The sequence below is a fragment of the Mchenga conophoros genome, linkage group LG5 (genome assembly GCF_057382185.1).
Source record: "Mchenga conophoros isolate Kocher_MC1m ecotype Shallow Benthic linkage group LG5, M_conophoros_male_GT1.1, whole genome shotgun sequence".
Lineage (NCBI taxonomy): Eukaryota > Metazoa > Chordata > Actinopteri > Cichliformes > Cichlidae > Mchenga > Mchenga conophoros.
In genome coordinates, this window is record NC_140530.1 from 10,241,713 (window position 1) to 10,361,022 (window position 119,310).

The 119,310-nt window shown below is 42.7% G+C and overlaps 12 protein-coding genes and 1 long non-coding RNA gene across 25 annotated transcripts in view; 4 read left to right on the plus strand and 9 right to left on the minus strand.

Annotated features, from left to right (window-relative positions):
- Nucleotides 1-4,875: 4,875 nt before the first annotated feature.
- LOC146573779 (blue-sensitive opsin) lies at nucleotides 4,876-7,582 on the minus strand. Its single transcript, XM_085273166.1, has 5 exons — nucleotides 7,048-7,582; nucleotides 6,404-6,572; nucleotides 6,125-6,290; nucleotides 5,686-5,925; nucleotides 4,876-5,131 (listed from the first exon to the last, which is right to left on the minus strand). Exons 1-5 carry the CDS (start codon nucleotides 7,424-7,426, stop codon nucleotides 5,030-5,032), a joined length of 1,056 nt encoding a protein of 351 aa, XP_085129292.1. The 5' UTR covers nucleotides 7,427-7,582; the 3' UTR covers nucleotides 4,876-5,029.
- Nucleotides 7,583-11,844: 4,262 nt separating this feature from the next.
- Nucleotides 11,845-28,366, minus strand: LOC146573780 (blue-sensitive opsin-like). 2 transcript variants are annotated; one of them, XM_085273165.1, is made up of 7 exons: nucleotides 28,285-28,366; nucleotides 19,096-19,190; nucleotides 18,958-19,008; nucleotides 13,404-13,572; nucleotides 13,141-13,306; nucleotides 12,634-12,873; nucleotides 11,845-12,076 (listed from the first exon to the last, which is right to left on the minus strand). In XM_085273165.1, exons 1-7 carry the CDS (start codon nucleotides 28,341-28,343, stop codon nucleotides 11,972-11,974), a joined length of 885 nt encoding a protein of 294 aa, XP_085129291.1. In that variant the 5' UTR covers nucleotides 28,344-28,366; the 3' UTR covers nucleotides 11,845-11,971. The 2 variants fall into 2 exon arrangements, with proteins under 2 accessions (XP_085129291.1, XP_085129290.1); XM_085273164.1 differs by lacking the exons at nucleotides 18,958-19,008; nucleotides 19,096-19,190; nucleotides 28,285-28,366 and adding an exon at nucleotides 13,688-15,034.
- hcfc1a (host cell factor C1a) lies at nucleotides 27,463-41,747 on the plus strand. Of its 8 annotated transcripts, none has more exons than XM_085273154.1 (28): nucleotides 27,463-27,621; nucleotides 28,778-28,978; nucleotides 29,516-29,664; nucleotides 30,574-30,734; nucleotides 30,843-31,051; nucleotides 31,285-31,369; nucleotides 31,480-31,586; nucleotides 31,689-31,868; nucleotides 31,951-32,193; nucleotides 32,295-32,443; nucleotides 32,538-32,720; nucleotides 32,806-33,030; nucleotides 33,404-33,508; nucleotides 33,621-33,837; nucleotides 33,953-34,089; nucleotides 34,175-34,322; nucleotides 34,407-34,627; nucleotides 34,895-35,987; nucleotides 36,234-36,373; nucleotides 36,923-37,066; nucleotides 37,169-37,376; nucleotides 37,553-37,828; nucleotides 37,928-38,034; nucleotides 38,129-38,263; nucleotides 38,360-38,545; nucleotides 38,655-38,952; nucleotides 39,048-39,111; nucleotides 39,211-41,747. In XM_085273154.1, exons 2-28 carry the CDS (start codon nucleotides 28,783-28,785, stop codon nucleotides 39,248-39,250), a joined length of 5,406 nt encoding a protein of 1,801 aa, XP_085129280.1. In that variant the 5' UTR covers nucleotides 27,463-27,621; nucleotides 28,778-28,782; the 3' UTR covers nucleotides 39,251-41,747. The 8 variants fall into 8 exon arrangements, with proteins under 8 accessions (XP_085129280.1, XP_085129284.1, XP_085129285.1 ...); XM_085273158.1 differs by having other exon boundaries at nucleotides 36,923-37,057; XM_085273159.1 differs by having other exon boundaries at nucleotides 34,895-35,975.
- LOC146573782 (ras-related protein rab7) lies at nucleotides 41,345-45,438 on the minus strand. Its single transcript, XM_085273167.1, has 5 exons — nucleotides 44,913-45,438; nucleotides 44,534-44,660; nucleotides 44,205-44,423; nucleotides 41,803-41,928; nucleotides 41,345-41,685 (listed from the first exon to the last, which is right to left on the minus strand). The coding sequence occupies exons 1-5, from the start codon at nucleotides 44,972-44,974 to the stop codon at nucleotides 41,599-41,601; spliced, it is 621 nt and encodes a 206-aa protein (XP_085129293.1). The 5' UTR covers nucleotides 44,975-45,438; the 3' UTR covers nucleotides 41,345-41,598.
- Nucleotides 45,439-46,797: 1,359 nt separating this feature from the next.
- LOC146573783 (uncharacterized) lies at nucleotides 46,798-55,176 on the minus strand. Its single transcript, XR_014892432.1, has 3 exons — nucleotides 53,213-55,176; nucleotides 50,920-50,962; nucleotides 46,798-48,668 (listed from the first exon to the last, which is right to left on the minus strand). It is a non-coding gene; the product is annotated as an uncharacterized LOC146573783 (long non-coding RNA).
- On the plus strand, nucleotides 51,276-55,609 carry gata1a (GATA binding protein 1a). The gene is made up of 6 exons (XM_085273168.1): nucleotides 51,276-51,410; nucleotides 53,203-53,434; nucleotides 53,523-54,023; nucleotides 54,476-54,621; nucleotides 54,735-54,860; nucleotides 54,957-55,609. The coding sequence occupies exons 2-6, from the start codon at nucleotides 53,221-53,223 to the stop codon at nucleotides 55,242-55,244; spliced, it is 1,275 nt and encodes a 424-aa protein (XP_085129294.1). The 5' UTR covers nucleotides 51,276-51,410; nucleotides 53,203-53,220; the 3' UTR covers nucleotides 55,245-55,609.
- A 4,470-nt stretch (nucleotides 55,610-60,079) lies between these two features.
- On the minus strand, nucleotides 60,080-61,853 carry LOC146573785 (bcl-2-like protein 1). Of its 2 annotated transcripts, none has more exons than XM_085273174.1 (3): nucleotides 61,753-61,853; nucleotides 60,624-61,198; nucleotides 60,080-60,515 (listed from the first exon to the last, which is right to left on the minus strand). In XM_085273174.1, exons 2-3 carry the CDS (start codon nucleotides 61,173-61,175, stop codon nucleotides 60,387-60,389), a joined length of 681 nt encoding a protein of 226 aa, XP_085129300.1. In that variant the 5' UTR covers nucleotides 61,176-61,198; nucleotides 61,753-61,853; the 3' UTR covers nucleotides 60,080-60,386. The 2 variants fall into 2 exon arrangements, with proteins under 2 accessions (XP_085129300.1, XP_085129299.1); XM_085273173.1 differs by having other exon boundaries at nucleotides 61,657-61,807.
- A 447-nt stretch (nucleotides 61,854-62,300) lies between these two features.
- On the minus strand, nucleotides 62,301-66,780 carry adnpa (activity-dependent neuroprotector homeobox a). Of its 2 annotated transcripts, none has more exons than XM_085273171.1 (4): nucleotides 66,419-66,780; nucleotides 65,859-65,969; nucleotides 65,131-65,223; nucleotides 62,301-65,002 (listed from the first exon to the last, which is right to left on the minus strand). In XM_085273171.1, the coding sequence occupies exons 2-4, from the start codon at nucleotides 65,964-65,966 to the stop codon at nucleotides 62,669-62,671; spliced, it is 2,535 nt and encodes an 844-aa protein (XP_085129297.1). In that variant the 5' UTR covers nucleotides 65,967-65,969; nucleotides 66,419-66,780; the 3' UTR covers nucleotides 62,301-62,668. The 2 variants fall into 2 exon arrangements, with proteins under 2 accessions (XP_085129297.1, XP_085129296.1); XM_085273170.1 differs by having other exon boundaries at nucleotides 65,859-65,972; nucleotides 66,419-66,779.
- A 115-nt stretch (nucleotides 66,781-66,895) lies between these two features.
- On the minus strand, nucleotides 66,896-73,910 carry LOC146573787 (DEP domain-containing mTOR-interacting protein). The gene is made up of 10 exons (XM_085273175.1): nucleotides 73,793-73,910; nucleotides 69,302-69,395; nucleotides 69,014-69,192; nucleotides 68,753-68,876; nucleotides 68,419-68,597; nucleotides 68,058-68,267; nucleotides 67,805-67,939; nucleotides 67,610-67,680; nucleotides 67,301-67,405; nucleotides 66,896-67,196 (listed from the first exon to the last, which is right to left on the minus strand). The coding sequence occupies exons 1-10, from the start codon at nucleotides 73,833-73,835 to the stop codon at nucleotides 67,071-67,073; spliced, it is 1,266 nt and encodes a 421-aa protein (XP_085129301.1). The 5' UTR covers nucleotides 73,836-73,910; the 3' UTR covers nucleotides 66,896-67,070.
- On the plus strand, nucleotides 71,419-73,346 carry mafbb (v-maf avian musculoaponeurotic fibrosarcoma oncogene homolog Bb). The gene has a single exon (XM_085273172.1). The coding sequence runs from the start codon at nucleotides 71,758-71,760 to the stop codon at nucleotides 72,718-72,720; it is 963 nt and encodes a 320-aa protein (XP_085129298.1). The 5' UTR covers nucleotides 71,419-71,757; the 3' UTR covers nucleotides 72,721-73,346.
- A 16,349-nt stretch (nucleotides 73,911-90,259) lies between the features above and the next one.
- sack1d (scaffolding CK1 anchoring protein D) lies at nucleotides 90,260-96,528 on the minus strand. Its single transcript, XM_085273179.1, is given in 5 exon segments — nucleotides 90,260-90,811; nucleotides 90,814-91,594; nucleotides 91,709-91,833; nucleotides 91,939-92,106; nucleotides 93,586-96,528. Coding segments are annotated over 5 exon segments (1,599 nt in total). The 5' UTR covers nucleotides 94,072-96,528; the 3' UTR covers nucleotides 90,260-90,772.
- zhx3a (zinc fingers and homeoboxes 3a) lies at nucleotides 96,055-109,629 on the plus strand. 3 transcript variants are annotated; one of them, XM_085273177.1, is made up of 3 exons: nucleotides 96,055-96,170; nucleotides 104,590-107,494; nucleotides 108,040-109,629. In XM_085273177.1, exons 2-3 carry the CDS (start codon nucleotides 104,787-104,789, stop codon nucleotides 108,074-108,076), a joined length of 2,745 nt encoding a protein of 914 aa, XP_085129303.1. In that variant the 5' UTR covers nucleotides 96,055-96,170; nucleotides 104,590-104,786; the 3' UTR covers nucleotides 108,077-109,629. The 3 variants fall into 3 exon arrangements, with proteins under 3 accessions (XP_085129303.1, XP_085129302.1, XP_085129304.1); XM_085273176.1 differs by having other exon boundaries at nucleotides 96,060-96,358; XM_085273178.1 differs by having other exon boundaries at nucleotides 96,060-96,358; nucleotides 108,043-109,629.
- A 935-nt stretch (nucleotides 109,630-110,564) lies between these two features.
- Nucleotides 110,565-119,310, minus strand: part of top1a (DNA topoisomerase Ia) — an 11,436-nt gene continuing 2,690 nt past the window's right edge. The window contains exons 3-21 of the mRNA XM_085273181.1: nucleotides 118,389-118,485; nucleotides 118,170-118,290; nucleotides 117,022-117,074; nucleotides 116,830-116,925; nucleotides 116,644-116,713; nucleotides 116,441-116,529; nucleotides 116,181-116,296; nucleotides 115,980-116,101; nucleotides 115,753-115,875; nucleotides 115,211-115,398; nucleotides 114,977-115,121; nucleotides 114,516-114,659; nucleotides 114,184-114,369; nucleotides 114,036-114,104; nucleotides 113,772-113,886; nucleotides 113,485-113,612; nucleotides 112,376-112,470; nucleotides 112,113-112,262; nucleotides 110,565-111,912 (exon numbers count right to left, since the gene is read on the minus strand). Of these exons, the coding sequence (XP_085129307.1) occupies nucleotides 111,810-111,912; nucleotides 112,113-112,262; nucleotides 112,376-112,470; nucleotides 113,485-113,612; nucleotides 113,772-113,886; nucleotides 114,036-114,104; nucleotides 114,184-114,369; nucleotides 114,516-114,659; nucleotides 114,977-115,121; nucleotides 115,211-115,398; nucleotides 115,753-115,875; nucleotides 115,980-116,101; nucleotides 116,181-116,296; nucleotides 116,441-116,529; nucleotides 116,644-116,713; nucleotides 116,830-116,925; nucleotides 117,022-117,074; nucleotides 118,170-118,290; nucleotides 118,389-118,485 (2,210 nt within the window). The 3' untranslated portion in view covers nucleotides 110,565-111,809. The remainder of the gene's footprint in view (nucleotides 111,913-112,112; nucleotides 112,263-112,375; nucleotides 112,471-113,484; nucleotides 113,613-113,771; nucleotides 113,887-114,035; nucleotides 114,105-114,183; nucleotides 114,370-114,515; nucleotides 114,660-114,976; nucleotides 115,122-115,210; nucleotides 115,399-115,752; nucleotides 115,876-115,979; nucleotides 116,102-116,180; nucleotides 116,297-116,440; nucleotides 116,530-116,643; nucleotides 116,714-116,829; nucleotides 116,926-117,021; nucleotides 117,075-118,169; nucleotides 118,291-118,388; nucleotides 118,486-119,310) is intronic.

Here is a 119,310-nt window from a genome sequence, read left to right on the forward strand (position 1 = left end):
AACTTCACACGTTAACAATAACTCATGCAATTATGTGACAACTGGATGATAATTCCTGTAGCTACTTAATTATGTGATTAAATTGATATAGGAAAAAACACTGGAGGATCTGTGTAAGCCTTCGGAGAACCTAATGCATCTGTGGCCATTGATCTAATATTCAAAGTGTTACAAGTGAAAACCAGTAGGCTACCAGAGATTTCTTAACAGAAACTGTTACATACCATAGTTATGATTTTTTTTAATGACTAATGAGATAAAAGGTGGGACGTTAGTAAATCTAGAATCAAGACATGACTTAATGAATGTAAAAACAATTTCAAGTAAACAGAAAAAAACATGCGTAGGTACAAAACAAGATTCTTTGAACTGATTAAAACCAAGATGAACAATGAGCAGAACTATGGGACGTGGGAAGAAAAGCGTTTCCCATTATTTTTCAACCATTTTGAAGGCAGTGCTGTGAAATTAGCATGCAGGGGAACTGGGAAACTGCTGTTTATTGATGATTTAGCTGCTGAGTCAAATGGCGATGTGGCAATGTCTCAGTGTAAACATGGATAATAACAAGCAATATATACAGCAAAACAAACATGAGCTCCTTCAGACCGATAGTCAAATGTCTGAGTCAGTCCCCTAAGCTCAACCCAACAGCTACATCTAAGGCCTAGCAAAGTAAATACTATGTTTTCCTCTGGGGAGCCAACACAGTATTAGGTGTCCTTGGGTTAGACAGACAATGACTGCAAGAATTAATTAAATATAGATTGACTTTTATTTTTTGGAGTTTGAGTCAAAGATATTAACATCTTAGCTAATGTTAGCTAAAACAAGTATAAGATAAAGGTTCCAGATAACACAGCTACAAAAACACTGTGTGTTGCTAGCAAAGCATTAATAGATTAATATTTAGGATTACAGATGAGGTCTCAGTCCTGAATCATATTTAAAGTTGCTATTTAGTATTATTCATCAAGCTGACCATCATGCACATTTAAAGCTGAATAAAATGTAATTTTCAGTGGCAGCAACAATGTTATGAAGCTGCAACAATTATTCCTTAAAACAAATGCTGCTCTGTGGTCTTTCTTGACTATAACACGGAGCATAATTTACAACATTTAAATCACACTGCATTCACTCGCAACAGAGATCATAAACTCGGGTAGCAGACGACAGTTTTAGTCATTAGAGCAGGTTTAAGGAATCATGAACTGCTTTCAACTTTCAGAGTCGTACACTATGTTAATCTTTTTTATACAGTCTATGACCTAAAAAGACTAAAGCTGAGCTGCTTCGGCCAAACTAAGTATAACGATTTGGGTGGAGGGAATTCCCTGACTAGTGCCACCCAGAGGCCACAGTGTCACAGCCACAGAAAGTGGAACATGTAGCCTACTTTTAGAGCAGGTTAACTAATGTGATCATTGTTAAATTTGATAAGAATGTTTTGTTTACGACTGCAAAACCAATCCGACGCTTTAAGTGACCCACCGGGTATGCTCCCGAAAGTCCGGATTTGCCACTGACTGAGGAGGATGTGTCAGTATTAACTGTTCCAAAACACAATTGAGGTAACAGGTCAGCGCAGTAGGTTAATAGTTCATTTCTGTTGTTAATGGGCTGTTTAACTTATTTTCCAAAGCCTGTTGTCTCCGAGGGGACTCATTGTAATGCACTAAATATAAGTGTGACTCAGCTCCTTGGCTGTAAATCACAAAGTAGCTGTCAGGTTTCAAATATCTGATTCTGAAAGAAATTCCTCATCTGCACAGTTTCATTGTGGATCTTTCACTGGCTACAAACATTACCATAACTGTAACATTATATGATAGCAGCACTGCACCAGTGTTCCTAGCTGAGGACGTTGCAAGGACAGCAGCTGTGTTGCACCACCTTCTCCTGTCTTAGCCGTGAATGTCTAACCTATTTGACACAGTGAAAAGTGAGCGAAGATTTCTCATCTCCAAGCAGGCCAAAGCAGATTATACGGACAACTCAGGTTCCTCCACAAAACAGATTAACACAGAGTAATTACTTTTGGCATGCTCGCTCCGTAAACACTTTAATCTCTCCGGAACAGCGGTTCATTTCAGGGGAAAGCTAAGGGTCCTCAAAGCTGCTGTAGTGGTTTACCTTAATCCCTAACTCTACAGTTTTGTTGAGTCCACTTCTTGCACAGGTAGCAGACATGCAGATTTGATAAGAACCCTTCCTCGGACAAGGACTTTACACCAGGAAAAGGATGGACCCCAAAACTGGAGGGAGTTGTAAATTTTCTTTATATTTTTCTACTTTTGTATTTCCAACTGTGTCTCTCTTCATGTTAGCACTTGCTAAAATTTTCCACCTTAGATTAGGAAGCAACAGTGGGTTAAACAAAGACATTTCTAAAATGTGAAGTTAAGTAGGGATCTATCTCTTAATGTAAATTTACATATCACCTGAGAGGTAGAGATGATGCTAGGTAAAGGGCTTTTTGGTTTTGTTTTACTCTGGCTGTTTTTCCCACGTCACAGCGAGATGTTTCGAGGGTAGGACTGGAATTCCGCTAGTTCTGAACTATTCGTGTTTGTCAAAAGTTCACTACTAGCAGAACTCAGATCTGCTCCCGACTATCGACTGGTATCTCCATGACCATAGTCACTAAGAGGTCTGGTTTATTCATTCACTGTCTTAGGTAATTTCCAGTCATTAACTTGCAGTGACAGGAAATGACTGCAAATTGCTCCACTGGTGTGACGTGAACCAGCTCCATCTTTGCCAATCTTTACTTTCTTGTGTTTACTTCACACCAGATAATTCTGATTTATTTCAAATCTGTGTTTGAGGAGGATTTGATGATCAAAGTTTTTACTCCTTCTCTCCTGCTGTACAGATGTGCAAAAAAAGAGATCAATTCCAGAAATATTAGTATGATGTGTGATTGTGTGACTTTCACTTCTTAGCAGCAATGTTTCTCAGTAATCTTAGTTTTTAGTATTTTGGCAAGGACTGTTTTTTTGCAAAGGGTTAACAGAGTTATAGATCCAAAATGTAACTTGCAATTTTCCTTTAGGTTTTTGATTTTTTTTTTTTTTTAAAAGCACCAAAGGAGTAGTTATAGTTCCATTTTTAGATTTGTTTGTGCTTTCAGTTGCAGAAAATCCCTGATATGAGTCACTGTGAGGTCAACAAACCCCCTTACATCAGTTAATATTTTGATTTCAAGCAAGCAAAAACAGAGAATATTTGGCTGCAGCTGCCTGAAAGATTTGACCTTCAACCATCACAATCATCTGGAATATAGAGTTTCTTATATGCATGTGTAGGTACATATAAGAAACTGCATGTTTTGATCTAATCGAACATTTGTTATGATTATGGTATGGAGGTGGATGCCTCAGAGGCACAGTGTCCTCTGATTGCTTCCCCATCAGCATGAATTTGAAGAAATCTACCATTTTATGAGGAAAAGGGCTTTCTCTGCAAGAAAAACCGTTTTGTATTTTTATTTTACAAAGATAAAAGTTGATCTTTTGTGTCTCATCCCCATTCGTTCATAATCAATAAAGACCATCTTACAAGTACACTCTAGGTGAATTGTAAGCCAATAGTGCTGCAATGGGATTAATGGGTTCTCTGTTAATCTCTATTGGGACTGCTGTGAAAGGTCATTAATTATGACACTATCTGTAGGCCAAATGCTGCAGATCCTCACCTTTTGCAGCACAGTAGCAAATTAACAATTATATTTAAATTTAACACACAAAGTGGGTGTTTCCTCAGCAGACTCAATAATATTAAACACTTACTGAAAACTGTAATGTGGCTTTTGCATTATGTTTGAATTGCATACAAATGTCCTGAAAATAAATGTAACCATTTTCTTTACCATATTTAGCTGTGATTGATGCAGGGTTTCAAATATTAACAAGGACTTGGAGATAAATGCTGCTTTCTGAGCATCTATAAATAGAAGCTATGAAACAAATCCATGAGCTGTGAATAAATCAGAAGAGTGAGGTTGGTTTGCATCATTGTTAAAGCTTTTTTCTTTTCTTTTCCCACTTCCATTTCAATGTGAATGTTTACAGGAGTGTGTTTCTGCTGTACTTGTCTTCACTCAATAACTTTTACAGGCTTGCTAGGTGTGTGCATGTGTTTGTGTTTCTGCATAAAGAGTACACCATGAAAGACTAAACTAAAGTGCGAAACTAGAACCATTTCCTTCACTTCAGTAACATTGATGTGCATTTGTGGATTTTCCTTTTACCTCAAGTATATCCTGTTGATCCCACGAGCCCATCTATGTGATGAGCTGATCCAGGAGCAGTAAATGTTGTAAATTTTATCTACTGTTCTGATTTTATCTGTTTTGATTTTATATACTGTTTTGTTTGTTTGTTTGTTTGTTTGTTAATTAGTTAGTTAGTTTATTTGCTTGTTTTAATCAATTTTAAATCATGCTTTTTATTTGTTCTTGTTTCTAATGTCTCTGTAAAGCACTTTGAATCACCTTGTTGTTGAATTGTGCTATACAAATAAACTTGCCTTGCCTTGCCTAAATACAAGCAGCAACATTGTGTCCAGTTTATTGGGTTTCTCTTGCACTACACCACTACACATTAAAAAGATAAACAAATATATTATTTCGGGCTTCCTATAATAACTGCAGCACAACTTATCAAACATATTTACACATATTTCTATCATACTGTAAGTATTTCTGAAACCTAATATGGGTTTTCATGACCTGAATGTTATACTGGAAAAAAAAACAACTAAAAACTAAACAAAACAAGATTGTTAAAATAAAATATAATGCTAAAAAGGTATGCTTTAGTATCATGTCCATCATTATGTGCAGTGATGAGCCTTTTAAAGACACAAATAGTTGCTTCATCAATTAAATTTATTTCCTTTTTGTTAAACATTTTTACTGCATAAAACTATGTATCTGTAACAATAGCAAAAATACGTTTGTCACATTATTAGCATTTCTGTGCTATGTTCAGTATGCGAGCTGTCCAAATTGGGCACGAGTAACCTATGCAGGTGCAACTTTAGAGACTTCAGTGGTGGATTGACTTGATGACTCTTCATCGTCACCTCCGCTCATTCCCAGCATCTGCCTTATACACGAGCGGAACTAAAAGAGAACAAAGAGAAAGGTTTTGGTCACTTCTTGTTAATCTTTTTAGTAGTCCTTGTAAAAAGCCATCTTAGTCACATTAAAGTGTCTCAGGGGAGATGGAGGGGACTCACAGACCACCACTCAGTGCAGCATTAGCATGTTACCAGCAGTGATGGATAAAAGCAAAAGCTGGCACAACAAAAGTCAGCGTGATTGGAGGGTAGTAACTTATTATTTACTCCCTCTTGATGTTTTGTTTTTTTTACATTTTCATGAAAATTGACAATAAATGAGTGTCTTCTTTTTGTTCCATGTTTATTTAGGCTCAACTGTCTGTCAGATTTTGTCTTGGAGGATGGGTCAACCCTTTTGTATTTTCTAACAGCCACCATTAGGGGGCGTCCGTGGCCGACTCAGTCACAAGCTCAAATAAAAACAAAACAAAACACAAAGCTGATGATCCATGTTTGTTACCCTGCTTAAACTAAGCAAAGCTTCAGTTTAGTGAAATGGATTCAAATTTAGGCTAAGTTAAATTTATTTCACTTTGAGCTGCCAAAGATTTTTACCTGCTTATTGAGGAGGATGTAAATGACTGGGTTGTAGACTGTGGAGGCCTTTGAGAAACAGGAAGGAATGGTGGCCAGTCTCAGGTCGAATGGCTGCCCACGGTTATTCACAACCCAGAATGCAAAGGAGGCATATGGCATCCAGCACACCAGAAAGCCCAGCACCATAATCACCACCATCCTGGTCACTTCCTTCTCTGCCTTCTGGGTAGAGGCAGACTCTGCTTGGGCCTTTACTGCCTTTTGAGACAGATCATTTGTCAGAATCAGCATCAGACTGGAAAATTGTAAGTATAAAAATATATTTTTTCCTTCATTCCCACCCCTTCCCTGGTTTGTTTTGCCTTCTAGTATTTCCTTTTAATAAACAAAACTAAACACAACACAATCACCCTAAACATAGGATACGACAATTGCTAACCAATGTCATATTGCCTACCGCTTTCAGCATGAACAGCAGCTGTGAGTAGCAGAAGACGATGGTGGAGAAAGGGACAGCAAAGCAGAAGCAGAAGAGGAACATCACGTAGCTTTCATTGTTAAACTTGTTGCCTGTTGTGTACCAGTCTGGGCTACAGGAACACTGCATGCCCTCTGGGATATACCTAGAAAGAGAAACAATTATTTTCCGCTGTGGTATGTTATTAGTCCTAAGAGAACCATTTACATCAAGGTTAGAGCAAATTAATTATAAAGTGCTTAATCTATATGTACTCACCTGCTCCATCCAAACAGAGGTGGAAGTGCAGCGCTCAGACCGCAGACCCAAGTCAATCCACAGCATGCTATAGCGTGGCTGGACTTGAAGGCAAAGTTCCCAAGTGGCTTGCACACAACCAACCATCTTTCAAATGCTACCACAGCAAGAGACCACAAGCTAACCATACCTGCAAGAGGACAAAGATAACGATAACTACGTTAATATTTAGAAACAGCAGCTGCTTTTTATATATTGGCTCACATAACCACATAACCAACAACTTCTTTAACAACAACAGTGCCTTATGTGGTATTCTTTGAAAAAAAGAACATTTTGATGTTCAAAATAAAGTTAGCTTTATATAGTACCATACGGTATGCAATGATACTGGCACCAGTACACTGATAGCTCTATTTCTCCTACAAATAAGGACACAATATGTATTTTATGTGTCATGTGAAAAACAAATAGCTTATTATTATTATCATTATTATTATTGCAGTTCAGATTTTTAAAAAAATCCCTATTGAGAGCGCTTTGGTTGACAAAAACTGGCATAGGTCAAATCTCTCACACGCATCATTTTAATTCGAGTGTAATAATATGATGCATGATGTAATCCTTTTTTCTTACTTAACAAAGTCTATAATTATGCTCCTTACCACCAAGAGTTGCTGTAAATCCTTCAATCTTGCATGCAATTGGACCAGGGAACATGTATTTAAAAGCAAAACAGATGAAGCAGGTGAAAGAGCCCACAGAGGAGACGAGGAGGTTCGCAACAGCCAGGTTCACCAGGATGTAGTTTAGATGAGACCGGAGCTTCTTGTATTGGACAGTACATGCGATAGTGAGGACATTGATGATTGTGCCGGCCACCCACAAGAAGAACATAAATGCTGACATGGAATAAAAGATCATCGGGCTTCCTAAATGGTCCTGGGGAACCAGGTATGGGCTGAAGGCTGTGATATTGTTGGTGTCCAGAGGGATGGGGATCCAGAAGTCATCTGGGAACTCAGTGGGACGATTTCCTCTCATTTTCTTAGATGGAGTTTGCGATCAAAATCTATATCTAAAATATAAAAAAAAAAACAGTTTAAAAGACTTCAAATAAACTGCATCTAATTTCAAATAGTACTCAGAGATTTCATTTTCCCCTCCGTCTTATATCTGAGATGCTCGTCTGTCTGAAGCAGAGTTAACAGCGGCATTTATAGGAACTTTGATGATTGCTGAGGCTCAGCATAATTGGCTAAAGGACAGGATTTAAAGCTTTCCTTGCATTCCGATAACAACATACCCTACCCAATAGCTAATACACAGATTACTATCGCATTACCAGACTTGGCAAGGATCATCTCATTACATCCTAGTGTAAGGGCAGTGTGTTTGTGAACCATATAATCTGATCTACAGGGACTTCCAAGAGGTCAGTGCATGCATCTCACCCTCAGTACTCCTTTTTTCTGGCACAATTATTTTTCACCAAGAAGGAGTAATCAGACTTATGGAAAAGGTTTTTCTATCTGTCTCTTCATCCCTTATCTTGCTAACTACTCATCAGATCTACTTTACAGTTGGTGGTTACAGGTCCTTTGAATGAGTCATTGGTCTCTTTTTGGGGGTCTTCCCTCTATTGATTGGCAACATTATCAAACCTTTAAGATCAAATTTCTTCCCCTGCCGAGGATATCACATTCCTCTGTGACCTCTTAATTATGTCACCACTTCAGACAGCATAGTTTATATAAACTTCCACTGCAGTGAACACCGCTCTAGGCAAAATGTTAAACCACTGACAGGTGAAGTCTGTAACACTGATAATCTTGCCAGAAACTTTCTTGAACCATTGGATTTTGGTGTTTATGTGGATGTTATTTTTGTTTGTTCCAGAACAAGCAGACCCCCCTCCCCCCAGCACTGGAAGCAGTCTGACCCAGCAGGACAATGTCCTGGAGTAGGTACTGTCACAAAAACATCTTAGGATTGGCTTGAGTTACAAAACAAAAAGTTCAAGCTGTTGACCTGGCATCCAAATTCCACAGATCTTAATTGGATGAAGCATCTGCCTGTACTTGACCTATGAGTCAGGACTGTCTTGGTATCCATCCATCCATCCATTGATTTTCCTCCACTTATCCAATTCTAGATTAGGAAGGTGGTGACTGGAGTCTGTCCCAACTACAATAGGGACAGATCACCAGTCTGTGTATTGTATATATTTTATTTTCTGCCTGTAAACTCCATTTTGGCAGTTTGCATTGAGTGACAAACTTACAGACTCACTTTTAGAAGCCATGCAAAAAAAATACTTGCTCATCCTACTCTCAAACCTTTACTTTTACTACATAGTAAATGTTCTCTGTCACACACACTCACACACACACACTCTCTGACTCACTCACTGGCCTGCACCAGTTACCAGTCACTTTGTGGAGCATTGGACTGCCATTACCTCATAAGACTTTGTGTTACACTATCTCATACCGTACATTACCAAATCTCCATTTGCACTATTTGCCTATTTGCACTACTCTGCCTGGTTTGCACTCAATGTCATTTACCCTTATATTGTATATTGTATAGCTTTCTTGTTATATGTAAAATTGTATTATATTATTTAATTTTTTTTTACTTTAAAATATTTTACTTGCATTTTTAATCACTCTTATATTTAAATGTTCATTTTCTATTTTATCTAGGGATTGAGAGTAACGAAGTTTCTATTCTCTGTATGTCCTGTACATGTGGCAGAATTGACAATAAAGCTGACTTTGACTTGACTTGACTTTCTATACAGCTGATTTCTAGAGGTCATCAGAGGTCAACCAGCCCCCCCACATTAATGGAATCAAACAAAACTGGTGTCAATCAACTGTGCTATGTTTGTGCTGCTTGGTGCTGCTAAAACTGTCGTTTGTGCTGCCTCTGTTTTAACGATATTAATGAAAATGTAAAGGTCAAAAGGTCAACCAGCCCCCCACATTACCCAAATCAAAGAAAAATGATGTCAAACATTTGTGCTACGTTTGTGCTGGTTTGTGCTGCAAAAATTTTCATTTGTGCTGCTATCATTTCAAAAATATTAATAAAATAATGTCTTGATGCGTGCTCAATCATCCAGGTAAGTAAATTCCAAAAGGTTGATTCTGTTCATCTGGACATTTTCAGTGGGAGAAACGTTTTGTCACTCATCCAAGTGACTTCTTCAGTCTCAGCTGACTGCAGGTTTCCCCAACCTTATAAACAGTGCATTTGCACAGCGAATTAAACTAGCACCACTGAATGAACAATGGGCTGGGGGGTTAGTTCCATGATTGTTAGTATGCAAATTCTTATGACCATTGATCAACGACTACTAATCAAAGACACAGATTCTCGAATGGCCATGAGTACCATTCACAGAGAGTTGGGGAATGGCTGCAATCACAGCATTGAAAGATGGCGAAAGATGTACCCTTGGGCCCCCCTTCTCGATTCAGAGATGGTCAGCATCTCGACAGCCTGATGGACGAAGCTGTCTCTCAGTCTGGCCCGGAGGCTCTTCAGTGTCCTTCCTGATGGCAGCAAACTGAAGAAGCTGTTGAAGGGATGAGTGGAGTCACCTGTAATGGAGAGGACCTTCCGGATGAGGCACGCGCAGTAGATCTCCTGGGGAGGGAGGCAAGAGAGGTCCCCCCAATCCTCTCCGCTGCTCTCACTACCCGTTGTCATTTTTTTCCTGCAGGACCCAGTGCAGGAATCATACCACACAGTGATGCAGCTGGTGAGGATACTCTCAACTGTGCCTCTGTAGAAGGTGCTCATAATGGGGGTTGAATCTCTTGTGCTTCTCAGTTTGTAGAGGAAGTAGAGTCGCTTCACTCACATTGTTTAGTCTCATTATTCAGACTAATCCTTAATCACCGTGTCTTGTTAAAAACCCACATTCTTCTTAAATTTTTAATGTGAGTTGACATATTTTAAGACTAGCACACACAGATCCCCCTTAAACATCGAATTCAACCCATTTACAGTGAAGCTGCATTAGCTTGCACACAAAAAACAAGCACTGCTAGCCCTGCTTGCCCCAACTGAAAGACGCTGGTTGTGTCTTTCAGTTTTAGTTCAGTGGTTGTGTGATGACACATAGCTGACTAGGGAATATTAACTAAGCAGGATGGCCCATCAAAAAAAAAAAATCTTCCTCTCGCCCCTTGGGGCGGTCTATCCTATCGGGTCCTCTACCAGAGGCCTGGGAGCTTGAGGGTCCTGCGCAGTATCTTAGCTGTTCCCAGGACTGCGATCTTCTGGACAGAGATCTCCGATGTTGTTCCCGGGATCTGCTTGAGCCACCTAGTGCTCCGATTACCACTGGGACCACAGATACCTTCACCCTCCACATCTTCTCAAGCTCTTCTCTGAGCTCTTGGTATTTCTCAAGTTCCTCGTGTTCCTTCTTCCTGATGTTGCTGTCATTCAGAACCGCTACATCTATCACTGTGGCCATCTTCTTCTATTTGTCTACAACCACTATGTTCGGTTGGAGCCACCATTTTGTCTGTCTGTATCTGGAAGTCCCACTGCTCTGTCATTCTCCACCACCCTTGAGGGCATCTTCCATTTTGACCTTGGGACTTCCAGGCCATATTCTATGTTTGTTTTGGGGTTGTTGTTTTTTTCATTTCCAAACCTATAAGGTGACAATTGATACAGGTGGACAGCTAGTTTTTGCTGCTGGTGACAGAGACCTGGCAGACCCTGTGACCCTGTCTTTGTTTGGATAAGTTGACCAAACATAGTAATTTCACTGACTTCTGGTTGAAAAGTCCTTTTGCATAAAAGTCTTTTGCGAAAAATCCCACAGCTCCCGTGATTGACGCTAGCACTTTTCTGAAGAATTCATGGTCACAGTTGTTTTTCTAGTCTTATGAAAGACAACATGATGTTAGTTAAACTGTGGTCTGAGAGTCAGAGAGGATGACAAACGAGGGTAAGGTTAAGAACAGATCTACCTAACTGAACAGTCACGTTGCAGTTACATGTGTATCCGATGTCCATCAGTGTCTCAGCCATGCCCACTCCTTCACTGATCATGTCCACTTTCAAAATACCAAGATGGCTGAAGGATATGACTATGGCTCATGGTGCTTATGTGAACTACAGATTTTTATGTTATAAAATACCTTTTTGAACGATATAATATTTTGTACTTTGGTTGCATGAGAGTGACCTGAATAAAATAAGTTTAAGACAATAAGACAAAAACATTTCGCTAATAAAAGTGCAAATACATATTAATCACACGCTTAATAAATATCACATTTAAAATGATAACAAAAATACTTTTATATAGCACACTATAATATACTCTCATAGTGCACTTTTTAATAACTTCTAAGTGTTGGAGAAAAACACAGAGCAAGTGAAAACGTGTTTTCAGTCAAGCACAGAGATTCAGTAAAGATTTTGTGTCTGTTTTTTATTTGCATTTTCATTTTGCAGATTATTCCTACTTAAATCATGACATTTTTACATATGATAAAATACATGTACATTCTTTGTAATTTACAGTTCAGAAATCAGCGAGCATTGACGTGTTGCCTAAGCAGGCCCGACTTTGGAAACTTCAGTCACCGATTGTGTTGTTGAGCTCTCCTCCTCCTCACCTCCTCCCATCCCCATCATCGCTAACATACATGTACGGAACTGCAAGGGAAAAACATATTTGTAGATTAAATCTCCTGTGCAAAGTTATAAAGTATCATTTTTTATGCATAAAAACAGCCCAATTATTTATAGCTTTAGGACCACAGCTAAGATATGATACAGCCTATATAAAGTTAAGAAAATAGGTTGGTTAGTAGACTTTTGCACCAAAAACATCTTCAAAGCACGAACATCTTGCCCAAGGACACGTGTATGGACTGGAGTCGCCAGGGATCCAACAACTGACTTGTTGCTCTACCTTCTAACGGAGTCACAGCAAGGGAACTGAGCCATTGACCCCCAGATTACCCCTACCTATAACCCCTTTTATTTACATTCCTTCTAAATGGGACAAAAATTAACCAAACATGTTGTTTAAGTTGGATATAAAAGAGTCACAGTAGTGAGATACACATAGATAAAGTAGAGCATCGATTCAAAGCTCCTGCACATCAGATAACTTTAAAACATGTTGTTTGGTGTATTAAAAACCAGGAGAAGACAACCCATTTGCTTCTAAATAACTTAGTACTTACTCGGCACAGCATGTAACTGACCTGTTTATTAAAGACCACATAGATAACAGGGTTGTAGACTGCTGAAGCCTTTGAGAAACAGGACGGTATAGTCGCAAATCTCAGATCGAATGACTGCCCACGGTTGTTCACAACCCAAAGAGCAAAGGAGGCATATGGCATCCAGCACACCAAGAAGCCGAGCACCATGATCACCACCATCCTGGTCACTTCCCTCTCTGCCTTCTGGGTGGAGGCAGACTCAGCTTGGGCCTTGGCTGCCTGTTAATGTGGGATTGATCAGGGTCATGTTGGAAAGGTTACTTTGAAAAAAACCACAAGTCATGTGAATAAATAGAAGAGTTTACGTTGTGCTTTGATCTTGCAGATATTAATAATACTAAGCGTGTCAGTTTGAATGGTAAGTAGATCTGGCCTGTTAGATTTTGGCTTTGATAGGATATAAGACAGCATTTATTTAAGTATACATGTTTCTCAGTCATCAAGAGAATAATTTCAGTAGACCAAAACCATCTCATTTTGTCTCACCATTTTCAGTGTGATGAGCAGCTGGGAGTAGCAAAAGATAATCGTGGTCAAAGGAACAGCAAAGCAGAAGCAGAACAGGAACATCACATAGGACTCATTGTTGTATTTGTTGTTTGTGGTGTACCAGTCTGGCCCACAGGAGCACTGTAGGCCTTCTGGAATATACCTGCAAGGAAAAGTAGAAGCACGTTGATTGTACAGTTCTACTTAAATGCATTGTGTTGCCAGCTGATTTTCTGAAGTATGTTGTGTCTGTTGCTTACCTGCTCCAGCCGAACAGTGGAGGAGCTGAGGCAAATACTGCAAAAAACCAAGTGAATGCACAGCAGGCTATAGCGTGGTCGGGCTTGAAAATAAAGTTACCGAGCGGCTTGCAAATCACAAGCCATCGCTCGAAAGCTATCACAGCAAGGGACCACAGGCTTACCATACCTGCAATGACAGGAAAACCCTTTAACTCCCTCTAGAAATCAGCATAAATAAGTCTATTAAAAGGGAGATGGGCTACAACGGATTTTTACAGTGTTGTCTGCAGCCAATGACTTACCACCGAGTGTTACCATGAAACCTTCGATCTTGCATGCTAGCGCACCAAAGATGAAATATCTGAATGAAAAAGTGCAGCAGGCAGTGAAGGAGCCCACAGTGGACACAAGAAGGTTTGCTGCTGCCAAGTTCAACAGGATGTAGTTGAGGTGGGATCGAAGTTTCTTGTATTGGATGGTGCATGCAATGGTAAGGGCGTTGATGAAAGTGCCAAAAATAAATATGAATAACATGAAAACTGCCATGGCGTAAAAGGTGGCAGTATCCCCCAAGTGGTCCTGTGGAACCAGAAAAGGGCTAAGTGACGTGATGTTGTTTGTGTCCAGGCTGACGGGTATCCAGAAGTCTTCTGGCAGCTCCATATCACGTTTACCCTTCATTTTGCTTATTTCGAACAACGTACTCCTGCTGATGTTACGGCTCAAATTAGGTATCGCGCAGGCTCTGCCAAATAATAAATTTAAGGAGCAGACATGAACGCTGTGCGGTTAGGAATTCTATCGTCTCTTGTCTTTATTGGCTGTGTGCGTCGTATTGACGTTTATAAAGGGTTTCATGACACTGATCGCTATAAAGTGGTTAATTGATTATTTAATTGACTACGTAATTAATTGACTAATTTAATTGCCTTCATAGCTTTTCATTTTATTAACTGGTGTTGATGCTTCTGTGGTTTCCAGTTCTGTGTTGCGTGCTGTGATGCTAAATTCTGAGATTTGGTTATTTGACAGATATCAGAACTAACAAGTATTTGAATCTGGGAACAAACACAAGCATATTTGGACTTCCAAAAATCTGTGCAAACCTAGATATGTTTTTGGCATCCAAACTTGGTTAAAGAGGTTAATCCCTCTTTCCTAAGGAAGTTCCCTGCCGGTCTTCACCTGCTAATCTGGTTTCCAATCACATTATATTTGATAATCTCTTGTTAAGTGGATTACACCCTATTTTGCATGGGGATTTAACTCAAGCTTTGTGTTACCTTCTTGGCATTTTGCTGCCTTTACTGAGCTTAAGGGAGCGTCTTTGTTGCACTAGCATGCAAGATTGAAGGTTTTATTGTAACACTCTGTGGTACGATTTAAGCTGGCGGGTTAATCGCAGAATTTGCTCATTGTCGTCCCAACGATCCGATACAGAGGAGGATGTGCATAAGCATACTTAAGAGGAAGAAAGTTAGTGGAGGAAAATAGAACTATTAAACTAGCTTGCTCAACACTTTCTTATTTCTAACTTTATTTCATTTTAATGGGCAAAAAAGTTGTAGACTATTTCATACAGGAAAAACAAAATTGCACAACCTCAGCAATTTGGTGTGTATGTGAATATTAACAAAATACAGCTATGATATGCAGCCAGTCAGCAGCAGTTTATAAAAAATCAACCTAATCACATGCATTTCCACTCGAAGCAGGTCCAACTCATGTTGAGGAGTCTTCATCCTTATTTCTGCTCATCCTCAGCATCTTTATTTAGTTTTTTTCCATCCATCCATCCATCTTCATCCGCTTATCCGAGGTCGGGTCGCGGGGGTAGCAGCCTAAGCAAAGAGGTCCAGACCTCCCTCTCCCCAGCCACCTCCTCCAGCTTGTCCGGGGGAATACCAAGGCGTTCCCAGGCCAGCCGAGAGATATAATCTCTCCAGCGTGTCCTGGGTCTGCCCCGGGGCCTCCTCCCGGTGGGACATGCCTGGAACACCTCGCCCAGGAGGCGCCCAGGGGGCATCCTTGCCAGATGCCCGAACCACCTCAGCTGGCTCCTTTCGATGTGGAGCAGCAGCTGCTCTACTCTAAGCTCCTCCCGGATGGCCGAACTTCTCACCCTATCTCTAAGGGAGAGGCCAGCCACCCTTCGGAGGAAGCTCATTTCCGCCGCTTGTATCCGCGATCTCGTTCTTTCGGTCACTACCCACAGCTCGTGGCCATAGGTGAGGGTAGGGACGTAGATCGACCGGTAAATTGAGAGCTTCGCTTTTACACTCAGCTCCCTCTTCACCACGACTGACCGGTGCAGCGTCCGCATTACTGCAGCCGCAGCCCCAATCCGTCTGTCGATCTCCAGCTCCCTTCTCCCATCACTCGCGAACAAGACCCCGAGATACTTGAACTCCTCCACTTGGGGCAGGAACTCATCCCCGACCCGGAGTGGGCACTCCACCCTTTTCCGGCTGAGAACCATGGCCTCAGATTTGGAGGTGCTGATCCTCATTCCCGCTGCGTTACACTCGGCTGCGAACCGCTCCAGTGCGAGCTGGAGGCCCTCACCCGATGAAGCCAACAGAACCACATCATCCGCAAAAATCAGAGATGAGATTCTGAGGCCACCAAAGCGAAAGCCCTCCGCCACTTGGCTGCGCCTAGAAATCCTGTCCATAAAAATTATGAACAGAACCGGAGACAAAGGGCAGCCTTGGCGGAGCCCATCACCCACCGGGAACGAGTCCGACTTATTGCCGGCAATGCGAACCAAGCTCTTGCAACGGTTGTATAGGGATTGAATGGCCCGTAGCAATGGGCCAGACACCCCATACTCGCGCAACACCTCCCACAGGACGCCCCGAGGGACACGGTCGAATGCCTTCTCCAGGTCCACAAAACACATGTAGACTGGTTGGGCAAACTCCCATGCACCCTCAAGTATCCTCGAGAGGACAAAGAGCTGGTCCAGTGTTCCGCGACCAGGACGAAAACCGCATTGTTCCTCCTGTATCCGAGGTTCGACTAGCGGACGAACCCTCCTCTCCAGCACCCTGGCATAGACTTTCCCGGGGAGGCTGAGGAGTGTGATCCCCCTGTAGTTGGAACACACCCTCCGGTCCCCCTTCTTGAAGATGGGGACCACCACCCCGGTCTGCCAGTCCACAGGTACTGCCCCTGATCTCCACGCAACATTGCAGAGACGTGTCAACCAAGACAGCCCTACAACGTCCAGAGCCTTCAGGAACTCGGGGCGGACCTCATCGACACCAGGGGCTCTGCCACCAAGGAGTTGTTTAACTGCCTCAGTGACCTCGCCCCCGGAAATCGGTGGGTCACACCCCTCATCCCCAGACTCTGCTTCCTCCCCGGAAGACGTGTCAGTGGGATTAAGGAGGTCCTCGAAGTATTCCTTCCACCGCCCGACAATTTTCTCAGTCGACGTCAACAGCGCTCCGCCAGCACTATACACAGTGCAGGTAGAGCACCGCTTTCCCCTCCTGAGACGCCTGACGGTTTGCCAGAATCTCTTCGAGGCAGTCCGAAAGTCTTTTTCCATGGCCTCTCCGAACTCCTCCCACACCCGAGTTTTTGCTTCAGCCACTGCCCGGGCCGCATTCCGCTTGGCCTGTCGATACCTGTCGGCTGCCTCCGGAGTCCCACAGGCTAACCAAGCCCGATAGGCCTCCTTCTTCAGCCTGGTGGCTCCCTTCACCTCTGGTGTCCACCATTTGGTTCGGGGATTACCACCACGGCAGGCACCAACCACCTTGCGGCCGCAGCTCAATGCAGCAGCTTCGGCAATGGAGACGCTGAACATGGTCCATTCGGACTCAATGTCCCCAGTCTCCCTCGGAATGCTGTTGAAGCTCTGCCGGAGGTGTGCGTTGAAGATCTCGCGGACTGGGGCCTCTGCTAGACGTTCCCAGCACACCCTCACTACGCGTTTAGGTGCACCAGGTCTGTCCAGCGTCCTCCCCCGCCACCTGATCCAACTCACCACCAGGTGGTGATCAGTTGACAGCTCAGCCCCTCTCTTTACCCGAGTGTCCAGAACATATGGTCGCAGGTCTGGTGATACGATTACAAAATCGATCATCGACCTACGGCCTAGAGCATCCTGGTGCCACGTGCACTTATGGACACTCTTATGTTCGAACAGGGTGTTCGTTATGGCCAAACTGTGATTAGCACAGAAGTCCAATAACAAAGCACCGCTCGGGTTCAGATCAGGGAGGCCGTTCCTCCCAATCACGCCCCTCCAGGTCTCGCTGTCGTTACCCACGTGAGCATTGAAGTCTCCCAGCAGGACAACAGAGTCTCCAGGTGGAGCACCTTCCAGCACCCCCCCCAGGGACTCTAAGAAGGCTGGGTACTCCGAACTGCCACTCGGCGCATAAGCGCAGATGACAGTCAGGACCCGTTCCCCGACCCTAAGGCGCAGGGAACAAACCCTCTCGTCCACCGGGAAAAACCCCAACGTACCGGCAGCAAGCCGAGGGGATATAAGAATACCCACCCCAGCCCGCCGCCTCTCACCAGGGGCAACTCCAGACTGAGACAGAGTCCAGCCCCTCTCCAGGAGACTGGTTCCAGAGCCCAGACAATGCGTAGAGGTGAGCCCAACTATATCTAGCCGGTACCTCTCAACCTCACGCACCAACTCAGGCTCCTTCCCCACCAGAGAGGTGACATTCCATGTCCCTATTGCCAGTCTTGGCAGCCGGGGGTCGGTCCGCCAGGGCCTCCGCTCCTGGCCGCCACCCGGCTCACAATGCACCCGACCCCTATGGCGCCTCCTGCGGGTGGTGGGCCTGCGGGAGGATGGGCCCATGTCTCCTCTTCGGGCTGTGCCCGGCCGGGCCCCATGGACTAAGGCCCGGCCACCAGACGCTCGCCCTCGGGCACCCTCCCCGGGCCTGGCTCCAGGGCGGGGCCCCGGTAACCCTATCCCGGGCAGGGTAAACTGTTCCCTCGATATTCTTTTCATGGGGGTCTTCTGAATCGCTCTTTGTCTGGTCCCTCACCCAGGACCAGTTTGCCATGGGAGACCCTACCAGGGGGCAAAAGCCCCCAGACAACATAGCCCCTGGGATCCCTGGGACACACAAACCCCTCCACCACGATAAGGTAGCGATTCAAGGAGGAGTGGATGGATGGATGGATGGATGGATAGTTTATTTATATAAGCTGCTGTTTCCTGATGCATTGCAGCTGCTTTAATAAGACATTTTAATTTAAACCTGTTTGTTAGTTTATATTATTTTTGAGATCTTTTAATTATGGAAAGGATAGGGACTTCTACAGACAGCAAGTTTCCAGAATGTGGAGACACGTGATGTCCATGCTGTTCTTTTGTGCTTGCCAAAAATTGGCAGGAGATCCTAAAGATCTGTTTATCAAGGACAACATGGACAACTAGGTTAAAGACTGCAGGGGATCTTGGAAAAGACAGACACTATAGAAGCAAATCTCAAATCAAAAGACTGATGGTGGTTGTTCACAAGTACAAAAGCAAAGCTGGGATGTATCATGTCAGGAAGCCCAGCACAAAGATCAACACCATCCTGGTCACCTTGTTGTTGGGCTTCAGGGTGGACGCAGATCCAGCTTGGGTCTTTGCTGCCTGTCAAGTAAGAAAACAAGATGACTTACATGGATTCTGCATGTTCAGCAAGTCACCCATCTGCTTGTTTCATTACAGAAAATTTACCTTTGCATAGTATGTAGTATGTGTGATTTTCTCCACATCCACAGGAATGGGGCAGTTTTTGTGTGATGTTTAGTGCAGCATCTATTGTAGGTGTGCTGGAGTAAAGCAGCAGAGGGAGTGGGAATACATTTACAGGCCTGTCAAACATTTAAATACTTAATTAATTCAATGATTAAACAATTATTTATTCATTAAGTAAGCGACAGCATTAAGAGGGTTGTGGGTTTGAAACTGCATGGGGCCTTCCTCTGTGGAATTGTTCTTACTGTGCATGTGAGGCTTTTCTCAGGAAGTTCACCCCATATAACAAAAACCTATATGACAAGTTAATTAGTAGGTCTTAATTGGAATTTTATGTAACTTTGATCTTGTCACTCTCTGAAGTTGGCAGTCACCCTGTCCAGGCTGTACTCTGCCTCTCACAGTATCAGCTGACTTGACCCCTATGACTGTAACTGGATGTATTGATGGATTTATCCAGAAAAGGAAAAAGCAACTCCTCCAGGAATATCACCAGAAGCAAGAAATATAAAAATGAAAAATTAGAAGCCAATATAGGTTTTTAGGGTATGCTCAACATAATGAACATGAAGTAATGGCTATCTACTGACAAACATGTTTCCACAGATAAGCAAACACGTTAGCGAGTGCCAATGCACAAGATGGTTCAATTAGTTCCACTATAGAGGGAAGGACACTGTTTTGGGATCTGCTAATCCAGGTACCAGCGCTATTACGACAGCAAATCACATTCAGTCTGATCTTGATTAACCTGCTTGCTGTTAGTATTAGGATGGATAATCTTGACCTTCATTATCGTATCAGGCTCAAGAAAGGATTATCCGATGTAGAGGATGGATCTCTGCAGACGGCAGAGTTTGGGCATTTTTTTCCACTTCAGAACAAATTACAGCAGGACAGATATAATGTTGATAGTCTCTTCATGACAAGTAGGTGAAGAAAGTGGGGAATATTGTCTTTGTGAGTTCTACTGTGGAAATGCACACTCACTGTAAAAAACAACAACAACAAAGAAACTGTGTAATTTAACAGTGTTTTCCTATTAACTCTCCAGGAATTTAAATATATTAAATATCAACAAAATTACAAATATAGACTGTGGACTTACAAGTCAAACCTGTAACTGTGAATGACGATTTTTTTTCCCACATAGAAACACTATAAAAGAAAGACTATTCACAAATTCAGCTCGATTTCAGAAATATATAATTGTTTTAATGCTGTAAATACTGTACATATATGACATTTGATGCAATGAGTGAAAATTAATAGCAAAGGAAATCAAAGTATAGGTTCTGAAATTTTGCATACATTTGTTTATTATTTAGCAGATATCTTGTGTAATTATAAAGCTTTTAAAGTAAAATAATGCTTTAGGTGTTAAAGCTGTAAGTTCCTAAACAGTAACAAGTAAACCCGCAATCTCATTATTGTAAAAGGACATTTGGACCAACCTTAAATCAGACAACTAATGCCAGAGTTTCACAAAGACTTGACCCAGACTGCTGTCTTTATTTGACAGATGTTGTTGTGAATGACACATACAGTACAAGTACATATGAGAATTCTAAGGACTGTCTGCTGTACATGTGTTTATTATAAAGTAGTATATGTATATTTTTAAAAAAATAAAATTAATCAAAAATAGGTCATAAACACATTTAGTGTACACGTTGGTGGTTAGCACCCTGCCATCATCTCTGCACATCCTCCACCTGTGCCTTCAACACAAACACCTCTTATGCCCACCCAGCTCAGCCTGCTCTGGCCTGTGACGGTTCAGTTTTGGACCTTAAATAATAAAAGCATTGAGAACATTAAAAAAAAAGTATCCTACTTTGCTCCCTAGACTGCTGTCATTTCCTTATGAGGCATTTTATTTGGGGCAATGCCATTGTAATGAGCTTCTGCCAGCAATAAAGAAATAATATCAGTCTCCACCAGGTGGCATGCCATCCAGCTTCAGACTACCATACAAACCCACCAATTCATCCTCTCGAAATTTAGCGTATGAGAGGTCCAGAATTATTTGCCGTAGATGTCTTCTACCCCTAGATTCTTTACTTGGGACAATAACATGAAGTGAGGTAAATGGTTGTCTGTCTCTCTGTGTTTGCCCTGCAACACATTAGTGATCTGTCCAGAGGGTATTCTACCTTTTGCCCAGTGTGAGCTGGATAGGCTTCAGCCCCTGCAACCTTAAATTCAAACCAAAGATGATGGATGGGCTATGGGTGGGTGGATGATGGATGGATATTATTGGCAGGTGATAGACGTACATTTAGGCAGTTACCATTCCAAACAGAAGGCACAAAAGTAGCCTGCTAAGAAATAGAATGGATAATTCCTTTGTCCAGACTCTTTCATAAGCAACAAGGTAAACCTAAAAGATGTGTTTTGACTCAAAAGTGGTCCTCAGTCCACTGCATTCCAGTCTGAGATTAACTGATTTTTGTATTTTCCCATAAATAATAATAATGACAAATCTCACCGCCTATTGAAAAGGTGCAAATGGTGCATACAAACTCACCAGACTGCAAGAAATGTAGTGGCTGTAATAAAAGTAACTGGGTTTATTCCACCCCAATACCTAAATGAAACCAGCGCCCATGTTTGCATTTTCTTTGTCACTGTTGTCATTTTTCATCAGGTTAATATGGCTTTGTGTGTGATTAGGAAAGCAATTAAGATAACATCCATTTAGAACAGAGGGTAAATGTAAGACCATCAAGGATGTGACGCTGTTCCTGTCACTGTGTTACTGTGTTTGTACACTGGTGTGACCCTCCGTGCAAGTCCCTAAAATGAAGCATTTGGTAGAAAAAAAAGAAAACAAAAACATTTAGGTACGTGTTCTGAAGATGCTCAGTGAAGATCTGTGGACGATCACAGGATGTGTGAACAAAAAACTAAATGATATGCAATCTGGTGCATGATGTTTTCTTTTTAAATAACAAAATGCATAGAACTCCTACTTTACAACCTTGCTCATCATTTGTGACAACTCTGTGCTGTGACAAATCAACCCTTTACAAGATTATTTACCTTTAGAATTCCTGAATATAAGTTTATAAAGCCAAACAACCTCACAGATGTGGGCACAATATGAATATGAATGAGTCAGACAGCCTGCTGTAGTGGTGGGAGGGAAAAAAAATCCCTTCTCAAAATCCCGCTTAAAATCCTTGATCCGTGTCACTTGAGTGACATCATGATCTCTTTAGGGTTTGAAAGCTCAGCTCTCCTGCCATTATCTAAGACTCTTAATGAGTGTAAACAATTACTGGCATCTGAGCACCACTGACCTTTCTCAGTCTGCTGTACTCATCCAGGTGAGCACATGTATGAGAAACATGGACAGTATGTCAGTATGTACTACAAAAAATATATATGTGCTGTGTTTTCGTGACCCAATCTGGTTAAAATCTAAACATGACGATAATAATAATGATAATAAAAAATACAGTGACACTGATCAAGATTTTTCACAGTACAGCATGTATAGACATCACTCAGCAAGACGTGAACAAGAGTATTTTTCCAAGTGTTCCGTGATCTCTGCTATTTCCTTTGTTTTCGTTCTTTAGGCAGAGGTCATGCTTGGCTTTCTAGGAAGCTTTCATCCTTTTATCTCATCATTATCGTCATGACGGCCCTAACGAGTTTCCAATCTGTCTGTTGAGACTTCCGAGACATAATCCCTTTTCTGCGGCACGCATGAAATGTCCACTGAAATGGCTTTACCATTGTAGTTTCTTTCTTTCTAGTTCTTTCAAAATAAAAACAATCTTGACCAAACACAATATGAGGAATAGTTATTCTTTAGTTTTTCTGCATCAATGGCAATTTTCTTCATTTTAGGTTTGATCAGAAAAACAAAGGGACCTATTTGAGTGTGCAGCTGTAGTTGGACCTTATAGCCTATTTGATGGTCATTTCCAGCGTTGTGCAAAACTCGTGAATCATCCTTCATTTCTTTATATTCTGATGGGCTTGAAAGTCAATGGTATGACTTTATTTATTCTTCAAAACACTGTGAACTTTCCTAGGCAGGTTTTCTTGTGATTTCTTTAAGAAGTCTTCAGGAATAGTTCTCCAGGCTTCGTGAAGGACATTCAAAGCTTTTCTTTGGATGTTGGCGTCCTTTTGTTCTGTTCAATAATGTTGAGCTCCCCACTCTGGGGAGGCCAATCCATGACTCGTGGTGTTTCACTGTGTTTTTTCTATCCAGGTATGGTTTTACTACGCTGGCAGTACGTTTGGGATCATCATCCTGAAAATAATTCTTTCCAGAGGGTAAGGTCTCTATATTGCATAATGGATCAAAATCTGATGGAACATTTCTTTGTTCATAATTAGATCAGTCTTGACAAATCCCCAACACCACTGGCTGAAATACAGCCCCACACTGTGATAGAGCCTTTTTTCGTTATGCGTAGACACAACATTGCTTCGTTTTTTGAGTTAGGTGCAATTTTTTATGCTTGAATAATTGATAGGTTCGTGTTAAGTGAGTTAACAAACAATCAACTGGCTCCTTGGAAATAAAATACAAGTAAATGGAGGCTGGCTCAAGAGAATCATGTATATAAAAGTGGCTTGGTTTTTAATTTGTTTGTTCTTCCTTTCTTTTTAAAAAAATGTTCTTTATATGACAGCAGTGAGTTAAACGCGTATATAAATCACAGCACTAAAACCTGTGCTGAACAGCTGGCTCCCATCTTTACTCTGACTGAATGACTACAGACCTGTCGCCTTGACATCTGTGGTCATGAAATCCTTTGAACGACTGGTGTTAGCCCATCTGAAAGACATTACAGGCCACCAGCTGGACCCTCTGCAGTTTGCCTACCGGGCAAACAGGTCGGTGGATGATGCAGTGAACATGGGGCTGCATTACATCCTGCAACACCTCGACCGCCCGGGAACTTTTGCCAGGGTCCTGTTTGTGGACTTTAGTTCGGCTTTTAACACCATCGTGCCTGAACTTCTCTCCTCCAAACTCTCCCAGCTCAGCGTGTCACCACCTACCTGTCAGTGGATCACCAGCTTCCTGACAGATAGAAAGCAACAAGTGAGGCTGGGGGAGATCACCTCTGAAACTCGGTCCCTCAGTATTGGTGCCCCTCAAGGATGTGTCCTCTCACCACTACTGTTCTCCCTCTACACTAATGACTGCACCTCCAAGAACTCGGCTGTTAAACTCCTAAAGTTTGCAGATGACACCACTGTCATTGGCCTCATTCAGGATAGTGATGAGTCTGCATACCGGCAGGAAGTTGAGCGGCTGGTACTCTGGTGCAGTCAGCACAATCTGGAGCTGAACACTCTTAAGACTGTAGAGATGACAGTGGACTTCAGGAAACATCCCTCAACTCTGCTCCCCCTCACCATATCAGACAGCTGTGTGTCGACTGTGAAGACCTTCAAGTTCCTGGGTACCACCATCTCCCAGGACCTGAAGTGGGAGACCAACATCAACTCCATCCTCAAAAAGACCCAGCAGAGGATGTACTTCCTGAGACAACTTGGGGAGTACAGTCGACACAGGAGCTGCTGATCCAGTTCTACGCTGCGGTCATTGAGTCTGTCCTGTGCTCCTCCATCACAGTTTGTTATGGTGCAGCCACTAAACAGGACAGGACCAGACTGCAGCGGACTGTACGGGCAGCAGAAAGGATCATTGGCGCCCCCTGCCCTCCATCCAGGATCTGTACCTCTCAAGAACCAGGAAACGGGCAGGGAAAATCATCACAGACCCCTCACACCCTGGACACAGACTTTTTGATCTGCTGCCCTCTGGCAGACGGTTCAGAAGCCTGCAGACCAGGAACAGTTTCTTTCCCCTCGCCATCTCCCTTCTAAACAGTTGACCTGTCACACTGCTCCCACTGCCAGACTGCAACTGCACCTTATGTACATTCTGTAGTATTCATTCCACCTCATTTCATTTCTGTATTTTATGTAAATAAGTTTAGATTAGTTATTTATAGTTGGTTTACACAGCTTTGTGTATGTACTGTATGTGTATGCATGTGTAATGTATATATAGACACGTGTGTGTGTGCGTGGGGGGGGGGGGGGGGGGTATGTGTGTATTCACATTGTTTATGTTAATGAGAGTGTGGGGAGTGAGTTGGAGGGTGGGGTGGGCTGATTTTAACCATGTAAAGCACTTTGTGCTACATTTTTTTTTTGTATGAAAAGTGCTTTATAAATAAAGATTGATTGATTGAGAGCAGCGGAGAGGATTGTGGGGACCTCTCTTGCCTCCCTCCCCAGGAGGTGTGTGTGTGTGTGTGTGTGTGTGTGTGTGTGTGTGTGTGTGTGTGTGTGTGTGATTTACATTGCTGTGCTGAGCCACCATCTACCGGAACCAAATTCCTTGTATGTGTCTGCACATATACTTGGCCAATAAACACGATTCTGATTCTGACAAGCACGCAAACCTCCGTCTTTCTGCCTGTTACAAATAAACATGTACACATACAAACACAGTTTGCATGTGTACATGTTTATTTGTACATGTACATGTGTACAGTTTTGTTTAATGTTGTACACAGACAGACAAAAGGCACTGAAAAGTCACCTCACCTCAAAAGTCACCTTTGATGGAGGAAGAAAATCAGTAGTGTAAGTCTGCCATCTAATGGACTAACATAGTGCTGCAACAAAGGGCAGCTACTTTTCATATCATGAAATATGTTTTTTTTCTTTATTATTGGCCTTCTTTAGGAAGAAGGTCAGAGGTCAGGTTCAGGTACTCAGAACCTAAGGTCTTTAAGGTGCATGTAAGCACCCCACATGCAGCAGAAATAAAGCTGTAGTGTAAAAAGAGACAGATTGAATTACTGCCAACCAGCTAATGGATGATAAAGTAGTCTGGCAATAATAATTTAAAAAAATGTTTGCGCAGACTTTTTGAAGAAGAAGAAAAAGAAGAAGAAGTCCTGGCCTACTGCTGAGGATAGCTTTGCAGTCCATCAGAACATGCAATGACTGTTTAAGCCACATTAACTTATCATCTTCGCAGCAACGAATTCAACCTGCAAAAAGTCAGAATTATGCTAATACTCGCTCACCTTTTTCTCTTGCTGGTTACCCGGACATCTGGCACTAGTCTGCCAAACTAAAATGCTTGAACCACACTTATTTCTTTATATTTTGCTTCCAAGTAGCCAGACTTTCTACATCTGGCAGTGACTTTTTTGTCACACTGCCAGCACAGTAAAAGCACACCTGGATAGATAAACACAGAATACAACACTATCAGTTATTGAAGCAATGTATGGTTATTAAAAGAGAACAAAGGGCAGCCATGGTCCAAAAAAGGAGCTTTGAATGTTCTTCAAATAGCCTGGAAGTACTATTCCTGAAGGCTACGCAATGAAATGACAGGAAAGCTTGCCTAAGAGAGTTAAGGCTGTGTTAAATAATAAAGCTTGTCATCTGAAATATTGACTTTTAAGCTTGGCACAATTGAAAAAACTTTTTTTGCCTTTTAAAAAAAAATAGTATTTCCAAAAATACATGTTTCTGTATGGATTTACCATTTTCCTAACAAGATATAAATAAATGAATAGTATCTCAAGACTTTGACAAAGTACTGTGTATATATGTTGTGTTTTAAATCTGAGTTGCTCTAAATATGATGTGATCTGTTTTGCAGTATTGGTCATAATGTACAATCATTTCTTTATTTGTTGTCTCGGTCATAAACCGAAATACTTTTTAACTATATGTTTTATTTCGCTACCTGGAGCGTACATTTACTTGTCTTTTAGGTTGACATCAAAGAATATGGCTGAACATCCATCCGTCCATCATCCATCCATTGTCTTCCGCCTATCCTACGGCTGAACATATTGATGTCAAAACCAGGGACGCTTTTTTTTTATGTTGAAGCCATTGTAGTAGAGTATTTGTATCAGTGGAGGGCGCGCTAAAGGGGGGCGTGGGCGTGTCAACATTAATATATGCGAGCGCAAAGTCTGTAAATTGTTGCTCGTGCGGTGTTGTCGAGAATTTGTGGGCATATACAAGTAGGTTTAGAGGGGAATAAAATCAGAATTGCATACAAAATTAAAATAAAAGGAGATTCGGTACGGGTGTCGCCATCTTTAGTAAGGGACAATAACCCAACTCCTATAACACAACTTGTTGTAATTCGCGCAAAGTCGTAACGTGTTTACTTTAAATCGATTTGCAGTGTTCCTAAAAGTACACTGGTACTTACTGCACGATTCGCACACACAGATTGACAAAAATAAAAAAAAATGTATATACCTTTACCTCCGAAACGGTTTGCAAGTGGGTCCTTGTCGCCATGTTTACTTTGGGTGACGCCAACTCTCTTCCATTTTCCTCCGCCTCTGGTTGTCAAGAAGATGGCAGCTTCCAGGCAGGCATGAGAGGAAATACTTCTTCACAAATCGAATGAATTTGGATTATTGCCGCAAGATTAGAGCACATATCTGTGTTTTTGCAATAACTGCATCGAAATAAGTGAGTAAAATTCTGAAGCGTCTGTGCCCTTTTCGCTCTGTTGTGTTTTGTTGTAGCAAACCGCCCGGCCATTTTTCTTGTGGGAGCTGTAGACTTAGGCCGATTGTTGAAAAGATGGCTGCTTCCAGAGACGGCATGAAACATAATAACATTGTGTTTATGCTGTTTAACTCAATTTAGCTCAGTTTTAAGACCGTTGCCGAGCTTGCCTTTGTATCAGGTAAATTATGCACGACAGAGAAACTTTAAATTGCGTTGAATTTAATTGAGAAATTCGGCAGCGCTTTGACAGATGCCAGCTAACGCCGTTAGCTCGAGCAAATTAGGTTGAGTAACTAGCCGCTAGAGCTAACGGGGTACGGCTAACATGAGAATTTGAATGCCGCGATTGCAACTTTAAATTTTTTGTAAATCTGGGTAAAAGGTCTCATAGTTGTTTGGCCCTTTAGTCCCATAATATTTGCAACTGTTAACACAAACTTTGGATTTTTTATAACGTTGATAATTGCGGTAAAGCGGTTGCAAAGAATGCTAAAGTTGTTAGCTACAATATGGCGACTCCCAGAGAGGCATGAAAATAGCCGACTGTTGCTAACGATTGCAGTAGTGGATAAATTAGTGGTACGACTGTGTATCGTTTTGTGAACACGGGCTTATAATCACCTGTTGGATTTGTATTCATCCTGCCTTGTTTTTTGTTGATGTAGTGGGTTAGTTGTCATGTATTTTTATTTTTCGTTTGCTTCCGCCATTTTTCCGACGGGCAGTAGCGTTAGCGGGTGTTTGTTTGGTTGCAAGATGGCGGCTTCCATGGATTGAATTCAATGGTTAGAAACAACTAATAATAAACTTGGATAATGGCAAGATTTACTATGATTCTTAACAGAAGTACGACGTCATAACTGCGTAAGAGACCATAAAGCAGAAGTTGCTCGAAAGGTTTTGTACAAATATAGTTTATTGCTGTTATTGTTTTTTCTTGTCTTTTTTTGACAGTGTTCATTAACCAAAGCTAACCGCTAACTGTAAAGCCTGCTTTAAAGTTAGCTATATTGCACGGTTAGATGCTATTTTTGTATTGCATAGGTTTTATGGAAAGATAACAGAACTATTCAAGCACACATGACTAATGCGTCTTTATTATTTATTTCGGTAGAAGTCATGTCTGCCCCTGGCTCCGCGGTATCTGGGACCACAGCGTCGGTTCTGCAGCCGCGATGGAAACGGGTCCTCGGGTGGTCTGGTCCTGTTCCCCGGCCCAGACATGGACACAGAGCTGTGGCTATAAAGGAGCTTATGGTTGTTTTCGGCGGTGGAAACGAAGGGATTGTGGATGAGCTGCATGTATACAACACCGGTAAGCGCAACTTTGCATAAGGAACTTTATCAATTGTTTCTGCAGAAAGCATCATTTCTTACAAATAAAATTCAGATATTTAGAAGGCTAACTCAAAGTACTTCTACATCTAAAATAGTACAGTTCATTTCAGTATATGTTTATAATGCGCAAAACTAAATAGCCTTGCAGGCCCCAGTAGGCCAAACAGAAGTTAGCCCCCCCTGTCGGAGAAGGATTTTAATACACGTTAAAAAAGGCGGGCTAAAATAAAATGGATGATGCTGGTTGGTTTAAGCATATCCCCTGCCCCAGTTTCCTGCTTATAAACCAATAAGGGCAGGCAGACTCAGCAGTTGTGTTTGTGTTCCCATTCTTTAATGTAGATTTTAAGTTTATGTTTCCAAAAATAAATAGAGGGTTATTTTTTTGCTTCTACTTTTAAGCATTTTAAAGCCTTAGTGGGTGTGATAGCATGTCTTTACTTATTAATTACAATTTGCCACAGGAAAGCCTCCAGAAATAACCCCTTTATTGTTATTGTGTTTTAATTTTTAGCAACAAACCAGTGGTTTATCCCAGCAGTCCGTGGTGATATCCCTCCTGGTTGTGCTGCATATGGTTTTGTCTGTGATGGCACACGGTTGCTGGTATTTGGTGGAATGGTGGAGTATGGAAAGTACAGCAACGATCTTTATGAACTACAGGTAAACCTTTATGGAAAAATAACCCCAGTTTTCGTACTAAGTTTGCTTGTCAGTATAATGAAGGCTTGTAAAGTATTTATAGCAACAAAATATAGCTGGCATCTAAGTCAGATTTTCCAGAGATATTTACAAAGCAATGTTCATATGTAGGCCATCGTACTGCAAAGTGTCTTTATCAGCTGCATGCGAAATTTTGTCTTGTCTGCATCAGAGATGACTGATACAGGAAAAATTGAGAAAGTTGATTGCAAAGTTATGTTTCACCCCTGTTACAGTTAAAATATTTACTAGAACAGGCAAATTATTACAATTAAAATCAAGGTCACTTGTAAGTTTCATCACTATAGGTGTTACTGAGTGTTCAATGCTCAGCTGTACAGCATTATAGTAAGGTTGTGTCATTGAAACTATGATGACTTGTGAAATCACACAACTGTGTTGCAAAGTTTATGGTTTCATTGGTTGTGCTAGTCTTGAGAAAATACATTAAAGGAGTAATGTGTCTTTATTCTTAAAACTGTAGTAGAAAGGTTACAATTTACGTTGTTCTGCTCTTCTAGTATGTTTGGGTTTGCCAAATTTCATTAACCGATCCTGAGAAGTTCTCAAATGTTACGTTTCTGATTAAAGGATGTAAGGAAGCAGTGTGCCAAAAGTCTTTGTCACCAGATCCCAGGTGGATTTTTAATCATTGGGAAATGGAGTAGCTCTGTAAACAAACACTAAATAAATGTGGATTTGATGAGGGGGGGAAAGTATGTAAGGGTTCAGTCACAATTGTGATACTAAATCTGTCCTTATTTTTATGTTGTCAGAACAAGGAATGTGGTCAGCTTAAGACTTGTTAGTTACAGCTTATGCTGCCATCCATCGACTGATCGTTTTTTTCCACTGTGGTTTTTGCTACAGGCCAGCAGATGGGAATGGAAAAAATTAAAAGCAAAAAACCCGAAGAATGGCCCCCCTCCTTGCCCTCGTCTTGGCCACAGCTTTTCACTGGTTGGCAACAAATGCTACCTGTTTGGTGGACTCGCCAATGACAGCGAAGACCCAAAAAACAACATTCCCAGGTACAGAGGTTTTCTGAACAGTCATCAGGGGAGCACTGTTTTGCAGGACTGCAAATGTTTTTCTGTTTCAGCCACCGACGTGAGTGTCACTGTGTTTTTATTCATCAGATACCTGAATGATCTGTACACACTCGAGCTTCGTGCAGGTTCCAGTGTGGTTGGATGGGATATTCCAATCACATACGGAGTCCTGCCTCCTCCTCGTGAGAGCCACACTGCTGTGGTATACACAGAGAAGGCAACCAGGAAGTCGCGCTTAATAATCTATGGAGGAATGAGCGGTTGCCGTCTTGGAGATCTATGGACACTTGACATTGGTATGTTTTATAAAGTGTAAATGGAGAAATAACAACACTAAAATTGAAATGCCCTGCCATCAGCCCTCTGAGACATGATGCGATTCACAGAGTATCAGAACAAATGGAACTGAGCATTTCACTGTTAGAGAAGCAATATAGGAAATTGTGAGTTTTCTGTACACAAGCTGCCTTATCTTTTTGCATTTAAGAATAGATAACCTTTTATTGATTTTATTTTTTTTAATCTCCAGATACCCTGACATGGAACAAACCATCAGTAAGCGGCACAGCGCCACTTCCTCGAAGTCTTCACTCTGCTACCACCATCACAAACAAGTGAGATGACTGCTGCACATTTCCAACAGCAAACTTAATTTTTATTTTACTCATTTTTGAAATTCTGTGCTTGTTAAATGGTCTAAGTGCGAATTCATTTCTCTGTGCAGGATGTATGTTTTCGGAGGATGGGTACCTTTGGTGATGGATGATGTCAAAGTGGCCACACACGAAAAAGAGTGGAAATGCACAAACACTCTTGCGTGCTTGAACCTCGGTTTGTCTATCTCTGTTTTTATTGAAATCATATTTTTTTTGTTTGTTTTTTAAATAGCAAATGTGCAGTGCCACTCTTAACTTTTGTGTAATTCTTCGTTAGACACCATGTGTTGGGAAACAGTGTTGATGGATACTCTTGAAGACAACATCCCCAGGGCCCGTGCTGGTCACTGTGCTGTGGCTATCAATTCCAGGCTTTATGTATGGAGTGGCCGTGACGGTTATCGTAAAGCTTGGAACAACCAAGTCTGTTGTAAAGATCTGTGGTACCTGGAAACAGGTAGGTGTGTTGTAACATGAGTGCTGTTGGAGACAACAGCTCGTTATTAGATAGTATTGAAAATTCTGCTCTCCCCCCCCAGAGCGACCGCACGCCCCTGCCAGGGTGCAGTTAGTCCGTGCCAACACAAACTCTCTGGAGGTGAGTTGGGGTGCAGTCTCCACAGCTGACACATACTTGCTGCAGCTGCAGAAGTATGACATTCCTGCAACTCCAGCTGCAGCCTCTCCAGCTATGAGCGCAACCCCATCGCAGCCGCTTAACTCTCCAAAGAGCCCAGTGCCAGCTGCTGCAGCACCGTCGGCTCAGAGCTTACCACAGACAGGTATTACAATTTTGCATTTTTGTTACCACACCAGGAAGCTCGGCAACTGCAACAACCCAAATTCTACAAGGTGTGAATAATTTGGTTCATTTGTTTTACAGCAGTTTTAAAGGTTGCAGCTCAGCAGTCTGCAACAGGCGCATCTGTTGTCACAGTTCGTCCCAGCCAGCCGGGGAAATCCCCCGTCACTGTGACATCCCTTCCTCCAGGTGTTCGAATGGTAGTTCCAGCCCAGACTACCCAGGGATCGGTATGAGCAGTTTCATACAATTGTGTTCTTTCGCTGTGAACTGCACTGCCAGATCAGCAAATAATGTCAACATTTATTTCTTTTTAACTTTTAGCCAATTGGAAGTAGCCCTCAGATGAGTGGCATGGCAGCTTTAGCTGCTGCTGCAGCAGCAACCCAGAAGATCCCGCCCTCTTCGGCAGGAACTGTCCTCAATGTTCCTGCAGGTGCTACCATTCTCAAAACAGTGGCAGTTTCTCCCAGCACAACCACAGTGAAAGTGGCTTCTCCAGTCATGGTACACGTTGCAGTAAACGCTCTCATTTCCAACATTATGCTCGTCCTATCACAAGCCATTTGTGATAATAAATATGTGCTTGTAGGTCAGTAACCCGGCCACCCGGATGTTGAAGACTGCCGCTGCCCAAGTGGGCACAGCAACTGCATCCTCTCCCACCACTACCACCAGACCCATCATCACTGTGCACAAGTCTGGTGCAGTCACAGTGGCCCAGCAGGCCCAGGTGGTGACCACTGTGGTGGGAGGAGTCACCAAGACCATCACCCTGGTCAAGAGCCCCCTGACCATGGGCAGCAGTGGCACTCTGGTAAGAAAACATGGATTCTTTAGCATAATGTAATACTGCAACTCTACTTGAGAGCACCCTTTGGTGCTTTCACAGGCATGCTTTAAACCATGGATTCTGTAAAATGCTTCCTCGCACTCTGCATCTTTGTATCGATTGGTCACTCAATGGTGGCGTCTTTTTGAACCAGTAGGGAGGGTGTAAAAGTTGGCCTACAGTGACTATTGGAAAAGACAGGGAGCATGATGTCAGTGATCTGCATGACTGTCGGTCAGTTAGGGCTAGAATGATTCTAGAGCCACAAGTTTGGTGGTCGAGCATCCGGCTGACCTCCCCGTAATATCCGATGTTTTCTGGTGACTCATGAATTTGAGTCTCTCTCCTATGTCGGCAGATCTCCAACCTTGGCAAGATGATGTCTGTGGTACAAACCAAGCCAGTGCAGACATCAGCTGTCACAGGCCAGGCTTCCACTAACCCTCTCACACAGATCATACAGGTCAGCTATCTGCATGAGTGCAGGAAAAAACAGGAGGTAGCTTAAAACTCCTGAGACAGGCACCACGTGTCTTTCCCTGAATAGTTTTCATAACATGCACCTTTCTTTCCAGACGAAGGGTCCACTCCCAGCTGGCACAATCCTGAAGCTGGTGACCTCTGCAGATGGCAAACCCACAACCATCATCACCACCTCCCAGGCTGGAGGCACAGGAAACAAGCCCACTATCCTCAACATCAGCGGAGTCTCTCCTACTACCACTAAGCAGGGTACCACCATCATTAAGACTATCCCCATGTCAGCCATCATGACCCAGCCTGGAGCTACAGGTTTGTTCTCATTCAAGTTTGCACACTTTTTGGCATTTGCTGTGTAAATTAACCTTTAGATTTAGGATTAGTGATTGATCAGTGATTATATTCATGCTTGTGTTTGTCCTTGCAGGTGTAACAAGCAGTGCAGGTATGAAAACGCCCATTACAATCCTTACCACAAAGGTGATGACCACAGGAACTCCTGGGAAAATCATCACTGCGGTGCCCAAACTTGCCACGGCAGCTGGCCAGCAGGGACTGACACAGGTAAATTGTCTCTTTTTGCTCAGCAGTGTTTGGTACATATTGTGTTTGTTGTGCTGCCTGCTTATCCTAAATCTTCTGTTTCTAGGTGGTTTTGAAGGGTGCTCCCGGGCAACCTGGCACTATTTTACGCACTGTTCCCATGAGCACAGTGGGTGGCGTTCGTCTGGTTACACCAGTGACTGTGTCTGCTGTTAAGCCGACTGTCACAACTCTGGTTGTCAAGGGGACTACAGGTACGAAAAAATTACTAAGTAATGATTATGTAAATTAACAGTTTTGTTTCTCTGGTTTCATTTTTCAAACCACATTTCTTCCAGGTGTCACCACTCTCGGCACAGTCACTGGTACCGTTTCTTCTAGCTTGGCGGGAGGCACAGTTGATAGTTCAACTTCCTCTCTCGTTACTCCCATCACCACACTGGGAACCATTGCTACCCTGTCCAGCCAGGTCATCAACCCAACTGCCATTACAGTTTCAGCTGCTCAGACTAGCCTGACTTCTTCCTCCGCACTGCCCTCTTCTACTATGACAGTGCAGGTAATACTCAGCAGCTCCACTTTGTAATATTTGTATTTTAGTCATTAGGCTTTGAAGCTCTTGCAGTAGCATGTGTCATAAGCTTTAAGTAGTATATCACAACATGCTGAAAAAGACCATATGTGAAGATGTTGCTACCTCTTCTTGTAAACACAGACTAATGGAGAGCTGCTCCTCAGAAATTTTCAGACAGTCAATGAAGTTCTTCTGTTTTAGACCATGTATAACATACTATTTGCCTTAGAGCTGACATCTCTTTCCTCTCAGCAGAACCAGCCCACCCAGGTGACTCTGATCACAACTCCCAGTGGTGTTGAGGCTCAGCCAGTACAAGATCTACCAGTATCCATCCTGGCTTCACCAACCTCTGAGCAACCCACTTCCACTGAGGCTGGAGCTGCTGGAGAGAGCTCTGGAACTGTCACTCTGGTCTGCTCTAATCCGCCCTGTGAGACCCACGAAACGGGAACTACCAACACAGCCACCACTTCTTCCGCAACAATTGGTGCAGGACAGGTCTGCTCTAACCCACCATGTGAGACCCACGAAACCGGAACCACCAACACAGCCACCACTTCGTCTGCAACAATTGGAGCAGGGCAGGTCTGCTCTAACCCACCATGTGAAACCCATGAAACAGGAACCACCAACACGGCCACCACTTCCTCAGCTACAATCGGTGCAGGACAGGTTTGCTCGAATCCGCCCTGCGAGACCCATGAGACCGGAACTACCAACACAGCCACAACTGCTTCTTCAAACATGTCTGCGCTACGCATGTGCTCCAACCCACCATGTGAGACCCATGAAACCGGAACAACAAACACGGCTACCACAGCAACGTCGAACATGGGAGGAGTGCAGCAGGCGTGCTCCAACCCGCCCTGCGAGACCCATGAGACCGGAACTACCAACACAGCCACAACTGCTTCTTCAAACATGTCTGCGCTACGCATGTGCTCCAACCCACCATGTGAGACCCATGAAACCGGAACAACAAACACGGCTACCACAGCAACATCGAACATGGGAGCAGTGCAGCAGGCGTGCTCCAACCCGCCCTGTGAGACCCATGTGACGGGCACCACCAACTCCACCACACAAGCTTCATCTAGCATGAATGCAAACCAGACAGACACGGTGCAGAGCGTGTGCTCTAATCCACCCTGCGAAACCCATGAGACGGGGACCACCAATTCTCCGTCCACAGCCACCTCCAGCATGGGAGGAGACCAGACCAGCACAACAACAGCCCTGGTCCAAAGGGTTTGCTCCAACCCTCCCTGTGAAACACACGAGACAGGGACCACCAACACAGCCACAACTGCCACTTGTAGCATGGAGACAGGTGAAGGCACTGGTATGTAAACATACTGTGTACATTTTACCTGAATAATCTTATTTCTTTTCTTTTTCTTTTATAATTAACAGCAAGTTAGGTTTCTGTACACTGTGTGGTGACTCTCAATCTTTCTTCTTTTTTTAATTACACTTGTCTTGATATTTCTTAAAATAACATCTAGATCTCACATGACGGATGATTGTTTTTCTCTAAGCAGTAAAAGTAGTTTGTTTAGAAATCAGCTATGTTACTATGTCTCATTAGCAACCCAGCAGACAGAAGAAGGAGCAGAAGGTACCAGCAGCACAGAAGAGGCATCCACCACAGCAACAACTGGCACCACCCAGGGCAGGGCTATCACTACTGTCACTCAGTCTACACCAGCCCCTGGACCCTCTGTGCCTGTAAGAATACCACATCATTCCTGTCAAAATAAGATCCTTTTCTAAAAACCATCCAGTATGACTTGGTGATGGTGGTAAAACTAATCCTAGTAGATGTCCACGTTGGGGCTGCATTTCTGAATTTGATATGCTGTACAGACAAAAGTACCAGGCCACCTACACATTACACTTAAAGGATCTGCTTGACCATGGAAACTGAAGTTGTGAAACTCCTGGTGCACAGTACTTGTGCTGACGAGAAAGCCAGAGCAAGTTTATAATCCTGTAGGTATTGAGTCAGCAGAGTGTTGATAGAGTGTTGGCGTCCTATTACATTACTGCGCTGAATATCTATGAACAAAACATTCAGAAATGTTTGTAAAGGCAGACTGTATTGGTAGGTGCCAGAATTTAAACACCGGTGGCCATAGGACTGAAAACGCCTGACTTTGCAGATTAAGAAGTGTGGCCTAATACTTTTGTCAATATGTGTGTACGAATATGTAAGAAGAATGTCATTTCCAGAGTTTCTTTCTCATTGTGGGGTATGATTTCTTTGTTTCCCTCTAGTCGATCTCATCCATCACAGAGGGAGTAAGCACTGCAGCTAGCTCCACAGAGGAACCCATGCAGACTGATGAGCCAGCATCAGCAGAAGCTGCACCTGTTGAGGAAGGAACCGCAGCAATGGAGACGCAAGCAGAGGTGAATAAAGTATGAAGGCAAAAAAGTCTGTTTGGCCTTTGATTTTGAAATTCTTTGCAGTCATGCATTTTCCATGTTTTTTTGATGGGACTGATTTAATGTGTTCCCCAGGGAGAAGCAGCAGCAGCGACAGCCTTGAACCTTCCTTCAGAGCTGATGTCTGAGGGCCAGGGAGCCACACTAATGGTGACGGGGCTGTCGGACGAGGAACTGGCTGTCACTGCAGCAGCAGAGGCGGCTGCACAAGCAGCAGCCACAGAGGAAGCCCAGGCCCTCGCTATCCAGGCGGTCCTCCAGGCAGCTCAGCAAGCCGTAATGAGTGAGTAGAATCAAAGCTTTTTGTTCACAGACTTTCGAATTTTGAACCATAGCATAGCCTAAGTTCAAGGGCTGGCTCTAGTTAACAGGACACTTGTCAGTAAAACTATTCCTCTAGATGTGAAACTCCTGAATTCTCTGTGATCTTGCTATTCATAAAAAATGTATAACTTACAGATGAAGGCGATGCTGCTGGAGAGAACCAGCAACCCACCAACATCCCCATCATGCTGACCCAGCAAGATCTTGCAGCACTGGTCCAACAGCAGCAACAATTGCAGGAGGCTCAGGCCGCAGCTCAGCAGGCCACAGTGGACACAAGCTTGCCCACCGAGGGTCTTGCTCCTGCCGACAGCCTCAATGATCCGTCTGTTGAGAGCAATGGGCACAACGAAATGGCCGCTGCAGTCACAAGTGCTGTGGCTTCTCTCCTGCCACGCACCACAGCTGAGAGTATGTTTGTGTTGTGTTTGGTTTTTTTATAGTTACTTTGAATGTTACTGTTTGTTACAGCAGACTGATTATTTTTGTATTGCTCTTGACATTGTACAGCGCTTGCGCCATCAAGTACGTTTGCACCCTCTGTATCTGTGGCAAGTCCAGCTAAACTTCAAGCAGCAGCCACTCTAGCAGAGGTCGCCAATGGCATTGAGGGAGAGGTGAGTCATTTTGGTGCTGCTGCACTTCTGATTATGTCAGTTGAGGTGAAGAGAGGAAAGGAGGAATTTGCTGACCGTTTTTGTTCCCATGCAGAAGCAAGCCCCTCAGCCAGCTCCAGTGAAGCCTGTCGTGAAAAAGGAGAACCAGTGGTTTGATGTTGGGATTGTTAAAGTGACAAATATGGTTGTCACTCACTACTATGTGCCAGGAGATGATTCTCAAGGAGATGTAAGTTGTCTCAGGGAGCCTTTTCTTGTTCAGAATGATATTGATGTGCGTTACAAGAATCCATCTTTATCTAACTTGTATTTATGTGTTTGGTAGGATGACTCTGGCATTATACCAGACTACAGCCAGATGAAGAAAATGGAGCTGCAGCCTGGAACAGCTTACAAGTTCCGTGTTGCTGGAATCAACGCCTGCGGTCGTGGAGCTTTCTCTGAGATTTCAGCTTTCAAGACTTGCCTACCAGGCTTCCCGGGGGCACCTTGTGCCATCAAAATCAGCAAGGTAAACAAACCCTGTTGCATTATAGATTTTACTCACAGGTGTGCCATACGTGATCACGTGAGCCATGGTTTTGGCACCAAGTAGCATCTTTTCACTGTATCCCCCCCAGAGCCCAGATGGTGCCCACCTAACCTGGGAGCCACCCTCGGTGACGTCAGGAAAGATCATTGAGTACTCTGTGTACCTGGCCATCCAGAGCAACCAAACAGCTGAAGCCAAGGCTTCCACCCCAGCCCAGCTAGCCTTCATGCGTGTGTATTGTGGACCCAACCCATCTTGCTTGGTTCAGTCGTCCAGCCTCTCTAACGCACACATCGACTACACCACCAAGCCAGCGATCATCTTCCGCATTGCCGCCCGTAACGAGAAGGGCTATGGTCCTGCCACACAAGTTCGATGGCTGCAAGGTGAGTTCACAAATAAGTTCTTTAAAATATTAAAAATACTTAATTACTGAGGCTGCTGTTGATGGATTGAATCTCTCCACTTTAATGCCCTGTAGAATCTGGCAAAGATGCCTCCTCTGCAAAACCGGCCCCCAAAAGACCAGGCACCTCTCCTGATACGTAAGTACAGTATTCATGTTTCATATCGTGCACACAGGAACATTTCATCGATGAATAAAACATCCAGCACTTATTCTGGTTTTGTGTGTTCTCCTGCAGTAAGTCTACTGGTCCAAAGAAAGCAAGGACGGACCAGTGAGGTGGCCTGGAGATCCCTCCCAGTCTTTTCTTTTGGTCTTTTTTTTACCCCACTCGCTGTCTTTTTATCAAGAAGACTGACCATCACCCTTTCTCCTCTTCATCCTCATCCTAACCTCATCCTCCATCCACTTCCCCAAATGTCTCAGACAGAGACGGAAATGGAGGCAGAACAACCATATGAAGCCGAGACGAAAGTTGATCTGAGAGATGTTTCTGTAGATAAAACCCTCCTTCCTCCTCGTTCTGTTGGTCGTACTATTTTTAGAGCAAACCTAGAAGCACATTATCTTTTTCAGTCACATCCCCTTCCATCCTTTTAACACCTATTTTTGACTTATTTCAATAGTTGGAACAGTATAGAGAAGCATTTACATCTTTCACAAACTGGGAGCCAGCCTGAGCGCAATGTTACCCTTTTTCTTTTTCCTGTGTTTTTGGGGAATTCTGGGGGGGATGTAGAGAGAGACTACATGGAATGATGTACAGTGTTGAAAAAGGCTGTGGAAGCATTAGTATAGATGAGAGGAAAAAAAATCGGTATGGAATCAAATAAAGCACTTGTCCTCTGTGAAGGAGGACTTTTTTTTTTTTATTATTATTATTATTTTGCTCAAAACTAATTTGCTTCATTGAGAACCAAGTCTGTACAGTCATCGTACTGGACTCCAGTCTCCTGGTAATGTCATCACTGTGCGCTTTTTACCCCAAGATGAGGACTGGTGGCCAACATGTTGGAAGAATGGCAAAAGGAAGAGATTTGTAGAGAACGAATGACTTTGCTAGGACTGAGACTTGCAGCACACATGGAAAAAAAAAATCTTCCCAAAAAATTAGCAAGCAATGATGCAGAAGATCTTTTGTGTAGTTTATTTTTGTATTTTTTAAGCTTTTTTCCTTCTGTGTGTATGTGTATGTTGTGTGCATTTTTAAGAGAAAAAAAAATACATCAGTTTTTTTTAACTGTTGTTCATCCCAATAATTTGTGTTCATGGGAAGATGTTGTGGCTAATGTTGAGGTTGCCACTCTATTTTAAAAAAAGAAATCTTCAGTTGGTTGTATGTTCTTGTTAACAGATGGCAATGAAAGTGAGAAAGACTTTTTGTATTTGTTCCAAGTAGAAACCGCAGAGGTTATAGGACTGAAGGGAACTTTTGATGTGGACCCAGGGAGAGGAGTTTTTACTTTGTTTACTACTCGATACTTGTGTTGCTTCATTTGCCAAACATGGAAACACAAGGGGGAGGAGAGGCTTAGAAAAGACCAACATCAGATCTTTTCCATCCTTTCCCCTCCCCCTCCATGATAGCCCGATCAGTTGTCCTATGCTTTTTACGCTTATGAATGTGCTGTCCTCACGTCTAAGTTTTAGAATGGCAAATTATCAGTAGAATAATTTTCCCTTCCCCTATTTGATGTATGTAAATCCATTTAATAAATCTTTTGTTCCTTTCCACGGCTCTGTATTCCAGACTACAGATGGTGTGCGAGCTAACTGTGACATGTAAAACCCATATGTCTTTTGAACGGCGATGTCTTGGGAAGAAAGCTTACATAGCTGGAGTGTACTCACTTGTAAATTAGTTCATTCATAGAGCAAGAATGGAAAAAAAAAAAAAAACAGACAAAACAAAAAAAGGAAACATCTTGGCCTTTTATATAATTACCTGTAACAAACTGTTTTTACATGTTGGTCATCTCTTGATTGCCTTTTGTGTCTTTGCTTATAAAAGAAACGTATATATATATATATATATATATAAATATATATAGTCTCCCTAATTTGCTTCTGTCAAGCTGATTCACTGTAGGAGTCCGAATCACTGCTAGGTTCATTACAATACAAAACTTGTACAGGGAGGAGGTTTCTGACTGGACATGAGTGTATATCTACTTTGTAAGAGTGGATTCAGTTGTGATGGTAACGACGGCCACGAAGATGAGAGCCCGGGTTTGCCGCTTTTTCTCTGGCCCGTGCCTCGGGTTCTGTTTGTGATTTCTCCCGATTACTTTCTAGAAATGAAAACTTTCTCTTCATATGCATTCATAATTTTGTGCGTGTCGGTGTGTCTGTTGAACAAAACTAGACATGCATGCAAAAAAGCAGTGTATTTTAGTAGTGATGCCTTAAGTTAGACCATAAGCTGAAGGTTCTCAGAAAAAAAAGAAAAAAAGAAGAAAAAACATTTAATGAGTTTGTTCCTCTCTCCATGTGGTATACAATTGTGTCCTTTCCTTCCACAGTACCTTTGCTGGGTCACTATTTTTGCACCCTCGTTAGATAGGTCCTCATCAGCAGTGCCGAGGTCTCTGAACTTTCCCCTTCCACACTGGGACGAGTGCGCCTCTCAGCACTCACAGGTGTTGCGAGTTTCTCTCGGCTGTTTGCAGGTTATCTGGAAATGTCCTGTATTTTCCAATGTGTGTTTTTTGTACTGTAGGGAGTAATGTATCTTTTATCATCAAAAAATAAACATGTTAAACATAAAAAAAAAAATAGGCTTTTGTGCGTGTGTGTTTATTAAAAGTAAACACAAGACAAGTTGAGTCACCTGCTGTAAGCCACGCTGAGCCGCTCTCAAAAACGGCTTCTCTACATCCAGATCTTCTTTGGCACTTCCTTCAAAGTATTCAGCTCTAATTTCCTCGCACCACTGCCGGGACAGCTTGCCAGACACCTGAGAGGAAACAAAATGTTACTCACATGATGGATCAGAGTAATGTGTGGAATAAAACACACAAATCTAAAGGATGGGCCTCTTGGCAAACTGAGTTTCACGAGCAGCGGGCTTGGAAAGCCTGTGGTGACCAGAACACGTCAAACTAAACAATGGTCACTTTTGTCATGCTGAGAGCCATCCTGAGATGGCATCTGATTTGTAAGAGTTAATAAACATGGATTATACAGATTAAAGGCTTAGCATTAAGAATATAAAGGACAAACACAGCCCTGATTTCTTTATATTTGCTCCTAGTGAGCCAGTGATCTTGACCAATAGTTCTTCAGGCTTTCTGAAGGTCTTTCAAAGTTTTTCTTTCTACACTGACTGCATTTCCCTCTGTTCAATCCAGTCATAGACACTAATCTACAAATCATTCAAGCATTAAATAAATCCACCTAACTCAACGCATGAAGTCTTCACATAACCGAAAACATAGCAAACCCATTTCAAATGATATTGTTAGGTGCTCCGTTACTAGCAGCCTGTCATTAAAAACATTTGTTCACATTTCTTGACTAGAATCTACTAAAAATCCCAAAGACAACACTTTGACAGGCATAAAATATTTTTGCAAAGGGATTTCCATTCGCATCTCTACAAAGTGTGCAGTGACTACTATACGTAATGTAGTAGTCACTGTTAACTGTTATTCTGTCAGACTTCAGCTTGTGTTTTTGTATTTTATTTTAATTCAAATGTCCCAACTCTGCCTAACCAAATAAAATAAGCACAAAGGAAAGCTAAATATCGTTTAGACAGTTTCTCTTTCTATCCCAATAACACTTAAATGGGTACACTGTTATTTCAGCTGCTGGCTTCTTCGTCAATCATTTTTAGGTCCGAGTCGGGATGTGGCTATAGATAGTCACATCTGATTTTGAGCTGCCACTTCCTTGTGAGAGTCACATGCAGTGTGTCACTTTGCATCAGCTTTCTTCATTCTGCAAAACTGAATAATAATCAAAATAATATCAACTGACAATTTTCTTCCACTGACTTCAAGTAGTTTTCAGGCTTTCTTGTAGATTCATTGCATTTTCTCTTTGTGGTAGTTTCCATCCAATTCCAGTAAAATCTGCACTGATTGTGATTTACAGTTTTCCTCCTTGGGTAGGCAGTAGAACAGTGAGGTTAACCTGCACTTGACCCATGCTTTCTTCACGTATCTTTCCTGCAGTGTTGACTTTTGAATACCAGAACCAATCAAAATGTGAGACTGAGGGACAAGAGATAAAAAAAAAAAAATGCTGTGCAGCCTCCACATAAAGTAGGACACCTGGTTACCCTGGACGCAGCTTACTTTACTGTGCGCTCACACCAAAAATAGAACAGAAGAATACAAAATGTTAATAGAGACTTCACTTTTGATCTAACACTCACTGTGACTTGCATTTCCTTTGCAAGAGTGTAATTTACAAGTGTATTTCAGAAAGAAAAGAGAAATCTCTTGGTGTAAACAACATGAAAGCATGGCTCCATTCTACCAACAGTTCAGGCTGATGGTCGTGGTGTTGGTGGTGTAATGGTGAGAGGGCACATTTTCTTGGCACACTGGGCATCTTAGTACCAACTGAGAATGGTTTAAATACCGCAGCCTACCCGAGAACTGTTGCTGACCACGTCTATACCTTAATGACCGTCTTCAGATGGCTGCTTCCAGCAGGATAATGCCACAGAGCTCAAAAATATCAAAGTGGCTTCTTGAGCTTAACAATGAGTTTGCTTTACTCAAGTGGTCTCCACAGTCACCAGACTGGAATCCTACAGAGCACCTCGGGGATGTGGTCAAACGGGAGATTCACATCATGGATCTGGAGAAGCTGTGTGAGGCTGTGGATCAAAATCTCAGAGGAATCTTTTCCCACCACCTGGGGAGTCTACACCATGAAGAATTAAGGCAGTTCTAAAGGCAAAACTAAGCTAAGGTGTACATTTAAAAGTGCCCAGTGACTGCATACACACAGAATGGCAAAATTGAAGCAATTTGATAACAAACCCGATAACAAGGTAGCTCAATATAGACTAAAGGTCCTAAACCTAAGTGATCACACTTAGGTTTAGTAGGTTCCCACTACAGCACCAGGCCGGAAAGCAGGTAAGACAAAAATGATGTTATAGTTCAGTCGTGGTTCCAACAAATCTGCATTTAATAAAACTGTACTGAGCCACGTGTGTGGTAAACCTGGAGATGCCTCACTGAGACCGACTGAAAGAAGAGGACTTTGACTAACCTCTCGGTCGCTCAGATCCGTTTTGTTGCCCAGTACAATAAAAGGGAAATCAGAAGGATCCTTGGGTTCCCCTTGGATCAAAAACTCCTTCCTCCACCCATCCAGAGCAGAGAAGCTGGCCTTGGATGTGACATCAAACACCAGCATGCAGCAGTGAGCTCCCCTGTACAGAGGTGTACCCAGAGACTGGAACCTCTCTGTGCCTGCTGTGTCCCAGATCTGACATACACACAGTGGGAAACATGGGATTAACCATCCTATATGACATGAATGTCTTGTTCCTGGGTGTGCGGGGGCTTGTTTCACTGCCAAATGCACAGGTGAATTACCTGCAGCGTGACTGTGTCCCCATCTATGCTGATTGTTTTAGAGAGGAAGTCGGTCCCCACAGTGGCCCGGTACATGTTGGTGAAGCGGTGATTCACGTATCTGTTCATGACGGAGGATTTTCCCACCCTAAGTAAACACTCACATGTTTAGTGGAAATCGACAAAATGAAGACCTCTCGCTCTTTTACCGGAGACAGGCGCATTATTCTTCTTGCATCGCACTGCGCCGTTAAATACAAGCCCACACTTTCACACTTTTGAGAATTTGGAATTATGTCTTAAACTATGAACAGAAAGAGAGCCGGAGTAAATGAAAGTGAAACAAGTATCGGTGGAACTGCGGAATTAATAAGAACCTTTAAATGCCCCTTTAACTCACCCAGAGTTTCCTATGAGGATTATTTTCAGTGTAATAGGACCCTTTTTGTCACTCATATCCATGTCTGATTGTTTGGCCCAGCCGGTATGAACCCACGAGAGCTCACGCTGCCGATGCCTTCACGGGTCCCTAGAAATATGCGCCTTCAATGACTGGACGTGTCACACGCCTATAGCCAGATTTAGAAATTAAAATAAAATAACTAAAATACTAATATTATTATTATTGTTTTAAAGTTTTCAAGTGATTTCCTCCGTGTGTTAAATATATTCTTTCTTTTTTTCTTTTCTTTTGTTCTTACCACACTGCTGGCAAGTTGCAACTAAATGTCCAAAATTCCAATTAAGTGGCTGTGCTTTGAAGGCACCTCATCATGACAGGTGATTGGCACACAGCCGCGTTCTCCTCATTCCTGTATGAAAGGTCCACAGACTCAGCAACAGGGCTCTACTCCAGGAACAACTCTGAGTTTGTTAACCCTGAGCTGAGGAAACTCCGGATCTTCTTGTTCCAGAAAAACAGTCAACTTCAACTCTGAGTCAGTAACTGGGGTCAGATAACCTGCTCGCTGGCAGGTTTTAATTAGCGAACTGAGTTTCTCTCTGACTCCTCCCCTCTTGCTGCACCTGAATCACCTGGCTGACACCTCGAATCATTTCCTCATTTATAAAATCGCAGTCATTGTGTAGGGGAGTGAACTAATCTGCAGAAGTTGACGTTTTTACAAGCACTGAAATCCCAGTTAGACGCTAATTTGTTCTATTTTTGTACTTAACATTAAACAGGCATTTACTCCTCGATATACAGGTATATACAGCCATGACGTTGCATATTTCTAATCAACCCAGTATAAGATCCACAGTCTCCATCTCTGTGGCTCTGTGGAGAGTAGCTGTCAGACTGTCAGTCAGCTCTTCTGAAACATTTACTGTAGCAATGACTGTTTCAGTCAAACTCGTCTGTGTAAAACTTTAGACGCACCACATACTGATGGTGATGGAAAAATGTCTGTCACAGCTCGATCTTGGATATGATGGGAATATTTGAGTGAAGGTGAGACTAATCTTCACAGATTGTTCACAGATTCAGTCACTGAATAATCTGAAACAATTTAAAGCAACTGAACCTCAAAATATTTTCCACTGAAGATCACCTGAGTGACTCTATCAGTGACTCCAAACTGGATCAGCCCTAAGGTAGCCTATAGGCTCTGTAATGGATCAGTGTTTTTGATCACTGTTCGGCTTTACTAATAAAACTTTACATTCTACTTTACATTCTACATTTGGAAAGCGGCCCTTCATTTTTTATTATTATTATTATTATTATTATTATTATTATTATTATTATTATTATTATTGTTTTAAATATTTTTATTTATTTATTTATTTTTAGATCAAACTATAATGATTACACTGGTGAACAGTAAAGATTTATTTTTCTATAAATCTCAAAAATGGGATTGTTACAGCCCATCAGTACATCAAATGTTCACTAAACAAATTAAAATACATAAAAATAAAAATGAAATGCTCAAAACTGTAAAAAAAAGCCCAAAAAAAAACAACCCTTCCTTTATTCCCCATTAGAGGGCAGTATAGACCTCAGGTGGTTTATTTTTCTTCTCGGACAGATATGCTTAGAGCCATGAGGTAGGGTTGCTTTGAATAATCATTAAATGACCAGTTTAGTGTTTTTAACTAATTGTGAGGTTAAAGTTATTAATGAAAGTTAAAATATCATCAATATTTTAATTAAATGTAAAAAAAAAGGCTAAAAGAAGAAGGAGACATATCAGAAAGGCTAAAATGCTGACATTTACTCACACTTTGTACTTTGATGTTTCAGAGTTTCCTTTTATTGGAGTAATCAAATTCTGCCATCTTTTATTACGTTTCACTTTTGAGTGTTCAGGTTAGTGCAAGAAAAAAACCTTACAGTAACCAGAGGACAGGTTCATATATATCTATCTATATATACATCAATCATACAATCATCATAAGAATATGTTGAATTCACTGCCAAAAGCCAACGGAAAATCTCATGATTCATGAGGTTAATGAGGTGAAATAATTACCATAACTCAGTATACAGTTAGTGTCATTGTTGGGTCTTACAGAATGAAAAATAACACTTTAAAAATAATGGTTCTTGAAATAAAATGGCCAAGAATGTGGGAATTTCGTCATCTAAACAGCATCATTAAACGATTCAGTAAATCTCTGCGTAAAGAAGAACAAAAAACAATGCTGATCTTAAACATGATGCTGAAGTGGAAATCCCATCTTAGTATTATTCAGAAAGTCACAGTCAGTAAACTTTTTTTGCTGCATCCACAAATGTGAGGTGAAATTCCACCATACAGAGACATAGAGGCATACATGAACATGATCCAGAAACTCTGAGCTCTCCTCTGGACTGACCTCATATAAGATGGACTGAGGCAAAGTGTAAACTCTTTGGTCTCTCTTTGCTGATATTGTATTTGAAAATCATGGACTTTGTGTCCTTGCTGTTGGAGAGTAGAGGAATCATTTGGCTTGTTATCAGAGCACGGTTAAAGGCAGTACCCGTGATAGTATGGGGCACATCAGCGCACACTGGATGTATAAACTGCCTCTGTGAAGGGCTTGATTGTTTTCAGTGAGGCCATGCAATCAGTCACAACCCCTCATCTACCCATTGAAAACATCTGGTGCACTATGAAGCAAAAATATGACAGAAGGAGTCAAGCAGCTGAAACCCTCGAAATCCTTTATCAGGCACGAATGAGCAACATTTGCTTTATGTCACTTGTCTCCTCAGCTCTTCCACCTGCTGCCTTTAGGGGTCACCATAGCAGATCATCTGCTTCCACCTCACCCTATCCCCAGCAACCTGCCTGTCAGCTTGATCTGCTACATACTTTCCACATGCCCAGACCATTTTGAGCTTTCCTTTGAACTCTATCTCTAGCTGAGCCGTCCTGATGTACTCATTTCTAATCCCAATCTTCCCGGTCATTTTTAGAACTCAATACAATTGATCAGTTTCAACATCTAACATGTTGTGTTTTCAAACCAATACTATCACACTTTTTTTTACTTGATGCCTGCCTTTAGAAATGAGATTCTAGATTAATGACAGATGAGGTAGAGTTCAATTTTTCTTTGTCTAGTATCAAAGTTACTTATTTATCCTAATGTATGAGCTAAATTGGAAGCTGGTTATCAAGAGGTTAACATAAAAGCATATATAAAATATAAACAATAATAAGTAGGAAGTAGTACTTACTACTGAAACACACGGACACAGAAAATATAAACAATGCAGAATTTATATTTGTGATCATAAGAGGGGTAAAAAAAAATTGTGCAATCGTCAGTTAAAAACAGAATATAAAACCTATAAGAAAAGAAAAACTCAACTACTTGACACAATGCTGAGATTCCTTCATATCTATGTCCTGTAGTGACTGTCAGAGGTGCAGCAGAACACTGAGATTGCAAAAAAACAGCAACAGAAAAACTAGCGTATCTCTGTGAGTGGCACTCGTGAGTGCCCGCCTAACTTTATTAGACAATGGATGGAGACACACTCATAACGCTGTGCTGCTGCACAAAGTCCACGCTTGTTTGGGTGCCAAGAAAGCGCCTAAACATTTATTTCAATCACAGTGAAAGTAATGGAGATGTGTACAACCATGGAGTGAAGACTTTTTGAAAAAGTGAGGACCTTCTGGATGTGACCCCGGTCTGCTCCTCCTTTCTTTCACACCTTTTAGAAAGAAGAAAGAAACAGAAGGTGTGTGAGTGTCAAGATTCAGGTTTATGGGTGTTGGTCAGAAACAGCTTTAGGCTATTCACTTAGTTAAGTCTGTATTGAGGACCTAGAGAAACCATCATGTCAATAAATGTCCTCAGAAACAGACTGTATGAACATTTGTGTGTGTGTGTGTGTGTGTGTGTGTGTGTGTGTGTGTGTGTGTGTGTGTGTGTGTGTGTGTGTGTGTGAGAGAGAGGGGGGGGGGGGGGAGAGAGAGAAAGAGAGAGCGCTATCCTCCTGGGTATAGCAGTGGTGCTGCAGCCCTGCATTGCAGAGATAAGACCACCGCCTTCACAGAAGCCTGTTTCTTGGGAATTTGAAAGTTGTCCTCATACTCCACTGTTGACACACAATGTCATCTGTCATCCAGCTACGAAGGCCCTGAGCAACCTCCTAACTGTCCGACAAGACACTCCAGCGTTAGTTCAAACTGTCTCTGTTGAGATACTGTCAACAGAAGAAGAAAACTGTGTCCGTGTGTGTGTGTTTGCCTTGCGTGATTTATGTAGTACAGCCACTTACACGCTGTAGGGCCTTGTAACCCTGACAGTATGCCTGTACCGCTTTATGACAGTAAGCGGCGGGCCTGTAATTCCTGGCCTCCTCCTTTCATCTTGATAACCTCTTATCAGAGCAGAGCAGCACACTCGCACTGTGGCGGCAGCCACATCCCTGCCCGGCTGTCCACGCTGCCACAGAGACCTCATCTCACTCTGGTACTACTGCTCTCATTCACCCAGGCTACAGTGTTTCACATCCAGCACATTCACATTTAACTGTGCCATAACTGCCATTAAAAAGGAAAACCTAGAGGGGACAAACCTAAGTTGTCAACACAATAAATTGATAGCACAAGCTGGAGCCTATCCAGCTTTGCCTGAAGTGGGCTTACACTGCACAAATTATCATACCTTGATTACACGATGATGTCAGACAAACTTTAAGCTTTGTATAACAGAATCCTGAATCGAATTTTAAAGTTTTACCTGGTACTCTATTGCATTGCAGAACAATAAGTAGTATTTGCAAATAGTATTACCAACAGCCTTAGTGTAAATGTTCCTGGAAGAATCTGAATTGGTCTTATACGGTAGATGAAGAGCAGATAATAACTCAGACAGTATTCACCGCTTGTGTGTGTGTATTGCTTGGTTATTTATTTAGTATAATCACTTGCTCTTAGTCTTATTATTGAACCAACAGCAGCCTTTTGACAAATCTCATAAAAGGAAAAAAAACAAAAAAAACACTGACAGGTGTGAACAGAGCAGGTTTCTTCTTCACTTATCTACGTGACAACAAAGAAAACATGACACAGGTGTCATCAGAAGTTATACGGAGGTGATGAGGAGGACATTTTATTACAGCTCTGCTTTTTCCTGATATCCAACTGTTTATGGGTCCCCGGGACATTGACTTCACTGACTTTTACTACTTTAACAGTTTATTTCTGTTGTTCCAGGATACTAATTTCACAGCAACCGGTGATACTGTGTGTGGAACGTTTAGGGAAATGAAAGGCTTAGTTAGAATTTTTGTGTAACAGTTGCCATGACCTATATATTGATTTGCATCTGGCCTAACTGATACCACTTATTAGCCATCGCTGCCTTGTCGGACGCATTTAACTTATCTGCCTCATTCCTAAAAAAAACCCAGTGTGGTTTTTTGTTTTTGTTTTTCAAAAAGGAAAAAAAGAAAGGCATCAATTCTTCCCAACTGTTTTTCTCCCCTGATTTCCCTGAAAACTGTAAATGAACAAAGAGAGAGGAAAGTTGGGGAGCTGCTTTGACTATCAAATGACTTCGACAGTGTCGGGTTTGTGCGCAGCCAGGCCGTGCTCAGACCATATCTCTCCCTATGATTGCAGCGTCTTCGCCGATTTGCATTACTGTGTTCCATTCTAAGCTTTGCTGGACCACAAAGAAATTGTGTCTTTGCATTTTATATTTGCTTTGTTCAAATGTCTGTCAAACTCTTTTCCATGTGGGCTTGGTCTTATCAGGGGCTGTATGCACATTTCATCAACAGACAAAAAAAGTGTCCATCCTGCATGCACACCGCAGGAAGCGGAGTTTATTTTATATTGCATTAGTATATGCATTTCTTTTAAGATCTGGAAAAAGACAATATAACACACAAAATATGATGTGCAATGGATCTGATGATTCCTATCGACTACGTGTAGTTGTTTCATACTGGCCTTGGTTTTGGTCCTGATATGCTTTTTATATACGGTGCTTCCTCTGTGGAAATAATCAGAGATACAAACATGTTATCAATACTACACAAGCAGCACACACAGCCATAAAGGAAGAGCAGAGGAACTAAGATTTAAAGCACCTTCACCTTTCGCTCCAGATGCCACAAATATTTATTACATTATTTATATCTGTAGATGACACGCTTAAATGTGATTTTAAACTCATGCCTGTACATATGTAACATCTAAGCCCCACACAAGCTCGTTCTCTCTGGACCAAAGAGGTGTGTCTTTTAAAAAAATGTTTGTCCCCAACCCCTCCCACGGACTGTCTCGTAGCCCTAAACTTTGCTGGTAGTTAGAGAAGTTTTTTAGTTGTAGCCATCAGCCTACAGTGAGGTCCAGCTGTGCACCACCTCCCACCTGGCTGCATATATTTTTCGGCTCTAAAGGCTCACTGCACCCATCAGTCGTCGGTGGCGTCCACTCAGGTAGGTGACCAGTCGGGACTTTGCCTTCTGTTCTCATATTTCCACCCCAAACACCTGGTGTAACCAGCTTGATTCGTTAAATACAGCTGGCTAGTTTTGTTGGTTAAGAATAATTGTGCATGTGAAACTTTCACTGGCGAGAATTACGATCATCTGAGGCAATTTATTGCTTGGCAGACTGTGAATTGTGGAGATACGAGAGGCGAGAACTTTGCATGAGGGCAACAGAGAATCTGTTTCCTTCTCTGTGAAAGTGACACTTTTTGTTTTCCGTTCATTATTTTCAATTGAATTTTCAATAATTACCACAAGTATATGTAACGGTAGAGATGAATTATAATATTAATTTAATTCGCCCACTGCACGAGTTCAGCTTGAAGTTGCTTACATCCATATCAAAAACAAGTCGACTGCTTTACACGGTAGATATATGTTCAGTGTGTTTTAATGCAAGTAGCATAATGTCAATCTATTAACATTGGAGTTTAGGGGCATAACACTCAAAGTAATTAATTGTGTTGTGATATGAGCAGCTGGGTGTGAGTTTCAAATTATTTCATCTATCCCTCTGGGGTTGTTTCTTTTTTAGTTTTGTCTCTTTTGATCAGTCCTCCACAACGTGCCGCCTCACCCCGCTGTGTCACTGCGCTTGTTGCGTTTCTCATCAAACAGATTTCTATTAATCAGATGAGATTAGTTTCATGTAGTATCAGTGGGGCTGGATATATTTAGCATTATAATAATGCTGTCTATCAGATTTTCTCAGAGTTTATCAGCCAGTATCAGTCTCTTCTCTTTCCTCTTCTCTTCCCTCTAAAGATACGGCGCGGGGAGAGGCCTCGTCCGCTGTTCTTATAATGCACATTATGATGCTGTGGGACGTCGTTGCTGGTATTTTGGAGCAGAATTTGTTTTTGATTCGACTTTTAAAGCAGTTTTCAGAAAGGGGCCTTCATCTCAAGCTCTAAAAATCTGCTCGAAATTTGCGTTTTTCTTTGATAAAAATTGAATCGCCCCCAAAAAAACAAAAACAGAAAGGGTTATTAATCACACAAATAAGTGAGAGTGTGAAAGAGACTGCTGTTAACACTCTGACTTGAAAAGAAAAAAAATCTGCCAGCAAACACCATTACACTTTGTGTGCGCTGCTGTGTTGTTTGTCCACACGGCCAGTCATCCCTATGGGCACATCTTTTGCATTCCTCTAACTGGCACACCTATTGTAGTGGGGCCACTTGGTAACCGTTTGGTCACTGGCTGTGTCGCTACATTTATAGACTCGTTTATTTTTAGTTTTTACTTTCAGCCGCAGTCAAATGAGGATCCTAGAAAAGGAAGTTTGAAAAAGCATGCTGTCGAGAGATCTTGTCCCTGATAACTTCAAGTTGCACTGGTTGTTGTGAAGAGAGAAGCTCGGTGATAATGCATCGACTTCAATCAAAGTCACGGCCTCTCTCGTTCTCATCTGAATTAAGAGAGTCGCAAACCTCCAGTGTGCGAGGAGTTTGGTGGTGTCTCTGTCAAGACCTTTTGACAACATGTCTCCATAAAGACTGAGAGCCACACACCTAAAAACAAAGTCAATCGATGCTCGTGTCCTTATATTCATTTTAAACTGTGCTAACTGTAAAGACAAATGCATTAGTGTAAGGGTGTAGAGTGCAAAGAGTACATGAATGAATAATAAATGACTCGTGTAAAATGAGGCTTGTGCACAGCTTAGATCTTTTCATCCTGGGTTGGTGCATTTGACAGCAAAAACAATTTAGATTTCTCACTATACTCGCCACAGGCTGTTTTACCTGCCAACATGGAAGATTCATCAGAGCAGTCCCACTGGGTGTCTCCATCCCTGCTCAGCTCAGACCCTCTGGCCGCTTTCTCCTCTGATTCTGGCCTGTTGCCTCCGGGAGAAGAGGGTGAGACGTTCTTCACCGGCCAGGACACTGACTACACCAGCCTGCCCTCTTTCTTCTCCACCCCAAGCCTCAGTCGAGCGCCAGCTCCTTACCGACACGGCTCTGGTCAGTGCTTCCAAGCCGTCACCCAACAAATCCATCCTCTAGTTCGCCTTCTAAATTGTGATTTGACTCTTATTTCTTCTTTCCACAGTTCGACCAATGTTCAACTCACCGAGCCTGCTCAGCAACCTTCAGCTGCTGGATGGGCTGCCCAGCCACTCTCTGAGCTCGCCCTACAACCCCCCAGTCTCCACCTGGAGCAGCAGCCCTCTCACTAAGACGCCATTGCATTCGCACACCCCGACCTCCCTCTACACCCCTGGAGTGACCTCCTCTTTCACCACTTCCAGAGATGGATACTCGTCTCCGGGCAGAGAGGGCAGGGAGAGTCCCCATTTTCAGGAGGCCCTCAAGGCAGAGCGCCTGAGCCCACTTGGGGGGTCTGGGGCTAGCAGCAGCTTTCTCAACCTGACTCCTGCAGCTGGCAGCGTGTACACTCCATCATCCCACCCACACATGCTAAGCCCCTACAGCTCATACATGAGTGGCCCACAGGACTACAGCTCCGCTGCCCTCTACTCCAGCCCCGGAGCCTGGATCAACCCCTCGTACTCCCCTAAACTCCGTAACAAGATGAGGATATCCACTCCAGGTGAGGATATATTGACAGGTGCCTCTTTTTCTTTTCCCTGGGTGGACCATTTTGGCACAATATTCTATAAAATGAAAATGCTCTGAAAGTTCAGCCTTGACGGTTGGTGGCTGTTTTGGAAATTATCAGATTTTTCTCAGCAGATGCAGATTTCATGGAACTGTAGATGGTTACATTTACAAGAAATTTGAATAAACTTTCAACCCTTGTAGCTCTCCCAAAATAGAAATTCGAACATCTGTACTTCAACAACAACTGAGCATCTGCAAGTTCCAAAAACAAGAGAGAGAGAGAGAGAGTTGTGAAACTAAAACATTTTGTTCTATGTTGAGTATAACAGTCTGCCCATTATATAATGTGTCACTGAGATCTTTGCACATGAAATAATATATTAAGAAACATTCATCCGTCATATGTTACACTCTGTAAACTGTCATTATTTCTCTGAACAGAGGCCAGAGAGTGTGTCAACTGTGGAGCCACAGCTACCCCTCTGTGGCGCCGGGATGGTACAGGCCACTACCTGTGCAATGCCTGTGGACTGTACCACAAGATGAACGGCCAAAATAGACCTCTAATCCGACCCAAGAAGAGACTGGTATGACAGGCTGATACGGGCCTCGTTTGCCTCCTTTGTAAACCATCGAACAAATAATCCGTCGTTACCAGGGTAGTTTGAAAAGCTCGACTATATCCTTTTCTGTGTCTCAGATTGTCAGCAAGCGCGCAGGTACCCTCTGTGCCAACTGTCACACAAGCACAACAACGCTGTGGAGACGCAACGCCAACGGGGAACCTGTGTGTAATGCCTGCGGACTCTACTTTAAACTGCATAACGTGAGTCAGTCATTTCAGATGAATCCACAAACACCTGGTAAATATTAAAAAAAAATTAATTAATTAAAAAAAATTCTCCTTCATTCCTCACTACAGGTTAACCGGCCTCTCACCATGAAGAAGGATGGAATTCAAACACGTAACAGAAAAGTCTCCAGCAAGAACAAGAAGAGCAAGAAGGCCGCCTTGTTGGAGCCGTACATGGAGGTGACTCAGCCGCCCTCCCTGGACGACAACGGTGGGCCCTTCTCCCTCGGCCCCGGGACTCTCCTCACCTACAGTCACTCGCCTCACCTCATGCCTACACCGTCCCCGATCCATCCCTCTGCCAGCTTACCCTACACGCACCACCTCAACTCTGGCATGGTGCCCACACTAGTGTGACATAACAGGACGGGCACCTGTGAATACTCAGACACGAGCCCGCTTCCTTGTATTGCCAGTTATTTGTACATATGTGTTGTTGGCTGTCATGCGAATGGAGTTTCCTGTGTATTTTACCTGCGTTTCATCCACATGTTGTGTTACTGTGCTGACTGGGCACTTGTGTGAAGTCCGATAAAATCACTCAGGTTTTGGCATATGTAAACACCCTAATAAGGGAATTCTCCCAGCTGTAAATACAAACACAAATCTGATTTACGGTATCTGTGTGACAATTCTTCTTTTATTATTCTTAAAGTAAAGCTATACCTTAGTTTTGTGCTTCAGGGGTCTGTTTTGTATTTGCATAATTCTTATTACCATATTAAAACTCTAAAGAAAAAAATGCGTGACTTATTCTGTTTGACTTATGAAGGCTTTTGTTTTAAGTCATTTGAATCCTCAGCTCTCTGAGCTAACCACAGCAAGGCCTGCTGTGGGAGGTTATTGTACTCCCCTGCCCTGGTATAATGGTGTCTTTGTGCTGGCAGTTCTCCACTTTGACAGTGTAATAGTACATAGCGGGTATGCAAATCGTCTTTTCCGCATAAGTGACAAACATTCAACTAAAGTGCACCACTTATGGCTGCTTTTATATTTAGACGAGCTACAGCACAACTGGACACACGAGGTCACGTTTGTACTTTTCATTACTCATCTCTGTTTGAATGTGCAGAAGGGGATTTTTGTTTCAATTTTACAGTTTTCCACTTTCATGTCAAAGGTCTCAAACAACAGAGAACGTGTTTAGAAATCAGAAGACAACAATACGTTTCATGACGTCGCTGCCCTTTGCGTGTTTTATTTTTGCCCATGTAGGCCAAAGAAAGCCGAGCACATGTAGATTGTGAGGTGAATTCTGCCTTTAGTGAAGTAGAAGAAAAAAATGCACACATGCACATTTTCCTCACCAACATTGAAACTCTTACTTCAGTAAATGGATCAGGCTATTACCAGTCAAATTTACTTTAACAAAGTAAAGACGAGATCACGGCTAGATTGACAAAATTGTAAAAATATATTACAAAGGAATTAAGAGGGACTTGTGAACATTTAATAAACAAGGGCTAGTTTGACTTTTACTTTTTCACTTTAAGCTCTAACAGTGCGTGACATATTAAGGTGCCATTATGTTTTATTTTGAAAAACCCTAGAGGGACAGCATTCAAAGACGTGCTGTGTAAGAACGTCTGTGATTGTGTTAACCAGCTGAATGCATTGTCATCTGAACAAACACAAAGCACTTAACAATCTAGGTGCACTGACTCCTCAGCCTCGTTTTTGGCTTACCTCTCTGTAGTTTCTGACCTTTGTGCTACAGCAAGTGGAGAAGCAGGAAATAAAAAAAAGAAATCCAGATAAACTAAAATTTAAATGCCTAAAATTATTTATAAGTACAAGGGTACATGCATTTACTTAAAACAGACTTAAAGAATGATTTTTTTAAGTTGATATAATATTAATATTTTAATATTCAGACACTTGGAGCTGATTTGATTGTTTTTCTAGAGGAATATGGCTTTAAAAAACAAACAGGGCAGGCTGTTTGATAATTGCCCAGCAGCATTGCCCTATTAGGGTTAAATTAGTACACACAGGCAAAGCTCTCTGGCACAATTTTATGACAAAACGCAAGATGCATATTGTTCTGTGCAAAGAAACACCTTGAATTCAGGGTCTTAACAGACTCTTGCCTTAACAGGTTATCGTGGCGATCGTGGCTCAAGAGTTGGGAGTTCGCCGGTTCGAGCCCCAGCTTGGACAGTCTCGGTTGTTGTGTCCTTGGGCAAGACACTTCACCCGTTGCCTACTGGTGGTGGTCAGAGAGCCCGGTGGCGCCAGTGTCCGGCAGCCTCTGTCAGTGCGCCCCAGGGTGGCTGTGGCTACAATGTAGCTTGCCATCACCAGTGTGTGAATGGGTGGATGACTGGTTGTGTAAAGTGCTTTGGAGTCCTTAGGGACTAGAAAAGCACTATACAAATACAGGCCATTTACCATTTATGTAAGAAACGCCTAATACTAGTGTATACATGTCTGTGTACTTTTTATGCTGAGCAGCAGGGCTGGGGTTGCTCGCTCAGTACTGGGGGGTGGCTGATAAGTTATCACTGAGGCCACAGACCCCAAACCATCCACCTGCTGCTGGCACCGCCACTCTAACACTCCCTGTCAGTTAGTCATTGAGGGCCACAGTGTCTCTTTAGGTGTCAAAGACAAACACACATATCACTGGAATCATCTGAAGGACCGGTAACTGGGTGCTGTATGTGAATAGGCACTGGGGTGTAGAAGAACAGTTTGGTTACAAAACCAGTGTGTCATGTTTGGGCCAAGTGAATCCTATCATGTTTCATAATCTGCGAGTACGCTCACAGAATGCTTCCCTCGAGACAAATCTATAAATTATCACCCATGTCGCCCACTGATTCGTGCACGCTTCACTGCAGACCTCGAGGAGAAATAAGATTTTCTTTTATGCATTTGGTTTCATCTCGGCGAGTACGGCCCTGTGAACATCTGGGCAAGTCACCTACTCATAACGCTGCATGACACGCACCACTGGGTGTATTGGTGATAAACCAAGTCTTTGACAGAATTTATCAATAGAAGCGTTTTTTGCTTGTTTTTTGTTCAACTCGCTTAACAAATCCACAGTAGAAAAAATAATATGAAAAATGTTTCCTCCTAGTGCAGCTTCATTCATTAGCAGCCAACCGTTACAATACATAACCCAACTGATTCCCCAAAGACCTTGATTATGGGAATAATTTGTGATAGTGCCCTGTGAAATTACGGAGCGAGATGAGGGTGGGTTTCTATTTGAATCCGTTTACAGCATCTACTCAAAGTTGACTCTAAACCACACTAAAGTGGACCAATCCGCAGTGCTCACCTCTGCAGGAGTTATCGTGAGCAAAACAAACACGAGACAAGTGCGGGGGGGAGGGGGAGACATGATCTTTTTCTTTTTAAAGGAATAAGATGATTTGGCAAGCACATCCATAATTTATACTCTTTTCCTCAACTGTCTGTATCTGCTGTTTATCTGCTGCAGCTGTCAGCTCTGCTCTGGGGAAATGGCAACAAATGACGGGGATAGATTAGCAACCACAGGCCTTCTCCAGTTCACTCACAAGGCCATCCGTTAGAGCCTTCTCTCTCCCGCTGCCTCACTGCTTGTCTCCTTTCCCATTCGTACTATCATTATATCATCCAGAGCTCGCAGAATAATCTTGTGAAAAGCTGTTCTAGCGTGGAAAGTGGGTGATTTAACTACTTGTTGTGGTGTGTGATCAGACAGATTAAACCCATTACTGGGAGAATTCACGTTCTCTGTGTCTTATTTGACTTTCTTGTGGGAAAAATACAAAAGGAAAAAACTGTGATGGAAGAGCTTGCAAACACTACAGCTGTCATGTCTGAAATTACTTGTAACTGAAAGCAGAGTAGCACAGCTTAGTTTTAAGAATGCTCCTTTTGGAATATGTGGTACATTAGCACCCCCATGTGGAGAAAGTGCAACACTGCTGTTAAGCGAGGCTGTGCAGGATGTAAAACTGTACACATCTTTACACTTCAAACTAGGACACAAAGACCTCCTTCCCCTGGGCCATTTGGACTGTAAAGCAATTCCACCCAACACCCCACCCACGCCACTGAATAACCCTCATCACTCAGGCCACTCACACATGGATTCTATACTCAGACATAGTCCATTGCACTACTTCCAAGCACTTTGCAACCCGTCCTCTAATGTGTCTTTTTAATGTGTGCCTTCCTCCTGTTTTGTTTAAACTCCTCTTGTCTGTTATTTATTCTTGTTGCCCTATTTTTATTCCATGCACAGTTGGTGTGGAGCACCCACTGACTCAATAACTGCCCAGAAGCATTAGCAGAATATCTTCCTTGCATGTATATCAGACCTTGGTATATATCTTTGTGTACATGTTGATATGGTGACAAAGACATGTGGATTTTATATTTTCAAGAAGATTTTAATGCACATTGTGTAAAAGAATACATCTCATTTAATTCCAGCTTTTAAGATACTTCATATGGAGTCACTTCATTTGATTTGTGGCAGAACAATAGCAGCACAAGTGAAAGGGGAGGTTTACAAGACAGTAGCGAGCACTGCTACGATGTATGGTTTATAGACGGTGGCACTGACACGAGAACAAGAACAAGGTGAAAGTGGCAGAGCTGGAGAAGTTAATGTCACAGTGACAGCTCAGTTAGTGGACTTGGTGAACAAAGTATGGTTAATATGGAGCTGCCAAGCAGAGGAAAAGAGGCAGACCACAGATGTAGTGAAGGGGGCTTGCATGGGGTTGATGTGACAAGACTGTGCTAAGAGTAGGGCAAAATGGCAGCAGATGATCCAATCTGATCCCTTAGAGGAACAGCCAAAAAACAAAACAAAAAAAAAAAAAAAAAAAAAAAAAAAAAAAAACACTGAATACAATCATGGATATGTAGCCTGTTGCACATGGATAATTTTAGATACTAGTGAGAGATGGAAAAAGTCAATTTCACATGCATGTCTCTGGACTGTTGGAGGAAGAGAACTCACAGGCCTCTGCTAGATCATAGATTTGATTTTTTTGGATAGCCTCTGCACTCCATACAGTTTACTCAGCAAAACCTTTCAAAACAGACTTAAAAACTCAAGAACAGTCAAAAGAAACTGAGAATTACACATTAAAGGGGGAATACAACATAGTCTCAGTCATACACGTTGTTCCCTGAATAATACAGGATAAAAAGAGAGAGAGAGAGAGCTTAGACTAGCTGAATCACTTTCACTGCCTTTTTAATTAGGTTCATTTAAAGCATTTGCCCTCTGAACAGGCAAATCAGCTACTAAACTGTTGTGCGTTTAAAAATAAAATAAAAACACATTGGTCAAAGCAAGGCGAGCAGGTGGTCTGCAACAGCTCACCAAGTTACACATTATGAAGCTTCTCACAGAATGACTTTGCCCACCCACTATGGTCACTGCACATGTGGACTGGGCTTCCATGTAAACATTAACCGCTTCCCTCCCTCGGTTTAGCATTCCACAGGGTGTTCAGTGACGGCAGAGAAGTAGCACCTTCACTGTTAATCTGTCATGAGCATGCCAACCAGCAGCCCTGTTACTAATGCCACTCCAACAAACAGCCATCTCTTCAGAGACTCCCCAGAGCTCCTAGTAGACATCCCTTTCCCAAATATCTCTGTAAAGCGGTCCTGGAAAAAAAAAAAAAAGATTAGACAGTGTTTTAAATGACTTTTTCCCCCCCTTTAAAAGCACAAAAGTTGCACACCTCATGTCAACTTCATCCCCTGCCGACTTACCCATCCTCCATTTCGTTGGATCCACAGACTAATGTGATCATCTAGATACGCAGTCATCCAGTCTGCAATGTCGGGTACCAGCTCACCCATATTGCTGTCAATACAGTCCAGACACATTGCAGAACCAAAGACAAACAGACCAATTATACGCCCCCAATTGATTCCATCCCTGAACAACTCATCCATCACACTCTCGAAGCATTGCTGGGCTGTGTCTGGCGTGATGTTGAGGTGCGAAGCAACGTCCCTAAAAGACTGTGTGAACAGAAAACCAAACTGCTCTCCTGAGTCTAGAAGAGCTGATTTTAAAGCCTCTATGCCATCGTACGCAGGCAGGGATTTGGCCAGGTCTCTCTCAGTCCTTTGGCCCACATTGGTTGGCCTCAGAAGGGAAGTTGGGTGATTCTTCTGAGACAGTTTATAGCTTATAAAGAACTCCACCAGCTCTCGGTTCCTGCACTGCATCTCCACTCTGAACCTCCTCTGCAGGGCCAGGCTAATCAAATGCCACGATCTCTCCTGCCAGTCATACCAGTGTATCATCTGGCACATTAGGCTTCACTTGGAGTGGTCACCTGGAAGCACAGACGGATATTGCAGTTAGCTTCATTCTTTTAAAAATTTAGCAACTCGTGCAACTGTGTTTTAGCATCCATCTCTATTGATCATGGTCTTTACTCTTCACCAATTGTAAAAAAGGTAAACTTATGTATGAGGACTGCAACTGCAACTGTGGCAGAAATTTGGAAAATAACGTTTTATGCGAGCTAACCGCAGCTAACTAGTAGTTTTTCAAGCTTAGCCCTGAACTGTTCACCAGCATTACTTCTATACCAGAGCCTCTGAATGCCAGCTAACCATCGTTGACAGCTCCAGCTAGGAAGTCGCACGCTTGGATTCTACCAGTTTTAGCTTCACGTGCTAACCAGCTGCCACACACTCCGCATGAAACGCAGCAAAATTAGAAAAAAACTAAATCAATAAACAACTAAAAATTCTATTTAAGCCGTGAACATGCGGCGCCTCCACTCACCATTATACCTAGAGCTGCCAAAACCTTGTTCTCCGTTTGAGAAAGCAGCTATGAAGTTTTAAAAACTACTGCTGCGAATACTCCAGATAAACGCACCTTTCTGAAGCGTCACACTTTGTGGCCTGGGTAGCGATGCACGCTGGCGGTTGGACAGTTGTACGGTAGCAGCAGCCAGGAGTCCCACCCACTCATACAAAGCGACCAATCAAATAAGGAGACATTCCGGAAATTAGGAAGTCGCTGAAATTTCATTTAAAAACATGCAGCTGCATCTGTTGTGACACTGACACTCAGTAAATTATACGGAGTGGCACTTTACCTGGTGAGTTAAATGTTCGTGTTTAATGAATAGGGGCCTCTTATTGTAAAGTCTTCTCATTTTGGAGCACTGGGCAACTTATAAACAAATGTGTCATGTTAGAAAAAAACAGTATGCCCTAACGCCCTAACGCTATCATGGAAGAGAAAGTGCGACTTCTGGTTGCCCAAAATGCCTTAAATTTACATTTATATACATACCTGTGCTCTCACTCTTAGAAACTGTTATTAAGTTTAAAAAAAAAACATTTTCTGCAGAAATACCTTTAAGCAGCTAATTTCACCTGGTCCAAAAGCTTAATAGCACAGAAAGAGCGGCAATAAACTTTCTTATTAATCAAACACCTTTATTAAAATGTGTCCATAAGGAATTAACATATCCTACATTTTCTAAATGTTAAACAGTATGGTGCAGTTCTTTGTCACAGTTGGGGGAAAAATATGCAAATAGTTCAGTTTACATATTTCTTATATGGTGTGACAGCAAACCAGTGAGTGATACAGATGTGCATGAAGAAACTAACAAGGAGCAATGGCTAAAAATATATACACAACACTACCTACATAATGCTGTTTATTTCGTTTCAACACTGTTCAGAAAAAAAAAATCAGCTGCTGATTTAGTGACCCACACATTCTGGTCTACTATTTGTAACTGTTGAGTCATCTTTGTTTTAATACACCCCTTTACTACTCAACCAAGGCACACTGCAAGGCTTGCATTCCCATCTTGCAAAGAAATCTCCGTCTCTCTAGAAGCATTATCTGCAGGTTTTGTTTCTTCAGTCATGTTTAATGGTTCCTTGGATTGGAAACTCTCGTGCGCATTTACATCGATATCTCCATTCTCAGTGGGTCTGTCATCTGTGTTTGTTTCACTGTCAGAGTCTATGGAAATAGTCTCTGTGCACGTACTAAGTTTTAAGGTACAATTTAGTGTCTCACTGTGTTTGTTTTGGTCCGTCTTTGGAGTACGACAACTGATGCCTACGGCCTTCTTAGCAGAGGTACCAACAATTTTGCTTTCCTCAAAATTCAAGTTATGCTTAACTTTCTTTAGAGCTTGCATGTCAAAGCCGAGCAGCACCGACACCTTCTTGGTCTTGCAGTTTCTCACGCACGTGCTTTGCTTGGTTGCAAAGTGTGTAGCGATGTCGGATTTCCACAGCCACAGACTCGCCGACAGCTTGTCCTCTTCAGAAGAAGAAAGGTACGGTCGCCGGTTGAAGTAGGCAGTCAGGAAATTTTTCCTGGCCTCATAAGTCTTGTGTTCATAGCTTCTAGGATCCAGAGCAAGCCCATCAGATTCAGCCTTCTTTCCAAAGATGGTGGAAGTCGTCTTAGCATCCTTGGCCAGCTTTATCCTCTTGGAGTTAGACATAGCCTGTGTTGATGGCTGCCTCTTAAGATAGCCAGCCCCAGAGGAGTTAAGTGTCAAGCCAGGTTTAAAGTTTTGGGTTGCTTGGTTCCTACCAACAGCCCTGCACTGCACAAGATGCAACGTAATTGTGGAAGCCACCATGTTGCTGGTGTACACCCCTAAGCAATGAATGCACTTGTACGTCATCTTTTTCTCAACTGGATGTATTGTTTGAAGGACTTGATGCCGTTCTCTCAGATGCATGGCCAAAGCATCGGAGATAGGCCCTTTGAGAATGGTGAAACACAGCGGACACACAGTCTTCCCAATCTCACTTGTTTGCATTAGTGAAGGGATACTTCCTGCAAGATGTTCACTTTTCTTATCGGTCCCTCTAGGATCAGGTAGTTTGACAAGATGTGGAAGACTATTCTGAACAGGCGTCGACTGATCTTGACCATTGATGGGTTCCTTCATGTTAAAAGTAAGAACAGCAAGCTGTACATTACTGGACTTCTCTTGTTTAATGGTGAGGTCAAAGGTTAGAGGCGATGCACCAGGGGGTCCAATAAACTCCTCAGGGTGTGCCTGAGCTGTATGCTCCATAATTTTCTCAACATTGTGGAAAGCAGAGTGACACTGTGGACAGGTTAAGCCATGGATTAGCATGTGATTTAGCAGTGTATCACTGGGCAGGTAGCGGTTACAAAGCAAACATTTGCTGGTAAAGTTGTGGATTTTCATGATGTACTTGGCAAGCGCCCACACTTTTTTCGCCTTGTGTGCATTCTCAAAATGAGCACTGTATAAGTTTTCAGGAAAAAGCTCATTGCAAACTGTACATATCTTCCACTTCTGTGTTTGGGCTGTGTTTACACCAGTACCAGCATTTTCAACTGCTGTACTGTTCCTCTGTACTGGAACAGTGGCACGCACCTGACTGCCTATAATGGGAGACTGACTTTTAATAACCGGGCCTACTGGCTTTAAATAGCCAATTACTTGCTGTGCATTTGGTTCAGGTCTAAGTGTTTGAGGTCTACTGACAACTAGAGGAGGCTTCTGTGACATGACTGGTAAAGACTGAGGCTTGGAGACGATAATGTTAGCATGTCCAATCATGGTTGTTACTTGGGCACCAATGCGCTCATGGTACTCAATAACATGCTGGACCAGAGCCTCATAGGTACGAGTGGTAAACTGGCATCTTTTACAGAGGATGTTGTTGCCAACAACAGAACTAGCACCATTTTTCACAGATGACTCAGAAACCATACCAAGATATGGTGAGACAATATGCTGAAAATGTTCCCTGTAGATGTGCCTTCTCACCACATTGTATAGCGTGTCCCGAAATGTGCATTTTTTGCAGAAATACATTGCTTTCTCCACACCGTTTCCCTGTTTGTATCTATCAAGATAAGCTTTCCCCAGCGCAGCTCCCTGTGAGCTTCCATAATTGTGCCGAGTTGAATTGGGTATGTGAAATATTTTAACATGCGTCTCCAAAGTTCTCTTGCTTGCAGTAAACGTGCAGTATGGACAGTTGAGCAGGATTTTACTGTCCAAGAGTTTCCTGTGCACATTACGGAAGTGATTCTTGTAGCCTGAGTAGAATTTGGAAGAAAATGGACACTCTGTGCAGCAAAATGGCTTTGATCTGTATTCCTAAAAAAAAAATGTAAAAAAAAATGATCAAAAAAAAAAAAACAACAACAAAAACTTTGCATTAAGAAAAATATGCACATTAGTGCATGATAATGTGAGCAAGTCTTTCAGATAGGATAAAATCTTACCTGTGTTTTAGAGTATGATGGATCCCAGGCGCAGATATCAAGGCAAAGCGTGCCCTTCACAAACTGCTCATTAGGGCAAAACTCTTTGAACTCCTGCAAAAAATTTAAAATATTAAAGACCAACTCCAATGGAAATAAGTTTTTAACATTGTTACCATGTCTGTATAGTATTTGTATATGCAAGTCTTGGTTTTAAATTTGTATGCGTCCCCTCTAATCCCCCTTTTTTGTTTGGGTTTGATAAAGGGTAATATGTTTCTGATTTTTTTCCCCCCCCTTTATTCTTATGGGGACTGGTACTGAATTTCCCTTTGTCAAGCCAGAGCACTAGTGAGTGTATTTGTGAAAGGCAAACACAAAGAGGTTAGGGATTAGACTGCAAATTCATTCTCTGCAAACTACACTAGGCAAAGCTGTGGAAATGTATCCACACCTTTGGAGTCTGTCATTTTAAAGCTTGATGAGGCTGTTTCTAAAGACACACACACACACACACACACATATGTATAGAGAGAGAGAGAACAAATTTGTTATCCTTATTACGTCCACCGATGATTAGGTGCCAATCAAAACTGCCTTAAAATCGTCACGTTGGTTTAAAACAAACACACTTACACCTTACTGAAAACCATCTTTGGGCAAGTGAGTGGTCTTTGGTCCATCAATGCTACCTTTATGTTATTCAAAGTTCTTATCCATCACATGCAGCTCAAAACACACTTGCTCACCTCTGCTGCCTCCTTGCAGAACTCAAGTCCAATGTCACCGAGTGCTTTTTTCACTTGTTTCCTGGCTCTCCTGATTCTTGTAAGATTGTTCACCGGGAGCTGATACATTATCTCCTGGCAGACAGATATGAATTCTTCATTATAACCTCAGGTACATTTATAACCTGTATCACATTATCCGGACTCACTAAGAGACAACACGCCCTTTCAGCACGTGTCTCCCTCTAGTACAGCGTGTTTATTATGATGGCATTGTGTGTTTCAGAGCTTCAGGGGTCCGGCACTGTTTCTATGGTGACGCTTCACTACAACCTTGTTTCTGATTGAGTGGTGGGTTTGATCAGAAAGCCTAACAACAGAACAGGTCCACGGCTTCTATTGTTCACCATGCACAGAGCTTTCGGGAATTACAGTTTTACAATACGTGTTAGCTTTGTGGGCTAGCGTTACAGTGTTAGCCAGATTTAGCAATGCCTACTGAGCACAAACACTAGCGTTGCATAGCTGCTTTCTTTCCCTTTCTTTCCACTTTCATTGACTATATTTAAAGTTTTACTCACCTTGCAATAAGCCAGAAGAGTAACTTTACAGGGGTTATCTCACGACATTAATGGCTAAAATAAAAAACAGAGGGGCTGGCGGGACATGCAGATTGGCGGTGATGCTCCCCTCAACGCCGGTGCTCAGCAGCTCCACAGTTAGCTAGCCAAGCTATCTAGTTAGCTCGTTCATCTGCACCGCAGAGCTGCTAGCTGGGGGACGAGTGACAAAACACAGCGGTAGAATTGTGCACAGCTCATGAAAATAGTACACTTCGAAAATGGGAACCTCCAGGGCCACCTATACTCCTCCAGTTCTCTGATTTTCTTGCACCGGAGGTCAGGCCAGCTTGCTGGCTAACGCGTTGATCAACTCTCAAACCAAAATGGCGACTACAAAAAGACGGAAGTCGTAGTCGCTGGGCTGGATTGACTGACCTGATTGTGCCGATTTCCCCCCTCAAATTCATGAAAACAATCTAGGCAGTTTAGAACACTTTCCATGATGCAAGTCAGATAAACAGTTTAACAAGTGCATTTTTTAAGTTCCCCCCAAAATGAGCACATATCAAACGTAATTGCTGATTTTTTTTATTATTATTATTTTATATTTTTTTGCAGATGCAGTATTTCTATTCAAAGAGAGAGCCAGACTTTGATAATATAGCTACTGTCATTCCAGTGGTTCCATAACTTCCAGTACAACAGTGCGAGGTCCTGTCATCACCAGTCTGGTTACTGTCCTGTAGTCCAGGTAAAGAACACACTGTCCATTTACCTGGCACACAAACTGCCGCACCTAAAAATAAATAAATAAATACATAAAATATATATATATATATATTTTTTTAAAGTTATGGATCCAAGATAAGTATCTTTTTCAGTTTGTTTCAGCTATTTAACCTTAACTCCAGCAGCTGCTGCAGGGCTTCCAGGGTCAACAGCCTGCATATAACAAGGAGCCATGCCTCTGACAACAAAGCCCCAGCCCAGGGCGTCTCCTATCACCTGCAATCTCAATCAGATAAAATACACCTTAGACTTTAATCTAAGAAGAAGAAGAAAAACACAACTTTATTAATGTGTTAAGCTTGTTTTGACTTTTTGACTTTTAGCCTTTAGGGGACTGTTGCTCAGGTATGCTAAATTGGTGCTATTAAATCCAATCAGAAATCTAAGTAATAATTTATACGTATAATTTTCATAACTCACCGTCAACACTTTCTTGATAAAGGGTGCACCAGGTTCCAATAATTCTTCACAAGTAACTTTTCTTTTAAGGACTGTGAAACCAATTAAAAGATTATGTCTATGTGCTTTCACAAACAAGCCTCATTACAGTAATATTTAAACTTTGATGATACTATGAAACATTTAACAGTTGAATATAAATAACAAAACACTCGCCTGATTTAGGATTGCATCGTACTGCTGAGTGTGACAACAGCTGAAGAGGTGGAAATCCAGCAGAGTGAAACTGAAGGGAACTCAAGCTACTTCGACGAACACCGGTAATCTGTTTGGAGTCTTTGTTTGAGCTCACTATTAGATATTAGTGGCGATGTCAGAATTCATAAAAAAAAAAACAAGGTGTATGTTGTGAAAATTGCAAGAGTTTCCTTTTATTTCATGTTTACTCAGTAATTAATTAATTTATTACCACTGAATGCACGGTTGCATTCCTTGGATGAGTTTCTGCGTAGAAGAAAGGGACTCTCAGAATTGTTGTCCTCTTGTGTTGATGCCATCACAGCTTCATCATTAACCTGCTCATTTTCAGTTAACAGCTCAGACAGGCGCCAACGCCGGCGGAAATTGATGCAGAACTGGTAGAGTAGCCCACTGTCAAAGAAATCATGCTTTTGTCCCACTGCGGGAGTTGGGGAGAGAGCAAAAAGCAGCAGTCTTAGTATAAATGGTATCTATGCAGTGTGTATTTTTACTTTTGATTGCAAGAGTCCCAGATGGCAAGCCCACCACTGACAGCTGTACATCAAAGGGCAAATGAAAACTCCCCTCACCGTGCTGAATGATGCCATGCTCCTGCAATGCACGGCACAACTCCAGTCCCTGTCGCCGGCTATCTGCCTCTCCATTCTGAATGAGATAGTCAATCAACTGGCAGCCAGGAAAGGAGCGCTTATAAGTAACACCATGCTCCTCTCTCAGCTGCAGAATGGAGTTCTTGTCTGCTATAAGTCTATAAGAGAAAACAAAACAGAATCAGATTTAAAATAGCATGCAGTTGAGGAAAAACCTGGATGAGATACACCTTTATTGAGGTCTTTCAATTCTAAGATTAAGCTGATCTGTCTCAGACCAGAAAACTTGAAGCACAAACAGACCAGCTCTTACTGCTCATATAGTTGTTGTCCTCGCATGAAGATTTTCACCTCTGTGTTAAAGGGAAATGTGCCATCATCCTTGCGGAAACGGTACAGCAGTTTGGCATCCTTGAATTCTGCCCTCTTGTCACAGACTGAGAGAAAGGCAGTTTTAAATATAAGTCGTGAAAGCAACATGAGGACTTAGCTTCAGGTAAAGAAGAGGAATTAATTTCAGCTAAAGAAGGGAGAGCTTCTTTAGCTGAAGCGCTTGCTGGTGCTTCCTTCTTACCGTGGTGTAAAATGTTATGGTCCATGAGGTGCTGCATGAGGCTGGCAGCTGTTGCTCGATCTGCAGCTTCCTTGTGGCTCACAAGCCAGTCTATAAGCTCGTGTGCCACAAAGCAGTTAGGGTAGGTGCGAAAGTGGTAGCGTCGATCCTTAATCAGTTTTCCATCGTGAAGTCTGAGCCTTAAAGTGGCGTTTAAATCAGCCGTGAGCCTTAAAACTGACATCAGTCATCTACCTGACCTGCAGAGTAGAATTTGCCGACATCGTCAGCGAATCTGTTTCGTCTTACCTGAGCTGTTCTCCTGCGATCATGACTTCAGCCTTGTGTTGCCTGGCCATGGCCTTTAACCTAATGCTGCTCGTTCGCTCCATGCTTCTTATAACTGGACACAAGAATGAGTGAATCTGACTTTTAGAAATGGCCGTCATGTTTACCGAAACACACAGAACCCCATTGTCATGTGGGAGCAATGTTGTGTATACAGAAATGACAAAGACGTTTGTTTTTTTTCTGTTTTGTTTCATTCAGTGCTACAGATATTAGTTTTTCATTTGGGTGTTTGGGTAAAACATCCTGCTCCAATTCTGAAGTACTTGAATTTAAATTATTTTCAGAGAAACACGGGGCTGTTTGCTTGAGTGATGCTTGATGTGTCCACCTAGGTTGTGTTTTCTATAACTGAAATCAAATTGTGTTGTTGTTTTTGTTTTAGTGTGTCATTCCTGAAATACTGGTAACATAAAACTGAAAAATACATCTATAAGTTACAGTTTCTTGAGCAACATCGTTCTTTTAGAGGTCACCTTACAGTTATCTCACAAAACAGGAAACTAGAAAAACACGCTTCGTATGTTGGTATATAGCCTAGCCTTCATCTCAAATAAAACAGCTGTTTTTAAAGATTCAGGTCAATATCAATGTATGCATCAAAATATGTGTTCTCAGATACAGATAAAGTGGAGTTTCTAGGGCTATGATATTGTGTTGAAGTGTAAACTTGATGTTGCAGTGCCTAGAAATTCTGCTTTTTCTTTGACTTGACTGTTTTGATACATGCTTGTTATGGCAAAAGAACCGAAGTGCCAGCTTGTGACGTGCACTTAGGCTGTGAGCATCCTATCATTAGCACAAGCTATACCACAAAGCATCACCCCGGTCTTCTGGCGTGAATCCTGTTATGTGTCCCTGAGAAATTTTTGCTCAGTCACACTGTCTCCTCTCTTCCTCTCTTCCCAGCAAGTCGAACTCGCTGAAACAATGCCTGGCCGTTCTCAGGCAGCAATTTCTATTGGTTTTGGCTTGAGTCTTTTTACCTTGTCAGTAAAGCATTCACTATCATTGGAGTAAGCGCTGCCTGAGAGGGTCAGCTCAGGGCAGGAACATTACTTAACCCTTCGATATCCTGTGCATTTGTGCTTTAACTCTGGTTAGCCTGGTATCTGTTATGTCAGAGCTGCTGCTGAGCTGCTGACTTCTGGTGGGATCCCTCAGGAACTTCTTTGTGATGAGGCTTTGCATCTGTAATACAGTCATATTCCCTAAAGATGTAGTTTGGTTAATTAAAATGGAAAATATATATGTATATATTTTAAAGTAGCAGTACCATTGTTTTATGCATCTAAAATGTATTTGGCCTTAAAAAATAAGCGGTGAAGACTGAACAAATATATATTTGTACATTAAAATGTGAGCTTCACAATTTAAATCTAATAACAGGAAAAGCAACAAAGCAGTGAATATACCATATCCCTATGAAAGCCACTGCAGTGTAGGCAGTTGGCCACAAGATATCAGTATTCACCTGGGTATACCAAGGAGCACAGCAATCACAGTAGGGTCAAATGAATTTTCTAACAGCATCCTGTTGTTTTCTTAATGAATAATGACGTATAAATAACCATAAATTCCTAAATTACCACAAACCAATTTGCAGCAAATTGTGACTGATGGAAAATAAATGTATGGTTCTATTATAGTTCACAACCGATATTAGTTTTTAATAGACAAATTCATTGCCGTATATTTATTCAAAATCCTTGAAATCATATCCTTATCGTTCAGACGATTATGTTTTGTTTTTATGGGTTTTTGTTTTTTTGTTCTCATGGCTCCAATTCACTTTGGTGCATAATTTTTCCTGTGGGGTGAATTGGCAATATGCGAAATAGAGGGCGGATAAAACAATAAAAATAAAGAAATTAAACACAAAAGACACTACAGAATGGAGTTTGCGCCTCTGAGCAGACCTTTATAGGCTTTGGTCAAGTGACAATCACGAACAGATCGTGTGGACTCGCTCGTAGAAGCTTTTATGCAAATCTTCCCTTTTTCATTGGAGAGCAGGGTGGAGGTGTAGTCTGAAAGCCGTGACATCACACAATGCAGCTTTATGAAGAAAGTGCGCTTCTCCTGAAAAGGCAGAGTTGCGTCCAGTCTGTTGGCATCACCGGACTTTTAAGTTCCTAAAGCCAAACAAGCTGCGCGGTGCGACGTCGCAATTCAACGTAAAGTTGAAAAAGGCGCTCTCCTGTTTTTTGCTGTGATTTATTTTTCACGAGTGGTGTTTTCCCCCTTTGTGATCGAAAGTTTGGAAATACTTCATTTTTAAAAAAAATTATTATTCGGGTTTTATTTTTGGGCTGTTTTTGTTTTTGTTTTTTTTACAAGTGACTGCGATTTCACTGGCTGCATGAAATATCAGTGGACATTTGGAGCTCTTTAAAGAGACCGGCTTTCCATTTACCATGACGACTGAGGCGCATTCACACTTGGGACTGCAGAAACCACCCATGGATTTCGTCAGCGACTATGACTTGATGAAGTTCGGCGTGAAGAAGGAGACGATGCAGGGGCTGGATCGCTCTTTCCATAGACCAGACTCCGTCTCCTCCACTCCTGGCAGCACACCTTGCAACTCTGTGCCTTCATCGCCAAATCTCAATCCTAACGACCACAGAAACAACGTCGAAAACAGCCAGTTCTGGATACCCAACAACGGGGGTTATCCTCAGCAAATGTACCCTCAGGCTTTTGGCCTGACACCCGAAGACGCGATGGAGGCCCTCATCGGAGCCACAGCGCAGCAGGGACACCCATCTGCGCCCCACGGCCACAATCCGCCACCTTTCCCGGCTGATTACGATGGCTACGGCCACCTAAACGAGCCTGTCCAGCACTACCCGGGTCTTCCGGGTCACTCGGACATGCAAGGTATGCCCAACAGCCACTGCCAAGACCCATATCTCAAAGATGACATGGGGTGCGCATCCCCTGAGTCGCCGGAGGCCCAGCAGGTCCTCGGTGCGCACCACCATCTCCAGCAACACAACCGCCACGACAGGCGATCCAACGCCGAGATGCACTTCTCAGACGATCAGCTGGTGTCCATGTCAGTCAGAGAGCTCAATCGGCTTCTCAGAGGCCTAAGCAAGGACGAGGTGATGCGTCTGAAGCAGAAACGCCGGACCCTGAAAAACAGGGGTTACGCGCAGTCCTGCCGCTACAAGCGCGTGCAACAGAAACACATTCTGGAGCACGAGAAGACGAACCTGCTGTCGCAGGTCGAGCAGCTGAAACATGAACTCAACAGGCTGATCCGCGAGAGGGACGCATATAAACTTAAATGTGAAAAACTGTCCGGTGCAAACTGTTACCACGAAACAGGGTCTACCAGCGACAACCCATCCTCACCAGAGTATTTAATGTGAGTTTGTAGATTTTCTGCAGAACTGAATCTTTTCCATGTATGAGGGGTGGCATGTTGGCCACCTGGTCGCCTTGCTCCTTACCAAATAACTCCACGGATTTATCAAGTTTAAAAAAAAAATCTCGGGCATAAAGGACACGACTCAACTTATTGTAATAGATGCAACTAGGCAACAAATAATGAATGGAAATTTGCGAATAAGCATGCATGCAGGACATGTATGAGATGTCTTTATTTTATACAGACATATCTGTATTTTGTCTCAGAGGACGTACTTGAAATCAGAGGATATTTGCTTTGAATAATTATGCAACCATATTGTTTTGCTTCACTTATTGTTTGATCTTCATTTTGGTGATTTTGCTTTGCTTTGCTTTTTGTAGCCAGGATTATATTTCGTGTTCATCCTTTCTTTATATAGAAAACATCTAATGTTAGAAAGCACACGTCTATTGTTTTTATGAAGCTGATTCTGCTGGACAGATGTGTTCCTTATTTGCTTTTCTTTTCAATGTAATACACAGTTATGCAAATAATTATGCAGATTTTCATCTACAATGTTTGTTTGTTGGGTTTTTTTTAAATTCATCTACTATGGATCAATAAACCTATTGTGACATTTTAAAATCGTGTCTCATCTTCTCACGAGTAAATGTTTTACCCGCGTGAAACATTTACTTCCACTTGCACATTTGTCATCGTGGCTTGCTGTAGTTTTTGGAGACATCCAAACACATTAATAATCATATACACAACATAAAAGCAAAAAAGAAAAAAAAGAAGAAGATAAATACTAGAAAAAAAACCAAAGTCTACTATTTGTACATGCTACATAAAATAAGGGTATCACAGTATTTCAGCTAGTGCATAGTGTGTATAAATATGAAAGTAATTTGGTTCATTTGCAACTGAAAGACTATAAGCACATAAACAAAAATCTAAATTAGAGCAAAGTTCACTTTCCTCATCATAATATTCCTATTTTCTTATTCTTCCAAAAAACAAATAAGAACAAAGTGTATTAGTTAGTTTCGGCGGATGAAATGAGGAGTGGCTTTCTCTCGTTCCCTGACCTTTGCCCATCATGGAGTACTGCTTCCTGTGGGACCCCAGCATGTGAAAGCACAGGGCGCTAACTAGCCGGGGCTGTGGGGCACAGATAAAATGGAGTGGAAATCAGGCTTCCCTTCTCCTCTCTTCCTCGGACAAACACCTCTGCATTCATTAACAGAGGAAAAGAGAAACAACAACCACGGCACACTGCTCCGCGCTCTCTTGGCCAGCTTCAACAACTTGGTGTTTTGTTTTGTTTTAAATTTAAATCATTAGGAGAATTTCCTAATGAGGAATTTCCTAATCTTAAACTGATCATTCTCAGTTTAAGATTACAACAATATTTGAATGAGCGTGTAGTTCCAAGGCCAGGGTAATAATCTGTGATAAGTGGTTACATTGTAAATTGAGTTTATAACCTCTGTGATTACCTCTGCACAGAATATCTTGGAGAGTGTTTCAGTGTCAGACGAGACTTTGTTACCGTCCTCCCTTTCAGTGAGAGTTTGGACTGGCAGGTGGCTCACTTTAGTCTGGAAACCAGATTGTCTTTTCATGTGTGACCCCCACCAACAGTTTTGACCTCACCCCTCTGTTAAAGCAAAGCAGGCCTGAAGTCACAGCACAGGTGCAAAAGCACTTTCTATCTGAAAACAGGCCTAATCACAAGAGCTCAGGATATCTAGACGGCTGCGGTGTTGAATCCTAATAAAAAGGGTTAATCTGTGGCTGTCATTTGTAAAAATGAGCCTATATTTGTGAACAATAAACAAACATGTATGCATGAACACTTCACCTATTCAGATAGCTGCTCTCGAAAAACAGAGAAAATAAAATAATTGAATGAGTTGATTTGTTTCAAATCACTGATCAAGTGAGTGATTAAAATCACATAAAAATTATTAAAAAAATTATATAAAATTTAGATTTTTCAGTGTGTAACTGCATAGTTGCGGTAGTGGAGATTTTTTATTTTTTTTTGGTGCAATGCTCTTGTGATAATGTACACTTGCATGTTCTTCACACTGCGCACACTTATGCCTCTCACAAAAATGTGGTTTTTAGAGGAGAGTGCTTTGTTATCGGTTGTGTGTTTGCGCACTTGCGTACATCACACGTGGATTTCCAAGCAACAGTGGAATAATACAGTAGAAGTGTTGGTGAGGAAAGCGGTTTGTGGTACTGTGTGACAGTGCGCAGGGTGCCATTGTAGAAACGATTAGCCAGCTCTTTTCCCTCGCATGTGATAGGCTGTTGGGGCCTGATGTGGGAGCCTCGCGCTCCACCACCACCACCGCCGCCGCCACCCCCTCCTCTCCCCTCCACTCACCCCTCCCTGCCACCAACACCCTGAGCCCACAGCGCCTGAGGCTGGCTACTGAGTCAGCAGGAGGGAAAGGTGTCTGCACGGCTGTGGCATCAGAACAAGAGAGAAAGCAAATAGCAAGAGAATGATGAAGAGCAGTGAAAACGGCTTAGAACAGACATGCTTGCATTTTTTAAAAACAGCGAGAAGGAATGGCTGCAAGATGAATGATAAAGCATGCTAAAGAGGAAGCATAATCATGCCTATAATTTTAAAAAAAATCTCTACTGCAGAGGGCTTAGTTTTTACACACACACGTTATTTCATAGAGTTTAATGAGACGCTCTGTCTTAATTTAACCAGAACACACTTTTACACACACACAGAGAACCTGAAGGAATGGTGTGCAGTGGAAACACTCGGACGGATTCATCATAAGCAGTTGAATGTGGTGCCAACCTCTTGCCTGAGTGCTAGGGTTTGCCAAGACTTGGCTGTGTCTCAGACAGCGGACACAGACAGTGGAATGCTGCAGCTACTCACCATTGTGTGCATGGGAGAGGCACAGGAATGCAGGCTGCCAGGCTTCATACACTAACACAGCCAGAGGCCTCGAGCCATGAGGGAAGACCCAGCCAAAAAGACCCCACAGTTGAACATCACTTATCACTTCCATCTGTGATATTATACCCATTCTCCTCTTGACAGTGTTACTTTGATCCAGCTCAACTGATTCTGGTGCAGCGTGACTCTTTCAACACTCAGTATCTTGTCGGGGTGGCTTCTGACTTAATGCAACAAAGCCGCTCAGAGATTAGATACCAAATGGATGTTTTGCTCAAATCAAGTCACAATCATTTGATCAACTGAGCAAATGTTTAAACACTGTTGATCAATCAGTGAATTCTACCTTTACAGTAATGATTTTCGCTAATCTTCCGTAGCTAAATGTCAGCTGGCCAGACGCTTGACCTCTGACCCCTCACCCCCAAATAACAAACCAGTTCCAGCCTGAGCCAGTTTTTTCACGGTTGTTTTGCAATAGCAAAGCCTCATACTGAGCGATCGTCGCTAAGAGCGACTTCACGTGAAGTGCAGAGCAAAGGCTGGGATGGAGGACAGGATGGACGACGGGCTTCCTCTTTCACTTCCTATATGAGGGTCCAGTCAAGTGACTCTCTGTGAGAGTGTTAGCCTGTGTGTCTCAGGAAAACGCAACTTCGATGGCTGTGGTTTCCGCTCAGGATGTCCAGTCGTTACTGCGCACAGTTGTGACACTGTGAATCATGCAGCGATCACACACGCACACAGGCATCTCCATGGACATAGCACACATAGAGACATGCGTATGCAAATCCAGGACTTTGCGTGTGCGTGCGCCTTCTTGCTCTCTCACACACACTTTTTAAAAATAAAATCATGTGATTGTGACGATCTTTTTTTTTTTTTTTGGTCAGAAGTATATTGTCGTGGCTGCTGATTACAACAGCAGTTTCACCCCCCCCCCCTGTTGCCACATCCTGAATGATTCCAGTGTAATTATGATTGTACTACTGGTAATGACTAAAGTTATCACATGATGGCCTCTGAAGGATTCAACAGAGTGGATTAATATGTAGCCCCAGGAACATAATAAAGCGGTCTTATTGGCGTAATAAGGAATCTGGCTTCCTGGGGACGTTGTGTCCAACGTGTTTGTGCATGAACTCTTGGGGATCTGATAGGAAGGCCCTCTGATAAAGTGCTTGTCACGTTCCAGTGGACACCACTGAGAGAAGTCAGACAAAGTCCTGTCACATTACAGACGGTGGACTTTGGTTACAGAGCAAAGGTGATGCACTGTATGTAATAATTATACAGGTTCCTCCCAGCATGACAGAACCATTATAAAACAGCCTGAGCTTGAGGGTTCACTGTAGTGCACAACAGGGGGGGTAAATTAACTCTGCAGTTGATGTTAAAATTACTAATCATTTTACTTGCATGGTTAGAATTCCACATGTTAACTTTCCTTCCTTTCATGGATACGCATGGTTTCATGAAGGTCGAAGAGAAGAGAAGAGAAGAGAAGAGAAGAGTCTTTCCCTTTCAATCCCTGCAAGGATTTCCTGTTCTGTTTTATGGGGGTCATACAGCTGGCAGGCGCCCTCCTGTTTCTGTCCATAATGATGACAGGCATCCATTAGTGCACAGTAGAAACACGAGTCACCGAGGTTAAGTCAGCCCCCCCCCCACGACAGCCTCTTCCCTTTCCACTGCGCCTGGACCCCAGTACACTACCTACCTATCTAGGGAAGATAATTGTAGCTCACAGTTGCTGTTGACAAAGCTTTGCTGATTAAGGGTCAACTGTTGCTCAGACACCAGTATGTTTAGCACAACCTGGAAAGCGGGTCCAGCCCCTGGGGACGTTATTGGGTCTCTGGTCTATAACATACTTGCATCCGGGAAAAGTAAAGGGGTCACTCTGGTTTTTGGGAAGAGCCCAGCAGATGAGAAAATAAACACTTCTGGCTGTTGTTAGGAAATGAAAGACAAGAAACTGCTTTTTTTTTTTAGTGGGGGTGTTAAAGAGAGCAGGAGTTTCATGGTCTTGACCTCATATTTTACATTGTGCTTAGAGGAATGAGATGAAGAAAAATAAACAGTTCAAAATATATCCTTTAGAAAAATAACTAATAACTGTGAAGTTTAGCTGAATCTTTAGAGCTTTCAGAAATTACAGCTGTCACTGCACATGTATAATTCGACACCCTTCTTCATAAGTTTCTGTGGGTGTTGCTGACATGAGAGTATGGCTGTAGTGTCATACATTTGGTGAAGTCTAAGAGGCCTCCCTGGAATTGGGTGTGTCACTCTCCCACTAATGTGTCACGTTATCATCTCCCTTGTGTCAAAACTCTTCCTTCGTGTTTCACAGAAGGCCTTTGGCTGAGCTTAAAGTCATATTGTTTTCCCCTCTGGCTGATTTTAGCACCGCTGTCTGCATTATATGCAGCTGGAGGACTTGGCAGAGAACTGTTCACACACCCACTCTTTGATTCTTTGGCCATCTTTGTCATCATGTTCGATGTGACGCCTCAGCTAAAATAACTGAGGAACAACCAACTGTGTGCTGTGGTTGGAGTGTCAAGGAGAAAAGCTTGTTATTGGGCAACCCAGAGCTTATAAGGGATCTATTTAAGGGGCTGCAGGCCTTTATCCTACAGTGAACCCATGTACTTGTTTGCTCTGTTTGTGGCCAAGATACAGGAAGTACTTTGTTCTGGCTTCTGTAATAGCAGAGAGAGAAAACCCAACTTCTCAAAAAGAAAAGAAAGAAAGAAAGGTTACAAGAAAACAACAAAGTCGACTGGGCGTGTGATAACAATTCCCACTGAATTTAAGATATATTGCACTCGCAATAAAGCGTTCGAGGCTGCCAGCAGTCACGTCAGTCTAACAAATCTGGTTGTCTTTCACCGCGATGGCTGCAAGCAGAAGTAAAAATTGCATGATGAAAAGTAATGAATGCAGACAATGCATGCAAAAAATATAACTTTATGGCGTTAAACCTCCAGTAACAGTTTTTGTTGGTGTTTTTGCACCAAAGCACAGTGTGAAAACAGCAGGGCCACGTTACCTGCTTTAGATCAACATATCAAACTTATTAGTTAACAGATCCAACTGATACAGGGCTTCATTTGGAGCTTTGGGTTTTACAATCAAGCATATATTCACTCACTATGTTTGTTTCTACAAAATATACACCTGAGAATAGTTGACGTGTTTAAGTTTGGACCAAAGTGGTGGTCTGACTTTGAGATACTTTAAGAAAAAATATTGATTACAGCAGCCTTAAGAGCTTTTGTGAAACTGTCCAAGGGGCATGTGTATTCAAAACTTTCTCAAGCTATATCTCTTATTATTGATTATTATGAAATGCAACTGATTTCCACTGCCTTTAAAAGGCAAACAAGAGCTTGGAAGGCACTGACGTATAGTCGCAAATCATTTTTAGAAACGCAGCAAACCAGCGAAAAAGAATCGAATGCGATTAGTGTAAAGGAACACACCGCCCACACGTGGCTGCACAGTATCCTGCAGCACCTCCGAGCTGTAGACAGTGGGAGTTTGTGCCCTCTGACATGTAAACCCTGAAAACCTCAGCCTGCGCTGGCTGAGAAACACTGAACTGTCCAATTTTTCTGGGCATCCCCCCACCTGCCAGCCTCACATAAGCTTACGCCGTCTTCTTGAGAACAGATCTAACATCACAAAATCAGACAAATGAGTGAAAACGATACTGCTGCAGATAATCAGGCTGAAAACTTCAAAGCCAAGAGAGACAAAAAAAAAAGTGTTTCTGTGTCTCTGTGCTGCACTGCATCTGGAGTGAGTGTGTCAGCATGAAGTCTCTTTTTTTACAGGCAAGGTCAAAAGGTCATCGTAAGTCTGTGAGTGACAGCAGTAATGGTGAGTGGGGCTATATTTAAATCCCGTGGAGAGGGACAGCCTTGACTTACGCGTGGACCCTGCTCATCATTTTTTTCCACACAAATCTGAAACTGCTTCTTTTATGTCAAGCTGGCTTAAATGAAACCATCAACATTGTCGCAATGACAAATATTTTGAGATGTTGACTGTGTAATCATTCTCAGAACTATTACTGGTTGCCTCTGAATTAAAGGGGAACCAAATGTTACAAAATGTTCAAAGTAAATTCGTTTTTAGGTCCACTGATTTTCAGAGTAGGTTGAGAAATAGCTGTCTCACTATGGATTTTACTGGCCTGTGTGTGACAAAGTGGACTCTGCCTTTAAAGATTTATTTGTAATGCCCTGCTGAGGAGTCCGGTAGCTTTGTTGTCTCAATGGATCTGAAGGCTGAATGTGTTGATTTGTTTTGGTGAAGACAAACTGTGGTTGAACAGTAGAAGCAGTGGAAAACACGGGCATTGGGCTTTCCCACAGAATTGGCGGAGAAGACTTTGAAATAGGAGTGGCTTCTTGAAGCTTTGACAAACCCTGATTACCTGATAAATCTGTCAGAAGCCGCAGCCCCTCTATAAGAACCTGTTTTTTTAAATTATGTGCTAGTAAAACAGATCTTTAAAGGACTAATCCTTCAATCCAGAGTCAGTGTTTCATCAGCAGAATACACCTCGAGTGGTTGAATCAACGAGTGCTTCCCAAATGTGTCACATAAATGAGATTAATGAAAAACGTGTGCAGAACGACGGCGTGTTGTTGCCCTTTCAGACTAGTTTACCCCCCGGGGCTACGTTGACACGCACACGCATAGCTATCTGTGCTGCTATCTCTTTACAGTACATCTGTGTCAGCAGTGGGCTGAGGCAGGAGCATGAGAAATGGAGGCGAGCTCAGTCCTCAGTCCCACAGATAGGGGTTGTGTACTTAACTGTAAACAGTTTCTGTGTGTGTGTGTGTGTTTGTCTCTGTTTCTATCTGTTTTCATCACCTCTGGAAAGGTGGCATGACAAGTCTTCCCACAGGAGCAGCAACAGCCGAGAGTTGCCACCCCGCACCTTCCTCCTATCTCCACCTCACTTGATGACATGGGCTTTATCACATCTGCATCTGCTGGGCCAGTTAGTCTTTCCCCTTTGTTTAAGGATTAAGAGATGTTGCTGAACCCAGCATAGAAAGACAAATTGGGAGCTTTCTGACATCCAAGTGGCACCGATGTTTTCCTCTGTGAATAGGCTGGATTTTAGAGTCCAGCAATTATTCAGAATCTAGTTAACAGTGTGCAGAAGATCTCTCTCTTCTCTTGACTGAATCACCTCTTTGATGGCTGCGATGGACTCCCTCTCAGTCCTCAATATGGAAATGTCTTCTTTTACTCTTTAACTGCATTAAATGATGTGTCCTGTATGGCCTCTAGCTGCTGGGGAATGAAGTGGTTTGTTAGATCAACATTGAGAAAGCTGCTGAAATTTTAACTCCTAGCATAATAAACAAGAGCACGAGTCCTCCGTGATATTTCCTGCCAACTTAAAGCCAGGATGGAATAAATCTGATCCTGTTTTACTTTAGCAAAACTCCAAAACTATTTCACAAAAGCACCGACAGCATCAAAGAGGTGACGCCTTCGCTCCATATTGAGCCACTGTTACACAGAGAAGTTGACCTTGCCTTTGGCCTTTTGGCTGTCTGACAAAGCAGTCCCCATGCTGTAGTGCAGTACGGCTGTCCTCTAAATGAAAGTAGCTGAGAGGCGAAGGGCAAAGAGGCCTATGGAATATCAATGTGCGATGCTCTCAATTAAGATTAAAGCTTCGAATGGAATCCTATGGAGCCGCTTCCCTAAGAAATGCTTGACATTTTACCCTTGCTGACTCGGGATAAAAAAAAAAGAAAAAAAAAGTGTCCTGCGCCACCAGTACCACCACCACCGCTAACTAGCTGCCCCTCCTCGGATACGGCGCGCCTTTTGCTGAATTCATTCTGTAGATATTGACTTAGGCTGCAGTCACACTTCTGAGAAATAAGTGAAATGGATCATCTTACTGCCAGTGGATGATAAGAATACTGAAATATGAAAAAGCGTCTGGATCAGCAAAATGACAAACCACGGGGGGAAATATGAGGCAGTCATGATAAACCCTTAGAGACAAATTCCCTACAGCTAGACGTGGAAATGAGGCAAGGAAAGAGCGGGGCAGCGAGGGGAAAGGAGAAAAGAAAATATCCAACATTTTAATGGATGTTCAAAACAGAGCTTCATTAATTTAAAATACATATATCCTCTCTGCCAAAAGCACGGGCAGGCTGCACGTAGATGGCTTTTATCCACACAAAACGGCAGCTGTAAGATTTGCTCAGTAAGATCTGACCTCAGTCTGATTTATTACAGGAGAAACTCGCCCAGTGAAAAAAATACATCACACTGTCTTCATTTTGCATATTTTTAGCCACTAAATATTCCTTATTTACAGGAAGCGGTGCATTGAGAAGAGCTGTGTCCCTTTTTCATTAATGCAACGTTTGAGATTGACTTTGCATTTTATTAAGATTCAGCAGATGCCTTTTCTGGGCTTCTTAGAACGTGCTGCACATTTCCGGGTAATTTACAGAGCATGATGTGTGTTGTTTGCATCTGATCTTGTAGATTTATGCTGATTACCATGATGTTTACGGTGCGCGGATCTGCCAGTATCATTACATCCGAGCTATGTAAGCATTTGTGTTTCTGTTTGATGACACTGGAAAAATACAGCGCCTTACATGGCCGTCAAATCCGAGACTTTGAATGAATAAGAGATACGTATCGGCTAAATTTTTTGGGACATATTTTTAGAACTCCTGGTGGATCTAAGCTATTGTGCATGTGTGTATAAGGTTGATCTAATATTTTAGAGCTGAAACTAAGAGAACGGGGACTGATTATGAATACAGTGTATAAAATATGATCAAAATGGAGCCTATCTTGTAAACTCCACCCTTGATAAACAGAATTCCACATCACGCTCCAACTCTGCAGTTAACTGAATCAATGCAATTCCACTTGTGCTGATCTTGCAGACTGAGGCCCTTCCCCCATCCCCCCTCTCTCTCTCTCTTTCCCTCTCTTGCTCAGTCTCTCTCTCTCTCTCTCCATCTCTCTCTCACACACACACACACACACACACACACTTCTGTCTCCCTCCCCACGCAGGTCTACCCATCGTAACACATTAGCAGCAGAAGCCATCACACAATCAAGACAAGGCAGTGCATGAGACGTCAGGCCAATTTGTTTCCTTCTCAGAGCTACATCACATTAGGAGGGTGGCTATACCCTTGAGCTAAATCCAAGTTCACACAGAGGGAGCGTGCTGCCGGACAGGAGGGCAGCGATGTCAGCACTTTTCAGACGGCTGCTGACATGTATCCAGCAGACTGACATGTATGAGGGGGAAAAAAGCTTGATAGTTTGAAATATGGCCTTTTGGATGTTTCTCTGTTTTTTTGTAAGCTTTTGGTGGTGTTTCCTGAGGCCTGGGAGAGAAGGAGTGCACAGTCAGAATATTTCAACAAAATAAAAATTGCCTTTAGCCAGAGGTCAGGGTGTCAAATGAAGCTGTCAGGTGAGTAAAAGGAGATGATATCAGGACATCACAGGCCTAAACACATCTGATTGGACTTCGTTCTTCGTGCTCTCGCTGGATCAGAAGACAAATGTAACTCGGAGAGGCCAGTCAATAGTTCAATTATCTGCTGTCTGTATTGGTTAATTAAACATATAACGGGCCACCTAAGGACTAATGATAGCCATCCCATTACCCATAAAGCTGAAGGATTGGGTAGAACCACCACTTGACCCCGGGCTGGATTGACTGGCCTCGGGTACGGGGTCAGAGTGTATCTAACCGTTACTGCTGTGACACTCCTTTGCCTCACTCGGTCCCCATCATATGTCTCAGGAAGTGGCTCACAGCTCTGCCAAAAAACAGTTGGAAGGGGAAAAAATGCAATTACTGCAAGATTATCATACTGCTTCCGTTTGACTTTTCTGACTGAATTCATGAATATATATGAATCCATCTTGCATCTCAATCTGAACCCACCACCCCCCCACATACACACACACACACACACACTCACATCCATGTTTGGCTGGTGGCATTTTCTTTGTTTCTTCAAAGTATGTTTTTGCAGGAAGATTAAAGAGTTACCTTGAAAAAAGAAAGTAGGAACCGTCAAAACTCTCAGCAGGCTGTTCTTGGTGTAAAAGAATAATCCCCCTAAAATTACATTACATTTCTGGGAACTTTAATGCAGAGTGCTTTGGGAAAGATGTGTTTTTCCCCAAATATTGCTGTTGTCAGGCGAAAACATGTCATTAAAAAATAAACAGCTTGTTTTTGGTTTTGCCCAACTGAAATCTTTTTTTTATCTCTAAACTTTTTTTAAAATTTATTTAATTATCTAATTTAGTAATTATCTAATTATTGGTAATCTTTGTTCAAAGTGTGGTGCAGTCAAATATTATTACAGCTGAGCAACAGATCATTGCAACTAATATCCTGTAAAACAAATCAACATATATGACAAAATATACAAAAATGTGTTATTTGTCAGATAATGAACATCTGGATGCTTAAAAGCATATCTATCAATACAATTACTGATTCAAAAATGGAGCATTTTGGACATTTTTCACCTGCCGTCTTAGAAGCAATATATTCCCTGTGCTTTTTAATCATGACACTCTTTTGTTATATTTCTAATTTGCATTTTAAAACATTTTTTCAACTGGCTTTTATACCTGTGTTAAATAAGCAGCTATATGATGAAGAACAAGCCAATCAGCTCCAATCAGATAGGTGAAGTGAAAAAGATTATCTATTTATCAAAGCTGTAAATATACATAAATGTTAGACAGACACATGAAGTTCAAAAATAATAAATTCTTGAATAAATTCATGGAAGCAGCAAGAAGTGGCTTTAAATGGGCCAAAATGAGACTAAGGACGCTAAGTTATATGTTGGCATACAGACGCAGTACCTGCTAACGGTGTACCCATGGGGTCTGATCATACACAAGCACGAATCATGCTGATCATACTGTAGCACAAATAACTCTCAAAGCCAATGCTGGCTTTGAGAGCAAAGCTTCAGAGCAGACGGCACACTGCAGCTTGCTGTTTGTGAGCATGTGTTGTTGCAGGCCACTCGGACTGTCCATGCTGAACCCTGAGCGTCAGAACTGTACAACACAGCAATGAAAGAAGGTGGTCTGGTCTAACAGTTTCTTTTAAACCAATTGGACAGTACGCTGTACTCCTTGGGAGGAGATGTTACTTTGACATGCTACCACCTGCCTAAGCATACACCCTGTTCTCTTCTTCGTGGCAGCTGTGAGGACAGCGGGTATATTATTCTTTCAGCAAGATTATGAGCTCTGCTACAAAGTGAAAACATTCAGGAATAGTTTGAAGAACAACATAAAGTGAAAGTGATTTACTTAGCTTCTAATATCTACCATCTGGAGGATCTGCTGCAAGAAAAGATCCATGGAAACCCCAGCTTGCACCTCGCCAGACTTAAAGACTCTGCTCTAACATCTCATTACCTCAGCACACCTTGTAAAGTCCTTATTGAATCCACATTGATAAAAACATTTAAACATTTCTTCAATTTTACTTTTTGATAAAATGGTCATTCTTGAACATTTTGTCAAATAACACAAGGACAATAGAACTGAAGAAAACCAACTTAGTAGTTCTTAAAGCTCTGCTTCTGACGTTCACGCTGAGTCCTGTACTTGTGAGACCACCTGTACCCACCCCCAGTTACACTCACACATACAAGGAACCTGTCTCTCCTTGAAGGTATCACTAACCTTTAGACTTCACCCACTGTTCTCCTTAATAGCTCAATCTGATGGATCATTTAAAAGCCCGCTGAAACAGACAGATGGGTAATGGATTGCATGGCAAATCAATGCTGGGATCAATGGAAGACATGCATCAATAAATGGATAGAGAGCTACTGAAATAGACACCGCAGTTAATGGGGGACAGCGTAGAACATCATTGTGTGGAGCACGCAGTGTAGGCAGGCTAACACGAGTCGCCCCCGGCTGATAAAGTGTCCTTTTGAATAATGCAGACAACAAACTGACAGTGGTAAGCTAAACTTAAGCTTGGCTGTTAGAGTGCGGCTGTGTTTTTTAGTCTCTACCCCCCAACGAACACACACACTGGCACTCAATCCATACACACTCTCTAAAGCTATAGGTGGCCAACGCTTGCCCAATTTCTTTGCCCGAAAGACCGGAAACATATGACTCTCACGGCACGGAAAACATACAAAAGGACACATCTGTGTTTTCTGTGCAAAAACACAGAGTCCCAGGAATCGTTTCTTTACGCACACATGAAGCATGCGAGGAAACACCAGGCCACTTTCAGTAGGAACAGGAAGTATTTTCCTCTGATAAACAAAGTGTGTTGTTATTTTTCCTATTGGAAGACAGTGTTCTGATCTGACGGACCAGGACACATGATGATGTGGGGGAGCGGCACACCACAAGTGTTGAACTTGTGTTGGTCTCAGGTGGCACTCTGACTGTACACTGACTCATCCCCGCAGTACCGGACGCTCCAGTCTTGTGGTTTAAATGCCTAGCAGTGTGATGCATCCCACTAACTGATAACTGCATTTAACAGTGATGTCAGCTAAATTGAAAAAGACATTGTAATAAACAAATATAATTCTGGATAAACCTCAGCTTCTGCACAACCAAGTGGTAAAACGCTACAGCTGTTTCTCATGGGCTAGAGTTATAAATCTCTGGTGAATGGCTGGTTTAAGGGTGGGTGCTGAGAAGCAGCTGTACCTGTCTAAAAATAGCTCCAAGGCTGCTGCCGGACAGTGTGTTTTAAGCTCATCATGCAGTTTAGCACAAAAGTCCTATCAACAATACCTTCCACCTGCATTAGCCCGAGCGTGGCCCCGAATCAGCATTACAACACAGGAAGTGTTGTGCAAACTGAGCGTCCGCGCATGTCCCTGCGCCTGACTCATACACCCAAACAACGGCCAAATCCTGACCACATAATTCAGACACACTTCATTTTCCAATGAGCTGAGCATTCATTATCAGCGTGCGGTGGCCTGAGGCAGAACAATCCCTCCTCGGTGTAGTGACAGCCACCGGCCGCCCTGATGGAAAACAAAACACAAGGTGGCACTGAGAACACGAAACCGTTATGACAGGCCGGATTACACCGAGTAGTAAGCACATTTTATCAGTCTTTTCTTTTAGTCAGAACAGACTGAAACTCCTACATGCAGCCTGTTTTGTTAGGAATGCAGGTGCATGTGCACGCAGAGCACACGCTGTTTGTGTGAGCTGCGTGCTCACACCTGTTCGGGTGTACAGTAGGGTCAACGTAATTGCTTAATGCAGAGCCTGGCAGCGTTTATGGATGCCAAACTGCGCCTGTGGGAGTCACTATAGCCCACAATCTGACTAATGAAGGCCAAGTAATCAAGCTTCAGACTCATCAACCATGTTTGCAGTAATTAAAAGGTTTATGTTCAGGATCAGGAGAGCTGTTTGAGTCAGTGTCAGAAGCCAGATTGGATGTTTATTATTTCCGGAAGCCGAAGCCAAAATCGAAATATTTGACACAAACTCCACTGATCTAATTGTTCATTTAGTTTATATAATAACACAATCTGATCATAAACGCAGCGAGCTACAGTCTTTGCATTGACATTCGGGCACGGAGGGAGCACGCGTAAATGTACACCATGATGGATATAAATCCAATAATCAATTGTGTGCTGACTGCTGTCTGTCTGCATCATCCTAATCTATTCTGTCCTGTGGGACTGTGTGGGGCTGTGAAGAGGACAGTAGGTTAAAAACTACACGCATCCTGGTGAGAATCCCACAGAGAAATAAACACTAAATGTTGCACATAATCAAATTTTACCAGAGCAATTCACGTAACGGTTATTTTACATCTGTGATCTCTGATGATTCCCAATAATAGAGTCAATAACTGAATGAGAGCTGAACACAGTGTTTGTGTTAGGATATAATGTTACACCTTGTCTCAGACATGCTGATATCCACAAGGATTTCCTAGCAGAAGTTCGGCCTCTGCGGGTCTCCGGGGATCATGACTGACCTCATAAGGACATCAGATGCTGGCTGTTTGCTCACCATAATCTGGAAATGAACACAGTATTACAGGATCACCAGGACAAAACCAAACAAAAATATCTAAAATGAATAACCATAAGCATCATAGTTGATCAAAGTATTCTCAGAAAGCGATGATTTATTTCAATTTAAGAAATACGTCTTTGGTGTTTCCAGAATGTCACCTCTTCTATGTAACAGAAGCAGAACATACAACAGACCAGTGAGCGTGCTTTAGTTAGGGACAGGGCTCTCTCTGGTGGCAGAGTTTTGCTAGTGTTACAGTTAATGTTCATCGTAAGAGGGATTCTGGTAAATGTGTTAAGCTATGCACTCTCAATTAAGAAGAAAAAAATCAATTAAAAAGCAAATCATAGCTATAGTTTTTTTTTTATTCGTCCCATGTGATGAGGAATACGGGAGCTTTTCTGTTTACCAGTGAGCCGAGCCTAATGCTGTGGGTGCGCACTGCTGTGTTGTGGATCCCCCACTGCTTCCTTGATTACAGCCAGTGGTTGCTTTGCAGCAGCCAATTAAAATCAAATACCATTCTCTCACATATTACCACCATTGTATTTACTTGTAGATCAATTCCCTTCAGCTGCGCCATTTCACATAATGAATGCAGAGGCTTTTGATGTGTTTGCCTGGTAGGGGATGAACGCACCACGGGAGGAGCCGATGGAGGGCCTGCTGTTCTTACCTTTTTGCCATTTGATAGTCAGAAGTGTAGGCTTTATTAAGACTGAATGGTAATAATGTGGCGTGCTGTAAATGGCAGACCTTTGCTACCTTGATGAATCTTTTGAAATTCATCAGAAAAGTTGCATTTATCCAGGATATGTTCATTGTTATTGTAATATTTCAGTGCATTTCTCTGTAAATCCCACCTAAAGCTAATTTAGGATTTTCTCACACAACTGTTGGAACAATACCAATTTCTATTAATCTGCTAATTAGTTCATTCATTATCTGGTATTAGATGAACCATCTCAGGGGCCTTTCACAGGAACAAACAGGTACATTGCTGAATTAATAAAACAGCATCAAAAAAAACCCCACACAGTACAGCCCTTTAGTAAAAAATTACAAATCCAGAGTATCTAGAGTACTTATTATAGAGGAAGAAGTCTTCAGTTTATTTGTATATTAAAAGCTGGATTATTGTTACCTGAAAACAGAGAGCATATTAATGATGCAGATGATTTCGAAGGAGCTTCAGGTAACTGATCTGCATACAGGAGAGTAGTTTCTTTTGTCGTGTTTTCCGCCCTTCACACTATTTGTTTGTTTGTTTGTTGCTCATAGGGGGGAGGGGGGGGGTGTCATCTGATTGTTGGGGATTCTCTGCTTTCTCTGTATTATTGTACGGCCTCTACTTTATAATATAAAGCACCTTGAGGCAAATTGAATTGAATTTCTGTAAAGCAATGCCTCGTACGGCCCAGTAGTTAAGTAGATACTGATTAAACAAATGATCACCAGATCTCAGTCCAAGTGTATACAATCAGCAGTGCTACTTTTATTGTTATAGTGTAATTTGTCAAGTGGACTAATGTGTCTATAAACTCTAATGCGCAATGAATAGTAAACACTGAGTTTTGCTTTAAAACATGCCACAAAAGGTTTAGTTCCTCACATTTAATCCAAGTGCATAAAGAAATGTAGTTAAACCTGAGAAGATCTCATGGCGCACACAATCATTTCATTCTCCCCTTTGTGTATTAAAATCACACGCTCCTATCTCTTCTCGGTTAAGCCATCTGCACACGTTGTTGTGGAGCAGTTGCACCTTGACTTCTCGGTGTAGTTGAACATTAGTCACATAAAGCATGGTGTGAGTAACACATTTATAACAGAGCGCACTTTCAGACCACAGCCAAGACACTGGTGTGTTTTGGGCATTTTACAGTGGGACCTTTGTGCTTAACCTTTGTGCTATACGAAGACTGAAACACTGTTTGTGCCCAGCTTAGCGACACATTAAACAAATAAACAGCCGTGATTCAATTTTTAGAGCTCTGCCCAGATGACAGCCGAGTTCTTTCTTTTTTGTGACTAAAGCATAAAAAGCTGTTGTTTCAGTTAAACTGTTACTTGTTGAGAAAAATCTCTGTGAAAAATGAATCTAAAATGGAACAGAGGAGTAAGAAGTTATATATATTTTTTAAATTCCATCTGTGTGTAAAGAAGCGTTTACTTATGATTCAACCTAATCTACACTTGTGTTCTGCGGTGCTGTTCGTTCTGCAGATCCACCCTGGACAGAAACCGTGATTGCCAGCGTAATCAGCAAAAGGTGCCAGTATCACAGATGCTGTCTCTCAGCTAATTGCATGAAGACACGGCGGTGCACGAGGCGCAGGTGCTCGCTCTTTTCGTGAAGTCACTTAAGTGCGGTTTGTCTCCTTGTGTATGCTGGAACTTCTGAGCAAATATTTTCCGAGCTCTGTTGTCTCCCATTTAAACAGCATCGAGGATAAAAGAGACAACAACAAAAAAAAAAAAAAAAGGAAATGTGGAAGCAAAGCAGCAATACAGCAAAATACTACTTTATTTATCTGCAAGGCACAGCTGCTCCTCGGGATCATGTTCCAATGTAACTACAGCAGACAAATTTGAGTTTAAAAAACAAAACAAAAAAAATAAAAAACCGTGCTTAGATTCGTTTTATCTCACACTTCAGCAGATATGACTCCATTTTAACCAGCTTAGTGTTACAATATTCACAGTAAGACACACTTATTACGTTGTCTTTGGTTAGAATTTCTGCCACGTCGATGTCAGTTGCAGGTCTGTTACCTCTTTGGAAAGGATTGTTTCAACATCGGAAGGACAAAGGATGAAAAGAAGGAGGGGAAAAAAAACGGGCACTGCAGAAAATTAGACAAAGAGAATAAAGCTGAAATTCTCCTACATAAGCCAACATGATTTATTTAGCACAGAGAAACTTTGTAACATTTCCCTCCACTACCCACCACCACTAAAATCCCCGAAGACAAACTAGTGTACACATCTGGCTCTTGGCCATGTTCCCATGCCCGCACTGTCAGCAGGCATTCTGGGATTGGGTTCCTGCACACAGTCTTTGTGTATCCTCTGACTGCCACGAGCGCCAAGCCCCTGAGTCACGTTGGTGACGTCCACCAGTTCCCGCCTCTCGGACAGGGCGGTCACCATGTGTTCCAGCTTGGAGCGGATGGTTGTGTAGTGGTGCTGGCGCTCTTTGGTCAGCTTGCGGAAGCAATCCTTTAAAGTGGTGTCTGGAGCTGCCTGGGTGGGCACGGGCTGTCTGGAAGACACCAAGTGGGGAGAGGTGTCCTGGCTCGGCCCTCTGCTTATTTGAGTAATGATGCTAAGATGCTGCGGGAGCTGCAGGTCGGTCTGGCTTTCAGCCTCCGTCACCGACCGCCTCGTCTGAGTCGACACGTGGCAGGTGCTGGGGGTCTCCGTCTCTTTTTCTGCTTGCTGCTCTGCAGAGAAATGTGGAGTCGTGCTGCCAGCAAGGATCTCCTCCTGAACGTGCTGCCGCTCCATCCACTCGTCGTTTAGAGTCGAAGTGTCAGACTCTGGGCTGGCTTTATGTGGAGATGCGGGGTCACAAGGTAGCTGCAATGCTAGCGTTTGTGGCTTACGGCTGGGCGTGCTTGTCAGACACGCTGGCCTCTCACTACGCAGGTGAGGGGAGGAAGCAACTGAGTGTTTGAGGTGCTCAAAGATGCCGCTGTTGCGGACACTTGGAGGTCCGTGAGTGTTTATGGGTAGAGACTGGGCATATAGGATACGAAACTCCTCGTCAAATTTCTCAGTTATCTGACCAGAAAGCTCAATCAGGTTGCTGCTGTTTAGTTTGCCATCAGTCCAGTTGAACCTGAATTGAATTTTAAGCACATATAGCTGAAGGTAAGAAGCAGACCCAGCAAGACGGATGCATAACTTTACAGTCTAATAAATCAGGAGGGCACAATGGCTAGTGGGCTCTTACCTGTAGGAACCTGTAGCCACTCTGTTTCCATCAACCAGCATGAACCTCTCGTGAACTTTACCCGTAATCCTCGCTCCAGATCTCATGTAATAAGTTGTGCCGGTTATAGTTCGCACCTTCATTTGCTGCAAAGGATTAGAGACATGTTTTGGGGAGGTTTTTGGGATGCCATCTGATGCTCATGTTGTGCACACAGAGCCATGCTTGTCTTAAACGAACCAGCTACATACCCGAAGGTCATCCAGGCGAACGTTGACATTTTTGCACATCTTGAGGAAAGCGGGCACGCACGACTGGTCCAGCAGGATGTAGACAGGGACTCTGCGCTGGGAGCAGGCCTCCTGAAGGTCCTTAAAGATATCCAGGTCTGTCAGGGAGTCTGTAACTATGGCAATCACCTGCAGTGGAAAATTACAGAGGTAATATAATAGAATTCTCTTTTCGGGGGGCCGCAGCCGTGCTCTCGCAGATGTAACACATGATTGTGTTTTCATTATTATCAAATACAAGGCCCTATTCAAACAGAGCCGTGAATCTCTGTCTGACACACTCCCTGTAATGTGTGTGCTGATGAGCTTTCTATTGACTGTGGTCTGTTACCATGGCAATCGGCAGTAACGCTTGGTCAGCAAACAAATGACTTTTATACAGGAGACAAGTAGGTGCACTGTAGGGTTTGCCTCATTTTTCCCCAGCTTTGTTTTGCACCCAGATTTCTCCTTTTTCACGAGGAGGAATGGAATTTGACACGCTGCGGTAAAGGTTGCATGTCGAGGATTAGACACGGACGTTTACATATCTTAGATTTATCGCTTCAAACTGGTGTTTTATCCACACGCAGTTTTGTCATTTGTACCACGCCTTATTTGGATGATGTTTGTGCGCGTGTGTGTGTGCTTTGGGTTGGGGGATGCTTGTTTTCAAGAGGCAGCATAAAAGCAGAGTTAAAATTCATAGAAACTCAGGAATGGGGCCGTTCCTTTGAGATGACCACCAGCAGTGCATGCTCAGTGTGTGCCGTTACAGTCAGTGGCCTTCTTTGTACAATAAAGACATTGTGCAGTGAGTGGTGTAACATTACAAAAGAACAAACAATCTTACAGCTCGACCAGGATTAGAATATTTTTAGAAGGATTGGCCCGGCTGTCGGCACATAACATGCACAACACCACCGTTAAGCTCTAAACCTGGGAGAAAATCCAGTGTTTGAAAACATTTCTAGCAAAAGAGGGAATGGAGATGAGCGAAGCAAGTCGAGGCACATCTGGTACGCAGGTTCTACACAGGCCTGAGGTGCTACAAACTCCCTCTCTCCTCGTGCAGGAATGTCTCTTTTCAAAACCAGAGGCTGTACTGACAGCTCCCGTCAGGAACATCACATTAAATATTCATGCTTTGTTTTTGTTTGTTGCATTTTTTCCCCCGTCCTTTTAAGGTTGGTGATTTCTTCTAATACAGATTTCAAAGCACGAACTTCTAAAATTCTAAGTGATCAAGGGAGTTTCATGTGGACAATGGAGACTTTTTTTTACGTTTTCCCTCCACAAATGATGCAAAAAAGTGTCTGCATATACTGGCTTACTGACTGTGTGGTTGTTGTGGTGGTGATGGGGGGAGATAAAGCCCAGGTGATAAATGTCACCTGACAAAACCAAAATAAAAGTCCTGTTTTAGGATAATAACGCACAAATAAGAGATACTGTAGGAGGACTACTACAAAGGACTGTTTTTTTACACCATTATTTTTGCACAAACTTCAAGTGAATATCACATTTCAGTGTGATACAGGACACGCATTAAAGGACAGTTTATTTTAAGGGCATGCAAAATAGAATGAATGACAGCAGATATGTGCGTGTGCGCGGGCCTGTGCGTACCTCTCTGGCGCTTTTAATCATGCGCCTTGCAGCCTCCTTGCAGCTGTAAATGCATTCGCCGTAGCTGGGCTGGAAGTGCGCCACGGCCCGCGTCACTCCCCGGTAGGAGCCCGCTGTGAAGGCGGGCCATCCGAGCTCCAGGAGCGGCGGCTCCACGTCTGACACCTCTGGGAAATAAGTGACCGAGGAGCAGTCCAGGGTGCTACTGAGCGACCGCTCGAGCGCCTGTTCCTCCCCGTGGAAAGACGAGCACCGCGGTGACACGGCGGCGCTCCTGATCTGTTGGATCTCATCGTCCGACAGAAAGTTGGGGATCCTCTCTCTCACGAGAAAGTCCAGAAAGTTATCAAGACCCCCGGACAGCAGCTCCTCCAGAGCCAGCCGGTGCCTCTCATTGTACACTTCCTGTAGGTTCAGCTCGTCTGTCCCGCGAGGTTTTGGACCAAACCTCAGAGGTGAGTCGTCCAGGCACTGAGACAGGGCCATCGCCGCGTCTCCCGCTTCCTTTTACCTGAATCACACAGCAGCGGGCAGGTAACGCTTTGACCTGCAGGAAGGAAATTTGTATTTTGTTGCTTCCCTCCGTTCGTGCTCGACGTGGATCCGCATTGGCTGCGGGGTGGTTGTCAAACCAGAGCGGCGTCACCAGACTCGCCGAGCCAGGCTGTCAGTGTAATGTAAAGGTTGTCTCATTGGCTCATTTGGAGGAAAACAAGCCTCCTGTACGTCCCTCTGCTACCCTGATCCGGTTACACCGCAGATAGCAGGGATCACCAGAGGTCCCACTCCTACGCTTTTTCGTGATATCGTGTCTCTGAGGATTCATTTAGCTCGTAGTTCAACGTTTGTTTGTTTTGTTTTTTTTATAAAAACACAGTTTATTAAGAAAATAAAAATGCAGACTCTCTGACTTTAGATGGAAGTAAAAACACAGGAAGCAGTTTACTCATCTGTCACAGTGAAACTCAAGATTAGGACAATATACCACAATCTATTGAATTATAGTAATATTTCACATAAACTTTAAAGTCTACATATTTATGGAGTGATGCAGTTAAGGGAAAATAATTGCAGAATATATATTTTTTTAACCTGACAAGCCGGTATAACCAGAAGAGAAGCAGATCCACTAAGTTCCACCAGATCACAAACCGTCCACTAAAGCAAACAAATACTCTACAGCTCTGAACTCTAAATCAACATGTGTCTTTTAACCTTACAGCACAGCATGCACAAGTTCCTGCACACCGGACCTGCTGGTTGAGTTGTCTTACTTTTTTTTTTTTTTTTTGCGATTCATCTTCTTGATAGATTATCTTTGTTTTTCCTGACTGTAGGCAACGTCTAAACCCAGTGAGGACAAACTGGGAGGGGATAGCTAATCCATGTTCCGTAAATACTGGAGGCACGCATTTGTCCTATATGTTCTGACGCTGTTTTTGTATATACTGTGGGCATCCGGCTGCAGGCACTCCACTTGTTTCATATACACATAACCTAGTTTACACATGCCTAAGAAGTTAGGCTACTGCTATACTTTTAAGTAGACATGTGTCCATATTGTTTGTCCAGTGGATTAGTGGATTTAGAGTGACCTTATCATACTTAATATTACCATGTAAACATGTCCTCATGTATCTTTGATGCCGCTTGTTGATATGCTTTCCATTTTAAGTCACGATTGCTCCCTTTTAGGTATGCTGTTTTACCATGAGCCCTTAAATTCACAGGTTTTCTGTTTAACGGTCGTCCAATTTTTTTCCTGTGCGCTTTTACGCGCATGAGGCCAACAAGGTCACAAGGGTCACGGCCGTACAAACCCTTTTCCCTTTACATTGCGAATAACTACCACTCCTAGTTTGAATAAAGGGAAATGTGTTCTTCTGTTTCAAGTTAAATGCAGACAAGTCCAATTAGGCTACAGTTACTGTGCGTCTGCGTAAATTGGTGTTATCACTATTATGCTTGTGCGTAACTGTCTATTTTAAGCCGGTGGTCTAATAGGCCTGTGCTTTAAATGACAATTCCCACAACGATTAATATTCATAGTAGCTCTTCAAGAGTTTTTTTTTTCTAAAGATGACAGCCATGTATTGAAAAAAGCATGTGACCTAATTAGGGTTATCTTTTGGGTGATGAAGCTCAGTGAAACGGGAGATGAATGAACTGTCAAATTCCAAATATACACAATACACAAAACATCTGATCGGCCTGCTTTGTATTGTAGCTACTTATGCCATTGCAGCTACTTATAACCCGCGTGTGTTGAATGCACTGCCTTACCCCTATAACGATATACCCAAATGTGCGCTGGGCTCAGTATACGTACCCTCCTCCCCCTTACACACACACACACACACACACACACACACACACACACACACACACACACACACACATCCCCATCTCATCCCCGCCCCTCTCCAAAATTTTAGATGAAAGGGCTTTTGGATTTTGGATGACGCTCTGTATCACGTGTTCATAGGAAATACACTCGCTTTAATTTTTTTTGGAGCAGCCTCGTCCTGCACCGCCGACCATAGTTGTTTTGCAGTCTTCATACAGTGTAGCGGAGGGGTGGAAAGGTAATGTAATGTAATGTACCTTGCCGTGGTCACTGACGGGTTCACGCCAGTTCACCGGGTTCACTTGAGGAGAGCTCCCACCCCCAGCTCGCCTCCTCTTCTTCGCAAAGCGCAGCGATCGGAGCTAATCCAATATTATTCATTTATATATTAATGTCGGATTCCATTTTTTACCACCGACGGCTGAGGTAAGGACACATCTTATTCATCCGTAACACGAATACGTCTCACTGGGTGACGAGGTGCGATCTCCAAAGTTGTTTACTGGAATTATGTGTCGCTATTGAATATTGAATTTTCATCTGGTGCTGTAGTGGAGGCAGTTTATATGAAGTCGCCAATGTATAAAATGGCGACAGTAGGTGGAGGAGGGGGGTGGAGGATTTTTTTTGGGAATATTCATAAGGTTATATAGAGTGGCAGATCGCCTTTGGCAAGTCGGCTCCGAGGCGGTGTGTTGCCCCACAGCCTCGTGAATGGAGCGAAACGGGTTAACTCGTCAGTTTGTTACAGTTACAACCACGGATCCTCCGTCGGGCTCAAATTGCGCTCCTTCTCGCGCTATACAATGTGGCGTATGTGCTTATTTTATTGCACAACGCGCTCTGTTTCCCCCACTGTGCTGCGAGTGTGAGTGCTTTTACTTGTGAAAGACTTCTGAACACAGTAGTGTAGCAGGCTTGTCGACAGATTTTTTTTTTATAAAAAAGAAAAAGAAAACAGCCTCCGAGTTCATAGATGTTCAAACTGTACGCCAAGTATCAATTTTCACCTATTGATCGCTCACTCGCTGCAAATTTATTTCTGTTGCCAGAGCAGAAAGGTAGGCCTGTATCTCTGTGCAAAGGACTCTTTTTCATTTCCTTCTCTTCCTCCTACCAACATGTGCTGGTGCCCTACACACACTCTCCCTCTCTCTCTCCCTCTCTCGCTCGGTCTCTCTCGCACACACACGATACATGTACAGTAGAGTAAGTAGAGCTTCTCTATTGGCAGATATTTCGCAAATTGTGCACTATTAATGATCCATTGAAAAATAAATAAATAAATAAATAAATATATATATATATATATATATATATATATATATATATATATATATATATGTATATGTGTGTGTGTGTGTGTGTGTGTGTGTGTTAGTGTTCGCTCCTGTAGGGCACATTGTCATTTATCTGCACATAAATATTGACCCAGCTTTGAATGCCATGTGTCTGTCTCTGGCTTTAGGGGAGGGACCTCTGCGCTGACTAATGTTGCCTCTGTGAATCATTTGTGGGTCCAGTGTCCATAGCACAGGAGACAACCCCAAATTATTCAAGCAGTCAGCTAGACAGGCATGGTTCACGGGTAATTTTTGGAATGTATTTTAATTGTTTAACCATGCGAGCTTATTAGAAATGACGTTGGGTCATGGAAATGACTGCGCAACTCTTCTGCCACAGAGGTTTTCCTCAGACAGGAGGTGTTTTTGGGGGCTGTGTGGGGCGCAGTCCAGTCTCCAGTGAACGTTTCTGCACTCCAATAGTTAATTTGCAGGCTGTGTGATGACCAGCAAAAACAAAGGTAAATGAGCTCTCGCTGTGCTGCTCCGGCAGACCGGGTTCAGCTTTGGCCCGGTGAGTTGAGTATGTGTGGAGGTTTTCACTCTAGCAGGACACTTACACCGGGGGAATGTCAATTCCCTTTTGTGGATCCCTGGGAACGGTCTTCCATCTCCCTTCTCGGAACTGCTCTAATGAGGCCAGGCATATTGCCTTTCATCCCGCACTCCCTGCAATTAGGCACAGCTCATAGTTTTCGTCATGGCCACAGCGGAGTGTTTGTATACACAGACACAATGTAGTGGGCCAAGAGTGCCCACTCCCCTCCAAAAAATACAGCATCTCTGCCCATGCCATCCCTCCATATACCTGGCATACTGTACTTTTAAGGATGTGGTGTTCTGAGTTCCAATAGCAGTCGCTGTGGATGTTATGTTTGTGTGTGTGCCTCCCACAGCTTAAAACGAATCCCGTGCCAGAGAATACCAAGGAAGGTCATATGGTCATGATTTGCAGATTTAGCTGACATGGAGTGTATAACATTCCTTGGGTTCGGAGAAGAAAATCAACTATCTAATGCCAACCAGATCTATTTCCAGCCGTTTTATATAAACAAGCATTCATGATAGCGGCATACCTCATGATCCTCACAGAGAATTCTCCAACACACAACGGCGAGTCCTATTTCTCCCACCAAAAAGGTCGGCGTTCAAAGCAGGTTCACTTTTATTTGGGTCTTTCATCCTTTTTGGTTTTGCTTTTGTCAGCGGACCAATGCCGTATCGAAGCCCGGACCGCTCAAAAGGCTCACTAAAACAGCATGTTTGCACAGTTCCAACCAAAAGAAACGTCCGTGCACTGATGGGTGGGAAAAAACCTTGGGGCTAGTGGGGAAAAAGAGCCCCTGCCACTTTTTCTGTCCCATCCAAGAAAGGTTTGGTCAGCAGGAGCTGGCATTTACCAGGCTTTGGCAGTTAGAAGAGGCTGTGATGTCAGCCATTTTAGGATGGACAGTACAATGTGCGGTATGCCGCCATCTTTCTTCCTTTTCTTCTTAAGTTGCCAAATGAATGCCTGTAGTCTTGGCTACAAAACTGAAGAACTTATTCATGAAAAGTGATTTTTAAAAAGATGCATGACTCAGATTTTTTTTATTTATTTATTTTTTATTCTCAGCGCACCACCGTTTACTCGTCTGTCATTCATTTGGGTCACGGGTAGAAGGGTTGGCAGAACAATGTAGACATTTCAACAGCGAGCGGTCATATTAACACAAAACAGGGCCGCCCGAAAAAGATGCCGGCAGACAAGCAGAGCGCGTAGGTATGTACTGTCCGCCTCGGTCACCGGGCCTCCGCGCAGATTTAGCAAGATAAAAACAGTGACGGGAGGTCATTTGTGTCCCGTTCAGCTGTGATATTCCTTTCATCGGCCCGTCACACACATGAGAACAGTGCGGCAGAGTTTCTTTTTTTCCCCACAATGTGATTGAGAGGGGGGGGGAAAAAGCAAAGTTGTTGCTGCAGACCTCACCCAAAGTTGACTGAAAGAGACTTGAACCATGAATGGAGTTTTCAAAGATGGCTGGCGGGGCATGTGGATTAAGTTTGTCCTGCACCGGATGCAGTCCAAGGAATTCAGCACGCACGCACGCGTGTGTGTGTGTGTCTTGAGGTTGGGTGGGTGTGGATGAGTGACTCTGCTCTGTGTGTGTGTGTGGCATGGTGGGCAAGGGGAAGAGAGGGGTTGCCATGGCGATGTTAACACATGAGTGGCACCACCGACTGGTCTCCCAGTGGACGAGGCTGCAGTCATGGAGGTAAGAGGGGGGGCGGCGTGCGTGAGGAGGAGGAGAAGGACGTGGACGAGCTGGCTGACAACACCTGCGTCTCAGACATTCAGACACTAATACGCACACAAACACACCCATGGAAAGGAAATAATCAGAGCCCACAATGGAGACTGAGACCACACACTGAAACCTCTTCATATGTCTTCGGCTGGACGGGCTGTGGAGAGACCTGTGCGCTCTGTCAGCGTAGTTCTAATGACCCTGATGTCTCTGAATTGTTTTTCAGCACACGTAACGCTGGAGCACGACACTCACGCTGGCACGCACGCACAAAGGTGTCCCCAAAACTGAAAGCTGCCCGTCATTAGATGTCAGGAAGGAGCAGCGCGTCATGACGGACACGAGATACGAGCAGAGGCGGCAGAAACTGAACAATTCCACAGTCGGCCGCGTAAAGGCTCCCAGCACTGGGTCACGTTTCCCTTATAAATGAGGCGCCATTGTTCCCTATCTCTTCTCTGTGCAAGACAGTAATTGCTCTCTGTCTCTGGCTTATATTTGGGTGTCCAGCTGATCCACTCACATGGCGTTAATCTATTTAATGGACGTTTGGCAGGAAAGATTCCTGCTAAACAGATTTTTTTTGATCATTCAAATGTATCTGTCAGGAGCCCCCCTCCCCCCAAATCCACCCCAACCCCCAGCAGACAGAAAGTCTTTTTTTTTTTTTTTAACAGATTTTTTTTTTGAAGGAGTCTCTCAAGACAGCCGTGGATCACTGTCACAGCAAATTACACACAAAATAAATGTTGTCATAAGTGCGAGAATTTATTCCTTTTCTTTTTCCTTTTTTTTTAGCTCTCCTGTGACTGTCACACCGAGAGACTCCTTGCCAGTTATTCAGTTCAAAGAGAAAGATTTTTCAGAACGGTGCAGGTGCTAAATGTTGCGGAGGTGAGGTGGGAGTGTGTGAAGACCAAGCGTAGAGAGTTGCGTGCCTACAAGCGTGTCAGCGGGGAGGAATATTGAAACAGCACAGCCTGTCATCATCGTCAGTCATCCTCACACTTCACTCCCAAATGTCTGAGTTCTGTCTTCCTTTGTCCTTCTCCCTCCTCCAGCCTTCGCGTTCTCATTCATGTGAACGGGCGGCACAACACAAACACCAATCTCTGTTCGTGTCAACTGTATGTGACCCAACAATCTGGGAGTGTTTGAATCAGTCATCAGACTGTTTTGAATTAAATTTTAATGTCTAGCAACCACTTTGCAGCCTCGCCTCCCTCTTCCGCTGGCAGCAGCTCGCTGTATATTTGGCATGTTTTTTTTTTGTTTTTTTTCCCCCTTTTTTTTCGTGTTGTAATATTGTAATTACTGCAGCAGTTTATGAGGTGATGGATGGGAATACATGCTGCTCTCTTTCAACTGTCTTTTTTTTTTGGCATGGAAAAAAAAAGGTGGTAGCACTCACGTGGTTGCCATTTAAAAGTAGACGGGGATATAATTAAATATTAATGAGATGTCAATATAATATTGTTATGGAAATGATGGTGTAAGAGCACATGAGGCTGTAAATCTTTATGCTGCTATTAAATCGGGCGGAACGTATAAACCCCATCAGAATTTAAACCTGGCCTAATCCCATTTGTTTTTTTGGGGGGAGGAAAGAAAAAAAAAAGTGTAACGGTGTAAACGTGGTTTTAGTCCAGCGAGCGAGGACTCTCCGTTTCTCCCCCTTTGGAGCGTGGGTGTTTGGAAAAACACGTCTGAGAGCTCTGCCACTTTCCCTCACTTCAGATACAACTCCTCTGGTCAAATGAGATGAAAAGAGTTTCCTCCTCGTGTGCCCCCCCACCCCCACAGAGACGGTGCCACTGCGAGGACATACAACACACCGAGGACAGTGATCGTCTGAGCGTTGTCTACCTCGTCGCTGAAACACAAGGCCGGGCTTTTCAGAGGGAACCATTCAATGGCTCCCTGTCTGGGAAGCCCTTGTCTTGTGTCTGCTCGCATGTCTCGCTCGCCAGATAAAGCAGCCCATTCTTTAGATAGGTGACCTGATTCTTTATGTAACCTTTCTCAACTTTTGGCTTGTTTCAGGTTTTCTCATACAGGAAGTGAAGTGTTTCTCTCGGGGAGGGGAGAGCGTCTGTACTGGGCCGGCGTCTGTCTCGTCACAGACCGGCATCCCTTGCAGGGGCTGCTACGCCAGTCGCAGCCCACAGCCAAAATTACAGTACCCTCTCCGTGAGTTTAGTTTCAAACACATCCTGGCACATAATGTGCTCTCTGTTGGATCAGCGCAGCGATTGGGGCAGCTCAGACAAACGGAGCCAGCGCTGATTTTTCGCTGAGTTCTATAGCATAGGAACATCTCTCGCACAGATGTTTCGGATGTGCATGACTATCTCCCTCTGCTGCATGAAAGCTGACGTCTAAATCCCTCGTTCCGTGGAACAGCCTCAGTGAACCCCTTGTCCTCACCTGGGGTTAATCGAGTGTGCCGTCAGAGAATATCATGACCTCTCTGGCGGCAAAACATACAGCACATGCCCGCGTCTGGATGCAGTGAACCGGGATTACTGCATAAGATGCTGGTGACCTAGTTTTTTTTTGTTGTTGTTGTTTGTTTGTTTTGTTTTAATTTTAGTTTTTTCCCTCCTGTCAGAAAGCAGCAGCCATCAGTAGGAATGAAAAAGAGGCAGTTATAAGGAGGACGTCACAGCCTGTCTGGGATCAGTGTGTACTGTTGAGCAGTCATTTGAGGGTTTTAATTCTGGAACAGGTTCATCTTTTATTTACCATCCAGCCAGCCGCGGTGAACGCGCACGTGGATGCAGTAAAATGAAAAGTCTGTGAAAGTGCTCTTCAGTTAGCGCGAGCGCAGCGTGCCAAAAAAATATGTGCTGGAAGTATGTGAAACGATTTCCTTTGTAAGCAGCAAACGGCAGCACGCCGTGCTTGAGGTATGCCGGATTTGAAAGGAAAGCAGGTTTAGGGGGAAATTAATGCGGCTGATGTCGTTCGCAGGGCGATAAGCCTGTGGTAGAAGGTAAAGCTTAAGTGATATAGAAAGATGGTGATTGGATGAGACCCGTTTTCAGCAGCATATCACACATCAGTGCCTCTCCAGTCTCAGAAAAGAAGACAGGAGTGAAATACAGAGGCTCTGCGCGTGTGTCAGAAGTTCATTCAGAGGGCAGAGGCTGCGGAGCTGCGCCTCTACTTTGATATTTTTTCATTGGGTTTTTTTTTTGTGTTTAGCACTTACGGCTGGTAAAATGACTCTCAAAACCTCTCTACTGCAAATGCAGACTGCAGTGTGTCTGTCATCTTGTCCTACAAACTTTGTTAAATATTTGCGAGAGAACAGGCACGTTTTATAAAAACGCGAAGAAGGAAGAGGGGAAATGTTGAAGACTGAAGTGACAATCCATATCCATCCATATAGTTGGAGTGTAATAGAAAGGGAAAGCCTGTGGAAGTGTTTTGCTAATGGATTTGTGCTCTCAGTGATGTGTGTATCGTGTTTGTATGCATGCACGCATCGCCATGCTGCTGGCTGAACAAATGCAGGATGAGACGGATTGAGCCGCCAGCTTGTATCTAGCTTTGTTTGTAGTAACCTTATGAGAATATTTCAAGTCCTCAACAGTACTGTTGTCAGCTGGCTGCTGCAACACACACCAGACACGCGAGTCACCTAATTTCCATTTCCACATTACATTATGCCCGGAAGGTACGCCGTAACGTGCAATGTAAAACAAATGGCTCACATCCAAGAGTGGACTAATATTGTTCGCTGAATTTAACCTTCATATGTTTGCTGTATAGTAACAAACCAAAGAGGAACAGGGCGGATGTGACAGTGCCGAAATATAGTGCGGCTCTCCCCTTAAAAAAAAAAAAAATTAAAATCAAAAATCAGCTTTTTAAAAGAATTCTCATTTCTAATCGCACACGCACAATGACAAGGGAATATTTCTGTAAGACACAAATCTGTGCGCATATTTTGCATATTTGTGGTTGCTGAGACAATGTGAAAGAGTCTGTGGGGTTAGATACAGTGAGCACTATCAATTTGCAGTGGAGTGCAGCTCGCTCAGCGGGTGCGAAAACCACCAGGGACAATATTTATTTAATGATATTAACCCTTTCCCGAATGCAGGAAACGGAGATCTCAGGACTGAAAGGAACCCAGCACCATTATGTTAACACACTACCTTTATCTTTATTTTACCAGCAAGCATCATTTTGATGATGTTTTGTCAATATGGCAAAGCTTTACTAAATACATTTCAGAAGTGTTATCAGCTACAAGAAGGGACGATCGTAAGGCAGCTGTGGGGGGAAAAAACAAATATCAGTGAGATTAGTAATTTCTGACTGCGTGTATTCAAAGTGCGCGTGTGTGTGTTTTACTGTCTGTTAGTGAAGCTCTAAATTCTATTAATATACTCGTTGATGGAATGCTTTCTCATATTTCCTATGCCTTTCGCCTTGATATATTTCATGCTAAATATTTTTCGGCATTTATGAAATCAGCCTAAAATCATTTTAAAAGATGAATAATAACCAATAATTTGTGCATGATCTCTGATCACTTTTAAACAATCTGCCTAGCGAGCGAGATTCATGTTACCTCGTTCTGTACGGCAATTTAAGGTGATCTTCCTCTTTGATTATGATCATAATAAAAAAAATATTTTACAAAAAAAAAGCTCTTGACTCTTTTACTTTGGTGCTGTAATTGCTGATAAATACACTTATCACACTGAATTTCCACCTACACGTATTACCCTGTGTGGAGCTGTTAGCGTCCTCCGCACTGCGCTCACTGTAATATGTAAAAATGTTTCATTCTTTTCATTTGGAAGCATAGACCATATACCTGCTTTTCATCTTTGTCAGGTCTTTATCTTTGATTTGCATGACATTCAAGTTTAATGAATAAATGTAATTATCTCACATTATATTCCTCCGCTTTGCCTCCTCTCGTTGCTTCTTACTCGCTGTTTTTTGCACTTTTTAAAGATGAACGAATCACACCTCTCTCTTCTTTTGTACTCTTTCCTCACAGGTCCCCCGGGAGCTGTTAAACTTGTCCATGTGGCAGGAGTCCTAAAGTGGCAGAAGGCATGAAGCAACACTGTGATATCATAGTGGCTGGTCCATGACACTAAATTCCATTCAACCCTCTCCACTATCCACCCGCCCTCTGTTCTCATCACACCGGACAACCAATCACTCACGCTCCCATTTACACAAAGCTGCACCATGGCCAGCAAGAGGAAATCCACTGTACCCTGCATGATACCATCCAAATCCAAACATGTGCGTGAGGAAATCATACTGGGCTCGCTACCAGAACTCCTACCAACAATCCCAGAAGATAGCATACTCAGCATCTCTGGAGAAGAATCTGGGCATTTCTCTCACAGCTCCTCCAAATCTGAAAGTGGCAGTGAGATGCAGAAAGGAGGCACGTACAGCTGTCTGACTTGCCGTTTCGAGTCCAGAGATCTCAACTACTTTTTGGATCACATGCACAACTGCCACTTAGACTTCAGGGCCCAGCCCACCTTCTACTGCCTGAACTGCGGGGTGTCAGTAGTCCGCTTCGAGGCTCTCGCTCTGCACAACGCCAAGGCCCACCCGAAGATAATGCAGGGCCTCGCTACTGCCTCTCTAGCCGTCAACAAGAGGGATGGCGTAACGACTGTGGAGCAAAGCCTTTTCACGGACAGCGGAGAAGACTACAGAGAATCTGGGATCTCCCTCACCAAAACACCAATTGCAAAGATGATGAAAGCCAAGGGGGAGCACAAAAAGATTGTGGTTTCTCACACTGTGGAGGTACGGAAGATTGACACTGGAAAGGATGTAGACCCCAGCATGCTGACAAATGTGCCTGAACTCCAAAACGGGGCTCTCAGTATTTCTGGTGCCCCAGCTATGCCGAGGACCACTGTCACTCACGTGATTGCGACGACAGTGTCCAACCAAGTCTTTCACCAGCACACTCCCTCCCTTTACTCTCCCCTCTCCTCTGATTCCAATAAAGACCTTCCAAAGGTAATGATCCCCCTCAGCAGCATCCCCACCTACGATGCCGCCATGGACACCAGCAGCTTTCTCAAGACATCCTTTGGCAAGTTTCCCTACCCGACCAAAGCAGAGCTCTGCTACCTAACAGTGGTGTCAGAGTTCCCCGAAGAGCAGATCAAACTGTGGTTTACTGCCCAACGACTCAAGCAGGGCATAAGCTGGTCTCCTGAAGAGATCGAAGAGGCCAGAAGGAAGATGTTCAACACCGTGTTCCAAGGTGGAGCACCCAAGAAGCAACCGACCACACCACGGCACGTCAATCACATCGTAACCCACCACACTGTAACTGCCCATCCAGGCTCAAAAGGACCAAACTTTCAGATGGCCAAAGTTCCATACAGTGGTGTAAAGGCCAGATCTGTCGGAGTCATAGCCACACAGGCCAGCATGTCAACCAACCCCCACATTACCCGGGTCTCGTATTCTACTCCGGTTGTCCCCCCAAAGTTCCCCTCTGTAGTCAGAACTACACAGGTACTGACCAAGAATACTGAACCCACTGTGGAGCCGGAAAAGAGCAACGGCCTGGACATGGCGGGGAGCAGCGGTTGCGTCAGTAGCACCAGCAACATTCGAAGCAGCAGTAGCAGCAGCAGTTGCAGCAGTAGCAGCAGCATCAGCAGCTATTCCAGCAGTAGTAATGGTGTTGACAGTTTCACCAGGAAACCGGTGCACAACAGCGGCCCAGCCAACGGCATCAACAGCATTGCCACTTGCTCTGCCAACATTAGCAATAATGATGAGCACTGTGTTGCTGACACCAACGGCAAACCAAATGTCAAAAGCAACAGTTTACCAATCGGATCGGAAGGTTCAAACAGTAACAAGTGTGAAGAGTCCATTGACAACACCAGCAAATCTAACATCACTTGTAACAATCATGACAGCAGCATCATCAGTGCACAAGAGCCAGCCCACGCCTCGAAGCCCGACGATGATCAAAACAATTACATCCACGTGACCAACAACAGCAGTATTAGCAGTGAATATCCCAGTACTACCTGTAATGACAGTGTCCCTAACCTGAATCATGCCAGCAAATCCCCAACGGAAAGCACCAGCACCACTGTCATTGCAAAAAGCAGCTCATCCATTATTGAAGAAGGTAAAAGCAACAAAGACTTTCCCATCAAAGGCATGTCAATCTTACAGCAGCTCATTAAGGAGGAGGACTCATTTGCCGGGGACAAAAGCTGCCCCGAGCTCAAGCTTGACCCCATCAAGATCAACTTCAAGAGGCTGAAGATGACTGAACCAGAGGCTACATCAGAGAATGCGCATCAAGAACACAAGTCCGAAACTGCGGAGGGGTCGGCTTGTCAGGCGTCTTTTTCTCCCCCCTGGGGCCACAAGACCCCGCAGCAGTTGCACATCCTCCGGCAGGTTTTCTCCAACACCCGCTGGCCCAGCAGCCAGCAGTACGAGGAGCTAAGCATCCAGACGGGCCTTCCCAAGTCAGAGGTGGTGCGCTGGTTCAGCGACAGCCGGTACAGCCACAAGAACGGGCAGCTGAAGTGGTTGGAGAATTACCAGCGGCCGCCCGCGGAGTCGGAGGATGCGAGGGGTCGCAGAGATGCAGAGCTCGAGCCACCCAAGGACGCTCCGGCGGCCAAAAAGAAACTTGCTGAGCAAGACATGAACAAGCACCTTGAAGGAGAAGCAGGACTGAACTCAGGTCAGCGGGTTGTGTGGCAGGATTCATACTCACCGCTGATGGGCCTGATGGGATCCGAGGGGAGCGGCGAGCGAGGCCAGCGCGACGAATTGGGGCAGCCGGGAGCTTTGCAGGATCTCTGGTCAGAGCGAGCGGAGGACCACCAGCAGCCAGTGGCTAGTCAGTCACTCATTGAACAACAGACTGATTCCAATCAGGCCAGGTATTTGAGTCACAGCAATCCTTTTTGCACACCACTGAAACACACATTTCACTCACAGTGCCTTGTGATATTTTACAAGCTCGATGCTATTTATCAATCAAGAAAACAAAAACAACGTAAGGCAGGTGGAGTGATGAAAGGGTGACAGCTTGTTGTTTGTAGTGACTGCTGCGTGATGTACAGTAAAAAGAAAGCAGGAGAAGCGGGTACAAGTACTCATGCTGTGTAGCTTATTCAGGCAATCAAAGGTCTGTGTTTAAGAAGCTATTTTTAGATAAGTAGGAGTCTGGCCCGCTGAATTATAGATTGAGAGCGCATGCTAACATATGTGAATAAATCATGACAATTGCCTTTGGTGAGTTAGATTTCCGAGAGGCAAGACAAGCCATACGCAGGCGTCTTTTTACTGTGCTACCCCCCACCCCAAAAAAAGCCCTTCAATTTTACAACACACTGCAGCAGTGCCATGCAACCAGAATGATCCAATCGCATCCTCACAGTTTGTGTATGTTTTGTTTGCCTGTCTGTCTGCGTGTGCTGCTTAGCAGGGATCGCCTGAGGATGGAGATGCTGGAGGTGTGATGAAGCAGGCCTGCTCTCGCCAGAGGACCATGATGTTCAAAAGCTGGCTCGCTCCCCTGGCCGTGGTCTTAACACAAAAGAAAAAAAAAAAGAGAAAAAAAGAGTGTTCATAATGACAGCAGATGTGATTGTAGCTGGACCGTTGGACTCTGACTGTAACTGTGAATACCCCCCACCCCTCCTTCTCCTCCTCCTCCGCCTCCTCCTCCTCTTCTTCTTCTTCCATCTGCCATCACTTCCTGCCATCGTCAAAAGAAAGAACTTCTCACCTTTGAGTCCTGTGATGTTTAAGCCTTTCATGCTTCTTTGTGGTTGTGTGGGGAGGGTGCACAATGAGGTCAGTACGAGGGATCAAAGACAAGAAAGAGAAAAGACGCACACTGACTGGAAAACTGACTTGAATGAGCGAAGATAGGGTAGGATAGGGCCGAGAGATATTGTTCTGGGGTCAGAGGGAGAAATATATATATATGATTGAAACTGCACTATAAAAGAGGGTTTGTACTGACTGGACAAACAAATGATGTGTCAAGGATATGTTATTGTTGGCTTTGTGATATTTTTTACTTTTTTAGCAACCAGTACTTCAGCACTGCCTTGAATTTTACTTTTTTTCTCCTTTATTTGGTTTTTCAATTCTATTTACTCTTCTATAGTCACTGTAAGTCCAGATGCAATCAAACATGTTTTATTTAGATCTGTATAAATGTTGGTGATCACTTTTGCAGTTCAGCTACACGCAAGAGACTATATACAATGCACTAATGAAGACAGCAATGCTAAAAAAAAAAAAAAAGAATCACACTGCTCCACAGTAAAGGTATTGACTGCTCCGTCAAGATCAATACACTACACTGCCCTGCAAACTGAACAGAGAGAAGCCTGTCACGCTAACGTTGCCTTACTCAGCTCTGTCCATGTGTTTATATGACCTGTCTGTCCATCACCTTGCTTTCCAGCTACTGTGCTGTCCAGAAGAGAAGAAGAAAAAAGATTAAAAAAAAAAAAAAAGATAAAACATGCCAGTGCATTGATGGTCACTGTTGGTCTATATCTGTGAAACAATCTTGTGCTGCTTTCTGTACACTTGGAGATGTTTAACTTTAAGCTGTAATTGTATCAAATATTGTTACTGGCAAAATGTTGTTTAAAGCAAAATTATCAATTTGATCCCTAGACACTGACAGAGTGAGATATTGTGCTAGCTAGAGAGCCAAATGAGGAGATCTTTGCTCTCCTCTGAATTTTCTTGTTTATATGAACATACAGTCACTACATGAATCCTACTAAGCTGCATCTTTGTCAAGCTGCTAATAGCTAAGAACGGTGCTATACCATCCAAAGTGAAATTGGAGGTTCATCTCCTACCAGCAGTGTATGCACTTGTGTCGAATGTTACAAATTTATTTTGGTTTGAGATAAATGGAATCTGGACTTACGGTGTTATGATGACTTAAACTTTTATGAAATAGTCTGATCATAAAGCACTGTTGTATCATCCTTTCTACACTTCTGAATCTTTACAGAATAAACTGAATACTCACCAAGCAGAACAGGCTCCTTTTTTCCCCCCACCTCTTTTGTTCGGCACCTTGTGTTAGGGGTGAATATGAATCATGTGGTGTTAGTCAAATTATTCAGTGTGATGAATGTTCAAGCAGCATGCAATGTGCTAGGACTGGAGAAATGCACACAGCCTCACCTGCTGGCGAGCAGCTGACAATACAGTTTGTGCCAGAGATAAGGGGGCGGCAGGCAACACCCAAACATCTCTATATCTGTAGTGTAGTCCTCCTACATCACATTCAGGGGGAAGCCTTCCAGTTTTTATTTTTGTAACCCCTTTTTTTGCCCACATGAATTTAATAACACCAGCTTGTTTTCCAGCTTAAAGTATTTCAGAGCTCTGTTGATTCAGTTCTCAGGGCTGTTCATGGATATAGGAATAAAATTTAGAGCTCATGCTTGCTCTCCCATTACAGGAAATAAAGTTGTGTTTAAGAATGCTGTAAATCAGGCAAGAGAGCCACGGTGGCTAAAGCTCCAAACCCAACAGGCATCCGTTAAGCTGGGGGGGGGGGGGGGGCCTCTGATCAGGGAGGGGGAAAATATATGCATCCATCCAGCCACTGTCTTTAGTTTATCCTTGTCAGGGTTGCAGGGGAAGGCTGGAGCCCATCCCAGCTGTCTTAGGGCGAGAGGCAGGGTACACCCCGGACAGGTCACTAGTCTGTTGCAGGGCTACACTTAGAGACAGGCAACCAGTCGCACTCACAGGCAATTTAGTTACCACTTAACCCATCTCCACTAACTGCATGTCTTTGGAATGTGGGAGGAAGCCGGAGTACCCAGAGAGAACCCACACAAACACGGGGAGAACATGCAAACACACAGAAAGACCCTGGCCTGATGGGGCAATTGAACTCAGGTGGTGTTGCCATTTCAGTGGCGTAAGAGACAGAACGAGAAAACACACAAAGCCAATGAGTTACCTGTAATGTTTTAATCATTTTTCAATCTACAATGAGCTTAAAACATGATCAAAAGGCTATGACAAAAAAGGTAAAACAGGAATAAAATGTTGACTTTACAGCTACTTACATCAACTTTTCTATAAGAGTGGAACAGAGTGGAGTAAAATGAACTGAATTCACATTAAATGTTACAATACTCAATCATTACACAATTAAAAACCTGCCTAAAATTGTAACAGTTTGGTGAAGTTTTTTTTCCTTTTTGGCAAAAGTTGATATCCCTCACACACACACACACACACACGCTCTCCATTTTCTGACTTTATACATTATCATAGCATCTTCAAGTAACAGATATGGGAGGTTTTTTGGAACAATTGTTTAAATTAAGTTAAAAATCAGATGTAGACAGGGCTATGCAGCGAGAGAGTCCGAGGGTGCTAGCAACAAAAGGATAAAATTGATTGGTTCACATTTACAATGAGAAAAAAAAAAAAAGTCCCTGATAGAAGCTGTAAAACAAAATATTCACATTCTGCTTGTTTAAGTAAATATTGACATGGTTGCAGTATTTTCCCCTTTGCCTGCCCAGACATCCCCTTCCATGCTCAACAATTCAACATAGTCCAGTTTAAAATATTCACCCAAACAGACAGCTTCTACGGTTGAGCCCTAACACACACAAGCACGCGCACGCACACACGCAAACACACATTTTCATTTCCTCAAAAGGCGCGTGGGTGTAGTTAAGGAATTCATTCAATTTTTTTACTTTGTCTATCAAAATATAGAATTCATTAATAATACATGGGATGGCTAAAATACAAAGTGAGTGAACAAAGAAAATAAAATGATACAAAGCATTGTTTTTGCTTGATACAGTAGCTAAAAGGACCACAGAGTTCAAAGTTCAGGCATTGTCAGGTTTTTGTCCCAGAGTGTGGACAATCACAGAAGGTAAAAGGGTCTTTAAATTACAAGTAATAAGCCTTGAATCCTAGTCGTGGGTAAAGTTCAGTCTTGTTGCCCGATCTCAGATCAGATGTTTAGACTATCCACAACTCCCCCCTAACCCTTCATAATGGCCTCACATCATTTCATCTTGTCGCCCTTTTTGTTTTTCGCTCAAAAGTTCTGAAATTCCTTGTCAGGTCTGGCCACGGAGCAAAATTCAGTAAAGCTAAAAAACAAGTATCCAATTTTTTTTTTTTTGGAAAAAAAAAAAAAAAAAAAAAAAGTATCATAGTTAAAACCACAAACTAAAATTCATAGTCGTCTTCTGCCATGTCAATGGCCCAGGCAAACTTCTCACGCTGGGTTTTGTTGTAGATCTTTTCCACGGGAATGCCCCACTTCTTACACCTACACCACAATGTCATAAAATAAAGGACAGGTTTTATTGCAGTAGTGCTTTTCATACTACATGTTACTACAAAAAGTAACAGGACACCTCTTAAATTGGAGTTGGTGCCTTGTCAGTGACCTTTGACCACCAAAATTAATTTGTTCATTTAGTACCTTTACTTTGTGACCATAAGGTAGAAAATTTAATAATCTCTTACCAAGCCACAGAAATGCGAGGATCCAGATAGTTGAGTTTGGAAGTACCGAGTGCAATCTGTTTATTCTCTTCTCGATCAGTTGCCTGCACTTCCAGCTTCATCAGTTGCTCTTCTATCCTCTGTACCGCTTTCTTCTTGCTCTCCACTGCCCTACAGAGAAAGCAGACAATGCAATACAAGCATGTAAACAAGATTCACAACAAGAGGGGAGAGAAAGAAAGAAAAAAAAAAAAAACACTTTATTAAAACCTCTGACTACTTACTTTTTGGATTTTTCATCTTTTCGTACTTTGGCGTCTGCCTTGGCGCTCTTCAGTTCTCTCTTGGCATCAGCAAGCTGGTCCCTTTTAGCGTCAATCTAAGGATGACAGTAATCATTTCAGATGAGTTTGATCAATTTTATTTTTGATCAACTGGACCTTTTTATATTTTGGAGATTACATTTTACTGTCTAGACACTTCCATGCTCAGATTGTTTTTAACTTGAGACTATAGTTTAGTGTACCCCTACAGGGTGGCCAAAAATCAGAAGAAACATGATTCACATGGTGTAGCTCCGTCAGCTGGCTAGTGGCTATAAATCCCAAGGAAGCAAATGCCTAATGAAAAACTGTACTATAACCCCAAGTTGTACTGTGAATACTGCAATATCATTTAGAGGTCCCCCCCCCCCCCCTAAATTAGCAGGGATGACACCCAAAGTGCCTGAGTCAGGGAGTTTGAGTGCTCTGCATGGCACAACAGGAGAGCACTGCTTGATGGACACATCTCCAAGCATGGGTAAATCTGTCATGCATAAAAATAAAACACAGCTGTAGGGATTTTTAAAAGTCAATTTAAATGATGGACAAAGTTAATTTTTTTGTCTTCAAGTTGGAAAGAGAGGAGACAAAACTCATGGAACAATGTTCTGCAGTGCATGTTGGTCAGGCGGTCTTTAATTATTGTTTACAAAAACGCTTCAACCTTGTCAGCAAAGCCATTTAGTAAGTCATCTAATCCAAATGTGCCCACATGCTTGCCTTTTTGTTTAGGAGATAAACTACATAATTGCTTTAGTATGTGTGCACAAGGCCCTCACTACCCAGTTCCACCTTTTTGGTTCTGTAATCGTGTTAACATATTTCCTCAATACTCTGCATTTGAATGACTTCAGAGTTTTGATTTCTATGTAAAGTGGTGTGAAACTCCTCTTATGTTAGCAGCATTGTTGGTTGAGTTTAGAGTGAAAAGTCAAAAAACAAATATAAAAACTAAACTAAACAGAGCAATCTCCACACCAGGACTGGCAAAAGGAAACAAAATAAATAAAATAATAATTTTAAAAAAAAGGACCATTTTCAGTTCACTGGAGTATGAAAAAAGTTTTTACCTTTGACTGCAAGTTCTGCATAGACTTCTCAAATGTCTTCGGTGGAGCCCTCTGATGGTTACACAGAATGGCCACTGCCCTGTTGGCCCTGTTATAGGACAGGATTTTGGCCGGAATGTTCTCCTCCGCTAAGATTATGAACAAAATAAATAAATAAAGTTATCACCACCCTGTTAGCTATACAACAGCAGACAAACCTACATAAAAAGCTTGCCAATAACAACAAAACCAGAACACAGTTTGCCGTCTCCCCTTGTTATTTCTACACAATTTACGTGGAAACACACCAGTCGTGAGCTCCTTCAGCTGCTGCTGCAGGGTGATAGAGGCGTTGTATGTACGGAAAACTTTGGCTGTCAGACCATCCATCAGCTCCTGAAGGTGCTTGTTCAGGATTGATGTCTGAGGAAGACATGGAATTAAGAAACCAAGTTTTAAAAAGGCAGATGGCGGTGCTATGAAAGTCATTTCAAATAAGGATTTATGTTGTGAATTCTCAAGTCATAAATTAAAGGGGATTTGTTTTCTTTAACTGGGTATATTTTACTTACATTCAGCCGATCAAATAGGTCATCATCAGGCTCTTTGTTCTCCATAAACAACTGTAGATTCTTAAATACCTGGAAAAGGCAAATCACACATAAATAAAGAAGCAGAGTTTACACAAAAGTACTGCATTTCAGTAAGAATGGTGCTCACCCTCTTCTCCACAGGGACTCTGTTGTAGTAGCGGATCGAGTCTTTACCCAGGAAATCAAACTCAACTACGTACTCTTGACCCTCGTTCTCTGGATAGAGTTTGATGTGTTCAACTCTCAGTGAGCAGCAGCCCACAGTGTCTGCAGTCTCTCCTTCTTCCTTCTCATTACCCGCTCTCAGAGCCAGCTAGTGTACACCAGACAAAGACAGTACCTTAAATGAGGTAGTGTTCAAGAACGCACCAACCCTCACATGCAATGTGAAGTCATTACACCATAAAACCTTCAAAATGCACCCACTCGATAATGCAAATAGCAGTAACAGGACCTCACCTTATCAATGAAATAGAGAGCCACAGCCCTCTGTCTGATCCTCATCTCCTTGGACTTCCAGTCTTCGCGGTACTGGGCTCTGATGCGGTCCACACATTTCTTCAGTCGACGTGCCGTTTCATACTTCTGCCAATCCTTCTCTCCCTGCAGGCAAAAAGATGAGACAGGAGTAACAAATTAGGCAAAGGTCTACATAAACAAGCATGCCCAATTTGATTTATGTGACAACCAATTAAATTAGGTTTTTCCACAGGACAGGAGTATGTTGTGTCACTTTTTTAAAAAAATAAATAAAATAATAAAATCTGCTCTTGAAAGGTCTCAATTTTTACATTCCAGTGGAGCAAGCAACACAAAAGAGTCAGGAAAGTTTTAAGGAGACCACTGGACCATACAGCATCATTTCAACTTTGACTGGAGACAAAAAAAGTCATTGTGCATGTGCCAGCTATGGTGCCTACCTTGATTCGAGAGCTCGGGTTCAGCATAATGTACTTGATGGAGCCTTGAATGTTTTCTGTCCACGACACCAGCCAAGTCACCTTATTGTCATGACGAACTTCTTTCCATTTGGTGCCGGGAGGAGGCTCAGGAACCTTGGAATCCCTATTATGGAACAGTGAATATTTAGTTATCACATTCTGCATTAAAAGCTGGTAATCAGCACGAGGAGAAAATAAAACTACTTTACACACTTGCTGCAGTTGATGATAATGTCTTGGGGCCTGATTCGGCGTTTGAGCATCCCCATTTTAGGATGGTCTCCACGACCACGAAACAGGCCTGGGGGCTCAATGCGGAAGTTAGCAATACGTTCCTTGTGGTTGTCCATGAGGCAAAAGCCATATTGCTGCAAGATGCGTTCATTCTCTTCCTTTATTTTCTACAAAAGGCATAAAAATTAAAAAAATTAAAAAATAAATAAAAAAGCTTCATTTTGCAGAGGTCCTTTAGGTACTCACTGTTCACTGGAACCATTTAAGTGCCAATTTTAATCAAATCACAGCAGCCTAACATTATGAATTTCTTCCTGACTAACTGATCAAGTTTTACAAGGTGTGTGATATCAGTGGGGAAATACAGAATTAAAGCCAAGGAGAACTGAAACACACTTTTGTTATTAGGTACATGACATCCAGCATGGCAGAAAACTCTAGAGCCCTCTACAGGAATCAATGAATGTAAGGGTTTAAGGTTAATATGCTGTGTGCCCCACTACACGTAGGCAGCAGCTTACTTGTTTTTCCTCCTTAGACATGGCTTTCCTTGCTTCAGATTGTGCCTTGAAGTAGTTGCTCATTTCACCGAAGTCACACTTTTTCAGGTCTGTGAGCTTAGCCCTTTCTTCTGAAGTCATTTCCTGTGTCCAGAAAATTTTGAAAAAAACTAAAGTAAATCAAAGAACAGATTTTTTGATATATATATTTTTTATTTTATTGACAGGAGCAGAGATTTTAGGCTTACCTTCCTCCAATCTTTAAAGAAATTTTTACGGAAGATATCCTTGGTGGTATATTCATGATCCAGCATTTTGGCAAAGAAGGTCGCTACCTCCTCCGCTTCTGGGCTGAGCTTCATATGTTTACCTGAAATGTAAAAGTCAGACATTTATAATCACCTCAGAGTCCTTCACTAGCGTACAAGATGAACTGTGCAAAGCCTTACCATCATAGTAAAATTTGACATGGCTAGGAAGAGGTTCATACGCTGGTGCAAACACTGGCCCTTTGTGTTCAAGGAACTTCCATTTGACACCATCTGTGTATCTCTCCTCTTCCCACCTAGAATCAAGCAAATAAATCATTTTTACATAATGACAGTGAAAATAACAAAAACAAAAAACCAGCAACAATACATCCAGCTGTCCTGTCACCACACTGATAAGCATGTATGATTGGTACAGCTGGCTAACCCAATTAACTCACCATTTCCACTTCTCCTCAGGCTCTTTCTTTGCTTTCTTTTTTCCATCGGTTACTTCTTTTTTGTGTTTTGTTTTTTTGGACTTAATGTCCTGGGAAAAGGAAGTGAAAGTATTTAGTTCTTTCTGACAACGTAGGGATTAACATTTAACACAAAAGATATGGCAGCAAAACAATTCTGCCCTCTACTAAAGTCTCTTACTTACCTCGTCTTGTTTCCTTTTCTTGGCCTTCTTGTCATTTTCAGTTTTTATTTTTTTAGGTTTGAATTCAGCGCTGAAACAAAAACACTCTTTGTTATCAGGCCTCAGCGATACAACTTTACTTGCATGGATGACTACAGATGCTCTAACCTAGTGAAACAGACTACAGTCTATGAACAGAGAACTTACTCGTTAACATCATCATCTCGTTCTCTTTTTAGAGACCTCTCGTGTTTTGGAGAGTGGTAAAAATCATCCTCAGGCTCAGACTTCATATACAGTGGGCTGCCAAAGAAAACGCATTAAAAACAGAAGTTAGATAGCTTCATATGAATGCTGCATCCTGACAGCACTTAAGAGCAAAGTATAGTGCTGACATACCTGGCAAAGCCATTCTCCTTTTCCTTTTTTATTTTCTCATCAAAGGACTTCATCTGAAATGTTTACACAATGGCAGTAAGACAGAAGAGCCTGAAGTGCAAATGACAACTATGCCCACATACACGCAAAATTATAAACTCATACTTCCATTATAAAACCTCTCTACAGGGTTCAAAACTAATCTGAGAGCACCAAATCTAAGTAGATAAACACTGATATCAAGAGCAGTTTGACAATACAATACATTATTTTAAGTAGACAACCCCATTAAGACTGCAATATGAAATATACCATAATGACGTTATGTCAGTTATACTGCAAACCAGTCCCTGCCACAGACACAAACCTCTTCTTACAAACCTATGCAAGAATCCCGTGAAAGAATATGGAAAGAGTTTACGAATGAGAAGCAAAAGGAGTTTAAGTGCTCAAGCTAGAGCAAAGTCTAATGTTAGAACAGGCTTTCGCATTGGATGCCATAGAAAGACTCATGAAGATAACAGCATCCATTACAACATATCTATAGGGTTTTGTGACTTTAAAGCACTCTATTTAAGGTACACGACGCCCCGCTGAAAACACTTCACCTAAGTTGAACTGCCTCATTTATATTACGAGTGTCGAGCCAAAGTAGTGGAGGAAATCCACAACGTAGCATACTACGCTGCAACAGCAGATGTATGGACGACTTGAACAACGTATCCCTGCACGAGCTCAATGGTGCACTTCAGAGACTGGACACTCAGCATCCAGCAGTAAGGATAGCTGGAAACATCAGGAAAGCTCTGGGGAAACCTTGGGACTGTGTGGGGGTCATCTAGCATTTATCATTATGGATGTCGCCACACAAGTCCAATATGTTTTTAGTTTTTGAATTTAAATATTAAAGAGCAACAGCACTCTTTCCATATAGTGATTGTGATTTTGTTAGTGGGATAAGAAATGACTAACAGGAAATGAAATTCTGGTCATATCACACAGCTCTCCCCCTCCCATTTATCACATCTTTAAAAAAAAAAAAAAAAAAAAAAAAAAAACTATTTTAATCCATAATACCAGTGTATGATTTAGACAACATAATTGCCTAATGTAGCATCACTAAAATTAATTTGTAAATGTTACAATCATGTAGTTCCTTGGCAAGTCACCTTCTCTTCTTTCCTCTTCTCCTTGTGCTTTTCCTTATACTTGTCTGTGCTGCCATCTTTGTGCTTCATCTTTTCCTTCTCCTTATCTCGGTGCTTTTTATCAGAGGAATCCTTGTGATCACTATAGTGTTAGAAATTCACAACTTAATTTAACCTCATTCAGTTTCCACTATTTAAAGCAATCAAGCATGTCTAGCGAAGCACAAACACACACTATACCTGTTTCCATATTTTGATTTCTCCCGCTCCTTATCCTTCTTGTGGTCCTTATGTTTGTGTTCCTTCTCTTTATATTTGTCTTTATGCTTGTGAGAGTCTGAAAATAAAAACTGTATTAAATTTCAAAATAAACAAGACAATGATACAATGACGCACTGAATTAAAAACAACCGTCTGCTCACACTGAGGACTAATATGCAAACATGTGAAAGTGTGTTTTAATGCATAAGTAGCAAAAACAGAGTCCTCTCAAGCAGCCAAGATTGATAATGTCCAGAAAACTAGTCTTAAATGACAACTTTAACAGTCCACCTGTGTCTATTCTCTTAGTAGAAACAAATTACTCAGTACAAAAAGGTCTGTCCCAAATGAATGTCATGCAGGCTGCAAATAGATAATGTATTACACAGCAGCACAGCACCTCCTACTGCCACTATAAGCCGCATGCTTTGGACAATATGAAGCAACTAGCATGTTAAAACATGCAAGAGAACCAAATAGCCTTTTGAGTTTCTTTAATGTGCAAGCCAAGACTGGAACGTAATCCTAAAAGAGAGAGTTCTCAAAATTAAAGAGCTAACACCCCAACATTGTCATTAACAAATGCCAAATTAAATCTGGTTCTTTTACAGAAACTGTCCTTAGGTCTAAGGCAAAAGGAGATCTGAGAGCTTCTAGCCCATCTAACCAATGTGAATGTCTACATTTCCTAGAGTACAAGACAAAAATGGCACACATGTACCAATCATGAGAAGTTTAATCAGCGACCAAGCCCGTCTCAGAACAGATTCAGATCTTGCTCATTTAGTTCCTTTTAATTCGGATGTCTTTGTTCAGCCATTAATCCAAAGATGAGTTTTATTCTACTCCGATTTATGCCAGACTGCTTAGTGAAATTAAAAGCACTGTTACTAATAAACTA

Excerpts from the sequence above, each read along its gene's own strand:
- LOC146573779 (XM_085273166.1), bottom strand. The coding sequence starts at position 7,426 with ATGAGAGGAAATCGTCCCACTGAGTTCCCAGATGACTTCTGGATCCCC. Across the intron at positions 6,291-6,403 it reads CCTCTGTTTGGATGGAGCAG|GTATATCCCAGAGGGCATGC; the intron begins GTGAGTACATAT and ends TTCTCTTTCTAG. Across the intron at positions 5,132-5,685 it reads ACATCCTCCTCAATAAGCAG|TTCCGCTCGTGTATAAGGCA; the intron begins GTAAAAATCTTT and ends GTTCTCTTTTAG.
- LOC146573780 (XM_085273164.1), bottom strand. The coding sequence starts at position 14,066 with ATGAAGGGTAAACGTGATATGGAGCTGCCAGAAGACTTCTGGATACCC. Across the intron at positions 13,573-13,687 it reads TTTCATGGTAACACTCGGTG|GTATGGTAAGCCTGTGGTCC; the intron begins GTAAGTCATTGG and ends CTGTCATTGCAG. Across the intron at positions 12,874-13,140 it reads TGCTCATCACACTGAAAATG|GCAGCCAAGGCCCAAGCTGA; the intron begins GTGAGACAAAAT and ends CCACATTAACAG.
- hcfc1a (XM_085273154.1), top strand. The coding sequence starts at position 28,783 with ATGTCTGCCCCTGGCTCCGCGGTATCTGGGACCACAGCGTCGGTTCTG. Across the intron at positions 32,444-32,537 it reads CCCAGACTACCCAGGGATCG|CCAATTGGAAGTAGCCCTCA; the intron begins GTATGAGCAGTT and ends TTTAACTTTTAG. Across the intron at positions 34,323-34,406 it reads GGTTGTCAAGGGGACTACAG|GTGTCACCACTCTCGGCACA; the intron begins GTACGAAAAAAT and ends CATTTCTTCCAG.
- LOC146573782 (XM_085273167.1), bottom strand. The coding sequence starts at position 44,974 with ATGGATATGAGTGACAAAAAGGGTCCTATTACACTGAAAATAATCCTC. Across the intron at positions 44,661-44,912 it reads ATCCTCATAGGAAACTCTGG|GGTGGGAAAATCCTCCGTCA; the intron begins GTGAGTTAAAGG and ends GTGTTTACTTAG. Across the intron at positions 44,424-44,533 it reads GGGACACAGTCACGCTGCAG|ATCTGGGACACAGCAGGCAC; the intron begins GTAATTCACCTG and ends TGTGTATGTCAG.
- gata1a (XM_085273168.1), top strand. The coding sequence starts at position 53,221 with ATGGAAGATTCATCAGAGCAGTCCCACTGGGTGTCTCCATCCCTGCTC. Across the intron at positions 54,024-54,475 it reads GATGAGGATATCCACTCCAG|AGGCCAGAGAGTGTGTCAAC; the intron begins GTGAGGATATAT and ends TTCTCTGAACAG. Across the intron at positions 54,861-54,956 it reads TCTACTTTAAACTGCATAAC|GTTAACCGGCCTCTCACCAT; the intron begins GTGAGTCAGTCA and ends TCCTCACTACAG.
- LOC146573785 (XM_085273174.1), bottom strand. The coding sequence starts at position 61,175 with ATGTGCCAGATGATACACTGGTATGACTGGCAGGAGAGATCGTGGCAT. Across the intron at positions 60,516-60,623 it reads TCCAACGAAATGGAGGATGG|GACCGCTTTACAGAGATATT; the intron begins GTAAGTCGGCAG and ends TTTTTTTTCCAG.
- adnpa (XM_085273171.1), bottom strand. The coding sequence starts at position 65,966 with ATGTATCAGCTCCCGGTGAACAATCTTACAAGAATCAGGAGAGCCAGG. Across the intron at positions 65,224-65,858 it reads TCTGCAAGGAGGCAGCAGAG|GAGTTCAAAGAGTTTTGCCC; the intron begins GTGAGCAAGTGT and ends AATTTTTTGCAG. Across the intron at positions 65,003-65,130 it reads CATCATACTCTAAAACACAG|GAATACAGATCAAAGCCATT; the intron begins GTAAGATTTTAT and ends TTTTTTTTTTAG.
- mafbb (XM_085273172.1), top strand. The coding sequence starts at position 71,758 with ATGACGACTGAGGCGCATTCACACTTGGGACTGCAGAAACCACCCATG.
- LOC146573787 (XM_085273175.1), bottom strand. The coding sequence starts at position 73,835 with ATGCTGGGGTCCCACAGGAAGCAGTACTCCATGATGGGCAAAG. Across the intron at positions 68,877-69,013 it reads CCATAACATTTTACACCACG|TCTGTGACAAGAGGGCAGAA; the intron begins GTAAGAAGGAAG and ends CCTTTCTCTCAG. Across the intron at positions 67,681-67,804 it reads ACGATGCAATCCTAAATCAG|TCCTTAAAAGAAAAGTTACT; the intron begins GCGAGTGTTTTG and ends TTGGTTTCACAG.
- zhx3a (XM_085273177.1), top strand. The coding sequence starts at position 104,787 with ATGGCCAGCAAGAGGAAATCCACTGTACCCTGCATGATACCATCCAAA. Across the intron at positions 107,495-108,039 it reads ACTGATTCCAATCAGGCCAG|CAGGGATCGCCTGAGGATGG; the intron begins GTATTTGAGTCA and ends TGTGCTGCTTAG.